At 46.5% G+C, this 130042-nt stretch overlaps 8 protein-coding genes across 12 annotated transcripts; 6 read left to right on the forward strand and 2 right to left on the reverse strand.

Moving 5' to 3' along the window:
• Positions 1-1085: 1085 nt before the first annotated feature.
• On the reverse strand, positions 1086-15737 carry BPGM (bisphosphoglycerate mutase). Its single transcript, XM_051784490.1, has 4 exons — positions 15596-15737; positions 14551-14641; positions 11521-12177; positions 1086-4296 (listed from the first exon to the last, which is right to left on the reverse strand). Exons 3-4 carry the CDS (start codon positions 12119-12121, stop codon positions 4118-4120), a joined length of 780 nt encoding a protein of 259 aa, XP_051640450.1. The 5' UTR covers positions 12122-12177; positions 14551-14641; positions 15596-15737; the 3' UTR covers positions 1086-4117.
• A 12302-nt stretch (positions 15738-28039) lies between these two features.
• On the forward strand, positions 28040-34867 carry LOC127469756 (aldo-keto reductase family 1 member B10-like). The gene is made up of 10 exons (XM_051784484.1): positions 28040-28246; positions 28604-28771; positions 29851-29967; positions 31261-31338; positions 31990-32112; positions 32574-32680; positions 32842-32923; positions 33449-33532; positions 34007-34089; positions 34547-34867. The coding sequence occupies exons 1-10, from the start codon at positions 28181-28183 to the stop codon at positions 34587-34589; spliced, it is 951 nt and encodes a 316-aa protein (XP_051640444.1). The 5' UTR covers positions 28040-28180; the 3' UTR covers positions 34590-34867.
• On the forward strand, positions 28872-56475 carry LOC127469758 (aldo-keto reductase family 1 member B10-like). Of its 4 annotated transcripts, none has more exons than XM_051784486.1 (10): positions 47487-48228; positions 49933-50100; positions 50713-50829; positions 52056-52133; positions 52698-52820; positions 53956-54062; positions 54132-54213; positions 54691-54774; positions 55280-55397; positions 55899-55982. In XM_051784486.1, exons 1-9 carry the CDS (start codon positions 48163-48165, stop codon positions 55370-55372), a joined length of 918 nt encoding a protein of 305 aa, XP_051640446.1. In that variant the 5' UTR covers positions 47487-48162; the 3' UTR covers positions 55373-55397; positions 55899-55982. The 4 variants fall into 4 exon arrangements, with proteins under 4 accessions (XP_051640447.1, XP_051640446.1, XP_051640445.1 ...); XM_051784485.1 differs by lacking the exon at positions 55280-55397 and adding an exon at positions 56280-56475 and having other exon boundaries at positions 47493-48228; positions 55899-55981; XM_051784487.1 differs by lacking the exons at positions 47487-48228; positions 49933-50100; positions 55280-55397 and adding exons at positions 28872-29820; positions 56280-56475 and having other exon boundaries at positions 50683-50829; positions 55899-55981.
• LOC127469759 (aldo-keto reductase family 1 member B1-like) lies at positions 38290-44833 on the forward strand. Its single transcript, XM_051784489.1, has 10 exons — positions 38290-38377; positions 38480-38647; positions 39367-39483; positions 40725-40793; positions 41033-41155; positions 41655-41755; positions 41943-42024; positions 42552-42635; positions 43406-43488; positions 44203-44833. Exons 1-10 carry the CDS (start codon positions 38315-38317, stop codon positions 44243-44245), a joined length of 933 nt encoding a protein of 310 aa, XP_051640449.1. The 5' UTR covers positions 38290-38314; the 3' UTR covers positions 44246-44833.
• Positions 56476-61867: 5392 nt separating the features above from the next.
• Positions 61868-71779, forward strand: LOC127469755 (aldo-keto reductase family 1 member B1-like). Its single transcript, XM_051784483.1, has 10 exons — positions 61868-62030; positions 62344-62511; positions 63032-63148; positions 64474-64551; positions 64952-65074; positions 68539-68645; positions 68794-68875; positions 69392-69475; positions 70320-70402; positions 71145-71779. The coding sequence occupies exons 1-10, from the start codon at positions 61965-61967 to the stop codon at positions 71185-71187; spliced, it is 951 nt and encodes a 316-aa protein (XP_051640443.1). The 5' UTR covers positions 61868-61964; the 3' UTR covers positions 71188-71779.
• Positions 71780-88973: 17194 nt separating this feature from the next.
• Positions 88974-104375, reverse strand: USP18 (ubiquitin specific peptidase 18). 2 transcript variants are annotated; one of them, XM_051784475.1, is made up of 11 exons: positions 103989-104375; positions 100932-101100; positions 100279-100375; positions 98866-99011; positions 95825-95904; positions 94856-95002; positions 93955-94050; positions 92784-92954; positions 91945-92076; positions 91488-91537; positions 88974-90980 (listed from the first exon to the last, which is right to left on the reverse strand). In XM_051784475.1, exons 2-11 carry the CDS (start codon positions 101098-101100, stop codon positions 90893-90895), a joined length of 1176 nt encoding a protein of 391 aa, XP_051640435.1. In that variant the 5' UTR covers positions 103989-104375; the 3' UTR covers positions 88974-90892. The 2 variants fall into 2 exon arrangements, with proteins under 2 accessions (XP_051640435.1, XP_051640434.1); XM_051784474.1 differs by having other exon boundaries at positions 100932-101108; positions 103989-104125.
• An 8337-nt stretch (positions 104376-112712) lies between these two features.
• Positions 112713-124015, forward strand: LOC127469854 (uncharacterized). The gene is made up of 2 exons (XM_051784668.1): positions 112713-116465; positions 123736-124015. The coding sequence occupies exon 1, from the start codon at positions 112713-112715 to the stop codon at positions 114762-114764; it is 2052 nt and encodes a 683-aa protein (XP_051640628.1). The 3' UTR covers positions 114765-116465; positions 123736-124015.
• Positions 124016-127017: 3002 nt separating this feature from the next.
• On the forward strand, positions 127018-129167 carry LOC127469855 (uncharacterized). The gene is made up of 2 exons (XM_051784669.1): positions 127018-127313; positions 127440-129167. The coding sequence occupies exons 1-2, from the start codon at positions 127251-127253 to the stop codon at positions 129165-129167; spliced, it is 1791 nt and encodes a 596-aa protein (XP_051640629.1). The 5' UTR covers positions 127018-127250.
• The last annotated feature ends 875 nt before the right edge of the window (positions 129168-130042 follow it).

Genomic DNA, 130042 nt, shown 5'->3' on the forward strand with positions numbered 1-130042 from the left:
AGCAGCTCTGAAACAGGGTGATCATAAACTTGGGGTGGCAGAGCCAGGTTAGTTTAATATTCAGCTGGCATTCAGATACTTTCCACAGACTTACCACAGACTAAATTTTCCATTAAGAAAAAAAAAACAAACAAAACAAAGTGTGAATTTTGAAAGTGTGACCAGGTAGAAACAGTCTCTCCTCGGGTTGTGTAGAGAAAGTTCAAAGCAAATCCCTTGGCACAGAAGTATGGTGGACTGAAACCAAGCCAGTCTTCGGATGGTTTTCTCCCAGCACAGGAAACAGTAGACACAACTCTGGAACAATCTGAGGTGTTACAAAGGCAGAGAAAAGTACAAAAGGTGACGGGGCAAAGGGTGGAATACACCTTAAAACACCAACAGAATTTTGAATTGGCTGGCAGCCACATTAACTGCAAAGTGTTAAATATCAGTACACAAATGGCTCAGAAAGATCTGCTCCATTCCCCACTCACTCTCAACACAATCACAAGAGCAGTATTGGTTTCTTCAGTGTGCATTCATTTTGAGCCACACTGCTGTGTCTTCCCACTTCTATCTGAATATTCAACTTTTAGGACCTTCACACTGCTTCCCACTACCCCACCATCCAAGGCCTTCTGTGTGAAGGTCAGTAACAAAAGACAGCCCTCAGAAGGCTTGTAGTTCCTTGTGCTTGTCATTCGAGTTACAACTCTGCTTGGCATCAGAGCACTTTGGAAAGTGAAGGGGCTGACTTCATCTCCAGAGGCTAGAGTTTGAAATGCTTCTTATTAAAGTGAAAAGCAAGCATGGGGAACAGCAAGCATTCATTTAGATTCACTGTTCCAGAACTAAATGTTCATTATTCCCAAGCAAATGTCCCCATGCTTTGGAACAGGTATGTATTCCCTCCAGCCCAATTATTTACATGCAAACATGAGGTATGTTGGCTCTAACACTATTTTAGCCCAATTGAAGGGTGATGTGCAATGAACAACAGTTTTAGGAGTTTTGGAACCCTGAAAGTCACTTTTATTTAGTTACCAGCCCTGAAAAGGAGACAAAGGGGATGAGAGTAGAAGGAAAAAAAGACTGAAGTCAAGTTGAATTCTATTTCAGGTGAATTTATTGTGCTAGAAAGAACTTGCCAGATCCTCCCTATTTACAAAGGTTTTCAAGAGGATCTAGAACTATTACTGCTATGAACCACAAGTTAAAAATACATAAACAAACCAAATTAACCACATCCATTACGTTAACTGTAAAAACACCAGTTACCTTATAGGATTTTGAGGCATACTCAAATATGGGAAAATGCTTCCCAACCACTGATCTCTAAAGTCACCAGCAAGACTCTCATGTAGCTCTGCCTGAAGATCAGCAATCTTTATGCTACTGTTGATGGAAGTTGGTTTCTGTTTTTCAATATACATGTTTTATGAATCAGGATTTTAATTAAAAGGCTATTCAGAAGGAAGCATTGCAAGGTGTTAAAATAATCTTAAGGAGAACAATGAAATCCCCTGTTGGTTCCATCTGATACTTTCGTGAGGTGTTATTGCTGCCAGATGTGCACGTAAAATTCTGTCATCGCTCCAGAGTCACAAAGTCAAACTTCCAGGGCACTGTCACTGTTCACATCTCAAGCAGCACTGTAAAAACAGCATCACCTGAAAACATCACATTAGTGTTCTCTTCTTACTGTCCATGACTCTTCTGAAAGGATGTTTTGATCAATTTTACCCATTCAGCTGCAAGAAGTAATAATGCTCTCCAAATTTATTTGTCTACCCTACCTTTCCATTGCCCAGAAGAGAGCATGGGTTCTCTAAGAGGAGGGGAAGAGAGAGCATATCTCCCAGTTCAGCTGGTTTTCATTTCCACATATATTCCAGCTGCACATCAAGTCCTGAAGAAGTTCTATGCTACAACACCACAATGCCAAAGGGATGTGGACATGGCCTGTACACTCACATCTGGATGCATGCAGTTCCCACTGACAACAGGTGGCTCTGCTAGTCTTGTTTACAAGCCCACAGTAACTTTTACTTGATACTAAACTTGACACATTATATAATGTTTGGAGAAGAATTTAATCACTTGAGTGCCAGAGGCCCTTCTCAGGGCATTCACAGGTGAACGTTGGCTGATCAACAATCTGTCACACTGACTTGTAAAGCATCAACTAAGATTCAGAGTTACTCTACACACAGAAAACTAAAAACCCATAAAGGAGTAAGTCAGTATCAAATAAAGTAGCAGAGAAGCTGCTAACAATATTTCAGAGAAAAACTAACAAACAAACAACAACAAAAAACCAAAACAAACACTGTAAAACCCTTTCTTGTACAAAGAAAGGGGAAACCTACCAGCTTTATGTTCAAAAGAGAAACATGTAACTTTGTTCCTACCGCAGGGGCTACAAAAACAAAACCAAAGAGAAGCCCAAGCATAGTTCATGCAAGAGAAACTGCCTCCCAGCAAGAAGTCTTTTATGAATTATGTGCTACACTACTCTGACCTGGCATCATACCCAGAAAGCTTTGCTCCACATATCAGGAAGACTGTCAGAGGCACACCACACTGTCACATTGCTTTCCTCAAAACAAAAAAAAACATCCTCTAACAAAGTGAGTTTACAGAGCTGCTCACTGCAAAGCAGCAGTTACCCTAGGACTGTAAAAGTTTATACCATCATCATTTCAAGGAAATTCTCATAAACATCAATATTTGTACCTGGGCCATGCTGAGAACACATTCAGCTCTAACAGCACACACACAAATGACACCCATGCCATTATGAGAGGTCAGAATGAAGATGCTCAGGTGTTGTGACAGTGGGCCAGATATAAATTTTAGTAACAGTATCATATTTGCAAATAAGATTAAGAGCAAGTCTTCAAAAGTGGAATTACCCTGATGCTCGTGTACACAAAGAGAACATCAGAGTGCCATACATGCTACACAACATCCAACCACAGTGTGAACTGGTCAAAATCAGTGCCTAACAACAGCAAGGCCACACTGAGCAGGAATCAAGCTATGATTGTGAGGAGAGGTTTATTGGAGAACACTTTCAGGCTTGGCAGAATATCCTTCCCTACCAGCACAACGGCTGAATGAGCTGCACCCAGTAACACTTCTTACCTGCCTCATACATCTCTTCCAGCCCTTCAGAGAATTTGATACAGATAATGCCACAGTAATATTACTGTAGAACATATTTATCAGGATATCTTTGCAGCTCAGGAAAGCTTGGGGGGGAGGAGTTCCTATATCCAGTTTTATTAAGTTAAATGTTACAGAAGTGTTTCAAAGGTATTCAGGTCCCTGAGAGCTCCATTATAATTTAAACACTAAGCAGGAAACCTCTGTGCTTCTTTTGTGTACTTAAGTCTGAGTTAGATGCTATTACTGCAAGCCAGCAAAATGCAGTCATGCTAGGCTTTGCAAAGGTGGTGGAGGAAAAAGAATTCCATCTACATTCCTTTGAAAAAATGGAATATAGTGTAACAAAAGACAACTAGGATAACAGTCAGAACATCTTTACAAAATTCTCTGGATCATGAACTGGCCATGGAAGATTCAAAATAACAAAGGCAGAGAGTTGTCCAACTGGAAGTGTTAGGAAAGACTGAGGGAAATCCATTCACAACAAACTGTCATTGCCACTGACACAGAAGAATCACAGTTGATAACAGAGTTATCTGGAGCCACTTTGTCAGTGAGAAAGTTTTAGCACCTGTAACAACCTGGACTTAATTAGTCCAGTAAGCTGGTGCTTTTCTCCTTAACAGATTAGGACTGACTGTTGGTAGACAACACTAACACATCCCTTTTTTTTCTGTACTGGGCCATCCTCAGTCCCAGATCTAGGGCAGACTGCTTTACAAGTTTCCATTACCTGAATCATCTCTTCATTTCTTTTTTCCAGTATTGATAACCTCATGCTGTGATCTAAAGTCCAGTTTTTGAAAAGGCAAAGGGTTAAGCTATCAACCTGAGACTCAACAATTGTCCCTTCCAATTATTTAGTGCCTGAAATTGAGACATTCACACAGTACAACCTAGCAGTCATACATACATTGTCACTTCCTACCACACTTTGAACACAGTTTCATTAGTCAGTGACATTTTACTTCTCAACGGATTTTACTTTCCCTTGATCTTCCACTTTTTTGATGGCAGCTTGGATAGCTTCTTGATCACCCAGAAACTGGTGAGGGCCCAGAGGGTGCAAATTCTCATCAAGTTCAAGAAGTATGGGCACACCAGTGGGGAGAGTAACATTGATGATGTCCTCATCGGAGATGCCTGCCAAAGGAAAAACACAGAGTTACACCCACAGCTTCCTAGTTGCCTATTGCCTTATTTCTGAGATTATCTAATCTTAAAACAGTCAAGGACACACATTCCAGACTCCATCAACACCATCAGCTACTCAACTGTCAATTCCCAGCTAGGCCACAGATTGGTTTGTGCTTTAGGAATAGGTAAAGGAGAGAATTCTCATGGAGGTGATGAGAATTTCTTCATTTTTTCAGCCTACACATGTGAAAAGAACAAAAAGAGATTGCCCTGGAGACTATACTGTTCCTTTAACACAGCACATGGAGAACAATAGGTTCTCCTCCACAGTTTCCCAACTCATGCATCACAAAGGATGATTAGAGTCCACAAGTGCTACTCCAACATGAAACAACCCCTGCTAAACAACCAGTACACAAAGCCTCTTTAAAAAGGCAGAATACCAAGGTTAATTTTTCCCTTCAATTTTGTATGTGAAGCTTCTCACACAAGCTGTCTTAAAAGACAGTATTTAATTCTTCTACTGTCAGGATCACTCAGATCTGATTTCTCATAAGCAAGTTTACAGCAGTGTCAACAGTACTCCTGTCAGAATTACTACATACAGGATATTCACATTTGCACTTTCAAATGAGGGAATGGGGAAGAAAAAGGAGGGAAGAAGTCAACTTCACAGCTTAGAGTATTTTCCACTTCGCTAAAGGAGTGTGTACCTGGAGAGAAATTTGATTTTATTCAGATGTGCTTAATTAAAATATTCTGAAGGTTCTGATCTCAATGAAATGGCTGGTTATTTTTACATCAAACACACAAGTCTCCAGAGACTCCAAGTGAATTTTGAGACCAAACATCCTAATAAAGTTTTCACACAAGGTCTAAATAGTCCCATTAAGAAGCAGCGACTGCAAAGACATTCTCTCAGAAAATCAGGCAAAAGAAAGCTAGTGTCACTGGGAATGTCAATATTTCTTTTTTCCTCCCCTTTTTAGAAGTACTGAGGTCACAGCAGCAGCCTGCTGTTGTAAAGCAGGACAGCTTTGAGCAACCCACACTTAGAAAATGCACACAATCAAGCTTCTAAGGCGATGACACCGTATAAACCAGACCAAGGTGCACCAAGAAAACATCCTCTTGAACAGCTGACAAAACAGATGGTTCTCAGAATACAGGGGTGCAAATTTACCAATGATTTTCACATTAAGCAGAAAAGCAGAGCCAGCACATTAACAGGAAAACCCATACCAGTGAAACCACTCAGCCACAGTAGGGTGACAACAGGTCAGAAAAAACAGAGCTAACCATGAGGTAGAAAGACTACACAAGCATGCAACTTTTGCAGTGACCTACTCTTGCTTAGATTAGCCCAAGCACTTAGGTTAGCCCTGAGTTTCAAAAGGCATGGAGCACCAGAAACAAACCCTTTCAAGAAACTTACACTTTGTTACAATATTGAATATCAGCCCTTTAAAAAAAAAATTCACACTGTGACAGTTTAAGCAATCCTTGCACACAAGGGATACTCAGCTGTTGTAGGCCAAAGAATCAGACCTACAGCAAAGAACTCAAGGAGTATCTAAAATTTTAAACCAGCACAGAAATCAATGGGAAAAATACTGAGTCTGCTTACCAGGCATAAGCACAATTCCCAAAGACTTTGGTTTGCAAAACAAGCAGTCAAGCTGCCTGAGCTCTTATTTCAAGGATTCTTAAACATCAGATTTTAACAACATACATGTCACCATGTATCCACAGAGAATCTGTGCCTAGGAAGTGTTCTGCCCACCTCTCAGATTCAGTCTCCCAGACTAAACCATTCATATATACACAAAGCAGATGAAGTCACACAGGATAGTTAAGGCAAACCATATAATGTGGTCACAACCCATGATATTTAAAAGGTTTTTCCTCTGGAGTGGAATAAACAGAACTAGCTGTAGCTACACAGATTCAGAAACGCATTTTACTGTTTTTAACAGAACACAAAGTGACCACAAATGTCAACTAGTATTGATTTACAAAGCAAAATGGTGCAGTCTAGGATAAACATGCTGCAACAAGCACGGTGGCTTTCTCCTCAGGATTTCTCCTCCTACAGAAGTGTTGCCTCACAGCCAGAAGCATGGAAATGCAAGCTCAAGTCAGAAGAAAATTCTACAGAAACAACAGTGTCCTGTGGCTTTATCTCAGCACTGGTAGAGCATCTGTGAAGTATTTCTGTTCCTCAGGAAGCAAGAAGCTGAGCAGGATTGTCACACAAACTCTTCGGTTGCAGGGAGAGTTCATCAGAACACTTCCGCAGGCCAGGAGGCCAGGGAAGGGTTTACACCTCACACTCCAGCCACTGCAACTGGATATCTCTATCCAGTAACTGCTATCCAGTTACTTCACATGCTGTAACTCAAACCAGCTGACCTTTTCTTGCACTTCATCTGAGCTGGCCTGTGTCACAACCTGTCGTACCTCACAGGGAAAAAGGGTGAAATCAGAGCAAGGTCTCAACTGCTGACTACAAGGTGCAATGGGAAGTAAGATCACAGAAGAATCAACACTCTTCCCTCCCCACTTTAATCCCAAAGCCTGGGTCTCAGCACTGCTGAAGTGTTGCTGGAAGCAGTCTTTACCCAAGAAGGTTTAAAACCCAGGTCCTACCTACTTACAGACATGAGAACCCACAGGCATTACTGAAACACTTGGGATGACTTCCTCAGGACCCCAGACAAAATGCTGACTGAGCAACTACGTTCCTCAAGTAGACATTTCCCATGTTCTCTCATGATCACATGTTAAACACTGTCCCTTAACACCAGCTGTACAGCAGGAAGCAGTTCAGTACATGAACATTGTAATAATTTGGTACAACAATCACTACAAAAAAGACCTTTGAAAAATCACATTCAGAATTCTTTCCCAGCTCACTTACACTCCATTTAACAGAACTGTGAGTGATCAAACCCACAGAGACCAGAAATATCTCAGCACAAGTTTAAGAATTCACCTTTATGGTGAATTCACTTCATGGTGGCCCATGAAGTGCTTTGAAATATTCATAAACTGGAAAGTCCCACAGAGACAAACCCCACTGATTTTGAGCACCTGCAGCCAGCTTCTGCAAAGGCTGGTTCAGCTTCTCCTTCCCTCTCACCTGCTCTTACCAAGTTCCTTCCTTCTATTCTTCTGGCTGGAGCAACACAAAAACCACAACAGCTACTGAGAATAACTACACCCCTCTTCCCCTGCATGCCAACTACACTTGAAGCCAGATGATGCATCCAATAAAACACACAAGACCATATGCATAAATTCAGCCACAATGGACTTGCTCAAGAACTGGTGCTTTGTAAGTGAGATCCAAATCAGGTCAAAGCATCCTTCCCACATGCTTAATGAAAATACTGAAGCTTTAACTAGTAAGTTAAATATTCAGAGCCAATTTCTGTCCTCCCTGTAGGCTAAGGAGGACCTAACTTCAACAGGGAAGAGGAGGGAAGTAAGCAGTGTTAGAATCTGGCTTTTGGTCTTTACAGAATGTTAGCTTGTTGTGCAGGTTTTAAGGAAAGAAAGAAAATGGAGGGCTACAACCATGGCTGCAGCATATCATGCCTGTTTGTTTCATCCTTATGTCTGCCAAGTCTGTATTAGGTTTGCATGACAATGTTTTGGTAGTAGGGGGGCTACAGTAGGGCACCAAAAAGAATTATGGGGGGTTGACCCTAGCTGGACACCAGGTACCCACAGAGCTGCTCTATCACTCTCCTCCCCAGCATGATGGGAGGGGAAAAGAAATAGGAAAAAAAACTTGTGGGTCAAGAGAAAGGCAGTTTACTAAAGCACAAGCAAAGGCCAAGCACAGAAGTGAAGAAAAACAAAGGATTTATTCCCTACTTCCCATCAGCAGGTGATGTCCAATCTATTCCCACTAATTAGGGCTTCAGTCTGCACAGCAGTTGCTCCAGTGCCATTACAAATGCTCCTCTTCCTTTTTCTTAGCTTTTACTGCTGAGCACATCCTATGGTTAGGAACACCCAAAGTTCAGATGGGGTCAGCTCTCCTGGCTACATTCCCTCCCAAAAACTTGCCCAGCCCCAGCCTACTGAGGGACAATGTTGGAGAGACAGCCTTGATGCTCTGGGAGCACTGCTCAGCAGTGGCCAAAATACAGGCCAAGTTAACTTGCAATAAGGCTCAACAAGCTCACAAGAAATAAGCAGCAGAAGGACACAGCAAAGACTGGGGTGAATGACAGGGAGAGCAAGACCATCTCATTTCAACAGCAGTGAACTGTTAGATCTCAAGCTGTTTTCTGTAACTGCACTCAGACACCACAGGCACATAAGTAGTATTTCCTTAAGAAGGTCAAGCAGCAGTAATCTTGTTAAGAAGCCCTCAACATACAATCCACACCAGGTCACACCATGTGTAGCTCCAGCATGTAAACTACTAGAATACTGTGACTGCACAAGTATCACACTTAGAGTAGTGCAAGAAAGTAAAACCCTGAGGGCACTGCTCTCCCTGCTCATAGGCTGGCAAAACCAGCATGAGGCCTTCACAGTCACCACATTCTACCAGCAAGCCCAGTTCCAGAGATCTGTCCCAGCTCTGTGACAGCCAGTCAAGCCCAGTGATTGCAACATCTGCATCTTCAAGAGACCAGGTAACTCCTCTCCTCTGTTTTTAACCCTGAGCATGACAAGGCTCAGTGACCACCACACCATATCTAAGAGATGACAACCTTTCAACAGGTTGGAAACTCAACAATCAGGCCTTCCACAGGACCATGTCTTGAAGTACTTGGGACCAGTCCTCAGGGTCAAATGGTTGGGAGGAAAGAAAGAAGCTGAGACAGCTCACTAATCCTTCTGCAAATCACCTGATAAATCAGTCCATTGGACTTGGTCTCCCAATTAGTACTTCAATACAAACAGGGCAAGGTGGTCAAAAGTATTACACTAATGTCTTCACAATGGGACACTGCTAAAAGGTTTCCAATCTGAAACATGAGTTATTAGATAGAGAAAACTATTCCTCCATCAAAGAACTGAGTAAATCAGCTGTAAATATATCCTGTGCATCTAGGATGAGTATTTAGCATGGCAAATCCTACAGGCATTTCATACACCTTAATGATGTCCCCTCCTCTGTGCACTGAGAAAACAAGACCAAAATCCAAACCCATTGTTAGCACAACACTCTGTTCTGATGATTGCATGCAAGCAGAACTACATTTCCAGCTCTTCATCAGTTTTGGAGAATCACGGGCCTGTTCCAAAAAAAACACCTCCTTGAAATAACAACTTCAAGGATACTCTGAAGTCTTTTAGAAAAAATAAAATAAAATGCAGAGTGAAACACTTAGAATTGTTTCATCAGACCAAACTGAATGAAAACATTCATATTTACTGCCATTTAATCTTGGAAGATGTAGCTTAGAAACTTAAAGTTAACTCTATGACTAAGCCATTCAAGTAGTCATGTAGCCTTGAAGGATTGCTGCTTGAGGCATTTGGAGCCCAGTTTTCAAAATGCCAAAAAAAAAAAAGAGGAAAAAAAATGGTTCCAACTAAGCTAGAGAGGCTTAGAAAATTCCACTGAAGTACAGGATACACTAAGCTTATCAAAAGAATTCACAAAAACAAAGTCCATCTCACATTGGGTGCTATAAATACACTAGACTGCAAAATTTCAAGCAGTCTTGAATCAGGTCCAACTCCACCAAGACTCCAAAGCAACTCACAACCTTTCGGGAGGCAAAGGGAGAGCAAGCCAGCAATGCAGAGAAGGAACTCTCAGACCCAGCTAAGGAGCTCTTAAGTAAAAAATAAAATTAAAAAAAATAATAATAATTAAAAAATAAGCAGGTTGAAATAACAGAGGTCTCTGTTCATGCTACCCTTCAGGCCAGTTCTTCAGCAATCCAATCTCCACTACATAAACAGCAGGAGAGCCAGCAGGTATGTGGCAATTGCTTCTGTGGGGCAGCTGATGGACAGTCCTTAGTCAACAAAAGAAGATCCTCTGCCAAGGATTCCATCTTCCAGTTTAGGATGACCTGGAAGCCATGAGATGAAAGAGGACGGAGGGGGGAAGAATCTAACAATGCAAAGGATGTGATTTATCTTTAAGTCAAGTCCCAGATAAGTCCTTTCCAAGCCCAGCTCTGGGATCTTCAGCACAAGAAAGACATGGATCCGCTGGAGCAGGGCCAGAGGTGGGCCACAAGGATGATCAGAGGCATGAAGCACATCTCCTGTGTGGAAAGGCTGAGAGACTTGGGGTTGTTAAGCTTGAAGAAGAGAAGGCTCCCACGGGTGTCTAAGAAAGATGGGTACAGACCTTTTAGCAGGGCCTGTTGCAATAGGACAAGGGGTAACAATTTTAAAATAAAAGGGGGTAGATACAGACTAGATATAAGGAAGAAAAATTTTTATGATGAGCCTGGTAAAACACTGGAACATGTTCACCAGAGAGGTAGTAGATGCTCCATCCCTGTGGAAACATTCAAGCCCAGTTTGGACAGGGCTCTGACCAACTTGATCTAGTCAAAGATGTCCCTGCTTATTGCAAGGGGGTTGGAGCAGATGGCCTTTAATGGTACCTCCCAATGCAAACATAAATAAGCAACCTCACACTAAGCTACCAACTTGGCTGTTTACCAGTATGCACTTTCTATACTGGGAAAAAACACAGTATTTTCTTAAGCTTTAGCAAGTACCTACTCTCTGCAGAACTCTCTGGCACACAGCTCATAAGTAAAAAATTATGAGGAATGAAGCCTCAAAAGTGACCCACCACAGTAATACTAAAGAACATCTTCCACAACCCAAGTCGAGCACTTTCATTCTACTGTGTTACAGCAATGCTTGTTTAATGAACAGATGATGATTTCAAACCTGACAAAACAGCTGAATAAATCCAAAATTAATTGAGCCTGAAGAGTTTTTGTCTACCTGGACCAACCACTAAATTCGTTTGAATACAGTAGTTTTAAATGAAAAATGAGAAACAAGAAGAAAGCATCTGGTCCTTTTCTTAAATACATTAACCTAACTCTCTCCGCTTCCACATGCCTCAGTTTGACTCCTGATTAACTTTTTATTTTCTCCTTGGAGATTAGAAACATTACATCCTGGCCCAGATAAGTAACATACATTACAGAACAAGATAAAAAACTCCAAGCCATTGAGTAAGGAGGAGAGAGGAAGACCAAAAAAAAAAAAGAAGACCCTTACCTTCAATATGTTTCAGCAATGCCCTGCTGGTGTTACCATGAGCAGAGATCAGAATCATTTTGCCACTTTTTAGTTCTGGCACAATCTTTTCATTCCAATAGGGAAGCAGTCTGTCAAGCACATCTTTGAGACTTTCAGCTTTCGGGAGACTTTCCTGAGAGACATCACTGCACTTATAGCGGCGATCGTTGTATATCTCCTCGTAGTAAGGGTGAGATTCCGATATGGGAGGCGGGGTGACATCGTAGCTTCTCCTCCATATCTTCACTTGCTCCTCCCCGTGATTCAGAGCCATTTCTGCTCTGTTGAGCCCGATCAGGGCACCATAGTGACGCTCGTTCAGCCGCCAGGAGCTCTGAATGGGGACCCACTCCTGGCCCATCTCTTGCAGGATCAGCCATGCAGTCTGGATGGAGCGGCTCAGCACAGAGGTGAAGACGAGGTCAAACTCAAAGCCCAGCGCTTTAAGGTGTTTGCCACAGTTCTGAGCTTCCTTTATCCCATCACTGCTCAGCTTCTGGTCCACCCAGCTGCAGAAGCGATTTTCCTTGGCCCAGGCTCCTTCCCCATGTCTTAAGAGAACAAGCCTATACTTAGACATTTTGATTGCAGCTTAGCACAGCTGGCAACTTGATCTGGCATCTAATAACGATGCATCTGGACAAAAACATGAGATAGATACATCAAACATCCCACAGATAGTGCACAATATGTCAGCAAAAAGTAAACAACTATCAGAATCAGAACAACCAAAGAAACAAGTGTCTGCTGAGTATGTTTTTACGTTTGAGGTCTCCTGGTTTTGAATTCCTCCCACTCTTGCGTAGTAAGAGAAGCACCATCCTCCACCCAGCTTGTTGCAACTAGCCCACTTAACCAACTAATTAAGAGCAGATTTGTACAAGCTGTTCCAGTCTACAGGTTTCCCTCAAGTGCTTTAACAGAGCCTGACTCAGTATCACAGGCTCCCAGAGAAGCAGATCTCACTCTCACCAGTGAACTCAGAAGTAACACGTGGAGCTCAAGCGCACAAGGGCTTCCCAGATCCACACTGCCTCTGAGGGAATGCAGGCACAGACAGCAGCTGTGGCCCTCAGCCAGAGGAGCTGGAGAGCAGGACCACAGAACTGGAACTGGCAACATACAGAACCTTATCAGCTTTTCTCAAAGGAGATGTCACCATAATTATGCTCTGCATAATATGTTTCCTCATGACCCTATCCTGTCCTGCTAATTATTCCAGTCTCTGGCTGATTTTTCTGCAGGCCACCTCCTCCATCATTCCTCCACACTCAAGTGTGACAACACATACACTCTGGGATGCAATGCACAGTTAGCAAGTCCTCATGTCACTGAATCCAGCAGTGACCTCACAAATTATTCTATCCCCTTCCTGACTTTCAAATATATTATTCCTCTTCTGCCTGTAATGTACAATGCCAGTTTCTCAGGCACCAGGATTAATGTTTTTACTTTTGCAGTGGGCACAAAAGGCCTGTTTGTTGTCCTCATTAAATAAGAGCTACACATTCATAAGGTCAAACAGTACCTTTACTCATGCTGACCAAGCAACACTACTCCTTGATTGTCTTCAATGGGAAATACATTTTGACAACTGGTCAAAAGGGTCTGCAAGGTGGTCAAAGATCTTCTAAGTAGATTATCCAATGCCAGAAAGGTCCATCTAACACAGTACTGCAACTCTGAAAGCCCCACCTGATCACTCTGACCTGAGAAACAGGTTAAATTGTAATGGACAAAGCAGGGGGGAAAAACATAAAAATATAACTCTACACACTGGGAGCACTGCTGTATACTCAGGTGTCTGTTAAGAGCTCTCAAAACCATGGGCAATGGGAGACTGAGGTCCAATTTCTGCACATCCAACCTTGGACTAGATATCCATAAGAGACACACTTAAGGGATCTCCCATCATCTCAAATTAGCTGCTTCAATTACACTCCAAGTGTCTCAAATCCAGGCCCACTGTGACCATGAATTAGGTCAGCAGGATGGGATAGGCCCATGCACACTGGGTTTTGGGAAACCTCCAGCACGATATTAGAGCTCCTTGTTAGCAGACTTTCAAAAAGTGTCCAGAAAAGCTGAATTCATTAACAGATTGAGTAATCTAATCTTGACTGTAACAGCACCTTAGTTGTCCTTTAATCTCACACAAGGACACCATGCAAAATCTCCCCAGCTTTAACTTCTGCCTAATGGTACATCTTCAGGATTAAAAAGCTTTTGAGGACTGAGATTTTTGCAGAATATCAGGACATATTGTCTGACACACAATAGACAGTTGATAACTACAAAGAAAAGTCTTATTTCATGCAAAGGGGAGAGAGTACAATTTGTGTATGGCACAGAACACCTCAGACAAAACCCCCTGCACGCTCCTTTTTTTCCACTCGCAACAATCAATTTGCACATTAAGCAAAGAAAGCAGCTATTGCTAGGATTCAGGTGTCATGTCACATCACACACAACACTAAACTACACCCCTAAAGATCCCAGGTTTATAAAAAAAGCAAGTGTCAGATAGACCACTTTGACTTTAAGATGCAAATGCTTTCTCCAACATCCCTGAGATACAGTTAAAAAATTGCAGGTGTCCAAAGCATGAACTAGTACACCTAAGTAGCTCCAGAGAAAACTCTGTCTCTGCAGATACAATCAATGAGTCTGAACAATGAGGTACTACCTACAGGAACAGACTGAATATTTTACAAAATCAAATGAAGACCCAACCAAAAGACCAAGACTCAACATTAGAGGAGGTGCACAAGTCTGGTTGGTACTTTTGGCCAAAACAATAAAAAACTTAATAAATATTAAAAAAAAATAGTTATACAAAGACCTAATATCATCTGGGGACCATGAACTCCAGTTCAGCTACATAAAACACATCATCAAACAAATTTAGAAAGGACTGGTGGTCACAAAGTTGTTTTAAATATCAGTCCGATTATGGAAGCATTTAAGCTAGAAAGCCTTAGAGCAACACATGGAAACAATCCTACTCACCTTTCCTATGGCAAAGGAATAGCCTACACAAATCCCACCAGACTCAAGAGCTGCTTTATATAGAGGCCACCACACGCTCCTGTCTCATTACCTGCAGAGAAAGAACAAAAACCGAGCACTCACAGAAAGGGATCACAACTGCAAATGGCTATGCCAACCATCATTTCCTCTCAGAGCTGTAAGAAAATAGAACACACACCTCTTGCATGCGCTGGGAAAGCTACCAAACTTCTTCTCCCAAAAAGATGTGAACGTACAGTTCCTGCATTGCCAACAAGGGAAGGTTTCTTGCCTTCCAGATGCCCCGGGATATCATTTCCTCCCCCAGATTTGTTTAGACTGCAATTACCATAGCTCTAGCGTGCAGAAATCTACCGAAATCCCTGAGACAGTAAGGAGGAGGGATAGAGACAGCAGACCTGGACCCAGCACAGAGGCACTGGAACAGGTTGCTCAGAGAAGCTGTGGATGCCCCACCCCTGGAGATGTTCAAGACCAGGCTGTTGGAGCTCTGAGCAACCTGGTCTAGTTGGAGGGGGACTAGAACAAGATGATCTTTAAGGCCCCTTCCAACACAAACCATTCGATGATAGAACACAAACATGAGCACAGGACAGCAGCACACGCTGCTCAACCTAACACCTTACACCGGCAGAGCTTTCGGCCAGGCGCAGTTTTAAGGTCTAACTACCAGAACTTCCAGGGCTCCTGCTCCAGCCCTTTTATACGGTGCACCTGCGCCCCTCGGCCTTCCCCGAGCACGGAGAGGCTCACCCAGAAGTAGGGCAGCACCTCCCGGTGCCAACACAGGCGGCCGCCAGCGCCGGGCGACGACTGGCACACGAACACACCAACAGGCACACACGAGGTTCCTCACCCACGGCCCCCTCGGGAAGCACTGCCTGCCCAGGGGTCCCAAACACTATATCCTTCCCCTCGCCGGAGCGCCGGGACAACCCCTCCGAGGGAGCCACCCCCCAGCCGCCCCCGCAGGGAGCCTCCCCGAGCCCAGGGCCCTTGCACCCCCTCCCCCACGGCCTCTCACCGCGCTCGTCCCCGGCTCCAGAGACTTATCGGGGCTAAGCCCGAGCCGCCCTAAGGGGCCCGCCGAAACCACCGCCACCCGACCCACAGCGGGCCAGACCGCGCGTCTTATTGCGGCCGCGGCGTCCCCGCGGCGCGGGGGGAGCCTGATTGGCTGCTCGGGATGATGGGCAGTGCCCCCAGCCAATGAGAGCGGGCCTGTGGGCGGTGACACGCCGGGTCGGGCCCAGCGCCTCCCAGCGCTCCCAGCGCTGCCGTTCCCGCCCGGGCTGGGGGTGTTTCTCGGGAGTTATCCAGCCCCTCCTGCTGCAGAAATCCCGGCTTCCGAGAGCCCGAGGGATCGCAGCAGGGATGCTGGTTCCCCCCGTGAGTCTGGGCACGCAGGCGGCGCTGGCGCGGGCTGTGCTCAGCGCCTTGTGAAGCGGGGAACCGGGATCACGCCAGCGCGGGCAGAACGCGGTCGGAGGCAGCCAAGCCTCTGGATTCTCACGAAACCACCCCCGGGACCGCCTAACTCAGCTGGGCTCCGCTCTTCGGGAGTCACGGCTGCCTCGGGCATCCGTCTGCCCCCAGAGCACGTCCGCCTCCTCGCCCGCCGCTTCGGCGGGCACGGCGGCAGGGACGGAGGGAGGGAGGGAGGCCGCCGGATCTCTCCTTCGCCGCATCAGGGAAGAGGCGAAGGAAGGCGCTGGGCTGCCCGCAGCCGCTGGATCCTTCGTTCTCCTCTGCCGGAGCCTCCTCTGTGCCAAGGAAGGAGCGCGGCACCGGTGCCTCGGGCAGCCGCCCAACGCCCCCTCGCTCATTCCCAGGAGTTCAGAGGAAACGGGGCACAGGGACGGGGATTTTCCCGGGCAGGGCTCGCTTTTTCTTGTGGATTAAGGACTTCTTGGTTTTGGCGAGAAGCGAGGATCCAAAATCTCATTATTCATAATGAAATGAGCAGAAAGTAAAAAATAGACGTCAGTGCTCCTAAGGATCACGCCAGCGCCCTCATACCTCATACCCACAGGCTGTAATCCCAGTTCAAAGTAATCAAAACCAAGTGGAGGGAGCAGCTCTGGCTAGAAACCAAGAGAAGTGCTGTGGGAAGATTGTTTCTTTTGCTGCTTCTATTGCTATAGGTCTGCTTTTATTTTTAAAAGAAAGCAGAGCACATCTTTTCTACCTAATCAGATTCACATTTTCTTCTCTAAATGCTCACCCTTGAACAGCCACAATGTAATGCTTAAAGGGCAACAAACCGAGTGTACACTTAATGTGCTCTATAATCCTCTCCACGAGGGAGAGATAGGGGTGATCTTCCCTTTTTAATAACTTAAAATGAAAATAAAAGATGGGGATTCAGATTCTGATAGGAAAAAGCAACACAAGGAAATTTAAGAAAGTTCACGGTAGAGGTATTAAAATAATGTGCTGTGAGCAGGAATGGTGTTTAATTTTGTATTTATAGGGCTTAGGTCCTAAATTGTCAGTAGGAAAGAAGGACCAGCCATATGAAACCATTTCACTCAGTTCTCAGCACAGTACAGCACTTAAGTGTGGTAAGAGCAGCCAGGCTGTTGGTGAGCAGCATCCTGTGTCTCTTCAATGGTTACTGCACTGACTTTGTTCCTTATTTATTTGGGAACTCTAGAAAGCATTCTGCATCTCAGGGGAACGTTTTCAATCCTTTTTCTGATAAAAAGAGCTATGCCTGACCTCAACACAGAACTACAAAAAAATCTGTTGTGTCTGCAGAATATTTCCACTGGATGTGAATTGTACTTACAGTTACACATAAAATCCTTTTCATCTCGCTCACTAACTTTAATGTTAACAATTACTTCATTTCTGTCAACTTTGTCTGAGCCAGAACCTACACTATAAACCCAGTTCTGCCTATGTAATCAATGCAGAACTCAAGTTCACTGTACCAGAAGAGTTTGATTATAGCCACCCACTATCTCAAACTAGTTAAGAGAAATGCTCCCACCTCATGCTGCATGATCACACACCTGCAGTCACCCTGCCTCCAGGAAAACTGGTTGATTGACTTTGCAAGGAAAAGAAGCAAAGTTCCTAGAAAAAAACCCATCTATTCTTGAGTATCAGCACTATGTATTGGCTGTACATCAATCATTAAGAATACAATTGACAGAAAGAAACATTATATGCCGATATGCAGTCATAGTTACAATGGAGTAGTCAGTAACCCATGCCACAATCCAGGATCTCCATGGCCTTTACATACAGATTTCTTGTCTCCATTAGTTTTTGAGCAAGACCATTTCATTAGCATGGCAAAAACAGCCTAATGAATTTGATTCACATTTCAAACTATACAAGGACAGAAGGGTCAAAGCCAAAACCCTGTGCGTGATTTCTTGCAGACAGCTATGCTCATTTGGCTATTATCTCTCAGACCAGCTGGGCTGTGTTTTTCAGGGTCTCTGTTTTGGAGCCCTTCCAGATGGTAGTGTTTAGTTGGAATGTTTATGGCAGATGCAGTTCAGGAAACTCCTTTCCTCAACACATAAACTTCTGCTGGGGCACCAGTGCAACTGCACCACCCTGAATAAAGGCCTGGAGCTGAGCAAGGCAAAAAGAGAAGAAAACAAAACTGGAAAGAAGAAAGGCTGACTAATGATTGATGAAAACTATGGCAAACAGGAGCATTCTTCACTGATTATGCCCCTGGTGTCTTTTCATTGAATAATTACTTTGTTCGATGCTAGACAAATTATTTGCCACAGACCACTGCAGACATACCCACTGTAATTTCCAGAAAACCCTGAGCTCTTTGTTTAGAACTATTTGATATATGATGTCTTCATTAATAATTTCATCTTCAAAAAAAACCCTTATATAATCAAGTCCTTGCACTCTTTAATAACTCTGAAACCTTCTCTCTAAAACTCCCTCCTGGGCGCTTCTTTAATGCATTAATTTATGCCTGCCTTCCTAGACTCTCCCTACTCCTTTCCACCTTCAGTTGCCACCAGCAGCATGCCCATTTTCTCTGCCCCCCATATGTGTGCCTAGGGAATCCTCCCCTTTTCCTTGCATGCAGGCCCTTTCATACCATTTTCAACACTTGACTTTTTTCTTGTACAAAAGATCTAGATCTGGTCTTTTCTCTGCCTGCTATCCGTGATATTGTCTGAGATTCTTCTGCAACTATTCTGATGGTCCACTTTCACTGGAGGCCAAATTTGCATGGAGAAAGGTCTGGGAGTACAACACACTACTTGTTCCCTCCAGAGGATTCAGAACTGGCACTTCAGCTAAGCCCATCTCTTCATATGTCCCTACACACCAGACCTTGCTCTATACTACAAGGAAAACAAACCCTTCTCTGTCAGAGCTCAGAGAGGACGTAGCAGGCATATAAATACATTGGGGCTTTCATCCTGTTTGGGTATGGAGGCAATATATAACTTCAATATCTCAGTAGATTCTCTATATGTCATAACCAGAAGTACAAGCCCATGCAAAGAGAAAATAAAGTACTTATTTTTTTCCTCTCTCTAACTGCATTGCTCAGAGGGAAAGTCTGTTTAAAAAAAAAAAAAAAAGTGTGTAAGCACTTAAGCTAACCCTCCATTTGTCACCAGAATCATAGTAAGTGCAGAAGTTTTTCTGAATCATTAAGTACCAAATAAATGACTGAGAAAGAGGAAGAAAATACATGAAAGCCTTCATTATATGCAAAACAGATGGAGGGAAGCTACTATGTGAGGCATTGTATTCCAAACCTGAAGTGGGAACTTCATTTTTTATGCAATCCCAATGCCTATGTACTGGTAATGTTATTCTGAATTAAAAAAAAAGGAGACTTCTGCCCATTCAGCTGAAGTCTTAACTCAAAAAAAGTATTTTACTTCTGCATACCCCAGGCTGAGAACATACACGTGGGAAAAACCTTACATTCCCTATGCCCTGAAAACTATTACATGGTCCTTTTCAGATAAACACTTTACCATAACAGATGCCTAGATGATATGGAAAAGTGTGTGGAACACAATGTTCTGAAGGAGCCCTCATGGATTCAGTTCTAGTCCCCAAAAATAGCTCTAAAAGAAGTTTCACAAGGTGTCAATAACCAGGAAAACAAAATTCACACAATCAATTCTTTTTCCCTTTTCTAGGGCAAGTGACGCAATTTGAAGATTTACAAGGTTCACTTTTAGATTTTGTGGATTTGGAGTGGCTTACACTTCAGGTTTTGGGTTGGAACATTCCACTGTTTTCTGGTCACAGTATTATACAAATTAACTTACTGAAGCAGTACCAAAAGCAAAACAAAATCCTGTGATGAATCTGCCTTTTTTTTCCCTCATGATAAACAAAGCAGTCTAGACATTAGACGTCAGTAAGAAACTGTCTGGGAAGAGATAATTTAAAAAGACCTTTGAAAAAAAGAAAGCAGCAGGGTGGTGTCTAGTCCAGTCGTGATAAGTTAGTTAGAAAACAGACTGGATAGTGCAGATACTAGAGCATGGCAACAACACATAAGAATCTGGGCAAATACAACCAAAAGGGTAAAATGGAAACTCCAATGTCATTGCAGAGAATGTTGAGAATAACAAACACACACCACACACACTCAGGTTTGCGTGTATTAATGTCTCTTAAAAATTAGTGGCTCACCTCAAAAAAAGCTGCTTTAAAGTTTTTTACTTCTACATCATAACAAACATAACTAAGACCTTGTTGATGTGCATGTGCACAGTTCCCTCTGCGTTTATGATGTTTGTTTTCTCCCAGACACTACAAATCACAAAGATGTATCCTTTCTCTTCATGGTCTGTGGCTCTCTTGCAGCAACGCCAGTTCACAAAACAAGACAGGCTGATGTTTAGCTTGGTTTTCAGTGGAGCACAAAAATGAGTTTCCTATGGAAAAAGTTTGTCCTATGTGTCACGATTAGATAATATAAAGAGAAGGGCTGAGTCACACTGTTACACTTTGCTGTAGAATTCAGCCGGGTTGCTCCTGACCTTAAAAAGCAACAAAATCAGACCTCTCTTTTACAGGATTGTTTCCCAGGAAACTTTAGGAGTCAAGTTGCTAAATAAATAGCTGTGTATCACAATTTAATTCCTGCTTCCTTCCCCCCTACCCTACTTAATTTCTTTAACAAAAAAGGAGCATGAGTAGAATGACAGACAGGACTAATAAATCATGCAAGGATGGGGAGTCAGAATATCCAACTTCCCAGAGTTTTCAATTTAAATTTTCATCTCACATCTGCTTTACTTACATGTAAAACCATTCATTTATATTATTTTGTGCCTGACTTCCACTGTTTTTTGATTCAGAATTAGTCAATTCTTCTCTATTGCCATCAGTCCACAGAAGAACCTGGGAAAGTATTTTGTTTGTAATTCAGTATCTCCTTTTTATCTTACAAAGAAAGACACTTTTCTGTTTCCCAGAGATACAAGGCATTTGTCATGGGAGAGTGGAAGGCTTAGAGAAAGTTTTAAAAAGCAAAGCCTTGCCAGTCAGTCTCGAGGTGCAGGAAGACTCCCTTGTTTTCTAACATCCTTCTCAGGGAAGGGTTTAGGTGTGGCTGAATTCTATCTTAGCCTCAGCCTGTGTTAACAGTTCAAATTTAAAGGAATTATAGAGGTATTAAACCACTTCGTCCCACAGATTTTAATGATGGCAACATGAGAATATTTATATTAAATGAATAATTTATTTTATACAAAGCATCAGACAAAAAACCTTATTCAGAACTATTTACTACACAACATAAACACTAAAACAATATAAGTAGGGTGTGTATTCAAAGTTTGATGAACCAGGATGGTTTTAGCAGAGTTAACACCAAGACAGCAGTCTGGCTCCAGCAGCTGATCTTGATTGATAGCTTGATTAATAGCTTGATTGGATCTTGAGTCTGGTCAGGATGGGACTATCCTGCCGCAGCATTAACCAACATTTAACAGTTTGGGTAGGTCAAGTACTTGTTTAAACATTCTGTACTGCTGTATTCTGTTGAAGTCTGCATCTGTAATATAGTGAATAAGGGACTGAGCCAAGATCAGTACAATGGATCTGTGAGAAAAAAAAATGGGCAGTATGGTCCTGCTCTTCTTAAGGCAGCATTTGAAGAAGTTATATCTGGCAACAAACTACCTGTCTTCTTTTGGGGGAAGGGTACAATACCTCTAGAAAGATATCATAAAATGAGGCCCATGCTACTGGACCAAAGTCTCTTGCCCTTCTAAATATACAAACTTTAGACATGGAGAAGCCACTTTATCTGGTCTTCTAGGTTACATCCCGTTTGCAGGGGCAGCTGGGAGCACACACTCGTCAAACTAATTTTCCTGGCTTCTGCAGCAACCCATACCTGGCCACCATCTTTTCCCAGACCCTTGGGTTACAGGCATGTTCTCGTTACAAGAGAAGTGAGAGTCCTCAGACAAGACAATGGCTGGAAGCATCACACTAGAACAATTTGCAGCTTGTGGCCTCCTCCCTGCATGTCCTGAACTACTTCTGGAAATGACTGATCCTGAGAGTGTGGGAGCCCATCTGACCAACCCCAGAGCAAACCTGGAGCATACAGTGAAATAACTGCAGATCCATGGATTAGTGAAGGACAATAAAGTGAACTTCTGAGGGAATGACTGGACCTTCTGCATCCCCACTAAATGTTCATATTGCCCATGGGTCCTGCCATGTGATGGCAGAAAGACCAAATAAAGTTCTGCTCTCATATTTACAAAACTCAGTTTGCTACAACAATCTGGCTCCCCCGTTCTGTACAAGTTCAGGTTATAAAGCAATTTTTATTCAGCTGTAAGTGTACAGATTCCACAGTAGTATTTTTCACGTTGTTCCTAATCAAGATGAACTCATTGGTTTTACTGTGTGCTTCATTCATGAGGAAAATATTTTCAACACTTTCATGTTTTATAAAAAAAACCCATATCATTTCCTCTACTCTTAAGACATTTGAAGTATCTCTTTTCTTGTCAAAGCTACACACAGCTTACTGCTGGAACTTGAAAAGGAGCATGAAGATATCTTTCCATGAGAACAAGAGCATCCACTTGGCAAGAAAAATAGCAGCCTGTTCTCTAAAATTATGAGCTTTAGAAAACCTACACGTCTGCATACATGAGAGAGGAAAATCTCGTCCCTGTGATAACCAGGCCTACCAAGAAAACTGGATAGGAATATAGGTCTGGGATGGTCAAATTTTCTATTTATAGATTAGTTGAGTTTGGAGGCTGACCACAGCGTCCTTCCTATTTAATTTAAGTTGCTTCTCCCCTCATTACAAAGCCCAGTCTTCTTACTCTTCCTACTGAGAAGGTTTGGTCTTTGTTGATGCTTTGGTACCTGCTTTTTTTACAGGGCTTGACCTAGAGAAAACCAAGCAAAGTATTTGCCAGTCCCACATTAAATCCACCTCTCCAGTCTATGATCAGAAGGTTTCTTTTCACAAGTTCAAGAAAAGACACAAAAGATACTAACATGTTTCTGCTTCTGCAGCAACCAGTCCTGGCCTGTGCAAGGAAGTTGCAGTTTAATTAAAGGAGTTCAAAAACTGATGCTGTTAAATTAATGCGAAGTCTGTGGGAGGATGAATGTTATTTTGCTGGAGTGCTTTCTATTGTTTTAACTCAAGTGGTAGGGAACAGATTTAAGCTAAATAAACATACAATGTACTTCAACTGATATGTGTCCAGAAAAGGCATTTGCATTTCAACATAATGAAACAGTGCAAGATTCTCATGTACACAAGAATCAGATGAAAATGTAACCTTATTATTCTTTGTGAATACTGTGAACATGCCTTGCTTTGCCTGCCTGCTGTCAACACCTCCTCCACTGCCTCCAGGGGTCTGCTCCCCACTGCCTGACAGTTCTATTAACTATCTCTTCCTATCCTGTTTACCCTCAGGTAAACAGGTACCCTCAGGTACCCTCAAGTGTAAACTTGTTGGCAAGTTACACTTCTCTTTATCACCAAACCACCCCGTTTGATGTAGCTCTCAAAAACTGTAGCTTGCTGAAGTTCTGCTAAATTCAAAGGTTCCTCTTGAAGGTAATTTCAGCTTGATGTTGCCCAGATTTTTCCCTTTCCTGTATTTGTAACAGTAATAGTTACTCCAGTTTCAGAACCACACTGGCTGGGTTTTCCTCAGAAGCCAAAATATATTGCTTCAGGTTTCTTGTGGGTCCAATGCTGTGGAAATGTCAGACTGTGACTAGTTCTGGGAAGCCCATCTTGCTCCAGAGGGTGACATACAGCGACTGAGCAAAAGTATAAAAAAGGCCATAAACCATTTTTAGTAGCTCTCCTTTCCCAGCCTGGTATGATATCCCAGCACCTCTTCCATCAGCTCGAGCCCACTGGTTTACACTACGGAGTGGGGAAAGCGCTTGAGAAAAGAAAAAAGGTCAGTTCTTCCTCTTCTTGCTGTTCTTGGTTCATCCCCCCGATAACAGCATGGTCAGGCCAACACTGGGATGCAGATCCTGAGGAATCTTATCTCCTCCATTGTGCCCGAGCCACTACCACTGCTGCATCATGAGCTGCTGGGGGGAACAGAGTTTTTCAGTGATGAAGCACTGAAAAACATACAGTGTTGAAAGCCATTCCAAGGACATCAGGGACAGTATAAAAAAATAGGTTAAAGAGAGTTTGGTATTAGACTGGCTGAACAAAGACATTTTGGCAGACATTTTAACAAATGGCTTGTTTCCATGCTATTGAATCAGTGGGAAATCTCCCAGTGGAAGTAACCTCTGACCGCAAATAGGTAGGTAACAACCCAACTCTGTACAGCACATACTGCTTCCTACCAGCTGTAGGTGGCCCACAATCCTCATTAATTGCTGCACTTAAAAGCAAGCTGGAGGTGCTGAGCTCATGAAAGCACCGCCAGTCGTAGTAAATCCAACCATTCTAAATTTTAGACAGTCTTTCTGTTTCCCCTGGGATGTACAACATGTTGAAAGTAACTGCCAGTTGACAGGAGGGAGAAAACAGACATTTCCCCCCCTCATACATAACAATGCTCATAAATGCCAGTTTTGGAACATCTTTGATAGAGAATGGTGAGTTGAGGCAGGAGAAGCAGTCGGATACATTTCAGTATTGCATTTCAGTGCAAAATACAGCAGGGAAAAGGAAGTTCTTTTTTGTGTCTTTAATTTAAAGATCAGACAATTCAGAAAATCGGTATGTTAATGATAACTGTTAATTTCTTCTTCAAAACTCAGATTGTATCTTTTGAGTCCCTACCAGAAAATTTTCATGCCTATTTATTTATTACGAAGGTAAGCCACCTTCATTTTTTTCTTCCAATACTTTTTAGGAAAAGAGGCAGAGGAAGAGAGATTTCCACCTTGTTGTTATTACAAAATCTAAGGAATGCAATATGCAATTAAATTGGATGAGATACAGTTGAAGAAAAGCAAAAGCAGTGGCCACACACAAGTTTAACTCTGCCCCCGTGTGTGCAAACAGTGAAGAACAACCACCACCCATTCCCTGGATCCTGCTTTATTTTTGTGCAAAAGGATGTGTAATTTGTGTTTATTATATATATGTGATTATATATGGCACCCACGATGACCATGACCACGTAGCTAACAGGAAACCTTTTCTCTTCTGCACTCCCACGTCTCTCTCTGCATTATGAAACTCCTTTATGGCTGCTGAAAACAAATAATGTTGATATCATCCTGGCAGTCTGCTATATACCTCCTAGCCAGGGAAATGACACCAACAAATTATTCTTTAAGGAACTAAGGGACATTTCCAAGTCAACATGCACAACTGTTCTTGTGGGGGACTTCAACTGGCCAGAAATTAACTGAGAGCATCACACAGCTGCTATAACCCAGGCCAGAAGATTCCTAAAAAACCTGGATGATAACTCTATGAAACAGGTCCTAAGGAAGCTGATGCAGAAAGATCCCTCCCTGATCTGCTACTTGTCAACAGGGTGGATCTCACAAGCAAAGTAGAGATTGTGGCCATCTTGCCCACAGTGACCAAAAGGCAACTGAGTTTAAAACCTCTGTTGACAGGAGGAAAAGTGCCAGGAAATCTCAGCTTTGGACATGAAGAGAGCAGACTTCAGGCTGCTCAGGGAATTAGTCAGTAAGGTCCCCTGGGAAAATGTTTTTGCAGGTGCTGGGGTCCATCAGCACCAGTCACTTTTCAACCATCACCTTCTAAGGGCACAGGAGCAGGCAATTTCCAGATGTCAGAAGTCAAGCAGACGAGGCAGAAGGCTGGATTGGCTGAACAGGGATCTTCTCTTGGAAATAAGGCAAAAAAAGAAGGTGAATACCCAGTGGAACCAAGGTCAAGTGACATGAAGAATACAGAGATGTTGCTTGCTGCCGTAGGGAGAAAATTTGTGTTGCTAAAGCTCAATTGGAGATGAAGTTGCCAGAAATGTAGGGGACAATAAAAAGAGTTTTTTCAAATATATTAATGACTAGGCAGTACAGAAATATCCTTGGCCCGTTACAGGATGGGGATGGTCACCTCACAAAGGGGACACAGACAAGGCAGAGGGGTTTAACACTTTCTTTGCCTCTATCTTCGACAGGGATGACAGACAGAGGGAGTCTCAGTGCCCTGAGCTGGAGGACTATGACTGCAAGAATGATCAGCTCCCAGTCAACCCTGAAATTGTGCAAGATCTCTTGCTCCAGCTGGATCCCTGCAAATCTATGGAGCCTGATGGGATTCATCCAAGAATTCTCAAAGAGCTGCTGATGTCATTGCAAAACCTCTCTTGGTGATTTTTGAGCTGTCTTGAGAATCTGGAGAGGTCTCAACTGACTGGAAGCTGGCAAATATTGTTCTGATTTTCAAGAGGGGCAAGAAGGAGGACCCCAGAAACTACAGGCCTGCCAGTCTCACTCAGTGCCTGGTAAAGTTATGGAGAAGATTATTCTGGTAGGGATTGAAAAACACTTGAAAGACAGTCATTGGTCACAGCCAGCACGGCTTCACGAGAGGCAAGTCCTGCTGATCAAACCTGGAAACACACCTCGCCCATCAAGGGAAGCCAGTTGATATAATCCTTTTGGATTTCAGCAAAGCTTTCAATACTGCCTCTCACGGGATCCTTCTGGACAAAATGTCCAGCACACAGGTGGATAAACACATCACACAATGGGTGTGCTCACAGGTTGAGCACAGAGGGTAACAGTGGATGAGGTAACATGAGACTGGCCACCTGTCACTAGTGGAGTTCTGCAGGGCTCCATCTTAGGCCCAGTACTCTTCAACATCTTCATAAATGACTTGGACTTAGGAAAGGACACTAAGCAAGTTTACAGATGACACAAAACTCAGAGGAGCTGTTTACTCCCTTGAAGTCAGGGAGGCCCTGCAGAGAGACCTCACAAATTAGAAGACTGGGCAATCACCAACCATATGAAGTTCAACAAGGGAAAGTGTCAGATTCTGCACCTGGGATGGGGCAACCCTGGCTTTTCATACAAATTGGTGAATGAGATGCTGGAAAGCAGTGCCAGGGAAGGGACCTGGCGGAGTTGAATATGAGTCAGCAGTGCCCTGGCAGCCAGAAGGGCCAACCATGTCCTGGGAGGCATCAGGCAAAGTATCACCAGCCGGTTGACAGTGGTGATTGTGTGACCTCACCTTGAATATTGTGTGCAGAAAGATATTAAGCTATTAGGGAGCATCCAAAGGAGGGCAACAAAGATGGTGAAGGGCCTTAAGGGGAAGCTGTATGAGGAGCAGCTGAGGTCACCTGGTCTGTTCAACTTGGAGGAGGCAGAGGGGAGACATCATTGCAGTTACAACTTCCTCGTGAGAGGAAGAGAAGAGGCAGACACTGATCACTTCTTTGTGGTGACCAATGACAGGACCTCAGGGAATGGCCTGAAGTTGTGTCAGGGGAGGTTTAGGTTAGACATTAGAAAAGGGTTCTTCACCTAGAGGGTGAATGGGCACCGTAACAGGCTCCCCAGAGAAGTGGGGAAGCACCAAGCCTGACAAAGTTCAAGAAAAGTTTGGACAATACTCTCAGGCACACGGTGTGACTTGGCATATATTCTGTGCTTCTGTGATTCCTGTTTACTGATGCATTTCAGGACACCCCTGAGCTTTATGAATGACAAATTGTGGGCCAAAGTGCCCCTGAATGAAACCATCTCTCTCACAGAATCCATGGTGGAATTGCAACAGTTACTGGAACACGTGAGATACGCATGGACAACCTGTGGCACTGCAAGAGCTGTTCCCTGCACAAACACCAGCCGGATCAGGACACACCTGCCCTCAGCCCTTATCTTTTGATAAGGAACTTCACCAGGAGGAAAGGTCCACAGGGGGAGGAAAGGTCCACAGGGCACACCACTGCACGCCCCATGTAATTACGTCCTCAATTTTAAATTGATTTCAGCCTTTACATTAACCTGTGTGAGTCGTGAGAAAAAGCTGCAGCCTTGTTTTCTGGATATAGGAGGAGCCAGAGCACCACTGACGCTCCACCACCTTCCCCTGCCCTGCCCAGCGACCAGTCACTGTTAAACCAGACGGGCAAGAGGCAGCTGCAGTGGGGCAACCCAAACAGCGTGAAGGATCATGGCAACCTATGTGCAGCTGAGCACCACAGCCAAGATGCCCCTCCTGGGGCTGGGCACCTGGCAGGTACCAGCTTCAGGGAGAAGCACCTGTATTTGCAGAGCTCCCTGGCACAAAACTTCACTCTCCCTGGTCCAGCTCCAGAGAGCTGTCCTGGTCCTTGGGACTCTGCTCGTCCTGGCTGTTGGGCTGAATCCAAATTGGAGTGGACTACAGAGGTTGGAGGTTGGCTTCAAGCCCTGGAGCCCATGTTTATGACTGCAAGACATAAGTGTTCTTGTAAAGAAAAAAACGTCCCACCAACCTGGGGGGCGGGGGGGGAATTGCTTTCAGTAAGATGGTTTCCCCGGTGTTATTTTGCTAGGATACGGGTATTTAACATGTACTGATTTGAGATTCTTAATATCTATGCTTTCTTTTCAGTCCCCAGCTGGGCAAGTCAAAGCTGCAGTGATGGCTGCCATCGATGCCGGGTACCGCCACTTTGACTGTGCCTATGTGTACCTGAATGAGAGTGAAATTGGGGAAGGGATCCAGCAGAAAATCAAAGAAGGTGCTGTGAAACGAGAAGATCTCTTCGTTGTCAGTAAGGTAAGAATCTGATGCTCTTGCATCCTGGAGCAGCGGTAGGGGAATGCTTTGCCTGTAGTATTTTATAGTAGAAAAGCTTAAGTATTGGGAAAAAATTTCATGCTGTAGGATAAAGCAAATCATAACATCATTCAAGTCACTCCTGACACAAGCTTACTGCTTCACCCCATTCTGTGTGGAGAGCTAGGAAGGATACACTGAGACTGTAGCCTGCTGTGGTCTGGCACTCTGTTGAGGAGACCCAGAAGTTCTGGGGCATGGATGAGGGGAGGCCAACTGCAGACTGACTAGTGCAAAAGAAGGGAAGCAGGGAAAGGTAAGAGTGGGCCAGGTAGCACCAAGCAAGGTAGAAACCTGTGATGCAGAGCTCTGAGACCACTTGGTGGAAAGGACTGATACAGAGGCAGAACCAGTTTGCTAATGGCACCTCGCTGACTGCTAAAGTACAGCAGAGGAGATGGGCCTGGCACTGCCTGGTGCTTCTTCCAGCAGCTGGGCTCACAGTCCTGACAAAGGAGTGTCTCTGCTGTTTGAGTAAGACACGGTTCTGGGCTCCTTGGAACAGTGTTATCTGCTCAGCACATGTCTAAAGGAAGGTATAACTGGCGTGTTCTCTTTCTTATTAAGAAAATCAGGCTATGTAGGTGGATTCTGAAGTTACTTTTTACTGAGGCAAAGGTTGGTGCCAACCACTCTCACTTGCCTTGTATTTTCTTGGCTTTGCCTGCTACGTTCAATGCAGGAGTTCTGTGCATGCTCAGGAATGACAGACACATGTCCTGTAAACACCCCCTCTTGCCAAGCCAGACTGTGTAAAAGGGGGTAGCACAAATTATGTGTGAACTAATGGAACCAGACTTTGTTATGATCCTGCTCAAACACTGTGCTGCCACTGCACACATGCTGCCTTCAGTGTCACGGGCCAGTCCAATCCCAGAGCATGCCAGATCTGAAAAGCACTAACATGACTTCATTCCAGTTGACCTTCCAAAGGAGATGGAGCATTTCTATGCTGTTCAGGAGAGCACCCAAGAGCTTTAATACAGAAGGTCACAGTGTGCCTTGTTTTTTGCCCCTAGCTGTGGTGCACGTTTCATGAGAAGCCTCTAGTGAAGAGAGCCTGCCAGAAGACTCTTGCTGACCTGAAACTGGATTACCTGGATCTCTACCTCATCCACTGGCCTTTTGGGTTCAAGGTACAGTGACAGCAATGCCTTTGGCTTTTCCTCCTGGGAGAGCTTCTCAAAACTGCCAGGAGCACTTGCAGCTCCAGAAAGAGCATGTGCCTGGTGTGTACCAGCACTGTGACAGTGCTGCCCATTCAGCTGTACTCTGGCCATGTGAGCTGTGCTCCTGATCTCTGCCCCTGAGAGTGAGGCTTGCACAGCGTCCTCTGCCCTTTTGATAATGGACAGGCAGACCTAGCACTAAGATCAGGCCTCCCAGCTGCAAGCACAGGTTATGCCTTTTTCCCTTTCTTTTACAAATCCAAAGCATGCTCATCTGAAAACTGCCCCTTGTGGGACAGAGGGCTGCGCTTTGCTGTGCGACAGAAATTCTTTCCTGTTCAGGTTACAAAATCACAGAGTGAAAGTAAATGCTTCAAGATTCCCGTTTTTCTCTTTAATCACCAAGTCCTTAATACAGTAGAGACTGAGCTGACCTTGCCTGTAGGAGACTCAGTGTTGTTTCACAGACCTTGAATTTCAAAAGATGAGGCTTTTAGATATCAAGTTTTCACAGACTACATGCACTTCAAAGATTTATGTCAGTTTATATATATATATATATATATATATACACACACATTCCATTAGCCTCTCCTTTCTTCTACACCCAGATCAAAATCTCTATTCTACCTAATGCTTTCAAGCTCAACTTCATTTTATTCTCTCAATATTGCTTTAGTTAGATTTATATAGAAAAAGCCGTCAAGTGAAACTGCATAATATTGTGGCATCTAGAAAATTCCAATCATTCAAAATACTTTGGCCATACTGTCTAGATACAGGCTGTTCTAATTTTCCTTAATACAGCAACTTCAACAGTGAGCCTCCCCATGGGACATCTGTCAGCAAATGTACTCCAGCATAAACCGTGTATGTTCACAGGAACAAAGTCAGTCCTCCATATATCTTTTTAAAAACAGAAGCCATTACTCCTAAATGTGCATAACAGAACAACACTTACAGTGAACTCTTGCAAGACCCCAGAATATTGTTCTCTGAGTCCCTGTGTGCTTCCCTGCATGCATTTTGAGGATGATCACTTCCAAGGGCCCAGCAGAAATACCTGTCTTTACTGGCATAGGAGGTTACAAAATGCATGAACTAAGAATAAGAAGCAACATGAAGAATTAAGTTATAATGAGAATTACTTGGGATTTTTTTCATACACTATTAGCTTTAGCTCCTTACATCCCCACTTAGTTGTTTTATACAGCTAGTGTCCCAGCAGAGATTATTTCAAGCATTTTCTCTCACTGACAGGCAGGAGAGGAGCTGTTGCCAAAAGATGACAAAGGCATGGCTATACCTAGCAACAGTGATATTCTACAGACGTGGGAGGTAAGTTCAGCCCACAGCAGAAGAGGCATGTCCTCTGTCCTCATCAGTCTTTTCCATGGTTTAATTATGTCACACAACCACTGTTGTCTCATTCAAGCAAAATTAGGTGGAAGGAACATAAGGCAGTACAAAGGACCTTTTCATAACGGGCATGCTTCTTCCTTACCTAGTTATTCCTATTCCCCGAGTCTTACTTGACCACCTGACCCACAGTGAGCTGCACAAGCTCTTCCAGTGGAGCTGCAGACCAGACTGAAACTAGAGAAAGTTCATTGCTCGACCATAACAACTGTACAATTATTTTCACCACAGTTTTTGTATCCTTCTTGAATTGCTCAAACAAATTTCACAGAAATAAAGGTGTTTTAGGTGGAGATCTTGCCTACAGTGTGGGGCACAGCCCTCCAGTGCTTGCACAATAATGGATTACTGAGCATCATCATCCTTTTCCTCGTGCAACTTGGTCTGAATTTCCACACACTCAGGGAATGAGAATTTGGGCTTGGGTGAGATGGTACGGGCTTCTCCCTCAGAGAACTTTGCAAGTCTAAACAGTTATTTAGTGCTGCTCATCATGACAGGAAAAAAAATCCCACATTATCATGATCTGCCTTGCATACTGGATGTTGACTTTGCTCCTCTTTGTATCAGGCCATGGAAGAGCTGCTGGACTGTGGTCTGGTAAAAGCCATTGGAGTCTCCAACTTCAACCATGAGCAGATTGAAAGAATCTTGAACAAGCCTGGACTGAAGCACAAGCCTGCAAATAACCAGGTAAGCTGCAAACTGACTTCAGGTGACTGGTTTTCAGGCATTATAAATACCTGATGCCAATTGAAGGAAGGGATGGGAAAAGGAAAAACAAAGTAGACAGCATGTACTTTAAATCCCTCTCTGTGGAATATTTGGGAGTACACAAGGCACTTGGACATTTCCTTTTTGGTATCACCTTGCTGAACCACTGTTTACAAATGTTGGAGTATTTCCTTAAAAACAGTTTCTCTGGAAAAATAAAGAACCCAGAGATGAGCTTTGTGAAACGCCCATAGCAAATTCTACATGAGGACTTTGTATAAAAATAGGTATTTTCAATACTAAGGATAACACTATTACCATGCAGGCCATGGGCAAATTAGGGGAAAAGGCAGCCTCTAGCTGGATTAGGAGATAATCCATGGAGCACAATGTTTCAACAGTTCTGCCAAGTAACAGCCTCTGTGCTTTTGTGTTGGCAGATTGAGTGTCATCCATACCTCACCCAGGAGAAGCTGATCAAGTACTGTCAATCCAAAGGGATTGCTGTGACAGCATACTGTCCCCTTGGCCGTCCTGACAGACCATGGTAAGACTGCTCTGCAATTTGCAAGGAAGTTGGCATGGATTATGTTTGTAACATTGAAGCTGCACCTGCAGCATTAAGTATTCACCCAGATACAGATCTCTGTTGCTAGGCTGGATCTTTCTATGGAGGTTTCTTGCCATTGATTTGTTTTTTCTGTGCAGGGCTAAGCCAGGGGATCCTTCCCTTCTGGATGACCCCAAGATCAATGAGATTGCAGCCAAACACAACAAAACCCCAGCACAGGTGAGTAAGTGCCACACAGTGGGTACTCATTCCTGTAACACAGTCATTTAGGAAAACAGAGCTCAGGAAAGGGTAGAACCTCTATCCATATTACCCAATCCATGAATTCTGGCACTCCTTTGATTTTTCCCTAACAATACAGATTTTTTTATTATATGATCTGCAAGACACGCTACCACTATCTCTTTGGCCCTACAAAAGATTCTTGACCCAGCTTCAGATGTCACCTTCCACTCTCAAGTCTTCTTGCACAGAATGAAAGCCTTGCATAGACTGCTAAAAGCCTGGCTGGGAAGAAAAGGAATTGTTCCAAAACTGGATGGGAAAGGAGGCCTTCCGTGTGAGGCTCCACCACTTCCCTTTTTGCTCTCCAGGCAGTGCTGTCTGGGCTGCAGGGATAGGAATGGTTTGAAATGCAGCTCTGCCAAAGTGCATACAGCTTAGAGAAAACAGCTGTTGGAACAGGCTCTGCTTCCTCCAGAGCAGGAACCATCCTCTTTCTGACTCAGTTGTCTGTTCTTGCAGGTTCTCCTTCGCTTCCAGATCCAGAGAAATGTGATTGTGATTCCCAAGTCTGTCACCCCACAGCGCATTGTGGAGAACTTCCAGGTGAGGGATTAGGAGTGAGCTGGGTGCTGCCCTTCAGGAAAAGCACAGCTTCTCCCTGCAGAGCAAACAGAGATCCTCTCTCATCCTTGCCATGTCCTCCTTGGGCAGCAGGACTGCACTTTTTCCTTCTTTATGCTTAACTAAACTTTACAGACTGTCAAGCCAGGCCTATTTTCGGAGAGGTCAATGAACCGCCCTTAATGATAATTGCTGTTCTGTGGCTTATGGATGAATCAGCAGGCACTGCTTGCTTGGAATCCCCACACAGTAACATGCCAGAAACATCATATATAGAATAAACAATGTTCATAAAGTATTTCCTGTGTCCATAAAACAAGGTGTCCTTCTATCTGGTAATTCAGTGGTACATGAGTGAAAATCGACCCTCCAGCATGGAGCTGCTCTCTAATCCTGTCTTTCTCCTCATTGTTTGGTTTGTCCAAAGAGGTAATTTCCATCTGTTTCTCTTTTTAGGTGTTTGACTTTGAATTGACTAAAGAGGAGATGGCAACTATTCTGAGCTTTAACAGAAACTGGAGGATCTGTGAAATGGACATGTAAGTGACACTGACTGTTTTCTTCCAACTCCTAAACTTTGAATATTCTTTACAAGGAATTTTGTGTCACAGATACTAGGTAGAAGGAAATTCAGTTTATTTAAAAATCACATCAACTCAAATTCCAACTGATTTTCCCAAGAACACTTTTTCAGGAGAGGGTTTAATATTTTCATTTTAAAAACAAAACAAACAAACAAAAAGAAAACAAACTACATTCTCATTTTGAATTCAGTTTTCAGGAAACTCTCTGTAACTTGAATTATAAAAAATGGATTCTGGATATTCATTTCATCTTTGTCTGTATTAGAGAAACAAAGACATATATCTCCACATATTCTTCCTGTAATTACATGATGCAGATCTTCCCTTGGTGGCTCCTTTGTGTACCCAGTGCACCTCTATATAACATTTAAGTTATGCATTTAAATAACATTCCCTCTTTGATTTCTTTCAGGTCCAAAAATCTCAAGGAATACCCTTTCCATGCCGAATACTGAAGATGGCCTTCACTAGACCTCTGGTGTCTCACGTGCCTCTGCTCTAACTTTGAGCTATTTATCTGGTTTTCTTATTGCATCTGCCCCAGTACTGCCAGTGAAGACACAGAATGTTTATCCCATGAAATTTGGTTTTTTTGGAAGAAGAAAAGGGTATTTTCTACAGCAAAAAATGTGGGATGTAATAATCTTCTGCCTATTAGAAGACAGTATTTCTACTGAAGAGCCAAAGCAGAGGTGGAAGAGCTTGTACCACCATTCAGTAATTGCCTTCAGTCTTGCATCAGCAGAAACCAGATGCTGACAAACCACAAAAAAAAAAACAACACATGGATTCACAATTTCATCAGAGGTGTCCCATATTTTAAATAAGTTCAACTGTAAAAAGCAAAAACGTTAATTGGCTGAAAATCTTCTGTCCAGTGAAGGAAGAAACCAAAACCCTCCCAACCCAGAGATACACAGAGAGGTGGGCTGCAGTCACCTGCACTGTGGGGACATGGATTTGCCGTGGGACAGCCACTCAGCACTCTCCCCTGCCATTCCTCAGCAATCCACAGGCTGGCCACAGGCCCTGAGCCACAGGCATAGCCCCATTTCAGCTGCCACACAACCCAGGTGTCTGTTGGCAGGGGAGGCTCAGCCCTTTGGTGCTGAGCCAAACCACTGACACCTTGGGATCTTCTCCCCAAAATTTCCACTTTCAATTCAAAAAGATACTATCCAAGAGCATGTGTTTCCCAGCTTCCCAAAGGAAACAGCTCATAAAGCCCTCAGCAACCTCCTGCAAAAAAATACACCAAGTTAGTGAATCCAGTAAGGGTACAATATTTAATATGGCATGGGAGCTAAAGAGGTAGGGAATTTCTACCACCTTTCACAACCACCCTCTTTGCCTTGGAAAGCTCCTGATCAAACACTTGCTCTAACTTTGGAGCCATCACTGTGGGCACAATCACACAAATTCATCCATATCCTCCATGGCTAAGGGCACCACTCACTGCCTCATCCTACCCACGCTGAAGGGCTACCCTGCTCCCACTTGAAGGGTCTCTTCTAATCCCAGGGCACATACAACCAACTGAAAGGAAGGAGGCATCATCAGGGTGTAGCCACATCAACTTGCTGTATCAGGCCTAGGTGCAAAGGATGCACAGGCAAGGGCTGCCTGCTTAGGGTATGTGCTCATCGTTTCATTTCTGGAGTTAAATCACTTTAATTACACAGTTTTGTCAGCTCATCAGGTTAATAGACAAATAGGCAAATACAAGAATTATCAAATATTAAAGTCTTCAAAAAAAAACTACTGAGAGGACACAGAGGGTGATGGGACCTCAGAGGATGCTCCTGACTTGATCTGAAATCAGTGCAAAAAAGAGGCCAAGGTCTTAGAATCAGATTAAACCACTATCCTCCTGCCTTATTCCTGCCTTAACAAGCATCTGGAAGTTGAATCAATGCACACCATTTAGCAACATAAACATCCTGTTCCAATACATACTCCTTTCCCAAAGTCCCTACTGTCATCTGACAACCCCAGCCACACCTTCAGGACAGAAAATCAACTGGCAGCTCCCATATATTGGCATGATTCGGGCAAGGTCTCACAGCAACAGGCAAAACTAAGCAAAATGCCAAAAATCCTCTCATAAATGAGCAAGGCATCTCTCGGGATGTGTCTTGGGAAAACCAAGCACCAACCTTCAAAGGAGAACATGAGTTCACAGAAGCAGCAGCATCAGAAATCTCAGAATAAAGTGAAAGGAAGGACAAATTGCACTTCTCAGCCTTGCTCTCCACCAAATCTCTCTCTGTCATCACACACTCTACGCAGCTCCTTGCCACAGGAATGCAAGGCTTTTGAACCTGTCTCCAGAAAGATGTGCTCAGAAGAATTAGAACAAATACTCCAGGGTTTCTGCTCTCCCTCAGAGGAGATCCCATCCCGCTGGCCAAACAGCCAGGCATTGCAAGCTTTCACAGGCTCACAGAGCACAGCTCTCTGAGGGCAACAGTTCACCTTGGTGCTGCTCCAGTACAAAATCTGATGGATTCTGCAAGTTCCTACATCAAGTCTTGAGAGCCACTCATCATTGATGGTTTCTGAATGTGACACTACTAACACTAATAAACTACCAGCACAGCACCACAAACTCGAGTGCCTTGGGAATACGAAGGAGAGCAGGAGCAAACTGGCACTTCAGCTGCTCTCTTGAGAAAACACATTGCACACAAGGCAAAATGTGTCATTTTGCATTTTTCAATGACTTCTCTGAACAATGGACCAGACCAAGAAACTGAGTGGACTCAGGGCAGATCTATGGAGAAGGAATCCCAAATAAGGATGAAAGATAAGCCCAAATTGTATAACTTTTACGTGATTGAACTGAAGTACCACATCCTGCTGAGGAAGTTGATAGCCCTGTCAGAAAATCAGAGGAAGATTAAGGAGAAAAACTAATTATCTTGTCTGTCTTGGGTTAAATGAAGCAAAAAGAGCTGGGGCACCAGCTGTGGGAGAGGCACTCAGAGGAAAGTGCACCATTGTACATACTTTGAATTTATGCTTGTACATTAATCAATTCTCCAAGTACAAGCAAATAGCAAAGGCTTCCAAGCAGCCCTAACATACCATTATGGAGCACTTGAAGGATCCTGCTGATAAATATTTTTTTTTTCATTGCACTGTGAGCACCTCATTAAAACAAGGTATTTTGCCTCTCCACAATTTCAAAGTCGATTTCTAACGTGAAATTAAAGTTCAGTTACCATTTATTTCTACATTTGTATATTTTATTCTCAGATATGGTTTGCACCTCCCTAAAGACACAGGCACAATGCGATCCTTGTGACATTTGCTGAGAATCACTGCTCTTCTGCAGCTTTGAAAACGTACCAAGAAATACTTTCCCCCCACATTTAAAATGAAGCGATTTGTACTGATTATTGCCTAAATTACTCACAAACTCACTTACCACACACTGAAACTGTACTTGTCCCATCTGGAGGGGAAAACAGGGTGCTCCCCGCTCTCACGAGCCATACTGAGGTATCTTTAGCCATCTCCTTTCCATAGCACCCAGGATGGCAGGTTCTTGGCACCAGCCCAGGCCACCAGTGCCGCGCAGCTCCAGCCAAAGGCTCAGCCCTTCCCCGGCCCGTGGCTCTGCCCCGGCCACACACCGGGCAGCGAGGGGGGAGCTCCGTGAGCGGGGAGCGTGGGACTTCTGTGTCACGTCCTACCCCAGGCCTCCTGCTTATCGACACATTTCGGGACACCCCTGGGCTGTACCGATGACAAACCGTGGGCCAAAGCGTCCCTGAAAGAAACCACCTCTCTCTCAGAACCCACGGGGAGAACTGCCACAGGGTGTCGCAACGCCCCGGCACACCGGCACAAGCGAGACACGCACGGACGACCTGTGGCGCAGGGACAGGGCGCTGCGGGAGCTGATCCCTGCAGCACAAACGCCAACCGGATCGGGACACACCCGCCCTCAGCCCTTATCTCTGATAAGGAATTTCACCCTTTTCCAGCAGGGAAAGCCGCACCCCCCGGACGCCCCCCCGGGAGAAACGCCCACCTCGCTATCCCACCATGGCCGCCGGGCGGATCCCATTGGCTGCAGGCTCCGCTGCTGATTGGGCGGAGCTGCCGGCGGGGCGGGGCCGGAGCGCTGATTGGCTGCCAGGGAGCGGGGGGGCGGAGCGCTGCCGGCTCGGCCATGGCGGCGTACGCGCGGCTCGGGGCTGCCAAGGTGCCGCTGCTGGGGCTCGGCACATGGAAGGTAACGGCGGGCAGCGGCACCCCGGCGGTGCTTCGGCAGCTACCGAAGGAAAAGCACGTGAAAATCCCAAACTGAGACATGTCCTACCCTTTTTCCCGTCAGTCCCCCCCAGGTAAGGTGGAAGCTGCAGTGATGGCTGCCATCGATGCCGGGTATCGCCACTTTGACTGTGCCTACGTGTACCAGAATGAGAAGGAAATTGGGCGTGGGATCCAGCAGAAAATCAAGGAAGGTGTCGTGAAACGAGAGGACCTCTTCATCGTCAGTAAGGTATGGATCAGATGGTCATGGATTATGGACAAACTGGCTTTACCTGTGATATGTTTACAGTAGGAACCTGAAGTAGTTTAATGCTGTAGCACTGGAGAAGCTCATAATGTAAACGAGATTATTCCTCATACTACTATCTTCTTCGACTTCATGACCACAGTGATAGAGTTTGATCCTTTCCTGTCCACTAACAGTAATTGTTAATGTTGTAGCCATTGGATAGGAAGAGTGAGTTCCTTAAGAAGAATCACTCTTACCCTAACTGGTGGCAGCTGTCTTCCCTGCACTTTCTTCCAATAACACTGAAGGGAGGCAAGAGTCTGATTTCCCCCCCAGAACATACAGTAACTTTGAGCACCACAGACCTGTTGTGTTCTGGCACCCTGCTGAGAAGACAGAGTGCTGGGGGAGGGATGAGGGGAGGCCAGCTGCAGGCCAACCTGCAGGAAAAGGCAGAGGTGGCAGCACAAATTATATCTGAACTAATGGAACCAGAGGACTTTGTTATGATCCTGCTCAAACACTGTGCTGCCACTGCACACACTGCCTTCAGTGTCACGGGCCAGTCCCATCCCAGAGCACGCTGTATCTGAAGAGCACTACGATGGCCTCATTCCATATTGCCTTCCAAAGAACATGGAACATTTCTGTGCTGTTCAGGAGAGCACCTGAGAGGTTTAACCCAGGAGGTCACAGTGTGCCTTGTTTTTTGTGCCTAGCTGTGGTGCACGTTTCATGAGAAGCCTCTGGTGAAGGGAGCCTGCCAGAAGACTCTTGCTGACCTGAAACTGGATTACCTGGATCTCTACCTCATCCACTGGCCTTTTGGGTTCAAGGTATGGTAGCAGCAATGCCCTTGGCTTTGTTTCTTGTGACTCTGCCTTTACAGCCTAACAGTTGCTGTGACTGAGAAAGACAATGATGTGTCTGTCATCTGTGTCAGCACTGCTCTGGTGCTCAGCTTTACTCTGGCCATGTGAGTCAGGCTCTTGGTCTCTGCCCCTGAAACTGCTGTTTCCATACCCTTTCATCCTGGGAATGATGGCCTGAAAACTAGGGGCAGGTTTCCCAGCTGCAAGCATAAGACAGGCTGCTTTCCCTTTCTCTTGCAAATCCAGTGTGTGTTCGTGTAAGATTTGCCCTTGTAGGACGGAGGGCTGCACTTTGCTGCCTGTCTGAAATTTTCCTCTGTGTGATACAGAATCAGAGAACAAAAAGAAATGCTTCTGGTTTCAATTTCTCTCTTTAATCATCAAGTCCTTAATGTGGTACAGATTGAGCTGTCCTTGCTTGTTCCACTGAGACAGGAATTTAAACTGTGAAACTTCAGTGGGAGATGTTAGGCCCCAAAGATTAGTGAAGGAGTTGATGTCTGTTTGAATATTTCTAGTTTTAGCCTTTCTGTCCTCCTGCAGTCTGATCTGTCTCTGTTCTACCTGTTGCCTTTGAGATGCTCATCTTTTTTTCATGCTTTATTTTAGCTTTATATTAACAAAGCCATGAAAATGAAGCTGTCTCATGGTCACAGCAACAAACAGCTGCTAAACACAGTTCAGTCTTGGTGTCTTTTCATGACTTGTACACAAAGGCTCCTCTGATTTTCCTAGTGTTGGCAGCTTTACACTGAGCTTTGTTGTGGAAGAACTGTCTTTTCAGCAAATCTAGCACTGTGTAGACCAAACTCCTCCCAGTACCCAATTATGTATCTTGATGTCCCTCTGGAAAAAGAACAAAACAAAAAGAACAAAAAGTTCTTTCTAAGTGGGAACTAAAGAACAATACCTGAAGTGAACATGTGTGAGACTGAAGTCTATAGTTCTGAGTGGGTTTTTTCCCTTGTAGGTGTTTGGGTGAACCCTGACTTCCAGGGGTCCAGCAGAAAACCCTGTCCTTATGGGAACAGTCTCTAGCAAAAAAGCCACAAATTCCTTCCACTTCTCAGGAAGGAATGGCTGAATATAGACAAGAATTAGTGCTCTTGCCTGCACTAGAAGTTTAAACTGTTTTGGTTGTGAATTCTCATGGTATTAAGTGAACTTCTCGACAGATTTTCAAGCATTTTCTTTGTCACTGACAGGTAGAAGAGGGGCTGTTTCCCACAGGCATGGCTATCCCCAGCAACACTGATATTCTACAGACATGGGAGGTAAGTTCATCCAAGTGGAAAAGTCACATCATCTGTCCTCAGCAGTGGTGTTGGCTTCAGCACTTGCAGAAGGGCTCGTGCATGTATGCAGAATTAGCTAGAAAGAATTCACAAAAATACATGGGTAGCTTTCAAAACTCTGCTTCCCATGAAGAGAAACAAGAGAAAAAAAGTCAGGAAGAATGTACTTAGGTCATGTCTTGTACACTGCATGCTGACTTGGCTCCACTTTATGTCAGGCCATGGAAGAACTGGTGGATGCTGGTCTGGTAAAAGCCATTGGAATATCCAACTTCAACCGTGAGCAGACTGAAAGAATCTTGAACAAACCAGGACTGAAGTACAAGCCTGCAAATAACCAGGTGAGCTGCAAAGTGACTGCAGGTGAATACTTTTCAGGGATTATAAAGATCTAATTACAGTCGAATGAGGAGATGGAAAAATGAAAAGAAAGTAGACACAGCATGTACTTTAAATCCCACTCTGTGGGTATTTCTTGGTACACACAGAACTGAAACATTTCCTTTTTGTCTCACCTTGCTGAACCACTTTTTACAAATTCCAGATTATTTTCCTAGGAAGCATTCTCTCTGGAGGGATGAAGAATCCAGATATGAGCTATCATTCTGACTATAATCACTGACTTTTATAAAGCCTCTCAGAATAAAATCCAAAAAGCACATAAGTACTCAATGTAAAAGTTGGTGCTCTATAGAATTACAGACTTGTTTTGTCACACAGACTACACACAGGGTAGGATGAAGGCAGCCTGTAATTAAGAAATTAGGATTTAGAAAAACCTCTGGAGCATGGGAAAACTACAGTAGTTCCACAACTCTGTCCCTGCTTCTGTGTTGGCAGATTGAGTGTCATCCATACCTTTCCCAGGAGAAGCTGATCAACTATTGCCAATCCAAAGGGATCACTGTGACAGCATACTGTCCCCTTGGCCGTCCTGATGGGTAATTTCCAAGTGGGTTAGCATGATTTAAGTCTGAAACATTCACACTAATTGAGTAATTGGTGCAGGTATATATATATATATATATATATATATATATTTTATTTTTTTTTTAATTGATGAGGCTAGATAGACTCTTTCTAGAGTGATGTTTTTGTTGTTTCTTCCCTTCCCCCCCCCTTGTCTAGTTCTAAGCCAGAGGCACCTTCCCTTCTGGATGATCCCAAGATCAAAGAGATTGCAGCCAAGCACAACAAAACCCCAGCACAGGTGAGTAGGTGCCACACAGTGGGTACTCATTCCTGTAACACAGCCATTTAGGAAACTTATGTCTGAAGTGAGGGAACAGCCTCTAACAGTGTTACCTGTGAACTGTGGTGCTGTTTGGTGGTGTTAACAAGCCATGCAGATTGTCCACTCTGTGGCCTACAATATATGCTACTATTACCTATTTGACCCTCAGACAGGAAAGGATTCTTGACCCATCTTCAGATGTCACCTTCCCCTCTCAAGTCTTCTTGCAGAGAACAAAAGCATTGCATAGACTGCTAAAAGCCTGGCTGGGAAGAAAAGGAATTGTTCCAAAACTGGATGGGAAAGGAGGCCTTCTGTGTGAGGCTCCACCACTTCCCTTTTTGCTCTCCAGGCAGTGCTGTCTGGGCTGCAGGGACAGGAATGGTTTGAAATGCAGCTCTGCCAAAGTGCATACAGCTTAGAGAAAACAGCTTTTGGAACAGGCTCTGCTTCCTCCAGAGCAGGAACCATCCTCTTTCTGATTCGGTTGTCTGTTCTTGCAGGTTCTCCTTCGCTTCCAGATCCAGAGAAATGTGATTGTGATTCCCAAGTCTGTCACCCCACAGCGCATTGTGGAGAACTTCCAGGTGAGGGATTAGGAGTGAGCTGGGTGCTGCCCTTCAGGAACAGCACAGCTTCTCCCTGCAGAGCAAACAGAGATCCTCTCTCATCCTTGCCATGTCCTCCTTGGGCAGCAGGACTGGTTTCACCCTTTCTGTCTGGAAGTCAGGGCTACATTGAAAACTAAACTGAAGAAAAGACAGAGCTCTTAGAAACAGTATGCTGATAATATTATCTGTTACTTTACATGGTGTCTTCTGCTCTGTGGACTTGTGGATGTCACAGTGAGCAGGCTTGTAGCCTCAATCAAGTAACATTCCTCAAAATATAGAGTAAGCAACACATTAAGGGAAGAGTCCTTTTGTCAGTAAACCACATAGCTCCTCTGACTGTTACGTAAGGGCATTTTTTTCTGATATTGGACATCAGGATTTCAGATGTAACATAGCTGGATTTATTGAATATGGAAGCGTTGTAGCTGTTTCTTTGGTATGGGACAGAAAGATGCACCTTTCACAAATGGAGGATGGAGGCATTCTGCAACACTTAAGTGCTCACCAAACACCTTGAAATAGCTGGCACATGTAACTGCAACCATCAGTCTTTTTTGTTTGGCTCTTCCCTCTGCCAGTAGAATATCGAAAATCGAAAGACACTTCTTTTCCTTTCCCTGTTTCTTGAAGCCCTCACTTGTAACCAGCACTCTTTCTGATCTGAACTTGTTCTTTGATCTTGTGAATCTTGCTTCTGATTTGATTTGTTCAAAGAGGTGGTTTCTAGCTGCTTCTCTTTTTAGGTGTTTGACTTCGAATTGACTAAAGAGGAGATGGCAACCCTGCTCAGCCTAAACAGAAACTGGAGGATCTGTGAAATGATCACGTGAGTGGCCGTTTGTCTCCTTCAAACTCTTGCGTTTTCAATGATCTTCATTTTCATCTCATAGGAACCGGTGTAGCTGTTTAAATTGGGTATATTTTGAAATCTGAAATCATTTGGGGGATGAAGGGTCTGTTATTTAACATCTTAGCGGAGTTATATTTTTTTACTTTGTTGACTAAAGGATAAGTCATGCTGTGTATTCACTGTAAATCTGTTCTCCAGGAAACTTTGTGTGCCAGGAATTCCAGAGTGAGGGTTCTGGCTCACTCTGGCTGTGTCCATATGGGATAAATGAACATTAGGCAGTTTTAAACTTAAGATAATTTTTTCTGCGAGGTATTATAAGCTGATGTCAGATCTTACATAGGTGGTTGGGGGAGGGAATGATCATCTGTTGTGCAGTACAAAGCACAACTGCTTGCAGATATGCACCTTGGAAGCCAAGAGCAAGACAAGAAGAGTTGGCTGGAAGGCTGCAGAAAGTGCTGTTTTCTCTGTAAAGCAGTGTGAATTTTAACTTTTTATCTAGGAAGTAATTTGGTCCCACCACTGCTCAGTGCCTAAATAATAGAAAAAGATGAACTTGTTGGTCCTGTATGCTTTTTCTATACTAATAAGTCTCTTAAATTCATTCTGCTGCTACTCAATTCAGAGCCTCCCTTGAAGGTTCTATATTTCAGCCTTAAGTAATCCTTCCTCTTTGATTTCCTCCAGGTGCAAAAATCTCAAGGAGTACCCTTTCAATGCAGAATACTGAAGGTGGTTTTATCCTGCCCTCCTGGAGGCCTCTGGAGTGTAATGAGCTTCTGCCATTCCCTGAAGTTGCCCACTAGCTGCACACTGTCTCTTTTCTGCCAGCAAAGGCACAGTATGGGTATTCAGTGACTTTGGGTTTCTCTTCTTTGGTGGAACAAAATAGTAAAACTGTTCTGAAGAACAAAATATGGGCTACGATAATTCTCTGCTCATTAGATGAGTGTCTCTGCATGGCTGAAGTAGTAAAGCAGAAAACAGAATAACCTAGCAACTGATTTTGTCTTCTGTCTTGCATCAACACCACTTAAAGCTGCAGGGTTAAAGATATGTGAACACAGAAGAAAGATCCATCCTGAAAGAATGAACTACATAATCACTGCCTGAAGATAAAAGACAACAAATAATTTTACTTCTAGAGCACAGTTCAAAGCTTTCTGTGAAAGAAGAATAAATGGGAGAAGCATCCAGACCTACAGATGCATACCAACTCATACTGGGCTTTAATTCAGTTGTAATTTTTTACAGGCTGAAACTGGACAGAGATTAGTGTTCAATTTCATTCTTAACCAAAATAAAAATGTTTAGATTACTGCTGGTTTGGAAGTTCTACTCTAATGTGAAAATTAACTTGCATTAACAATGTCATTGGAAATGATTACAGAATCAACCAGGTTGCAAAAGACCTCTGAGATCATTGTGTCCAACCTTTGACCCAACACCACCTTGTCTACTAGACCATGGCGCTAAGTGCCACATCCAGTCTCTGAATCCTCCAAGGACGGTAACTCTACCACCTCCCTGGGCAGCCCATTTCAATGTTTGATCAGTCTCTGTAAAGAACTTCTTCCTAATATCCAACCTAAACCTCCTCTGACACAGCTTAAGACTGCGCCCTCTTGTCCACTGCTGGTTGCCTGGGAGAGGAGACTGACCCCCACCTGGCTACAACCTCCTGTCAGGGAGCTGTAGAGAGTGATGAGGTCTCCCCTGAGCCTCCTCTTCTCCAGGTTGAACAACCCCAGCTCCCTCAGCCTCTCCTCATAGGACTTGTGCTCCAGACTCTTCACCAGCTTCATTGCCTTTTGGACATGCTCCAGCACCTCAATATCTTTCTTCAGTTGATGAGCCCAGAATTAGCACAGCACTCAAGGTGCGACCTAACTAGGGCTGAGTACAAGGGCAGAATCACTTCCCTGGTCCTGCTGGCCACGTTATTCCTGACACAGGCCAGGATGCCATTGACCTTCTTGGCCACCTGGGCACACTGCTGGCTCATGTTCAGCTTCCTGTCAATCAGAACCCCCAGTCCCTTTCTGCCTGGCTGCTCTCCAGGCAGTCTGGAGACACTTGGCCTTGTTGAACCCCATACCATTGGATTCAGCCCCATCTATCCAGCCTGTCTAGGTCTCTTTGCAGAGCCCTCCTGCTTTCTAGCAGATTGCCACTCCACTTGGTGTCATCTGCAAATTTGCTAATGGTGGACTCAATCCCCTCATCCAGATCATCAGTAAAGATGTTAAACAGGACTGGGCCCAACACTGATCCCTGGGGACACCACTCGTGACCAGCCACCAACTGGATGCAGCTCCGTTCCCCACCACTCTGTGGGCCCAGCCATCAGCCAGTTCTTAACCCAGCAATAATCCCTATTCAATTTTAAATGATGTCACAAGAGCATGAAGATCTTGTCCTGATCAAAAGTTTAATAACTTGGTATAATAAGCTGTGATTGACAGAGCAGTGCTGACAAGAACAGTTGAGTAAGACAATTTACTTACAAACATGCCTTAGTGGACTGTGGATCAACAAGAATAGGAGACCAACACCTGAAACTGCTGGAAAACTGTACAGTGGTATCACTGTGGACTGATTTGGTTGGTATCCTGTGCTGATATCTGGCTATTAAAAACCCAGAGTAGCAGAGACTGGGGAGAGAGGGGAGACTGTTTAACAGGTGTCATGATGCATAAAAGCAGGGGGCCCATGGTGGAACTGGAATGTGACAGTGGAGTAAGTGTTACCTTCTCTCCACAGGCTATTCTGTGCTGACTGACTGGCACAGTAACTGGGACAGGTCTCTGTTAACTGTAACTGTGTGAATGAATAAAGGTTTCATCTGACAAAGCCTATCCCTTCCAGTGGAAGATGCAGGTGAGCCTTGCTGGGGAGTGCTAGGATAGCTAGGAGGTGTTTTGATAGCATGGCATTTCAGGTTGTCATCCACTGACAAACGTGATACTTCTTTCCCAAAGGCCCTGCCATCATCTGACAACCCCAGACACACCTTCAGGATAGAGAAACAACTGACAGATCCTGTGTCTTGGCATGATCTGGGCAAAGACTCACACCAACAGGCACAAATAACAAAGCAAAATGCAAACCTTCTGCCCAAAATCCTCTCTTAAAAGACAGAGACATCTCTCATTCAAGAAACCATTGGGGAAAATTAAGCACCACCTTCACAGAAGCAACACAAAAATCTGATAGATTCTTGTGGTTCCTCCACTAAGACCTTCTACATCTGGAGTCAAAGCAGAACACCACTAGCTTGAGCATCCAGGAAATAGGAGAGCAGAGGCAATTTGGTACTTCATCTGCCTTGAAAAACCAAATCACAGGCATGACTCAACGTTTTATTTTGAAAAAAAAAAGAATTGTGAAGTGCTTTTTGCATAAACTTTACTAGTCCTCAGCAAAATTATGTTTTAAAATAGGGTACCTTCTGTGAAGGGCAACAATCTTTGTCAGGACAAGTCTCCACATGACTTCTGCTAATAATTAAGGTCAAGATATAGGTCAGGCATGGAAAACTGATCTCTGAGCCCAGCTAACACCACTAAGTCCACCTCCCCAACAGTATGCACTCTGTGCAGCTGCTCTGCCCCTCTGATAACCTTAGCTTCAGTCCTTCACCAGGAATGCTCACCAGACACAATGCCATGACTGGCACAGAGAACTTCCCTACAGCTCTGCAGATGGACAATGTCCATTTTTCTGAACTGAGGGAGGGACAGTAGGAAGGAAAAAAGGAAGTGTGAAACCCTCTAGACTAGGATGGCAGCAGGCCTCTCATGCAAACAGCTTTCTTTTAATACTGTCATCAGCACTCCTAGTATCACAATCTTTCCATTTATTTCATCGACTCCTGAACCAAACCCCATGAGTCTGAGCATGCTCAGAGCAAATTTACAGAGAAGGAATCCAGAAAGAAAAAAAAAAAGGCAAACACTGCATTATATAACTATTTTGTGATGTAACTGAAACATCACATCCTGCTGAGGACGGCTGATGCTGCTGACAAAAAAAACAGTACAAAGCTACAAAGCAGCTGGACATCTGCTGTGGGAAAGGCACACAGAGAAAAATGCACCATTATAGTCCAAACAACGCTTGCACCTGAATAAATTCGCCAAGCAGGAGCAATCAACAAAGTTTCTTAGGTGGCCTTAACATAAGATCTTCTTCTATTCTTCAAAAAAAACATCGCAAGAAACCTCTCCCAACACTAAAAATAACATTCTTCTTTAAATTTCACTGCTTTCTAATTTACTCCTACAAAGCAGCTCACTTTTCCTCTCCTGTTACCACAAGCATCACCCCACCTTCCGAGGGGCGCTGAGGGCTGAAAGCTCCAGATTCACACAGACACCACAGGAGCTCTGCAAGAGCCTGGACCACCATCGCTGCCGCGGGGGCACGCTGCTCCAGCCGGCGGGCTCAGAGCCCTTCCTCGTCCCGAGGCTCACAGCCCACATCCGCGGAGAGAGCAGCTCCGAGGACTCGGGGAGACGCGGCACTGACCCGCCCCAGCTCGGTGCTGTCCCGCGTGGGCAGGTCCCGGGACGGGGCGGGCGCGACCCAGCCGTCACTAAAGGGCTCGGCGGGCGATAGTGCCGAGCAGCGTTCCCAGCTGGAGCCATGGCGACCTGCGTGCAGCTCAACACCGGGGCCAAGATGCCCCTCATGGGGCTGGGCACATGGAAGGTAAGGGTCCCTTGCTCTCAGCGGGGCTGGGTCTGCGCCCGGTGCGATCTCCTCCGCGGGGGTCCGGAGCGCTCTGAATTGGGGATGGAGCGGGGGCATCTCGGCTCAGTTCGGCTCGGTGACCCGTCCCCACCGACAGCCCGGGCCGGAGCGCAGCGCTGTCGGTGCCCCCAGCATCCCGCCCGGGATACCGCCAAGGATGCCCTCTGGCTCCGGTCGTCCCCGCAGGCAGAGCCCCACGCTGCTTTTGAAGCTGTTTTCCCCAGCGTGCCCTCCGTCCTTGCCGTCCCCCTCCTGCCATGGGAGAGAGTTGACTCTTGGGTCTCCCTAGCCCAGGGGAGTCGGCTCCTTCCCTCCCTCACATACCCGGCAACCCCCTCCCCAGAGATGCGCGGATCCCATCCTCTCCCATCCCAGCCAGGCTCCCGCGGCTGTGGCCTTCGGGGCCCCTCTCCCTGCCGCTCCCCAGCCCTTCCCGCGGCCAAGGCTTCCGTGCCGCTGCAGTGGGGCACTCGAATTGTCTGCTGCTTCAGTGCTGAGTAACTTTAATCCTGGGCGAGGTCACAGGGATTCATCTGTTAATAAGATACGGCTTTGGAAGACCATTCATGCATCTCAAGCAAGTTCTGACAAAGCGGTTTGCACTGCTGTTACAATGACTACAAAATCAGTGAACCATACAATGCCTGAAAACAAACATTGCTAAATCTGTATGAAGAAGACATGCCAACATTTCTTTGTGCACAGCTCTTACCCTTGTCAGGATATAGAAACACATAGAAATGCACATCTCTTCTGTCTCTGAAAGAAGCAGCTTCAAATTACAGGTGGGATGTGCCCCAGCAGGAGCTGGGCTAGAGAATGGTACACTACTCGACAGTGATGTGGATGACTAAGGTGTGGACAACAGGTTAGCAAAGGCATATAGTGCCTTCAGAAAGCTTCATAAAAGAGTTTGGCAAAATAAACAGTTGAAGAAAAGTACCAAGATCAGTGTTTACAGAGCCATTGTGCTGTCTACTCTCTTGTATGGTTCCGAATCATGGGTCATCTACCGCCACCACCTGCGTCTCCCAGAACGCTTCCATCAACGCTGCCTCCGTACAATCCTAAACATCCACTGGTCAGATTATGTGACCAATACATCTGGGCACATAATCACAAGTATTGAGGCCATGTTGCTGAGAACACAGCTGTGCTGGGCAGGGCACGTCTCCAGGATGAAGGACCACCGCCTCCCTAAGATCTTGCTTCATGGTGAACTTGCCACTGGCTGCCACAAGAGAGGAGCCCTGAAGAGAAGATACAAGGACTCCCTGAAACAACATTGGGCCTTGGCCACACTGATCACCATAACTGGTCTACTCTGGCCTCCAATCAGGACACCTGGAGACACACAATCCATAACGCTGCTGATGCCTTTGAGAACACACGCAGGGTCACTCTCGAGGAGAAAAGACAACGCAGAAAGAATCGTGCCTTGCAGAATATACCACCTAAGGAGTCTTTCTGCTGTGCCTTTTGTAATCAGACGTGTCTTATATTGGCCTTTTTAGCCACCAGCGTGCTTGTAACAAACGTGGGTGAAGCCCTCCCCAAATCTTCATTTGCGAAGCCCAGCCATGATGATGATGATGATGATGATGAAATAACTAGGAAATGGCCTGTATGCTTTGATTTGGGATCTTAACCTTCTGTTTTCAGTCTGCAGCTGGGCAAGTCAAAGCTGCAGTGATGGCTGCCATCGATGCCGGGTACCGCCACTTTGACTGTGCCTATGTGTACCAAAATGAGAGTGAGATTGGGGAAGGGATCCAGCAGAAAATCAAGGAAGGTGTTGTGAAACGAGAAGATCTCTTTGTCGTCAGTAAGGTAAGGGTATAGTGACCTAGGATCCAGGGGAAGGTCTGCTTTGTGTAGAGGGAAATTCAGAGCAGGGGAAAAGGTTGTATGCTATAGAGTGGAGTAATTCAGGACATAGTTCAGGCCAATATTGATGAAAGCTGATTTTTGTCACTGTATTTTGTATAGAGTTATCTAAGATACGCTTCACATTCTCCATTTTCATGGGATTGTTCAAAGGATGTGTTAAGCTTAAATGGTCCCAGAAAGTGTCCTGGTTTTAACTTGCTTCTGCTGAAAATTCTGGATTTGGCTCACCACTGAAACTATTAATTTAAAAAGAGCTCTTTAACCCATATCTGCCTGTAATAAGTGGCTTTTGCATATCTTGACTAATGGAACAGGGTCAGTTTTTAGTTTACAACCCTTTTTGATCACATATGCCACCACAGCACATATTGTCCTTCGTATCAGTGGCCATTGCCCAGTCCTGCTTACAGAGCAAGCCCCATCTGAAAAGAAACAGGGTGGCCTAATTCCACATCACCTTCCAAAGGAAACAGGTTCTTGCTGGAACAGTACAGAAGCGTTCCAAGATATTTAACCCAGGAGGTCACAGTGTGCCTTGTTTTTTGCCCCTAGCTGTGGTCCACATTTCACGAGAAGCCTCTGGTGAAGGGAGCCTGCCAGAAGACTCTTACTGACCTGAAACTGGATTACCTGGATCTCTACCTCATGCACTGGCCTACTGGGTTGAAGGTAAAGTAACAGCAATGCCCTTGGCTTTTCCTCCTGGGAGAGCTCCTCAAAACTGCCAGGAGCACTTGCAGCACCAGAAAGAGCATGTGTCTGGTGTGTACCAGCACTGTGACAGTGCTGCCCATTCACCTTTACTCTGGCCATGTGAGCTGTGCTCCTGATCTCTGCCCCTGAGAGTGAGGCTTGCACAGCATCCTCTGCCCTTTTGATAATGGACAGGCAGACCTAGCACTAAGATCAAGCCTCCCAGCTGCAAGCTTGAGTTGTGCTGCTTTACTTTTGGCTAAATCATCCTTCCCTGCTTTGTGGGAAGGAAGGCTGTACTTTGCTACCTGACAGAAATTGTTTCCTCTGCATGTTACAGAATCACAGAACAAGAGACTTCTTCTGTCTTCCATTTCTTTCTTTAATCACTGAGTCCTTATATAGTACAGATTGAGCTGACCTTTGCTGTAGGAGTCTTTAAGTTGTTCCACAGACCTTGAATTTGAAAAGGTGAGATTTTTTTGACATCTGTGTCAGAATTACATAAAGTACATCTCATACTTCATGTCTCAGTTCATGTCTAGCCTTGGCTTTTCCTTTCTGCTGCAAAAAGGTTAAGGCCTCCATCCTATCTGTTGCTTTTGACCGTGTCAACTGTTTGTCATACTTTGCAAGATGTCATGGTAGGTTTTATTTGAACAAAGACCTTGTGTAAAAGTGTCATGGCATAATATTCTGACATTTGCACAACACTAGACGTGGAGCAATATGAAGATACAGGAATTTATTTCTGAGTTTGTACACCTGGGATTTTCTGATTTTCCGAGTGCCACTAATTTAAACTGAGGCTCCCCTCACGAGAGACCTGTGTGTTTACATAATATGTTTTTCAGGAGATGTGGCTCACCCTAAACCTGATTTAAATGTTTCTGGGACCTTAACAGGTCCTTCAAAACAACAGTTCTCTCTTAAAGGCATGATAGAGGAGTACAGGAAGCTTGTTTGTTCCACTTTGTTCCACAAGTGGTGTGATTTGTTTATCTGTGTGTGTTTTAGTGAGTCGCGACTTTACTTCATCCTGTCCCTCCTACTAGGAATGGTTGCTGGCAAAAGACCATAAACCTGCATGAACTATGTAGACAAATATTGGTATTTTCTCTACTAGTAGTTAAAGCTAATGTTGTCTTCAGTTGTGTTGCTATTAACTTCCCAATAATGAGTGTTTTGTCTCTCATTGACAGGCAGGAGAGGAGCTGTTCCCCAAAGATGACAAAGGCATGTCTATACCCAGCAATGCAGATTTTCTAGATACATGGGAGGTAAGTTCAGTCACAGTGGGAGAAGCATGTTTGCTGTCACTGGCAGTCTATTCCATGCTTTCATTACCTTTAGCACTCACAAAGTTCTTATGCATTTATCAGACTGTATACAGTGTTGTTTTTTTAAAACATACATGCTTAGTGAAGCTGATAATCTTCAGCAGAGCTGCAGACCAGATTGTTTGACCATGACAGAAACAGAACTGTCTTTACTACCATTCTTAAACTGCTCAAATACACTTTGCTGAAATAAGTCAGTCTGTGATTTTGTCCACAGCTGCAGTACAGCCCCCTGGTGCTCACTCCACACATTATTGTTTATCATTATTAAGTAACTTAGCATTATGTGAATTTCTGCCATCTCAAGAAGGAGCCTTTGGGTTTGGGTGAGGTGGAAGACATGGCACAAATACACCAGGGAGCACTTTCCCCCAAGAGACAAACTTTGCAAGTCCAAATAGTTGTCTTTCCCTTCCCGTGAAGAGAAACAAAGACAAACCAGGAATAATGTCTTTAGGCCTTGTCTTGCATACTGGATGTTGACTTTGCTCCTCTTTGTCTCAGGCCATGGAAGAGCTGGTGGACTGTGGTCTGGTAAAAGCCATTGGAGTCTCCAACTTCAACCACGAGCAGATTGAAAGAATCCTGAACAAGCCTGGACTGAGGCACAAGCCTGCAAATGTCCAGGTAAGCTGCAAGGAGACTTCAGGTGACTGGTTTTTTCAGGCATTATAAGGATCTGATTACAGTTGCGTGAGGAGATGCAAGAGGGAGAAGAAAATAGCACAGTAACACCCTCTGATTACTTCTGGGTATATGTGAAGATGTTGTAGATCTCCTGTGTCCAGATAGGGAATGAAGTTGTGGTACACAAATTACAACAAGAACTTCTTAAAATACAATACTTGTTCTCTTATTAGTGATGGCACCCATCTCTTATTAATAGCAGATAATTGCTCAAACAACACACGTTTCTTCTCATGCAGGCATGCACAGTTCATTCAGTCACCTAGCTGGAAAAGGGTGATCAGTTTTAACTGTTGTGCAGAAGTAGTGGCTTCATGACATCTGCCCTGAAGATTTTTTTATTTATATAAAATAAAACATAAAGTGTGTATATATAGACATATCAAAAAAATTACCTAGCCTTTGTCTGCACACAAAGCTACTGCCTTCTTCTATGCTCCAGAACCTGCTGTAGATACTTATCTCTCCCAGGAATATTACACAGACTCAGACACCTCTTGCAGTTCTGAATCCATTAGTTCTTGCAAGTTCACGTAGAGTGCTAAATTCACTCAGTCTCCAGAGCCTTTCTCTGCATGTAGTTATAGAAAAAGAGCATGCTAAAAGGAAAAAAATGCATTTCTGTCCCAAACTACTGTATCTATGTAACACATTCACACAAACTCACAAGAAAGGGATTTTTATGACTAGAACACATAAGGAGCGGTTACAGAGCAGATGCTGCATGTCCTTCTAATCCCAGTCCACATTACAGTCGAACATACAAGGCATCAGGGTTCTCAATATTTGCTCAACTACTGCTTGGAAATCCAAAAAGCATCTCAGAATGTGCCTTCTTGGGGCCAAAGAACTCAGGGATAAGCCTTATGAAATGCTTTTTTTCCCGAGCAGTAGCCCAGATATACAAGAAACCTCACTGTAAAAATAGGTGCTGTAGAAAACTAAGACTCAATAACACCTTGCAAAGACGAGTACATGAGGACAAATACCAACCTTTAAGTGCATTAGGATATAATCCCTGGAGTGAGTTACAGCAGTTGTACTGCTATCCATCTCTATGCTCTTCTGTTGGTAGATCGAATGTAATCCATACCTTTCCCAGGAGAAGCTGGTACACTACTGTCAATCCAAAGGGATTGCTGTGACAGCATACAGTCCCCTTGGCTCTCCTGACAGACCATGGTAAGATTGCTTTGCAAGGGAACTGGTGTGGGTTATGCTTGACACTAAGTATATCTTTCTCCTGTGCAGGGCTAAGCCAGAGGATCCTTCCCTCCTGGATGACCCCAAGATCAAAGAAATTGCAGCCAAGCACAAGAAATCCACAGCACAGGTACACAGATTCCAGACAGTGGTTATCCATTCCTGTAACACAGGACAAGGTGGCATTTCCTTCCTTGTCACTTGTGGTGTTCGGTAGCAGTACAGTCTGTTTACTGTGTGACCTGCAATGCAAGTGTCCTCTGACACTTGCAAACAAGAAACATTTTCTTGACCCATCTGTGGATGCTGTAATGTTTCAGTCTTCATCTCGAGTCCTCTGTTACAGAGAATAAAATCTTGATAGAAGTTTGGGTGGGTAAGAAAGGACTTGTTTGTCCCTAAACTGAATAGGAAAGGTGGTCTTCCATGGGGGCCTCCACCACTTCCCCTCTTTGCTCTCCAGGCAGTGCTACCTGGATTGCAGGGACAGGAATGATTTGAAATGCAGCTCTGCAGAAGACAGTATATCTTAGGGAATATGACTGTTGGAACAGGCTCTGCTTCCTTCAGAGCAGGAACCATCCTCTTTCTGATTCTGTTCTTGCAGGTTCTCCTTCGCTTCCAGATCCAGAGAAATGTGATTGTGATTCCCAAGTCTGTCACCCCACAGCGCATTGTGGAGAACTTCCAGGTGAGGGATTAGGAGTGAGCTGGGTGCTGCCCTTCAGGAACAGCACAGCTTCTCCCTGCAGAGCAAACAGAGATCCTTTCTCACCTGTAGGAATAGTTGTGCTTCCAGAAGAATTTGTAATGGGAAAGCTAGAAACTCATTTTCACTTAGGAAGCCTGCAAAGTGCCTTCAAGAGGGTTAGATGTTTTTTATTCCCCTTCTGCAGCCCAGAGGGGATTGCAAAGAGAGCTATGTTATCTCTCTGTCTTCTATGCCAGAGAGAGATAACCCTAACAGACATGTACAGAGGCCTTGGGAAGGCGGGGGAGAAACAGAGACGATACTAAAGGCCCTGGAGAGGGTGGGAACTTGCCTTTTCCTCCCTAGAGCCCAGTCCTTAAATAGCACTGTCAGGAATTTGTACATTTCTTGTGTTCTGGCCTTCTAAATAAACTTTTGAATTCTTTCCACTGCCCTGGCTTTTCTGGGAATACCTGCATATCTTACTTTACATCACCCTTCCCAGCTTCTCCTCGGACAAGAGGATGAGTTTTTCTCTGTCTACCTACACACTGTACTGAGGGCTACATTTAAGGCTACAGTTGAAAAGCAGGAATGAACCAAGTTTGGGTAACAGTATGCTGGTAATTTTAGCAGTCACTTTACATGGTGTCTCCTGTTCTGCAGATGAATTGGCACATGGTGCTTGATTGGCACTTGAGTGCAGTAGCACACTACAAAAGGCTTCGCATTAAGAAAATAGTCCTGGTGTCCATAAACTGTGTTGCTCCTTTGTTAATTGACTGAAACTGGTCATCAGAGTTTCAAAATAGATAGATTGATAGATAGTCTTGTAGCTGTTCCTTTGGATTAGGACAGAAAGATGCACAAGTGGCAGATGCAAGTGCTTTCTGAGTGTCCTGCAACAGCTGGCATGTGTAATTGCAACTTTGGATATATTTTTTTTTATTTCCTCTGCTAATGCATTCTTACTAATACAGAGAGATGCCTTTTTCTCTTCCATGAAACAGTAATTTTGGCTAACCAGCTCGTCTCCCTTTTAGATTTGTTCTTTAATTCTGTAGATTTTGCTTACAGTCTCTGGTTTGTTCAGAGAAGTGATTTCCAGCTGTTTCTCTTGTTAGGTATTTGACTTCAAATTGACTAAAGAGGAGATGGCAACTATTTTCAGCTTTAACAGAAACTGGAGAGTCTATACAATGAGCATGTAAGTGGTAGCATTTAGTATTTGGGGTTTTTTTCCCAAAGCTTAAATAATGAATACTATATATACAGAGGTTTTACATCTAAATATTGCCTAGGAGGTCAAGAGCTTGAATGATGAAGTGATTTGGATGCTCCAAATGTACAAAATCTACACACTATACAGGAGAGCAAATCTGAGAAGAAAAATCATTCTACAGTTATAAAGTTCAGATCCCGCCTTGGTGGCTTCTCTAAGCACTACTAGAGCTTGATATATTAAAAAAAATTATGGCTAAAATGAAGTCTTTTATTCCCTTCAGGGCCAAAACTCATAAGGACTACCCATTCAATGCAGAATACTGAAGATGGTTATATCCTGCCCTCCTTCAGAGCTTGGTTTGATATTCTTCCTATCAGTTTATCTAGCTTTTTTATTGCATCTCTCCTCCTGCAGCAATGAAGTCACAGCATATGTATTCAGTGATTATATTTTGTTTGTTCTCTTTGAAAGAAAGATACAGTAAAATTCTTTTAAAATAATTAAATGTGGGCTGTAATAATTTTCTTTCAAAATGAGGACTTATTAAGGAGAAAACAGGGAGAGATTTTGAACTACACCTTCACATTTATACTTTGTCTTGCTTTATCTGGCTAAGGAGAATAGTCAGCAGTTGTGAGCATTGGAATAAAATCTGAGAAATGTGAACTAAAGATTCACTTCCACAGGATAAATGAGATAACCAGAAGTTTTATCACTCCAGAACTAACTGAGAAAAGGGGTTTTACTACCTTAAAAAAAATCCATAAGCAGAAAACACACAGGTGCGCAGTGGGCAGTATTTTTCCCCAGGTTTTCTCCCGAATGTGTGGATTTTCCCTGGGACAGCACAGCCCCTCAGCACATTCTCCAGCGGGCACCAGAGGGCAGCCAGCCCTCAGCGACCCGCCTTGTCCCCTCCCCGCCGGCCACAGCCCCGGCGGTGCTGGAGACATTTCAGCTGGCACACACAACCCCGGGGGCTGCTGGCAAGGGAGGCTCGGCCCCTCGGTGCAGAGCCCAAATTGCTGGCCTCCCCACTGGCCCTGCCAGCCTCAGGGGCCAGTTTCCCTGGCAGCATCTACAGCTGTGAGCCCAGGGTACCTAGCTCGGGGATGATGGCCCATCTAGCTCCATCCCTCTCCTCTGGCAGCTCCCTTCAGCCCAGTCACCCCATCCCACTGCTGCCCTGGCCCCACAGCCCCAGGGCTGCAGCTGGGGGCCCCAAGCCCTCCCACAGTGCTGCAGCATTGGGGGTTTGCTCACCCCTATAGTCCTATGCCCACCAACCCCTTCTGCCTCTCTTCCCCGGCAGATCCCAGCCTGGTGCAGGGACACCCATCCCAGCAACCCAGTGATAGCAGAGCTGAGCACCTGAGCTGCCCACACACCTCTACATGCATGGATACCCACTGTGGAGCCTGTCTGGCACAGGGGACACATGGAGAGTAGGTCTGAAGGAATTGATCCCCCCAAATCTCCTTTCTACCTGACGCTCAAATTCAAGACATTAAAACAATCAAGGCTCCTTTAACACCACCAGGTGAGATGAGGAGGTATTTGATTCTGTGGCTGTGTCACCTTCCTGTTTCCTACTACTGGGCAGGTAGACAAATGCATAATCTTAGATGTTGCACTTGGGTTTCAGAGGAAAACAAACACCTTAGGACCTTCTTTCCAAAAGTTCCACTTCCAATTCCTGAGAACGCAATCCAAAAACATTTGTTTTGCAGCTTCCTAAATGAAGCAACCCCTAAACCCCTTAGCAATCCCCAGGCTGAGGTGAGAGAGCTCTACTGAGATCAAATACACATTTTTATTGAACAATAAAGGTACAATGCTTACTATGATGCAGGGAGAGCCAAGGGTTTAGACCACTGTCTTTTCAGTGCATTACTTCTCCCGCGTGAGTTACCCAGTGGCCATAGTGACTTCAGGGGTTTCCTTGTTCAAGCATGAATCATCCACCAGCTGCCATCCTCTCAGAAGTAAGCCCTTTCAGCATGGACCTCCTTCAAAGAGTGCACCCATGTCTCCAGCAGCGTTCCTGAGTCACAGCACTGTGGGCTTAAATTCTGGCATGAGACAGGGTGTTTATATCAGTTTCAGTGGTAGCTGGAATTGCTCCTGGCTGGCACTGAGTAGTTCATGGTCTGCACTCAGGTCACCACTTCCATCCCCTTATACCCTCTGCAATTTATGTTCTTTACATTCTACCCTCCACTTTAATTGAAAGATATATTAAGAATTGCTTTCACCCTTATACAAACTCCACCTTTAACATCATCACAATCTTAACATGTATTCATTATAAACTCCATCCCTTGTCCCTGCAGACCAGTAGTTAACACCTCACCCACGTGAATGTAATATACATCACGAAACCACCCCTTCCCCAGCAGTCCTGGTCTCTCTGAAGCCTCATTTGCAGCACATGGCAAGCCCCAGCACACAGTCCCAACACAGCAGGATACTTCTCTATCCCATGTTTCATAGCCAAACCCTCTGTAGATCCCCAGCTACTGCTTTTGGATCCTACAGCACTACACCAGGCCACTGGGGCCCAGGTGTGGAGGAAGCATCTGTCTATCTCTTCCCAGTCGCCTTCCCACTCAGCAATGGTTCCCCCAAGGTCCCTCCTTTCTTCAGATGTTTGCATACTGTCTGCACTCACTCCTGGACATGTGCTGGCTGTGCCACTTCCCCCAGCATGTATTGCCAGGATCAGGATCATGGCTCCTTCCACAGTCCTCATTACTCCAGTTTTGGGCCATGTCAGGGTATCACACACAATCTCCAACAGCTACTATCCCAGGCAAAACAACCTCATCACCTCATCTCAGGGCAATCTAAGATAGTTTATTGCCAATTAACAAATCTTTATTTCACCAATTCAGTTACTGTGGGGAGGGAAGAACACAGAAGACCAAATCAGTAAATGCCTTTCTCCCCCTTCTCCAGCCTCCGCTTAAGCCAAACACCAAACCCTGTCCTCCCCTCTGCTTCCCTTGTTTTCACCATAGATTACATCCAGGCCATCCCAACCCCCCCCCGAAAGCAAGGGTGGCTCGGAGGGCGATGCCGGGTGCTTGATGCTTCCCTTCATCACTCCTGTGTCCTAGAGCTCCTGGGTGGGTGGGCTGCTGGCCCCAGGGCTGCTGCTGCCCTGCCTGGCAGGGGTGACCCAGCCTGCAGGCCCCTCAGCAACTTGGCCCCTTTGGGGTGAGGTGCTGCCCTCCTTCTCACCTGCCAGGGGGACTGGGGATGCACACACAGGTGCTTCCCATCTGCTGGAGCTCAGTCACACCAGATGGCAGCACCGGCTTCATAGTCATCCAGAACTGGTTCTGACCAGCCTGGGGCAGTTCATGGTTTCCTCCTGTCCAGGTTTCCCCTGAGGGGATAAACCCACCTTTCCCACACAGTAACCACCACTGGTGGATGGTAGGAGCACTTGCTCATCCTTGCCTACGGTCGGGGCTTATTATTTAAGCAGGTGGGATTAAAGAACAAATACTAGTGTGAAGACAAAAAGCCTCATCAGCTCTGAGAAGATGGGAGATCCACCAAGATATGCTCCTAGATTGATCTGAGTTCAGAGTAAAAAACAAGCTGAGGTCTTCTATGGTCAGGGCTGGCCAAGCCCCTCAGATCTGCTTCCTGGCACCTGGAGATTGAACTGGAGACCCCATTGAGCAAAATAAACCTCCCATTTAAAGACTCCATTTCCCAGGGATTCAAGCTTGAAACCCACATGCTCTCACCTCCAAACCCTGGTTTAAGCTATGCCTGTGTATGTTGGTACCTCTGAAGCTGCAGACCCTCACAGCTCTCTTTCTCCCTCAGGAGTAGAGATTGATTGCACCTTGCAACTCTGTCACCTCCCTACTTTGTGCTTTTTCTGCAGGCCACTGGGTCTCTGTAAAAACTACCTCCACAAGGACATACCCACTTCCACTATTTTGGGTCCTGTTCTCAGATGCCAAATACTGCTGTGTCTCCAAAGTCACAAATTGTGGTGAAATTACAGTAACTAAATGCAAAGTCAGAAAAACAAACTGAAAACTCGTGATACTGCACATCCTGTTTCAGTGCAACATCTCACACGTGCATAAACAAACAAAGAAAAAAAAAAACACAAAGAAACCCAAAATAAAAAACCCAAAAAGGCAACAAAATCCCTCCTCCCCTGCACAGTTCCTCCTTGCCAGCTCAGTGTAAAGAAACAGTTGCCCATGTTATCAAGGACACAGCAGATAAGATTTAGCAGGCTGGCTGTCACACAGTGACACATGCAGTACTTCTTCCTACCTCAAGGCTCTGCCACCATGTGATGGCCCCTGCCAGGCCCTTGGGAGAGGTAAATAGTGGAAAGCTGATTTCTTACAGCTGTGAGGGGAAAGGCTCCCACTCACAAGAGTGAACAGCAAAAACAAAATACAGAACTTCCACCTGAAGCGTCTGTGACAAGATGGAAGCATCCCCCTGACGAAAAACCATCAAGGAAAAACAAACCTAAATAGTAAGAGATAAGCACCAAGTTGTGTACCAGGTAAAAACACATCTCATTCTGCCAGGGATGGCTGATGTGCTGACACTAAACAGGAAGAACATTAAAGAGGAAAACCAATTACCTTGCTCATTCTTAGTTAAATGGAGCAAAAAATATGAAGCTGCAGAGAGCAGGGAGAGGCACCCAGAGCAAACACTCGCACCTGAAGAAACTCTCTATATGTGAATAAGCAGCAAAGCCTTCCAGGCAAGTCTGTTTTTTTCCACTGCGCTGTGACCTCTTCAGCAGAACAGCTTATGCTTGTCTGCAAAAAAGTCAAAGCCAGTTTCTGATGTGAGGTCGCTGGCCACTACCACATATGATTACAATCGTGCATTTTATTCTGAAACGTCCTCAGCACGTTCCTAAAGACAGAGGGACAATATGATCATTATGCCACTCATGAAAAGGTCACTGCTCCTCATCTGCAACTTTCAAAGCACTTTAAAAAAAGTCTTCCAAAATTAAAAATAAAGTTCTTTTTTATTAAACTCACTATATCATAAACTACTGGAGACAGTAGTCTGGAGAAGAGGAGGCTCAGGGGAGACCTCATCACTCTCTACAACTCCCTGACAGGAGGTTGTAGCCAGGTAGGGGTTGGTCTCTTCTCCCAGACAACTATCAGCAAGACAAGAGGGCTTGGTCTTAAGCTGTGCCAGGGGAGGTTTAAGTTGGATATTAGGAAGAAATTCTTTACAGAGAGAGTAATCAGGCACTGGAATGGGCTGCCCAGGGAAGTGGTGGATTTACCATCCCTGGAGGTTTTTAAGGTGAGACTGGATGTGGCACTTAGTGCCATGGTCTGGTAACCACGGCGGTGTTGGATCAAGAGTTGGACTCGATGATCTCGGAGGTCCCTTCCAACCCAGCTGATTCTATGATCCTACATTGCTAAGCCACAGTTCACACTGGAAGATGCATTTGTCCCACTTGGAGCAAAGAACAGGTTCTCCTGGCTCTCACAAGCCAGACAAATCCGGGTTTTCTCCTGCCATTTCGCTGTTATCAGCACACAGGGCCATAAAACATCGATAAGGGGGATCAGCCTAGGACACCAGCCCCGCGGCAGCAAAGGGCTCAGCCCTTCCTTTTCCTGAGGCACACAGCCCGCCAACACCTCTTAGGGCGACAGCTCTTATGTCGCGTCCCCTCTACCATCCCCATCCCGGGGATGTGACTCCAAAGGACCGAGGTGATGCAGCACGACCGCGAGACGGTCGCTACAGCGCAGGGCCCGAAGAGACATCCCCCCTCACTCCCCCCTCTCCTCCTCCTCCTCCACCCCGTCCCTGCGCTCCCGGGTTCGGTCCCGGCCCCGCCCCGACAGGGCCGCGCCGGGGCGGGGCGGGCCGGGCCGGCCCATATTAATCGCGTTTGGACGCGCGGGGCTGGCGTAGTGGTGTCGGCGCGGCCATGGCCACCTCTGTGCAGCTCAATACCGGGGCCAAGATGCCCATTCTGGGGCTGGGCACATGGAAGGTAGCGGGGCTCTCCTTTGCCGGCGGCGGGGGTGGGTGAGTGGGTGGCGATGGGAGGGAAGGGAGCGCGGCCGGAGCGCGGCCCGGACCGTGCGGGCGCTGTCGTGACCCCGGCCGGGCCGCCGGGGCTCCCTGCTTTGCTTTATCTTAATCGCAGGTTGCTTCGGATGGGGCGGCTTTCTTAATTTTATCTTGCTGTGAGAAAGGCTTTCGGTAATACGTTGACTAGAGTTTTTGTTTTTGTTTATGTTTTTTTGTTTGTTTGTTTTGTTTTGTTTTGTTTTTCTACCGTCGCTTTTTTTTTTTTTTTTCAGTCCGAACCGGGGAAAGTAACAGCTGCGGTGATGGCTGCTATCGACGCTGGGTACCGTCACTTGGACTGTGCCTACGTGTACCAAAATGAAAACGAAGTTGGGGAAGGGATCCAGAAAAAAATCAAGGAAGGTGTTGTGAAACGAGAGGACCTCTTTGTCGTCAGTAAGGTATGGATCTGGTGATAGGGCATACCAGGAGACACCTTTTTTTTTCCTAAGTAACGTCCGAGTTCTTTACTTTCCTGCTCTGGGATGCAGTATTCAGAACATCACTTAGACCACTCCTGAGACAAGGTTCTTACTTTACCTCATCCTGTATGGAGAATTATGCAGAGTATGTGTCACAAATGTAAGTGATGCTTTCAGCTTCTCCTGGCATGAAGTTATGCTGTCCTTTTTCATCCAGTATCTGACCTTATAGTGGGTATTTTTTAACTTAAGTCTTAATGAACAAAACAAGACTACTTCAGCTGTATACCAGGACACTATGCAGTGTGCTGCCACAGCACATATTGTCCAGTATCACAGGCCAATCCTGCTCACAGAGCAAACCCCCTTTGAAGAGCTGTAGGATGACCCAGTTTCACATCACCTTCTGAACAGGACAGGCACTCTCCTGAACAGTACAGAAGGGTTCTGAGAGATTTAACCCAGGAGGTTATAGTGTGCCTTGGCATTTTGTTTCTAGCTGTGGTGCACGTTTCATGAGAAGCCTTTGGTGAAGGGAGCCTGCCAGAAGACTCTCACTGCTCTAAAACTGGATTACCTGGATCTCTACCTCATCCACTGGCCTCTTGGTTTTAAGGTACAGTAACAGCAATGCCCTTGGCTTTATCTGTTGTGATTGGCAGTTTAGAGCAGCTATATGGCTTTATAGACTAGTGATTGCTCCAGCTATTACAGATCATCACGTGTCTGCTGTGTGCCAGCACTGCTCTGCTGCTCAGCTTCACTGTGGCCACGTGAACCAGGCTGTTGATCCTTACCTTACCAAGGTTTATGCTTGCCTGCCTGGCACCTGCTGCCCTTTTGATCATGGAAGAGGTAGACCTTGAAGTAGGGGTGGGTTACCCTGCTGCAAGGAGAAGTTATATCTCTCTCCTTTTGATTATTGCCTGTGTTGCCTTTTATGAGTGCAGAGTATGCTCAGCTGACAATGGTGTGGTTCCTTCTTTGTGCTATACTTTGCTGTCTGACAGAAGTTCTTTCCTCTGCATGTTACAGAGTCACATAATAAGAGATTGTTTCTGTCTTTAATCACTAAGTCTTTTAAGACAGTACAGATTGGACTAACCTTTGCTTAGAAGCCTTAGTGTTTCACAGACCTTGGATTTCAAAAATTTGAACTTTTTTAGTTCCTAACTCTTTTACTGACTGCATGCGAAGGAACTGCTGTTGCAGTTTGAATTTGTCCAAGGTTAGTCTTTCAGTTAGAACTTGGTCAAAATCTTCTTTATGCTTCTTGCTTTTGGCATAACTGTTCTCCATGGCATCTGTATTTTTAAAATGAGTTTCATGTGGACAGAACTATCACAGTGAAAATATGTTGTTGCGTAATAATGTATCAGTGGAAAATAACTGTTTTGAGTGAAGTTGATACTTGGCATGTAGTCCTAACTGGGACACAGGCTGCTCTAACATTCTCTGTGCCAGCAAGTTAAACACTGAGTCTTCCCATGAAAGAGACCTGTCAGCAGATCTGGTCCAGTATAAGCTGAACATGTTCCAGGTCCTAAGTGGGTCCACATTCCAATAAAACACTTCAATACACCCAGATACAAACTGTGTATTTTTGTAAACTGGCTATATAGTCCTACTTTCTGTAGTACAAGTGGAGACTTAAGTTTTGTCATTTTGATTTTGATGAGCCACGGGGCACAGCGTCCACCACAAGTACCTGTCCTTACTGGGTTGATTGCTAGCAAAAAAAAAAAAGCCATAATACCATGCAAAAACAAACAAAAAGACTGGAGACTGTAGATAGTGACTGTTAGTATCTAATAGATTAGTATAATAATAAGTATTACTTGCCCTGCAGTACAAATCTGTGGTATGTTCTTCAGCTGGTGTTAACCCAGCCTCCCAATAATAAATAAAGAGTGTTTCAAGCATTTTCTCCCTCACTGACAGGCAGGAGAGGAGCTGTTCCCCACAGATGACAAAGGCATGGCTATCCCCAGCAACACAGATATTCTACAGACATGGGAGGTAAGTTTAGCTGCAGCATGAGAATAATGTGTTCTGGTCTTAGCAGTCTCTACCATGTTTTCATTACCTTCAGCAGTCTAAACTGTCTCTTGTATGTAGGTCTACTTGTAAGGGCTCACTGGTACAACAGTGGTTTGTTGACTATAATTTCATTACTTGCAACTTCTAACTTGCTGTGAATATCCCCAATCTCAAAGAATGAGTCTTTTGAGCATTGGTGGCAGGGGAGATAAGGCATAAATACAAGAGTGATCCAGGTAATTTTTCCTCAAACTTGAACTCTGAAAATCTGAACAGTTATTTCAGGTTTCTCATGAAGGAAACAAAGCCATATCAGGCAGAATGTGTTCTTCAGGCCCTGCCTTGTGTGCTAGAGGCTGATTTTGTTTCTTTCTGTTAGGCAATGGAAGAGCTGGTGGATGCTGGTCTGGTAAAAGCCATTGGAATCTCCAACTTCAACCATGAGCAGATTGAAAGAATCTTGAACAAGCCAGGACTGAAATACAAGCCTGCAAATAACCAGGTGAGCTGCAAAGTGACAGCAAGCAGATGTTTGGATGGTGGTGTTTTTTGTTGTATGGTGACTTCTTGTTTTTTTTTAAGAATGGCTAACATCTTGTTTTGAAATAAGGTTATAGTAAGAGATAATGGAGTATACACAGCATATTCTTTCAATCCCACCTTCCAACTGCTTGTGAATGTACAAGGTGCTGGTTTTTTTGTGGATTTTCTGCACTTCTGCCTGGAAATCTGACAATGAGCGGCTCCAGAATTGCTTTTTGTAGATGTTGAAGCAGAGGGAACTCAGATGAGGTCTAAAAACTTCATTGACACAGCTTAAAACTTGGTGTGTGTATAGAGAATTGGATGACCTCTTCATAACTCATCTGTGGAGAGGCCAGTTCCTGTTGCTGATGACTGAGAGAATTGATCAAGAACATGCTTTATAGACCCCTCACAGACTTAATGAGGGTTAGGAGGAAGGAGGAAATCTAGTTGCAAGGTAGGCCACAGAGTAGAAGTGTCCGGGTACATAAGCAACACTTGAATAAAATCTTAGGAAAATTCAGACAGCAGGAGACCTTGGGAGATAATCTGCTCTAATTCACAGCTCAGAGGAGCATCAGATGTGAGATCAGACCAGGTTGTCCAGAGCTTTATCAATCTTGAAAAACTGCAGGAATGGAGATGCACAGCTTCCCTAGGAAGTCTGCTCTGCTGCCTGACCCCCTGCCTTGGTTGTATGGTGGAGGGAGGGAGTTTTCCTATATCCAGTGTCAACCTCTCTTGTTTCAGTTTGTGTCTCATGCCTTCCTCCACACAACACTGAAGAGCTTGGCTTGTCTTTGGATGACCTTCTTTTAGGTACTGAAAGCTGCTGCTAGGAGGCTTGAAGCCTTCCCTTCTCCAGACAGAACAAGCCCAGCTCACTCAGCCTTTCCCAGGATGGCAAGGGCTTTCCCAGGATGGCAGCCCTTAGCCATCCTGGAGTTCCTCTGCTCAATTTGTGGCAGTCTGTCAGTCTTTCCTCTACTGAGGGGGGGCTGGGAATGGGGGGAAAACTGGACACAGTATTATGAAGTTAGTCTGACAAGTGTGAGTAGAGACAGATGATGACTTTGCACAATTTACTGTCTGTGTTCCTGCTGCCAGGGCTCCCTGCTGGCTCATGTCCAGCTCAGCCTAATATGGCCCCCAGGTTGTTTCTAGCATACTTGCTTTGCAGGCAGTCAGGCTCCAGCCTGTGTTCTTGCCAGGAGGCTTTTATTTCTCAGGTGCATGGCTTTGGGCTGTTCCTTCCCAGGTGCAGGTCTTCATGTGCAGCCTTAATTAATTCCTTGAGGTTTTTATTTGCGTGTTCTTCCTGCCTGAGTGGGTCCCTCTGAAATGGCATCCCTGCCCTTGTGTGTATTGACTGGTCATTCCCCAGTTTGGTGTTGCCTTCAAGTTTGAAACGACTGTAGTTGTTAAAGAGGACAGGTCCCAGGATAGACTCCTGTGAGGTCTAACTAGTCTTGACCTTGATTACTGTGGTGTTTGAAGGACTGCAGTCCCAGTTATTGATACCTGATTGCTAGAACTGGGTAATTTATTGTGGCAGCTTGAACATGTGTACTGAAAAGGGGGTTTAACACCTTTTTTTCAGAAAGCTTAATAGGAGTGTTCTCTGGAAGTCTATTCAACATAAAACTGAAATGTTCTGATGAGCAAAAGGAATGATTCTTTCATGTGTCTTTTCATTATCAGTCCCAATGCACTTTTAGAAAACTTACTGTAAGTTTTATGATACCTTACAACCTCTGCCACACTTCATTGCCACTATCCCTGTATAATAATTCCCCTTGTCTCTAGCACAGAAGTCACTAACCTTGGACCTCTCCCACTTGTAAATGTTCTCAAGCTCTGATTACTATAAGCAAGTGTAGCCCAGAGCAAGAGATCTTTGGTCTGTGTCCTTCATGATTTATTGCTTCTGAAAAAAAAATACTTGCAAGCCTGAAAGCTTGTCTGTTATTAACACTTACCAGTTGGCCTAGTAGTGATAGTGCTTCCTTGAAAACACTTTCTCTGTGCAGATATTTCACATGTAATCTACTATCTTCATGTCATTCCCATTCTTAATTTCAATGCAGTCAGAGTGTGTGTTTGGTTTCATTTGTGGTGAGAAGTTAATTTGACAAGGTAGTAATTACATTACAATGATACTAGTACTTAATTCAGTAAGGAAATCTGACTCTAAATTACACACACACAGTGTAGATTGCAATATCTTAAGATGCTTGTTTAAATGGACATCATAGGCTTTTCATCCTGGTTCAAATGTAATACTAGCTCAGAAGTTTTTCAGTGTGAGTGCCAGTAAGGGTTACTTTGCCTTACTTATGTCATATAAATTCTGCCTATTGAGTACTCTTGAGTAGCTGTCTTTCTGGAGCTGCTGAAGCTAAATAAACCTGTCCCAAAAACTGAGCTACACGTTCTGTTTAATATTCCAACGTGTCTCAGAAGGAAAACAGGCATGCAGGCTTCTGATAACACCAAGCAGCTAGAGCCACAAATAAAGTGCTTGGGGCTGTAAACTGATCCTATGTTTTGCACTCTCTCGTTTCACCTGCCAGCAGCACAAGTTTCTAGGGACCTCCCTCAGAGTGCAGCTGCAGGAGTCTTGAATGGCAGCGTCATCAAAATGGTTCTTGATGTTGTCTGCTGAAAGAAAAGTAGTGCTCCCTGGTGTGAAACTATCCTGAAAGTCCCTCTATGCAAAGTGTCAAATATTCATGTTCATTCACTGCCTCCTGACACATGAGTAGTTTCTGTTCCATACTGCATATCTGTGCATTCACTTGTCAGAACACAGGTCCACTGTTAAGGAGTCTGTGTTCTGTTGTGTAGTTATTCTTGTGGAAATTCACGTGAAATACCCATGCATTTATAAAAAGGCTGTAATGGACAGTGGGTTGAAGGTCTAAAATCTGTAGCAGGTAGCCGTTCTCACTATTTGCAGACTGGAGGTGTTCAGTGGTGAATATTGACACAGCAAACAAAACCAAATTAAACAATGCTATCATTGAAGTTAATATGGTAGCTGTAAAAAAAAAAAATATTATGGCATGTTTAATTAAGGATGAAAAGAGAACTTTATACTTCCTGGTCTGTAATCCTGTTGCTGTGATTTTACTGTTCTCCTGTGTGTGCATTTTACTGAATTGTCTCATTGAGGCAATTGTGTAGCTGGTCATTTTATATGTTGGAGATGAGCTGCATCAGCAAAGTTATAAGGAGTTTTTCTACAGTCCTTGAACCCTTCATTGCAAGGAGAACTACAGATAGCAGAAAAGGGGTGGTGGCATACAGAAAACAAAGGCTGCATAATACTGTTTAGAATGTCCAAGGTAAAACAAAAATTAGCCTTTAATTAAAAACTAGTCCCTGGAATGTGTTAAAGCAGTTAAGTCACTGTCAATCTCTGTGCTTCTATGTTGTCAGGTTGAATGTCATCCATACCTTACCCAGGAGAAGCTGATTAAGTACTGCCAATCCAAAGGGATTTCTGTGACAGCATACAGTCCCCTTGGCTCTCCTGACAGACCATGGTAAGACTGCTTTGGAAGGAAGCTAGTGTGGATTATGCTTGAAGCAGTGAGACTACTTGTGCAGAATTAGTGGTTCATTCAGATACAGATCTCTGCTAGGTTGGATCTATGGAGATTTCTTGCCATTCATCTTCTTTCCTTTGTGTAGGGCTAAGCCAGAGGATCCTTCCCTTCTGGATGACCCCAAGATCAAAGAGATTGCAGCCAAGCACAACAAAACCCCAGCACAGGTGAGTAGGTGCCAGAGTACTGCTCCCTGTAGCACAGCATAAAGGACAGTTAATGACAATGTAAAGGACAGGGTGGTTTTTCCTTCCCTGTCACCTGTGGTGTTAAGTAGCAATGCAGGTGTGTTTACTGTGAGGCCTTCAGTGCACACTTGCAGAGGCACTCTGACCACCACAAGAAAGTTGAGCCATCTTCAATTGTTGCTTCAGCCTTCCCATCTCAAGTCCTGTTGCAGAGAAGTGAACACTTGAATAGCCTACTAAAAGTCTTGGTGGGAAGGAAAGGAACTGAGTATTGCTAAACTGCATGGCAGAGGAGAAAGTGTGGGGCTCCACTACTTCTCTGTTTGCACTTCAGAAGGTGCTGCTTAGAATTCAGGTATGATTTGAAATGCAGCTCCAAGTAACGGGTTAATTCTGCTGAATTGTACTGTTTACATCAAATGACTGCTGGAACAGGTTCTGCTTGCCTAGAACAGGAACCCTCCTCTCTCTGACGCAGTGATGTGCCTCTTGCAGGTTCTCATTCGCTTCCACATCCAGAGAAATGTGATTGTGATTCCCAAGTCTGTCACACCGCAGCGCATTGTGGAGAACTCCAAGGTGAGGGATTAGGAGCGAGCTGGGTGCTGCCCTTCAGGGAGCAGCTTCTCCCTGCAGAGCAAACAGATCCTCTCTCACCCTTCCCAGCTGATACTTTAACAGGAGGGCTGGGCTTTTTCTCTCCATGTGTTTACCTGCTGTCTAATGAGGACTGAATTTAAGATTTACAGCTGGAGAGCAGGGGTGAACAAAGCTTTTGGAAACACTGTCCTGGTGATCGGAGCAGTCACATTATGTGATGCTTCCTGTTCTGTGTCACATGAATGAGTCATCTGACTGCTTGTTTGGGGACTGAATGCAGTAGCACACCACAAAAGACTTCTGTAGAGCAAGCATTGTTAAGAAAATGGTTCATGGATAGCAGGACTATGTTAGTGCTTTTGATTCAGTGATCTTGGACAGAAACCAGTATTAGGATTTTGCTTCCCAATGCTTAGTTGCATTCAGTGGAATATTGAAGTTCTTGCAGCTGTTTCTCTGGAATAGGACAGAAGGATGCATCTTTCACAGATGGAGGATGTAGGCATTGTGCAACACTTCAGTGCTCTCCAAACTTCTTAAAATAACCGGTACATGTGACTGCAGCTTGATTATTTTTTCTTTTTTTTTTTAATTCTTGCTTCTCCCTGCCCACCTCCCTCCAGAGGGGTCTCAGAAATCCAGAGAGCTGTCTCTTTCCTTTCTCTTCATGAAACAGTCACCTTTTCTAACAAGCACTGTACACTGTGGACTTGTTCTTTAATATTGTGATTGTTTGTTTTGTTTGTTTGTTCTGTTTGGTTTTTTTTTTTCTTACAAGCACTGTTTTGTCAAAGAGGTCATTTTCAGCTTTTTCTCTTATTAGGTGTTTGACTTTGAATTGACTAAAGAGGAGATGGCAACTATTCTCAGCTTTAATAGAAACTGGAGAGCCTGTGCAATGATGATGTAAGTAACAGCTTAAAGAAAAGAAACTGTCAAGTTATCACATAGTTCAGTATATGAAGTTATAGATAGTAGGCTTAATTTAAATTCACAGTATGCAAACTCAGTTTCCAAAGGGGTCATCCTGAAAATAACTTTCCAGAGTAAGAGTTTTCAGTGTTCATTTTATGAACCAAAACAGGGTGAGCATAGACCAAACCTCATTTTCAGTTCAGTCTCCAAGAAGCTTTTAGTAGCTGGAATTGCAACAGGAAGCTTCTTATTCATATTGGAAAAATGAGCATGATGCAGGCTTAAATTCTTTGATTAACTTTGCTTGTGGTATTTTGTCTTTATGCCATGACCCCTAAGCATATTACAAAACCTGTATGTTGTTCAGGACTTGAGAAAGTGGACGAACACTCAGAAAGCAACAGGAGGATTTAAAACTTGAAAGCCTAGAGCCAGATAGGAAATCTTTGTTGGAAGGCTGCAAAAAAAAGGTCCTCTGTCAGTAAACAGCAAAATCCTGAGTTAGCTGTCTGCAAAGCACCTAGGGCACATCACCTGAGGTGCTTGGAGCCCAAACTACAGAAGGCACTCAAAATCTTTTTGTTTGCAAACACAGTGTCACCAAGGAAAACAGAGGAACTGGCTCTGCTTTTATGGGATTCATCTCCCCCCCGTGGTGCTTCTTTGAAGTGGTTACAGCTGCATATAATGTCTTTCAGGCATGAGATAATCTTTGCTTTTTGATTTCCTCCAGGTGCAAAAATCACAAGGGCTACCCTTTCAATGCGGAATACTGAAGATGGTTTCCTGCCTTTCTCCAAGTTCTCAGATATGCTTCTACTGTTGCCTTTGAGTTGTCTATGTAGCTTTTTCACTGCATCAGACACCCTTCCACACCCCTAATGTTTTTCCTTTTTTTTCCCTACAAAGATGCAGTATATGTACTCAGTGACTTTGTGCTGTTTTCTTTTTTTTTTGGAAGAAGGAAATGCTAAAATGGTTCTGAAGAGCACACTGTGTGGACTAGTAGATTGTCTTTGCCAAAACAGCATGTCTGGAATTGGTAAGCAGAGAATATTGAGCAAGCTTGAAAAAGCAATCACTTTTATTTTGGAATTCTGTGAATTGGAGCTAGTGCCTATTGTTTTATGAAAGGACCAGGATATTGGCAGATGTTACATAATGAAGTCTGCTTTTTTTCTGATTACTTTTGGGTTTGGTTTTGTTTCTTTGTAACACTCCATACTTTTTTTCTCTAGTTGGAAGTACAAGTTGATTTTGAAGTACAGCAGTCTCTACACGGGTAGCTCTTCGAAAAGTGTATAGGTCCTGGTTTCTTGGTGATATAAATGCTGATTTTGCTTATAATAAAATAGTTTCATTACTGTGTGTAATGAGATGGTTATTTCAGCAATGCTCAAGTGATAGTAATGCCGGAGTAGCTGGGTTATATCAGCTGTCTCTAGAGATTACATGAAAGCAAGGAAAATTATCCCTCACAAAATCATCTGGTGTCAGTGTTAACTTCCTGTGTGTGACAGCTGTCTGCTGGTACATGTAGAACACCTGAGTGTGATTAACTGGTGACCAATGAGTCTGTTTGAGCATCTCTTCAAACAGAGCTGGTTTGGTGTGTCTGACAACTAATACACTAATGCTTAATTCAGTTTATAGTTTTTACTGAAGTGATAGTATACTTTGGCTAGTAGAAAACTTAGTCCATTGAAGACTTGAAGCCTATACAGCAACCCATGGGATTGTTTTAATAAGCAGTAGAAACCTTGCCCTCTCTGGTAGGCAGCACATAGTACAGGAAGGAATTCTGTGCTTGCACAAGGTACCACTGGCAAATATAGTAGAAATGGGTTTCTGAGAAAATTCTGTATCATGATCTTGCAAATTGGAAAATTAATGCTTTGTTCTGGGAGCACAGAAAAATACACTTATACTGGTTGTTTGTTTTGTTTGTTTTTTTTTTTGCTATGTGAAGTGTGTTTGTCCCTGAGGGCTCTTTATGATTTTCATAATACTTGTAGGTAGTGGCTTTAAAGTTGTTTCTGTGTGATAGCTGCTTCAGACTATTCACAAAATGTATTTGGGCCCTGGTAAAAGCAGTGACTAGTGTTGGGTGATATTCTTCCCTGTTCCTGTAGGGGGGTTTTTGTTGTTTTGTTTTGTTATGTTTTTCTGGTGTCTGAGTATATCTGGAGTATGAATAGTCCTCTGAAGGAAGCTGTGTAGGCCTGGCAGACAGAGGGTTCTTTCTGGACACCCTGGATGAAGGGAGACACCAGAACTGTTAGTACATAACAAACCTAAATGGTAAATGTAAGGTAGGATTCTGATTGCATAACTGCATAGTGTACCTTAAGTGAACTTAGACAGGTTAAAATGTAACATGAAGGGAGTTGCTCTGCAAGTATTTGTGAAATAGGTGGTTTGTTTCCTGGTACTGATAAAAAGGTATTAAGGAGTCATACTAATTTAAAATTTTTCTTTCTGATAAATATTAAACCATTACATTGAGAGGATATTTTGTAATCTCAAAATGCTTCTTTTAAATGATTCCACTGTCACTGAGACCACATTGAACATTTTTGGTCGCAGTACTTTACACCAGACCAAACAGAAAAGATTGATTTAGCTTAAAACATGAGGAGGAGAGGATTGGTGTCTGACTCCAAGCAATATTCTCTTCCAATGCTGATTCTCCTGATATAAATTGATTATAATCACTTTAAATTCTGGGCTTTAAAGCAAATACTAAGAGCTTCAAGCTCTGCAAGTGTTTTTGTGTGTCTCTAATGTGATAAGCAAAAGCCCAGGGGCCTCTAGAAAAACCAGAACGGCTGATGATCTTTGCTTAGTCCAAACTGTGAGAAAAAACTATTTGGGGCAATGTTGAACGGCTGGGAAATAACACTTCTGTGACAAGTCTGTTCTGGCAAGAAGTTAACACTGAAGGTCAGGGTTTCTAAAACAGTACATCAGGTTCTGTTAGCTTCCTCTGTTTTCATTTCACTGTAACTTTTTATGGAAGTTTGTGCCTGAAATTTTCCATTCTCAAAGTAGGAATTTTACTGGAGATGGCTTTTACTGGAGAGACTGCTCTGCAGCAGAAGGGAGACTGCCTAGCACTAAGAGTGGAGTGGTATTGTAACAGGCTCTCTCTGTATTTCTCTGGATGACTTAACAGGGAGGAATTTGGAAAGGGTCATTCTGGGACACAGTGCAGCACTGAACCGGCAGAGGGCTTGGATCCTGGTGAAATGTGAGAGTGGGAATAGAGGGAAAATAGAGAAGCATCTGAGTGAAGGGGAAGCAATGCACAAGCTTGAACAGAAAGCAGGCTGTTGTCAGAGAGCATGGGAAGGGAGTGGTAGAAAACCCTGTCACCCATAATGTTTTTGGATTGCTTCTTCAAGGGCAGATATAATTAAATAGGGCTGACATAGAGGAAGAGGCAGACTAGACTGTGGCCAAGTCTTCATTTATTTTAGGTTCATCTGGGAATTGCTACAGTAAACTAAATGTCTGTTGTACCCCCATATTGTACCACACTCTCTACCTACAAGAGCAGAGGTTTCCTTTCATCTCCTAAAAGGTGAAGTGGAAAGATCAAAGAGTTAGATATCCGGAGCTTAACATTCCTGCTAACTGAGCTCTTCCTGCCTAGAACTGTTCGCAGCATTTGTTTTTGTATTGTGATTTGACAGATCTCTGGGTACCTGATCAAAGAAATTAAGGACAAATACAGTCTTGTAGCTCTTCCAATGAAAAGTGGCTATGTTTTGTTTTGTGTTTTTGATTTAAGAACTTGTAGTTCAGCCCCACCTTGACAGCCTTTTCCCAGACATTCTCTGGGCTCTGCTGCAGCAGCTGAGCTACTGTGATACTGTAGCACACCCTGTAAAGAGGATTTCCAGTGTACAGGAAAGATTAAGAGCAGGAAACAGAAAAATCACATTCCTGGGACTGGTAGAGTCAGTACTAGTACAAAAATTGTTTCAAGTCCACCTGCACTCACTGCTACAAATGATATCAGATTGGCAGGTCTTTATTTTGTGTTAAAAGAAAATGGCTCTGACAGAACAGATCCATTTCTGGGGTAGCAAACAATGATGGCGAACTGATTTATCAGTGAAAATGGGTAGAGAAATTTGGCAATTGCCTCATTGGAGAAGGCAAGATACTGTTTTTGGAAATTTTTGGGGGTAGTAGGGGAGAATACAAGAAGTATCTAGAATTGACATCTTGCTGGTTGAAGGTAGGATAGCACAAATAATCTGACAGGCACAGTATGTTTCAGGTTGCAGTTGATGTTCCTTTGAGAGAAAATGGGCTGACTTCTGGTATTGGAACACAAATACCCCAGCCTGCCTGGCTGGAATCACTTTTTATGATACTCTGTGACTTGGTGTTTGTTTCCCTCTGGGAAAGGGAGACAGGATCTCTCCTCTTCCTGAGCTTACAAGACCTGACACAAGTGTGTATCGTGGCATTTTGTGCAGAGTTGTGAAATCTGGGACACAGGAAACTACATTATTCAAAATGGGAGAATAAAATTCTGTATGTGGATTTTTAATCTATATTCACTATGTTGAAGATACAGTTAGAAATCTGGTGTCTTTTGCTTAATTGGGGCACAGAGCAGTTGACTTGGGACAAATTATTTTCTTGTAAATCATTTAGTAATCTCCTAGTTTGTCATCTACAAACTGTCATAACTATTTGTCCTGCCTCCATCTGCTTTGTCCTTGGCCACTTAAAAGTACAGAGCCCTGCCTTTTTCTGGCAATACCTTGTTTATTTGGGCTGCGAGGGAGCTCTTAAAACTCTTTAATAGGCCACTTTGCTCTTGCATTTTAACTTGTTAAAGTGTGTGGTACAGGACCACTAGTACAAACATCTGCAAAACTCCATCTTTTTTCCAAATCCTTAAGAAAAAATTTAAAAAGCTGAATGTAGAATCTGGCTTTTCTGAGCAGAAATAGGCCTGATTACAAGCCAGCTGATAGTTGCTCATAAGAACAGCTGAATTGAATCAGACTAAGTATACACACATTGTAGCATCTTGTCTCCAGCTGTGGTCAAAATAAGTTGCTGAAGATGAGTAAGTTGAGCACTGCAGTGGTGTGTTCTTTTAAATATTCTAACAGCAGTTTGAAATCTTTTGTGTTTAACAGCCATCAGTTAACTCTTTCCTGTTCAGTTAACTTCTGAAGCTGTTTCATTCCAAGGGAATGATACTTTACTCTCACATATTGTCAAGAATTGCCATTTGTTTTGGGCTTGTCTGCTGCTAGATTCATTTGATGCTGATGATTTTTACAGATAGATCCCAACTGGTCTACTCCCAGTCATGCTTTCCAAGCTGCCCACATTTGATAAGCTTATGGCATAGCTCCCTGCACTTCTGTCAGGTTGAGGAAAGTCTTGGCTTCCTTAGTGGCCACCTGTATAAATTATTCCTAGGCCATTGATTATCCTGGTCAGTCTTCTGTAAATCTGTAAGATACAAAGGAAGGCAAGGACCAGTACTACTTGTCCAGGATTGCATGCAAAAAGTTAATGAAATAGGTCTGTATTTTACTGTTTCTTTGGCTTCTCATTCTATGTGCTTTTTGATGATATTGACCTCAACATGAGAGAGCTTGGAATTCTGGTAGATGGAAACCCTGAGCAGCAGTGATAAACAAAGAGTTTGGGGTTTAACCTATTGGTCATTACCTATGTTATCCTATTTTCCCTCTAAAACATGGACATAACACTTTACTTTTTTTCACCCAGTCCCTTTGGAACTTTTCATGAGGCTTTATTCTACCAGAATGCATGAACTCCACAATCAGAAGCTCAAGTCGTGGGACAATGTGTTTGTAATACAAAGACAAAATGCCAAGCTAAGGTGTTTTCATTTTACTGGGTTCAGTCCAGTGGCACAGATAATCTCACTGCTCACTAGGAAGGATGTATGTCTGGGTTTGGTATAAGCACTGCTGCACAGCTGATGGAAACTGAAAATTATTTGGGGATACTCTAAACCTCTTACTGTAGTTCCAACAGAAAGCTGAGGGAAGTAGGCACACAGGAATAGAAGCTGCTAGTCCTTCAAGGAATTTGCTCTACTCCTAGAACTGGTCATGGTGACTTTAGCCTTATGCTGCATACATACCACTGAGACAATATTCATGCTCTTTTCTTGAGGCATATTGTTGGTAGCGTGGCATGTTCACTCCTGGCTTCAAGAGATGACCTTGGCATTTTTAGATCTGTGTAGTACCAGACCCTGCTAGTATCTGCTCCTCATTTTAGACATTCATTCTACCTGGGAGTTAAGTAATGGCAAATGTTCCATGGGCCACTGAAAAGTATGTGGGGACAGATTTGTCACTGCCTTGAGGCTTCCTCGATAATTAGTCACAGCCACACAAAGGGGGTGGGTTAAATGGCCATCAGTGTACTTATTCTTGCTTGTTATCACAGGGTTCTGATGAATCTGAAGATGGACACTCAAAAGTTACCAGTACTTGTCAGTGTGGCAACACCTTTGCTGCTGGTCCCTGCCCTGACAGAACTAAGCTCTTCAGAAGACAGTTGTAGCTTGTCCCCTCTCTTCTGCTGCAATGATCTGACCAGCAAAACACTTGTTTTTCTTTAGTCAACAGAAGAGCAGTTACACAGCAGTAAAAGAAACTCAAGTTTCTAGCCTGTCATGGCAATTTTTATTTTCTTAGCAAAAATAGGTTCTATGTAAAGCAAAGTCCGAACTCGCAAAAAAAACACAAGAGGCTGGAAGATTTTTGGAATCCACAAAACTGCATACAACAGAGGTTGTGCTTTGTAGTGTTCTCTCTACAGACAGCAGATGCAATTGGAGCAGTGCCCTTGTGGGACAGGTATGGGGTTGGGGGAAGGGGTGAAGCTGGCCCATGTGCTTCCTGAGCAGCTGATGGCAGCAGGCCTGCTGCTGTGGTATCTGTGAGGCAGCAACACTGCTGGAAAAGGCACACACTGTAAATAGGGCTGCAGCTCTGCTGCAGAATAGAAGCACTTTTATTCCCCAGTAACTGACACCACCCAAATTCTTCTCCTTATACCTTCGCTGGAGTCTCTGCAGCTGAAAAAGATCTATTGTCTCTAAAACAAACGCACAATCTCTGGCTTCTGACTTGTTTTGAATTTTTTACTATTATACGGCTGCTGTGATCATCTAGTCTGACTTCCTGCCTACCACAGTCTATAAACATCCTGTAAATAGCTTCAAGTCTGATAGCTGTGATTAAATTGGAATGTTGTTAGAAAATTCCTATGAAGTAGCAAATATGTCAAGATAAGCTGCACACTCCAGCCTTAAATGGGTATTGCTCCTGCTACTGCAGGTTGACAACCTGACCACAGGCTCAATGCCTGGAAGCAGATCACCTTCCATATAGTACATTTTCTAACTGCATCTAGAATGATATCCTGGAACTGATCTTTTCAGTTTAGCTTGTTCAGGAGGAAAAAAACACCCAGAGAATACCTGTTACAGGCACCTTCCTGTCCATACCACTGCACTACAACTGTTTGGTGTCAATTCCTGATACTTTTTTTCAGAGCTGTTTCTTTAGAAGAGTTGCTGTAAGAAATCCAGTTTGATGGGAACTGCTTTGCTCTTTCTAGGGCACCTGTTATTCAAACAACTTGCAAAAGTCGAAAGTAGCTCAGAGATAGGTCATTTCCTTTATTAACTACAAAGAAAATCAGTTGGGAAAGGATATCCATGAAGTGTGTATCCTAACTGTGAACCTTAATTACACAATTGTCCTTCCTCTCTGCAGGCAGTGCTGATTCACATTGTTCTACTGGGCTGGAAGAGCCTAAAGCATGTACAGGAGTTTTGAGTCATGTGCAAGAGTTCAAGGGCAAGAATTTGTGATTAACAGATGCCTCATTAAAACACCAGCATAGGCTGCAGCAGCACTGACTTTTTTTTTTTTTCTTTTACCAGGGAAAACAGCATCCCTTGGCATCCTTTGAGTCAAAACACAAGCAAACAGTATCTAGGGAGCAGTACAGGAGAGTGAAAAATCTATGATTGGCTTTTATGAAGCTGCCCAACTTTTGTGCTTGTTAAATGTGACAGTTGCCAAACAAAATAATTCCTGTGTCTCCTTTATCAGACTTTGGATGTGCTAGGAGACATTCACAGTCTTAAGTGCAGCCACTCTACTGATAAAGGCAGTATTTATATACTCTTGATGATACTATAAACCAAACATACAAATCTCCTACTAGTTTATTAGTTTTTAGGAGTTCATAAATATAAAACCTCATTAAGAGCTCCTGAATCATAATTAAGTGACGTCCTCCAAAGAGTTTTCAGTCTGTTACACTGAAATTACTGAACTAAGAATCTCAAGCAGCATATTGTCTTATCTCATAAAGATCTTTTGATGTTGAATGGATTGTCTTGTGTTGACAACTAAAAGATAGTGTATGTTTTGACCTTCTGTCCAATAATACAACAAATAGGAGAATCTAAATTTCTATAAACTTTGTCAGGATTTCTATTTATGACAAAGACTGCTTTTCATAAATCCCAAAGACACAGGTTTATTAAACTTTTTTTATCACTACTAAATGATAAGAGAATATACATTCTGCTGCAACTGAGACTTGTGTTACAAGAGCAGAGCAAAGATACAGATAAAGGACTGATATAACTATGGTTGATAATAAGGGAAGTAAATGCATCCAGGCTCAAAGATTGCTTTTCAGAATGCCTGTGAGCTACCTTCCCCCATCTTATACTACATATTCCACTTCTATCATGAATTTATACGCCAAGTATTGCAAATTGCTTAAAACAACAATATACAGTCCCAACCCCTGGAGGATCTGAAGATGGTGTCTCTTTTAATCTTCCAAAAAAAGGGACAGTCCTTGTGATTTTTGCATCTAGAAACTAAAACTGTGAACTACAGTAAAAACACGTGTGTCTGCTTAGTGTAGGCAGGGCAGTGGAAGTGAATGCTTGGTAACCTTCACGTGTATCAGTGACCTCCTTCTCAAAGGATAAAGTGTCTTTTGCTTAGCTGAACTTGCCAGACTTCCCTGAGCTACTAAACAGCTCTCTTGTGAACTCCCAAGCCTACAGTATATGCTGTTAGGTAAGTGGGTAACCCAGGAAAACAGAATAAATTGCACATCTTGGTAAGTCTGTATCTAACCATTCTGTTATCTGGACACTGCTTTAATAATAACATTGGCATGAGTACATAGGCACAGCTCTTCACTTCAAAAACACTTACAACTCTCATTCTTAAAATGGAGTTTATTTACACTGGCTATCCCTTATGTGAAGGAGCCAAAGAAAACAGAACAAAAAATATTGCCACTTATTTATTTTGGAATTTCCAGCTGATTTTGATTTTCAGATAGCAGTTTGGTATGCATCCAGTACAAGATGCCTTAACACACAATGTACCTGCAGAAATTCCAGTGTTACCAGCCTGTACAGGGTGGGCAATGCTCTAATAAACCCAACTGCTGGATTCCAGCAGATGTGGATGTGAGGAGGTAAAGGTTCCCTCTCTTTTTATTTTCCAGTGGGGCTGTCAAATACTATCTGTTTAGAGGATATCCAATGATAATCCAATCTTGCTAAAGCCTGGAGGAGGAGGAGGAGGAGGAGGAGATACTTGCTTAATGCACAGATATCTTGAAAGCAAAGACAATTTCCATCTCCTCTTTGGTCAATTCAAAGTCAAACACCTGAAAAAAGCTCCCAAACAGTTGACTTACTTCAGTTTGCAAAGAGACAAGTAAGATCATTTGCGGAAAAAATACCAAAAACAGGTTGAAGCCCTAGGAAGTGTGCAATAGGCACATTTGTGGAGAGCAAGGAATAAATGTCATAAAGTTACAGTGCTGGTGGGGTCTAATTGCATCATCTCACTATGTTCTAATGAAGAAGACTTGGCTCCTTTTGAAGTAATTTTTTTGCATTCATAGGGAAGTAACCTACTTGGTTAGGTTACTGACAGACAAAAGGTTTTGCCAGTTCTGACTGTGAAAGGGATACTTTGTGCCACTGGCAGAGTAGGTTTTTTTCATGTATGAAGTTTTAACACCATTAATATTTCTGTAAGGTACCTTTTACCTTAAAATTTTCTTCAATATGCTTATGTTGACAGCTTTGGGAATTATATGCATGTTTCTTTAAATCTGAAGCTGGGATAAGCATGTGTCAGAACAGATAGGGACAGATAGAAACAGAGAAGTGCTGCCTGTGTTCTGAAAGCCAAAAACCATATGTGCCTGTGTGGCTACATGGAACAGCTCTACTGGTAGTCAGAGATGGCTCACACAGGAGAGGCACTATAATAAACCCTTCCTAATTATTACAGGAGCTCGTTAAATCCTTATCAGTCTCTGAAGCTGCAGTGACAACATGGGAGTGCACTGAGCAAGAGTTCAGGATTGGCAGGGATGTTGTGCAAAGAAGTGGCCAGTGCACCCATTAAAGCCCCCAGAGCCATTGGTAATCTTCTGTTCATCCTTAAAATTAATGCAGAGAGAATATTTTTTTTAAAGCATTAAAATGTGTATGAGACACAGCTGGAGCTCAGCTTTCCATGATAGCTGTGTAAATGGTTACTTTAGCCCAAGTGGGAAAACTACATGTCACCAGGGAAAATACTGTGACCAGCCTGAGCTGGGGTTTTATTGTACTTGAGTGTGATTTCCTTGGTTTGAGGATCCTCAAAAAGGGAAATATGTTCAGGTTTGGACCTGTGAAAATAAAAAGCAGACTTCAGCAGTCAGATGCCCGCTGTCTTCTCCCTCAAGCACTATAGCATAAGAATATTATTGAAATGATAAAAAAGCATCGTCTTGCACACTTTAATTTACCATCTTTTTGTTCCTTCAGTCCTTGCCTTCATTCTTTTCCTTTTATAACTAGTGCAGACATGAGAAAAGATCTGTAGTTCCTAATAAAACAGGTTATTTTAGTCCAGCCTGGGAATTTCTTTGATCTTGATCCCCAAAATTTCATCTTGTCCTTCACAAGTACAGCTGCTCTGCTAAACACCCTGTCCCAGGTTAGAGAAAGCCATGAAGACTGGAGAAAAAGCAAAATGACACTCCTCATTAGAAAGGACTAAAGGCACATCTGGTCCCAAAGGCAAAAGGGGCAGAGCTCTGACAGATGGTTCCCAGGAGTTACAGTCACAATACCTTGGATCCCATGGGCCAGTGCATCAGGTAGAGATCCAAATAATCCAGCTGGAGGGCAGCAAGTGTTTTCTGGCATGCCTCCTTCACCAAGGATCTCTTATGGAAGGTGGACAACAGCTGTGGGGGTAATGCAAATCCTGGGAACTGCTCTCCTGCCCTCACTATGGATGAGCATCCCTGGCAGGGAAACATGCAGCACAGGCACAGAGAGAGTATGGCAAAGCTTCTCATCTTGAGGGAGTGCCACTTTTGTGCACCTTATTTTATTTCAGTACTGTCAACTAAATAAAATGAGAATGGGATACTCTAACATTCCAACAATTATTGCAACAATTAAAACAAAGAAAAAAAGTGAACCTGGTGAAAATCAATCTGCCAGGTTCCAGCAGATAGAAGTTACTTTATTTTTCTTACCATTGTTGTTGGGGGGAAAAAACAAAACAAAGCATAACATACAGGAGTTAACAGGCTGAGGCCAACAGCACAGCAGGAGTGACCACGAATACAATAGCTCTGTTTCCTATCTTGGAGGCAACCGAGAGCACGGCCTCAGTTCCTGTCTCCATGGCTGACAATGGACATGGACTATAAAAAAAAAAAAATCACTCTCAAATCAAGCCTTTTGTTTTTCAAGGGCTGACCTATTCCTTCCCCCCAACCACAAATTGCTTTGCCGTGAGAGAGAGGAGTTAATTCCCAGAGCATCTTCATCCCCTGACACTTTGCAGGTTGGGACCTTGTGTCTCGTTCTGAGAGCTGGCTTCATGTGAGACATGTTATCCAAGGACATTCCTTACTGACAATAAAGAGGTCTTCTTGCCTCACAACCCCCTCCTCAGTTTTTTCTCACAGTGCATCCCCGCTCTGACTCCCATTCTGGTACAGGCAGGCACAATCCAAGTGGCAGTACCCAGCATCGATGGCAAACTTCACTGCAGCTCTCACTGTTCCTTGGAGAGACTGAAACCAGAAGAGAAGTCAGTAATTTGGTAAATATCAGATTAAGAAGTTTGCTCTTCTCCAAATCTGGAGACTTTAAACCCTCAGCTGATGAGGTGTTCCAGTCTGGATCTTGCTTTCATTAGTTTTCTGAAATAAGATGGTGAAGGGAGTCACTGACAAGTTGCCTGAGCTGATCTGCCCTTTTCTAAGGATTGAGTGTTCACTTTCAGACTCTATCTTGAAATAAGTTCTTATTTTCCCCGAAATTAATGGCAATTTTAGTGGTGACATGAGGAAACGAATCACCTCTGGAACGTGTGCTGGCCCTGCACACAAACAATCCCTCTCTTGTTGGCACAGGACAGGGAAGTGAGAGGATGCAAAACACTACAGACAGTGCCACCTCCTGGGTAAAATACACAGCCATGCTGCTTAATAACAAAGTAAATCACTTCAGATTCTTGGAGGCACCAAAGAGTTGTTTGATGGCTGAATCCAGAAAATGGCACTCCAAACAGAACCGTGATTCAAAATCATGACCACCTCCTACACTTAAACTTCATTACAACCTCACCTTTTTTTTTTTTTATGATTTCACTTCTCCAAGTTTTTCCAATCGAAGGGTGTTTGGTTGGTTCACTTAAATGAGCAACAACAACAAAAAACCACATAGAAAATGCAGCAATTTTTTCCCCCCAGGGCTGCACACAACCGAACAGCCAGTTTTAAAGTTTTACAAGTCTTCCTTTTTGCAGCCCCTTTCCCCATCCCACCCCTTCCTACTTGTGAATGCTGCAGCTCCCAGGATGGCATGGGGAAGCAGGCTAATGGTGGCCAAATCCTAGGCATTATGTAGCTTGGGAAAACTGCCATGCAGGAGTGATCGGCATCGCTTTTGAGTGGAAGAGTTGGTGGAGAGCAAAGGAAACAACATACTCTGTGGTTACATAAAATTCTGTAATACGAGATTTTTTTCAGAAAAAAATAATCCTTTTTTTCATTTTACATGGTATTCACTGAGAAGGGCTTCAAGTCAGAGCAGCAGGGTAAAGGAGAGGCTCAGCTACAGCACAAAAATGCTGAAGTTGCTGCGGGAACCTTGAAATTAAATAGCTTTGAAGAAGTGATCACTGGAGGTTTGGACCATGTTTTCATTGTATTAACACAAGAGATTGATTGTGGTGGCAGGGATCACGTGTCCAAAATATTCCTTCTGTTTAGTCCTAACCAGTTGCTATCAGCAGCTTAACGTGTTCCTTCAGAGAGCTCATCCATCACAGCACTGGTGCCCTAAGAGGCCCCCCACAAGGCACACTTTGGCTTTTAAAGCCTTCCTTAGCTACTAGTGTCCTTTGTCACGAGAAAAATCAAGACTGAAAGAGTTAAACAAACTCAATCACATTTTTTTATATAAGTTATGTGCTGGTTAGCAGCAGCTGACCCAAAAATACAACAAGAATAAGATACTTTTATGCTGACTGGAAAGTGCTTCATGGAGTTGGCAAATTGTAATTCAACATATTTTGTTTCCAGTCTCAGGGGAAAAATCTGCTTTTTTTTCCTTAAGAAGATCAGTTTCTTAAAATTTTCAGCGCATTTCCAGACTACTTTTACATTCAGTATATCCTTAAACCTAATCTGTTATTGAAAGTCCATTAGGTAACATTTCAGGAAAATAGTTTGGGCGGTTCTTTACCTGCAAAAGTGCTGTGTACTCATGCACTGCCATAAAAATAACTTGTTCACAGGCTCTAAGGAGCTAGTGTAAATCCCCATTTCCAAATCCACTCATTGCTACTTAAGTTCCTAGATCTACATGCACTCATTAAAGATGACACGTACATGACATGATATTAATACTCAGTGCCAAAAGCAAAAAACAAAACAAAACAAAACCAAAAAACAAGCTGGGCAGAAGTTTTTACTTTTGTAGTATGTAATTTTTTTTCCCATGGCTAAGAAAAATCTCCTTCTACCTGTTCTCCACTATCACTCATAAGATTTCCTGAGGGGCAGGGATGAATACCTGCACTAAGTGAAATATTTCAAAAGGCAAGGAACACCACACAAAGGATTTGCTGCATTTTCCTGACCCGAAGAGGAGATTGCTGAAAAAGTCTACTGTGATTCTCAGCAGTCTCCTGGTATCACCTGCCTGACCAGAGGCACAAGGATGAGGAGAGGTCCCCAGCTCCAGCAGGTCCCCAGGATGGGCATCCTTGCATGGGTGGGCAGCTCCAGGTAAGTGGCCATGTACAATCTTCCAGCACTGCAGGCAAGGACTGGCTCCTTGCAAAACCTTTTAAATTGACCTTGCCCCTCCCTCCTGCCTGCTGACTGGCTCCAGACAAGGAAAATCTAGGCAGAAGTGCTATGATAAGCAAGAGGAGTCAGGGATTTTGATTTCTCTCACCCTTCAGAGAACTTAAAAACTGATTGCGGGCTCCTCGCGTGGATTTATTGAGTGAGCTCATCATGGCAATTACTCAAATTGCATTGGCTGAGGTTGCAGCCTTTTGTACACCACATAGTCTCTGCTTGTTTGCAAGAAGAGTGGCAGCTGAGGAGTTTGTACATGCCCCAAGAACATTTCTTATCTCGCCTGTCATGAACACATCACTAGAAGAAACCCCAAAGCTGTTTGCCTCAGGACAGACCTATTCACAGGAGGGATCATTGTTAAAAACATTCCCAATATTGCTTCATCCCCTAGGCACCAGGCACCCATATTTTATATGTATGTATGTATGTATGTATGAGTGGTCTCTTGATTCATGTACTATTGTACACACATTTTTTCTCAGTTTTCCATCACCCCCATCTTTGTCAGTCTGCAACTCCCCAGTCCTTACTTACCATACAAAAGTAATTCCTAGTATCAGACAACACATTTTTAAAACTTTTCATCCTTAGATTAGGGATGTAGCAGTCCACTGAGGATCTGAATTAACATCTGCATTGAAGACACACTTGAGTTTTCACCAGGGTTTCTTCATCTGTTCAAAGAATTTCATAGCTATGGAGAATATTTCACTCTGACATTCAGCTTCCATGATTGAATGATGGCTTATCTAAGAATGATTTGCCATATTACACAATATTTTAGGTGGAATAGTAACTGAAAATGAATGTCCCATCTGATTTTCCACTAATTTATAATCTCCCTGTGTTTCTCAGGATTAATGCTAACATTCCTAAGATATGCTAATGATATAATATATTGTCAAAGGTCAAACCACCTGATTGTACAACACATTTAAAATATTTTGATCCAATTTTCTTGGTATATTTAAATAATCAAGTAGACAGGGGATTATATGCCCATTAGACTATTAAGGACAAACCTTCAGAAGCATTTTGACATTTCCACAGTGAGATTTGTCAAGAACCACAGGGACAACACATTTCTTATAAGCAGGGGTTCTCCCTACTTGAGAGAGGAGTAAGAAAGAAATAAAGCTTTGCCTTTTGAATAGCCATCGTGTAAGTTCTGTGGGACTCTTCAAAACCAAAATTACAAAATCTGCAAGACTAATGGTCATTAATGTGGCACACTGTGTTACACTTGTGTATCCTGGAGCAGCCACTGGGGCATTTTCTGTATTTACCAGCTTTTTGGAAGCCAAACAGCTTAGGGTGTCTCGTCACTTGACACCATGTTACAGTTACTTTATGGCCCTTTGTGAATGCATGCTGTCCTACATTAGGTTTTTTTACAGTTCACAACTATAAAACCTCTTCTGCCTAAACTGAAAAACCCAGTTTTATAAGGCTTAGTAGGAACAGCAGCGTATTCCGGGAAATCCAAACTCTTTACACAGAGTGGGTTTGACCCCAGCTTGGATGCTTCTGGGTCCTGCAGAAGGAGCTGGTTTCAGATGTACCTGGTTTCAGAGCCCTGCCCAGAATTTTGCAGGAGTTAATTTTAAAGATAAGGGTGATATGATATTGTCTATCCAGCCATTAATGGACCTTTTCTTCCCTGTCCTATCTTTGCCTGTTCACAGACAAAACCAGCCCCAGGGTAAAAACATGTCTCAATCAGCAGCACCCCAAATGCCTAGTGACCCACGGCAGGTCACTTAGTTCAGGCACTTTTTACTGTGTGCAGACCCTGCATGCAGAATATGCTCAACCTGAAAGCAGAAACCTGTTGGTTTGAAGCTAACACAGATAAAAATCAACAAAACCTAAGAGGCCACGAGGCTGGGCATGAGCACATTCAGCACCCCCATGGCAGAGCCCCAAAGAGCCCCAGTGGGCATCAGTCAGGTGGACAAGGGTCCACCCTGCTGCTCCCTACAACAGATCCCTAGAGGTACCAAATTCTTGTCCTCCAGCACCAAATTTCCTTTAGGGTTTTGTACCTTTGCATGTTGAGCAGTTTTTCACTTGTTTCCTCAAGTCATTGCTTGTGTCTGCCTCAACCAGTAGCCTGGCCTCCCTATACCTCAGACCTCCTCATTTCCCCATCCTACAGCTTGGCAGTTGGAGCCAGAGCTGGCCAAGGATTTGGACTGAGGTGGGCAGATCACTGCAGCTTTAGGACAAGCCAAAGGAGAACCCTTTTAATTTTATTTCTGAGGTCAAAAAAGTCAGGCCTGTCTGCCTAAATTCTGCAAGGAAAGCAAGGTTTAACCAGCAGCTGTACTGCTCAGGGCTGCTACGTGGAGATTTCATTCACTTAGGTGGGTTTTCTCCTTATCTGTGAGAAAAATGGATTACGTAGAGGAGAGGCATGATGACTCTATGAATCATCCATTTGGTGTCCTAGTCACAGAGGCTGCCAACATACCTGTACAGGTGGTCTGCAACCAAGGACAGGAAGAAATTCCCTTCAGCTCAGTGCAGAAAGTGATGTAGATTAACAACAGGCTGCCCTTCCAGCTGTTGTGCCTGTGTCCTTTAGTGGTGTGTAGCCACCGCCCTAATGGGAGGGACTTTCTCGACCTCAGCTCTGCCCCATCACAAAGGCACACATGGAGAGCATTATCCCATTCCCTGCTCTGGCAGTCCCTCACACAGCAAAGCATTTTCATACATAATCAAACTGCATCCCATGGGCTGCCAAATTTTCAGTCATGAGTCTATTTAAGAAAACAGTCAGTAGCACAAAGCACTTCTTAAGCCTTCGTGAAGGTCTTCATTCACATTGTAAGTCCTCATTCAGTTTTTCGCTGCACTTACAACTTTTTTTTCTTTAAATCAAGTAGATTTAGCTCAGAAGCATTTCTCTTCCAGTGTTTTTACTTCATATAGATCAGAAATTTTTTTGGAGGTATTTTATAAATGTAGATCTCATGTGCAGCTTTTTTGTGTAAATACCAATGAAAACTAGTTGATAAATGACCCTTGTAAACTAAAATGATACTGGAAGTAAAGTATCAAAAATTATTTTTTTACTTTTACTTTCACGTATAATTTTTGGTATTTACAAGATATTGACATTTTAGAAATTAGAAGTGTGAGATGTATAACTGTTATACAGATTTACATTTTTTCTGGTTTTCTCTGTGTTTCTTGAAGGTGAGGAATATCTCAATCTGAGGAAGTGTCTGTCAGAGGTGAAGCAGAGAATGTGTAATTTGCTACTGCTCCTTCCCTTAAGCCATGGTAATCCTAAACCAAACAAAAAGTGGAAATAAGGAGTTACCAAGACCTATACAATAATCTCTCCACACAGATACTATTGGCTTTATCTGTTTTTTCAAAGCCCTTGCTATCCGTGCTGGGCTTCATTTGCACAGTGACTCAAACACAGGGCTAATAATACTGGTAATACTACTACTACCACTACTACTAATAATAATCTTGACTCCTTTGTGGTGGCTCTGTGGTGGAGATTTTTTTCTGGCAGAAATGCAGGAGCTGTTTCCTGTAGCCACCCCAAGGCAAGGACTCTACATTAGCACTGGTCTCCATGTTATGCCTGTACAGTACTGAATCCCAGGCACTTTGCTGAAAGGGGGTTTCCTTAGATGTGAGTAAACTCCTAGGGCAGTTTATCCAGTGTGCAGCTGAGCTTTGCTGTGGACACAGAGGCAGCCAAGGTGACTTTTTGCAAAAGCAGCTCAGGTCAGGCAGAGTTTTTGAAACTGAGTTTTTAAACTGCCATGCAGTTTGCACACCCTCCCGCTCCTCCCATGGCCCATCTGCATTTGGAAGCAATATAAGCTTGACAGCAAACCTGAAAACATGACAGCAAATCTAAAAACAAACCCATTGTGTCTCCAGCACAAGGGTGAAGTGGCCAGGTTTAGCTGCTTTTCCTTGGTTCTTGGAGCTAAATATTAGCAGCAGCTCTACCCCAAATACTCAATCTGAGCATTCACCTCTGTGCATGTGGCCTCCCACCTGCATTTATGGTGTTTAGGAACAACAGACCAAGAATAAACCACAAGACCCGTTTTCTAGGGAACTTATCACGTAGTATTTTATTCAAAAAACACTTACTACTTTTCATTGAGAGTAATATTTTTTCACTGACTGGAAAGATTCTTAATGTATCTCAGCAATTGCTTCCTTGATGGGTAACATCCCTGGAAGGTTATGACACATTTAAGGCATTTTTCATAAGCATAAGTTTTCAAATTTCAAGTTATATCTAACTAGAAATGTCTTGTCAGTCTCTTAACCCATTAATTTCCCAGTTTCTGGAAGTGCATTGTTTTTCTGCTCCTTCGCTTCGGCAAAGTGCAGGACAAAGCAAACAGGAACTTGGTTTTCTTACTCATCCATTGCAAGGTGCTTTAGAAAGATTGAAACACATTCTTGTATGTGAATAGAGTGAAAATTCCTCATCCTGGTGACAAACAACACACTGGGATATTTTAACAAAGAAGGAGCAGTATAAATAAAGGAGAGCTGAGCAGAATAACGGACCTTGCTATACAGCAAAATAAATACCTGCTACACTATGAAAGTGTAATTTCATAGCTATGCCCCATAATTTCTCAATTTACCTTCAACATACCAACATGAAAACAGACATGATTTGTGAACTTCATCATCACTATCAAAATATAATTAAGTTACACACAGCTGCTATTAAATCTACATTAGTAATTTTAAAATGTGCTCAGTCCCGCAAAAATAGCACCCTTGTAAAGATACAGTCAAACTGCTGGAATCCTCGATCCCTTCACAGGATGTGGTACAACAAGGCTTAATGCCACCAGGGCGTTAAAAGCATCACAATCAAAGTTTTTGACTTTCCTCACAATGGAGCCTTGTGATGGGCCTTCAGAACACTCTTCTTCACGCTGTCACATGTGACCAACCTTCCTTTCTAGCTCTCTTTACATTTTCCCTCTGTGTGGTCTTGCCACGGGAGTACAGGTGGAACCAACAGCACAGAGTAACGGGACTCAACAGGAGATTTAAAAATTACCCACTTTCTTTATACAGTTGTTCTCTCTAGAACATTTTCTGCTTGAGGGACATTCCCACCTCAAGGGCAGAAAGGGAAAGAAGAGGGCAAGACAATTCCAGCTGGCAACCAGGTGAAGAATACTTAAGGAAAATCCCAAAAGTTCAAGCACAGCAAGGCATCTTACTTCCCCTGTCACAATGTATTGCCCTGCATCGTGCAAAATCACTAATTAGCTCCAGAATCTCTGTTACTCTGAATATTTCCCTCTCTACAGGAAAGAAAATGCATATAAACACCTGATAAGTGTGTTAAAACAATAATCACCTGCATAAATATATATGAATTCATCTTGTAAATCAGAACTGCTGCATAAGCTCCTGATTTAAAACACCTCATTGTGCTGATGCCAACTTTCAAATACATCTCAGCCCCTGTAGTGACTCATTTTCAGGGAGGTTTTAAGGAGTAAGAGCCACTGGCATGTGGCATAAAGGTTTTGATCCTTCCTGCAGATGTTTCTGGTGACTTCTGTGGTCTCCTGCCCAGCTTGCCAGCATCTCACATGGTGCTAAAAGGGCAAAGTCTCAAGGTCTTACTGGTCAGGTATGGCTATCAGTGCTCCCCAGTCATACCACACACCTCTCTGGAATATCACACAGGTTTTGAGGCCAAACACTTCCCCTGTATGGGAATTTAGGCATCAGCATTAAGGAAACTGCTAAGTCAGCAGAGACAAGGACTAACTCACTATCTTTTAAAGACGAAATGAATATGTAGAATCACATAAATATAAAAAATACATGAAAGAAAAAGTTTTAGTTGCAACAGTTCTTAGATCCTTCTTCTAGCTGAGTGTTTTTCATAAATAAATGTGAACATAGAGGTTGCTGAGTGCAAAATGTCTTTCTGATGGAACATTTGTGCATGTCCACTCTTGCACAGAGGTGCTGAGCTCCATGGACAACTCACAGCTTTCCCAGACACTCTGATAGCCCTGGATAGGGCTGCTGAGGATGTTTTTTCATGTAAATCAAGAGATAGGCCGTTTCTCCCCTGTAGAGGCAAAGAAAAAGCAAAATGCGACGTATATGTTTGAAGATCTAGGTTGCAAGTAACCTCCCAGGTTTGCTCCTGCCCAGCTTTTTGTGGTTTGGATCAACTAAGCTGACCCTTTCCAGTGTTCCTGAGAGAGCATATAAAGCTGACTCCCTGTCAGCACTTTAGCTTATAGGAGGGATTATCTCCCTCTTATAATTATCCCCCTCTCATAAGCTATTTTCTTACGATGCATCAAAACAAAAAGCATGGAAAAATCCTGACTGACGTATCCAACTGCAGCCAGCCCCATTTGTGACTACTCAGTAACCCTGGAGGCTCCCAGTATGGTCATATGCAGTCCCATCAGAGCAACCAGAATACAAGGATGCCTCTTCTGCTCTCCTCCATCCCCACTACATCCCAGGCAATATGCAATTCAAACCATTTATCTTCCCTCTCTTTGCTACCCTCATTCCAAAGTCCAGAGCAGCATTAGGTAAAAACAGAGATATGTTTGCATACCAGTGGAGGTTGGAATGTCCATAGGTGCATTTAACATCATCCCATGACACCTAGAGAAGAAAAACACACAAGAGGAGGCTGGTAAAAACTCTTAGGAGATGGACACGTTGTGATACCAGCACACCAGTTCTCATAAGAGTGGTGTAAGTGGCCCTTCCAGGAACTAAGCACCTTTTAATAAATTGGTTTATTGCTTTACGAGGGAAAACAGTTCCTCTTCTAACACAGAAGAGTACATAAAGTAGGGGTATACATCAGATGGCTGCTTTTGCAAGTCACAAAGCAGAAACTGAGGCCTTGTTTGGTGCAGAAGCAAGAGCCTGCAGCAGAGGTGCACAAAGCTCTGCAGCTTCAGTTTCTTTTCCTGGTTCTCTTTAATTAGCAGTCAGTCAGACTGAGCAAGATCTGGAGGAGAGGTCGGGAAAGCACAAAAAGAAACGTGGATTGATCTCCTCACCTGGCAAACCTGAGAATCATTAAAGCAATACCATTTACACTCTGTGAGGCTTTGAATGTAGGCACAGTAATGTCCACAACTAGCTGATCCTGAATGAGCAACGACAGCAAAAAGGCCATACTGCCAGGTAGCCTGCAAAGAGACACAAAGAGTAACTTTTAGTGCAGTAATTCTCATTTGCCATTTACTGAAGAGAAGCAGCATCCAGGACAGCAAGGATGTGGATTTTGCAAGGAGAAAGGAAGAAGAGCAGATTAGCCTTGAGGATCCTGCCTTTTTTGCTCTTACCCTCATAGTTTAGCCTGCCAGCTACGGGCTGGCAGCCTCCCTGGAGATCACAGGAATGTGAAAAAGGTAGAAGAATAGCAAAGGAGTTACACTACAGACAACACCACACTGATGACTTTTGCTATTGCCACATTTCCCCTTTTTATTTCACAGTAAGGGGGACAGATCCATGGTGGGGCAGAACACTCTCAGCTGCTTGGCAAAGCTCTTGTTTCCTTGCTAAGCTCAACTCTTTGGCCAACAACACTGCATGGGAAATACCAGGAATGGAGTTCCCCTGCCTTGGACTGGTGAGATATGTAAAGCCTGTTTTTTGTCCTTATGGTAGGAAGCTCCAGTTATTGTGCCTTTGGTGATTGAGCACAGAATGCTGAAAAATGACTGAACCAGTTAAAACCAGACCCAGGTGAAAGATGTCTGAGACATAGAGTTTTAAGACAGGCACTTTAAAATCAGGCAAGTACTGGTGTGATCTCTTAAAATTTTATGAGACTTGAGCAGAGAGAAGAAGAAAATCTTCTCTTTTTTAGACAGCCTTAGGAGTATCTCACCTTTTCCTTGTCATCTGCTTGGCACTGATTTTCTGTCAAGACTCCACTGAAATCAAGGTCCCGTGGGAATGGGAGATAGTGACTGAGCTTGTGCGTGTAGGATGATTTTTCGAAGCAGAAGCGCTTCAGGTGTATGGTCAGAGTCTGTGGCAGATAGACAAGCTTCATTCTCTGTAAAACAATAAATAATGTGTTTGAAAACTAAGGAATAAACCCTGGGGAGGTAGGCTGGAAACAGTCATTGCCACCCAGTGCATATAGCATGGAGAACAGTCAGTGCTATAAGTGAATGGCTGCCAATTGCACCACACAGGAGATGCCAAACCTTTGTAGCCCATTTGCACACAAGACACATAATGGAGCTGTGATAACCAAGTTTCTCAGCTTCAGTGTGATCAGCACTCAGCCTCGGGTGTGTCAAGGGTTGCTTCATTTCTCATCTGCTTTCCTAACCCTAGATTGGTAGCACTAGGTAGGGTGAGGAGAGGCAAGCCAACTTTTTTGTGACATGTGACCACTGGAGCTCCGTGAAGGATGTCAAGCTGACAGCTCATTTCTTCCAGCACTGCCTGTTGCTGCCACGGCTGTCACTAAGACACATGGATTCATTGTGGCCCCAGAGGCAGCCCAACAGTGAAAATGTTGTGGGAAGTTCCCTCCAAGCCTTGTGCTAAGGCATTCTCCCTCATGCTGCTCTCTTTAATGCACTTACCTCTTCATGAAACAGCGAATTCATCATCTGGCACAGACTGATACTGTGAAAAATAGGGAGCCCAGTGCAGAGCAGGGAAGAAAGGAAATCATCCTACAGTATCCTACTTTTAGGTGTATGCACAGTTCAAGTAACATATTTTTGTCCACCTCTGCAGCTACGCAGCAGTGTAAAGGCCCACAGTGCACACACAGAATAAACCAACAGAAGCTCCTCTTCTCAGTGACTTAGAGTAAAACTCATGAAATCCTTTGTAGCAAGAGCTACAACTACAGCAGGGAACTTCCTAACAGGAGGAAAGATGCATGTGGTTTATACCTTGCTGATACTTCTGTGCTGACAAATCTGAGTTGTTGATCTCCTCTTAAACTGATATGGTTGAGTCCTTTCCCCACCCTTCCCAGTCCTAAAGGAATTTCTCTGTGTGAGAGACTTATGGGAAAATAATTCTCTGATTACCTTCAAAAAAGGTGTTTTCATTCCACATTGTTGACAGAAACACATGTTTTGACCAGTCAGCTCTTCTGGATGGAAAAAGTACTGTAAACAGTCCTCCTATGAAGACAGAGGAGATTTCTTTCAACTGAATTCCTTCAAGCTGGGTTTCTATTTCTACTTTATTTCACAGAGTACAAACAAGTAACAAAACTACAGAAGGCATATTTTATTCAAAGGACAAAAGACTGCCCAGCAGCCTAAAAAAAGGTACCCCATTTTTCCTAGCTGCTCTTGTGATTGCACTAGTTGGGAAAAAAAATGGGGTACCACATTTTTCGCAAAGAAGATGTTGATGCACACGTGTCTTTTATACCTACTTCAAAGCTTTAGAGGTTTTCAAAGAGTAATGATGAAAAAGTATAAAGGAATCAGGCGGTCCAATGGTGAACTGGCACCTCAAAAATCCACTATATTTGTGGCAGCACCGACACAGTCACCAGCACTGCTCTATCTGCAGCACTGATTCAACAGTGAAAGACCACTGCACTGGGCAAACACAGTGTGTCTGGCCAGGGATTCCAAGTCATCTAGGGTACCTCACTGTGGTATCTAAGGTCTCACAGGTACACATCACTGCATAGTTTGAGTCTTTGAGTCTGTTACAGAGTATTTAGCCAACACTATTTTTAGAAAGGTGATTCAAGGACTTTATTTTCCAGCCCCTAAATCAAACAAATTTTTTGAGACCTCTAAAACTCTTCCAAACAAATAAGAAATGTGAAGGAGGAAAGACCACCCCCTGGTGGTCCCAAACACTCCACAGAAATCTTGGAGAGATTCTAGGTGCAACACAGGAGACACCAGTGCTGCAAGGAGATGGCTCCCACCGTGACAGGGGGAACAGTGTTGCCACTGAACTTACCAGAGTCTTCAGCCTGTGAGAATTGGAATCCAACACTGGCAGTGGGAGAGTTAACATGCAGCTGTTGTTCTTTATTTCAAAAGAGCAATTCTGACAGGCCAGATGCTCCTGTATGCAGATAGTGTACAAATCACTCAGCTCTTCAACCTGGAGGGACAAAAAAAAGGCCAAAACAAGGTTTATGAAGATGACAGATGATGTACTTTCTTGTGGGTGGAAAAATCCACGTGCGCATGTTATTTCAAGCCAGGTTACTGCTTTAATGTTCAAACCAAGATCTAACACTGACTTATGTGGACAGGCCACTTCCCACAATTTAAAGGAGGACAATTCCTTCCCCTCATCCCCTGTCAGAGAGGAAAGACACAGCCTATAACAAGATCAGAACACTTAAATGTCTGCTTTGATGCAGAATTGTACTGTTTTGTTTGAAACTGCAAAAGAAGCTTGTCTTCTGTATGAATAAAACTATGACTGAATCAAGGAAGAATCACTTTTCTCTTCCCAGTCTGCTAGAAGAAACTGTCATATATATAACATACTAACAGTGACTAATTCAAAAGAAATGCACATGGTTGACTTCAAAAAATGGGAAAGCTGTGTCAAGGCATGCCAATAAATGCTTATAGAAATTTGGGGGGAAAAAAATGAAAGAAAACTAAATTTGGTGTTGCAAAAAGATCAATTTTTTACTTATTAATCAACTCTCCCGTTAGAATGGAGAGTCTGGCATGCCCTAAGAGTAGAAAGAACAAAAATTAACTGTAATTCAAAATGTTGTAGGTTATGAGATCAAGACTTCTTCTTCCATTTGAAAGATGTGAGGAAAGACCCAAACAGGGGATGGATAATTTTAAGAATTTAACTTAAGACAATTGTCAGTGAACGGGATCCTTCTCCAAGGAGCAGAGGAAACAACACATGATAAGGGCCAAAAAACCTGGTGTTCATTTCAGTTACCATCCTTACCAGCTCTAGCTTTTTCATCTGCTTCTTTATCAAGTTCCAGAGACGCAGAAACAGCTGAGCAGCATCATGCTGCACAAACACTGGACAAACAGAAAACACAACCCCAATAAGTACTGTGAACAGCACCAAGCACAAACTTCCCACAGATGGCAAAGGGAGAGTTACTGTCCCCCATTAAATCCAGTTTCTTGTCCCTTGCCACTCCCTGCCAGGGACAAGACTGGACAAGAGCTGCAATCTCTCTGTGTGACCTAAACAGGCAGTGGGAAAAGATAAGAGGGCTTGCACCACCCAGTGCTAAAGTTGTGTACTTGACACCAGGTGCAGGGCCAAGAGTACACCAAATACCTACCAGAAAATGGCTCAGATGCCTCACTGACTTGAGAGCTGTATTTCATAGCATCATAGAATGGTTTGGGTTGGAAGAGACTTAAAGGACATCTCTTTCCAACCCCCCCTGCCATGGACAAGGACATCTTCCACTAGAACAGGTTGCTCAGAGCATTTTCCAACCTGGCCTTGAACACTTCCAGGTATGGAGTATCCACAACTTCTCTGGGCAAACTGTTCCAGTGTCTCACTACCCTCAGAGTAAAGAGGCTCTTCCTAATATCAAATCTAAACCCAACTTCTTTCAGTTTAAAGCAATCACCTCTTGTCCTATCACTACATGTCCTTGCAAAAAGTCCCTTTTGAATCCTGCTTAGAAACAATAAAGAGAAGATTCTGTTCTCTTTTTCACCTTTATTACACCACAGACCTTTTTTTCCCCCATCCCCTAGTGAAGGTTATAATTCTCCTGAGTGCTGAGATAAAATTATGTCTCACACACCAAATAGTATAAACCCCTTGATCCCTATCCAGCACATGGCTTCAGCACAGGAAGCCAAGTATGATGAAGTGACATTATGCTTTGTCTTTCCACTCTAGCTAAATTGGCATATTAGGAAACCTAAAGTGGTGGGATACAGCTCAATGCACAGCTTGCTTAGAATGGCTCAGCAGGGAATTGCTTCAAGATTAAACTTAGGGGGAAAGAAAAGAATCTACATCCTTGAATGTGAAGAACTGATTTTATCAGCCAGTGAGGAACTCAAGATTTAGGAAATGGGCAAAAATTACATGCAGTACAGCAAAATCATAGTATTTCTGGACTACCTTTTTGCTTGATCATAGGTGGAACAAATTTTGTAGAATAATCCAACAACCTGATATGGAAGTGCTTTCAACTTCCCAGCAATGCAAGTCTGCAGGTACTGACTTCAGCTGCATTCTAGTATGATTACAGACATCTCTGATTAAACAAAGCTCAGAACATATGCCTTTCCTCATGTCTAATAGCACATTCATGATCCAGGAAAAGAACCACTTTCTGAGATGCTGGAGTTTAGGAACCACACCTGAATTTTAAAGAAGAAGGACAAGGTGGGAAATAGTCAAGCTTTACAAATTCCCTTTGGGCATCTCTCTTTGACAGGAAGAGAGAAGGCAGACTGCAAAGCTATTCAGAGTAAGGGGGGAAATGATGCAAACAGAAATATTGAGTTTATCTTGCATTCCTCCTTAACAAAGATGGCTGGCTACCACCTCCTCTTTCAGTGCTGTCCTGTTTGGGCAGGAGAGTTGGGCTGATTCCAAGGGGATGAGGTGTAACAAGGCCAAGTGCCGGGTCCTGCACTTTGGCCACAACAACCCCCTGCAGCGCTACAGGCTGGGGACAGAGTGGCTGGAGAGCAGCCAGGCAGAGAGGGACCTGGGAGTTTGGATTGACAGGGAGCTGAACATGAGCCAGCAGTGTGCCCAGGTGGCCAAGAAGGCCAATGGATCCTGGCCTGGATCAGGAACAGTGTGGCAGCAGGACCAGGGAAGTGATTCTTCCCCTGTACTCAGCACTGGTGAGGCCACACCTTGAGTGCTGTGTCCAGTTCTGGACCCCTCAGTTCAGGAAGGACATGGAGGGGCTGGAGCAGGTGGGCAGAGGAGGGCAACGAGGCTGGTGAAGAGACTGGAGCACAAGTCCTATGAGGAGAGGCTGAGGGAGCTGGGGCTGTTCAGCCTGGAGAAGAGGAGGCTCAGGGAAGACCTCATCACTCTCTACAACTACCTGACAGGAGGTTGTAGCCAGGTGGGGGTTGGTCTCTTCTCCCAGGCAACCATCAGCAAGACAAGAGGGCATGATCTTAAGCTGTGCCAGGGGAGGTTTAGGTTGGATATTAGAAAGAAATTCTTTACAGAAAGGGAAATCAGGCATTGGAATGGGCTGCCCAGGGAAGTGGTGGATTCTCTGTCCCTGGAGGTTTTTAAGATGAGACTGGATGTGGCACTTAGTGCCATGGTCTGGTGGTGTTGGATCAAGGGTTGGACTTGATGATCTCAGAGGTCCCTTCCAACCCAGCTATTCTATGATTCTATGATTCTACAATAAAGATCAGGACGGTCAGATACACCCTGTGTATTTGTACACATAGACAGACTCCCAGCATCCTACTGTCACCAGTCACACGTGCATTCAACAGTCTCTCTCTCCTTTGGGACTTTGACCAGTTGAGAGATTAAGACAGCAAATTTTTCTCTCTGCCCTTATAAAAAGGAACAGGAAGTATATAGTTTCTATCCTTGGGGATCTGTGTGAACTTATCTTTTCCACACAATCACTTTCTTCTAACAAGTAACAGCAGCTATTTCACTATTATGATGCCAGTACAGCAAGACAAATCAAGCTCTAAGCTGTCTTCTCAGCCCTGCACAGCCCTTTCCCCTTGGTCAGTGTCTGTAGCTGAGTCTTCCAGCAGTCTGATAGACTGCTCTCCTTTTGGACATCAGCAAGGATGTACAACAGGGTTTTTTTTTTCCCCCTCTTCATGAGCAATACACAGCATCACACTCACAGGTGGGGAGCAGCTATAAAGAGCACTACATCACCATGTACCTAACTCCTGACATTTCTGAATGCAGATGCTGGAGTCTGCACTGCTTGTTAGTGCTGGGTAATCAACACCCCGGTTTGCAGGTAGAGGTGGGCATGAGGCAGCGCTGCTTACATTCCACTCTGTGCGCTGAGAGGCAGCAAGCGAGTTCTGTGGGGCGCACAGCTTTGCGCTTGCCACGCTGCATCTCCTCCAGCAGCAGGAGCATTTGGTACGGGACGTTGCTGCTCCTCTGCGCGGCACACGGTGGCACTGTGATCCTACAGAGGGAAGAAGCAACACGGATGGTCATCAAGGGGTACAGTGGAGAAATATCAGACATCACACCTGAAGGAGCAGAAGGTAAGTAGCCCAGCTAGCAACTCAAGAGGAACCAGAATGGGTATATTTTCAGCAAAAGAAGGAAAAAGGGGAAGCAGTCACCTGCACTAGCTCACCCCACAGCACAGGCTGACAGTTCTAAAGTGAAAGGCCACAATGTTAAGCTGGCCTGTTTCTGAGTAAGGGACAAGCCAAGCAGGACCTCAAGTGCTTTCTGGGCTCTAGAAATAACATTAGTTACAGCTAGTTTCAGAGCTGTTCTTCCCTCCCACTGATTCATGTCCTCATGCTCAACATACCCTCAAAATTTCATGGGCACATAAATCAAAATGCTTGTATTTCAAATATATGCCAACTGAAAAGCTCTTTATCCTCCCTAAATTTATTGCAGTCCACAGGTTTTTCTAAGTCTTTCTTCAAATAACCGTGGTAACCTACTGTCTACATTACTTAGCTTTGCCCATTCATGACACTTCTCATCTCTGCATGTCTGTAACATCTTCTTTCTCCTCTGCACAGTAGTGAGCATCCAAGAAATGTAGAGAAAGAACTAAATAGGAATGATCCACTTAGATGTTTAAAGCTGCAGTGAACTGAGTAAATTGAAAATAAATCAAACCAGTTATTATTGTAGTTGGTAGGGAGGCAGAAGCCCAAATCCTCCTCACAAACAACCAGGGAGAACAGTCAAGCAAGACAAAGTAAAGCTATGTATTCTTGATCTGCAACAACATTATTAGTCTTCTCTATGAGGTGCTAACCAGGGCAATCAGGGGCCAGAGGCTGGGAATTACCAAATGTTTGTGTTTACATGCTTAAGGTTACAAAATTAATAGTGGATATGGTTAGGCACAACACATCCTTTTTTTAAAATGGCCTATGAGTAAACCTGGAATAAAATCATATCCTCTTTTGGAAAAGAGAGATACAAGTCATAAAGACTCAGTTTAGGATGCAGCTTACTGGTATGCAAAGGGCACACAAATCAGAGATGAGTAACAAGTCAGAATACTGCAACTTCTACTTTTGCAGGCCCTAGACTATGTATGACAGACACAACAAGGCAGAGACCTTGCTGAGGGAGCTGAAAGCACCTTTGATAGCACCTCAATGATCTAATCCTTCAAATGTACATCCCATATAAAAAAGAGGGGGAGGCAACAAAGCAACAATGGAAGTATCTCTGGTAGTTCAAACAAGTGGTACCTTCGAAGTATCCCTGTGAAGTGTAAATTCATGAGGAACACTTGGAGCAGAGAGTTCAGACAGCAGCTCTGTCCAAGGTTATACAGTCCAATAGCTCCTGTAGGAATAGAAAAAGAGGAAGTGAGGCCTGGAGATAGGTACAGGCCTATAGGAAAAGAAAGTGAAAATTATTTGAAAGTGGCAAACTCCTCTTGTCATTCAGTGGTATAGGCCAAGCATCTTGGTCAGACCCAAAAAAGTGTTCAATCTATTCTTCTGTTGCTCAAGTAGATAACTTTTGGTTTTGTTTGGTAATTGACAGGAAAAACCCAGTAAGCCTGGATAACGATACTCAGATTTCTCCCAGTTCCTCTATTTTCAGTCCTCTGAAACCACCTGAAACACCTAAACAGAAAATAAAGCCACCATCTAGACCTTTTGGGCTGCAATGGCCAATTTGAGGACTTAAAATGGGAAAAAGCTATGAGATCCTAATGCAATCCATTCCCCCAAATCCCAAAATGGTTATTTGGCAGGACAAAACGGGAATCATCTGCATATTCCTCAGTGAAGAAGTAAGGAATAGGAGAAAATGAAGCCTGAGGACAGAATATAGAACAGCAGCCATTAGAAACAGAAAATATTAGAGCTAAGAACAGACAAAATATTATTACCATTTTTTAAGTCTGCCACACCAAAGACTGATGTCAGCCTCCGTTCCTTGGCCTTCAGCTCTTTGGCTTCATCTTTGTTACTTTGTACTTCAGCTTCTGCCTCCATGGTCTCACTTAGTGCCAGCTCTGGTTTCTTGCCTCTTTCTTGATGTCCACTGTTTTGTCCCATCTACAATACTGTAAAAAGACAGAAGGATGGCAAAGAGACACAGCAAGATCAGAAAGAGTGGAAGCATGGAAGCATGGAAGCATGGAAGGATTTGTCTGTGATATTTTCATTATGAAAAAGGTGAAATCACAGAATGGTTTGGGTTAGGAGGGACCTTAATCTAGTTCCAACCCTCCTGCTACAGGCAGGGATGCCACCCACTAGATCAAGGTTGCTCAGGGCCCCATCCAGCCTGGTCTGGAATATCAATAAAATAAGCAAGATTACTGCAACAGCATTTGGTGTATTTGAATAACATGGGTATTGTAGCTGTGCAAGGTAACAGTTTAATGGTAATTGCTCATCCTCTCTTCCTCTCGAGGCTATATAAACAAATGAACCTTCAGTTCCACAGAAACAGCTCCATCTAACTAGAGAACTCCAGATATCCCTGTTCAAGGAGATTTCATAAATAAGATGATTAAAATTATCCCAGTGGCAGATGTTGCAAAACTCCAATGTTTAGTAAAAGCAACATTTTATCACCCGAAGTACCCCAAGTATTCAAAAGGGCAGATTTCACCTTTTTTTAGCCTTTTGACCTGATAAGCATGTTTGGTTTCTGTGCTGGGCTCCCTGCACTGTTTTTAAGTGCCTTATTCACAGCTCTACTGTGGCACTTCGGACTGCAATTTTTAAAAGACATTTAAGAACTGAAATATCAGTTTCTTTTTCTGTTCCTTCAAGTGATCACAGGCAATTGCACAAGGGAACCATTATAATACCTTGACTGTTGACAGACCATTACTCTGAGACATTCTCCTGTGACTCAGCTACTGACTACTAAACCAATTAAAAATACACGAGCAAAACAATATGATAAATGTTCAAATGCAACTATACAAAATTGAAACTTTTTATAAGCCCACCTCCAACACAAAGAACAGAATTAGAAAAAAGTGGATATGCTTAGGGAAGCATTCACAGGTGAGGAGGGGGGACCCACAAAACAAATGCTCAGATATTATTATTTTAAAAATTTTAAACAGCACATAAAATCAACCGAAGGCCGGGTGCTGAAAGAATGAAGAAAAGCTACCAAGGAAGGGAAATAAGCAAAATATCCTGATTCCGCCTTTCACAGAAAGAAAATCTTTGTTTTAAAAGCATGTTTTCAGGTTAGCTGTGCCTAATAATTGTAAATATCAAAGCTTCTGAAAATTGAAGCAGAAAAACTAGAAATGGATTTTTTTTCCCAATTATTACCTTTAAGCTTAAGTATAATTATTTCCAACTGTATTTTTGAAGATTACTTTTGAACTCTGTCATACACTCAGATTCACTAAAAATTGTCGAATTTGCTGAGAAGTTTATTTGAAAAAAAAAAACATACAACTCTGACAAAGAAAGATTCAAGAATATTGCTTTTTATATACCCAAAATCCAGTGATTAGAACAGCTAGGGAGGAAAAGAGAAATTTTATTTGATTTCTTCCTTGGCAAAACAGAGTCTGAACACACACTGCCTCTTTCCCTGGAATTGATTTAACAGTGCATTCTGGTTTCTGAAAGCCCAGCTGGTGTGGGAGCCCATCTGGGCCTGTACCATGAGAACCACTGGGTTTAGCTGGTTGGCCTTAGCCAAAAGGTAAGGGATGCTCACAGCCAGTGGGGATGTCAAAGAGGACAGAAAGGAGAGGGACAGGCAGTGCAGAGGTGGCAAAAAAATAGCTGGGGATGTAGCAGGGATGAAGTGAACCAGCAAGACATTACTTTTGTCAGGATAAGATTAAGGGTAGGATTAATGAGTAAACTCAGGGCTTTGGGTGACTTGAGAAATAGGTAGAAAAATACTAGGGCATGAAGATGCAGGAGGATACAGAGAGAGGAGGACTTGGGTTTCTAGTTCAATGACACTCTCCCCCAGGCACCTCTAGCAAGAACCCGGGTACTGGAGCAGGGACACGAATACAGTTTCCCAACCCTGGCATGGAACTGCCTCACTTTGTCTGGCTGTCAGCAGTAAAGCATTCCGAAGATTTGCACTTGACTGTCTTTCCCTTGCACAAGTGTATAAAAAAACTGGTGAGTGAGCTGAGGAACTGAGGAGTAGGCTCCCCTCCTGCCCCCAATTTCTCCTCTCTCACCAGAGGAGCAGGGTTACTTCTCAAGTTTTTTTGCAGGTCAGGGGTAGGACTCAGTACCCTCAAGTATGTGGCTTGGCCGCACCAAGCAACTCCACTAGCACTGGGCATCCCGTAATCATCTAACCCTCTCACTTGCTCTCCCTCAGCCAAGCCCATCATCCTCCCTCTCATCCTGGACTGCTCCACAGTCCATCTGCCCTCCCAAGACACTGGCTTCTCACAACAAACCCCCAGTGGTGCCTTCACGCCCTGTGCCTCAAAGTGCCCCCCTGCCTGAGGAGTAGCCCCATCTCTGCCCCTGGTCACCCCTTCCCCACCATCGTCGTCTCCTTTCCCCTCATGGGCATCTTGGGGTGCAGATGGTGCTGGGGTGGGCGGTGGACTGCAGGTGGGAAGGCCAGGTTGGATGGGGCTCTGAGCAACATGGTCTAGTGGAAGGTGTCCCTGCCCATGGGAAGGGGGTTGGAACTAGGTATCTTCAAGGTCCCCTTCCAACCCAAACCATTCTATGATATTATGAATCTGTGATGCCCCGAGGTGCTCCTCGAAGGGCTCCAGCAGAGACTCAATGTGATGACCCATCCTCAAGGGGAAGTACCTGAGCGCATCACCTCCACACTTCTCTGGGATGCGACTGAAAGGAGACTTCCCACCCTGTTGTCGAACCACTCTCCCTTATTTCCCTCTTTTTATTACCTTCCCTCCCGGCACACTGCACCTCTGCCTCAACCTATCTCACAGACCAGCAAAAAGGCTTCTTACCAAATACCGCAGGACCCGGCAGCGCTTCGAGCCTCGGCTGGACCTCACGTTCACCTGTTGACAAAGGGGGCAGCGGGGGCTCGGAAAACTCGCCTGCCCGCACCGGAGCGGCGCGGAGGAGCCGCTCACCCGGAGGAGCCGGGAGGGCAGCGGGAGCCGGGAGGGCTGCGGGATCCGGGAGGGCAGCGGGAGCCGGTAGGGCAGCGGGATCCGGGAGGGCAGCGGGATCCGGCAGGGCAGCGGGAGCCGGCAGGGTAGCAGGAGCCGGCAGGGCAGCGGGATCCGGCAGGGCAGTGGGAGCCGGCAGGGCAGCGGGAGCCGGCAGGGCAGCGGGAGCCGGCAGGGCAGCGGGAGCCGGCAGGGCAGTGGGATCCGGCAGGGCAGTGGGAGCCGGCAGGGCAGCGGGGCGGAGCGGGGCCGTCCCTCCGCTCGGGTGCGTCACGTCCCGCAGTTTTCATTTCCCGCTCGGCCGGGAGAGAGGACAGAAAGTGAAACTCAGCACCGCCCTCGGCCGCTTCCCGGCACGGAAAGGCGGCCGAGGGACAAGAGACCTCCCCCAGCTCGGCGGCCGCTCGAGGGGAACTGCTGAGAGTGGCACAGCACTGGAACAGTGATGCCAGTACTGCCCAGGGATGCCGGTACTAAATAAACACTTGAGAAAAGCAACACTGCTTGGTTTTGCATTAAGGCTGAAGTATTTTTCCTGCTTTTCGAAAGCTGCTCAGGATGAGAAGAAATTGCTGAAATTCCCTCTGAATCCCCTAGCTGCTCTCTGTTGTCCAGTCTCGTGAAATGTAAGTAAAAGCGACTGCAGACACTAAAAATGGAAAGCTTTCACCCAGTCTGTTCAGAAACACACATTTGTAAAACATTCAACAACACTGATATAAAGCAGAAGCAAGCAACAGCAATAAAGCCATTTGAAACCATTACAAGGACAATTTTAAAAAGTCGTAAAAATAGAGTAGGTACAAAAACACGTGCAATTCTGTAGTTCACTCAGCAACTTTTGTGACACATTCAGTTTCATGAAAAACAAACCTGATGGAACTATTGCTCGAGAAACAAAAGCAACATAGTAACCTACTCGCATGACAGTCTGATTTGATGCTTGGCACCACAGTTCTCAATAAACCCATACACTACACATGTGGCAGTTACGCTGAAAAATGATGTAGCTAAAGCTGCTAATATTTACATTAGGTTATCCTGTTTGCAACTTGCCTCTCAGAGTTCATAACTTCATATTCAGTGCATGATCAATGACTCTCTTTTTCTGTTTCATTTTCATCCATGAAAAATACAGTGTTCTGAAAACCTCTCATTTTTTAAGGCCAGTGCCAAGTTTGATTCTATATTTTCTGTAAGAAACAGTAAGAACAAATATAGAACTTCAGCACACTTCAAAAACAGTAGTAATGTATTTGACCTGTATTAAAGACTGTATCTGACAGAAGATACAAATAGCAGGCAGCCATCCATTAATAAAGAAGTTATTCAGCATTAACGGCCATAGTATTAATGAATTCTTAATGACATAATGCTGTTTACAACTCATTTTCCACCAACAAAGTTTTCATGGCATTATACAGTGGACAGGCATATAATTTAAGGAGCAGCTGAGGATAATAAAGAGATGAAGCCCTCTATTTACCCACCAGCCAGGAAAAAATGGCAAGACACAACTGTCACACATGTTACCATGGTGCACTTCCTGCGTGAGGAATTACAAATGTCACATATTTAATGTGCTTTAGATGTGATTACAGCACCCGAGTTCTACCAAAACAGTATAAGGTTTTCCAGTATTTTCATTACAGGTTTCTATTTCCAGGTATGTTTGGAAGTGTTTTGAAAAAATGCAGTTTGCCAAACTGATACCTGGTACAGAAAATGAGAGTGGAAAATTTCTTGTTAGGTATCGGTGTGAGACTTAGGGAGTTTTCTGAAACTATTCATTAGATATTGCTTACAGGACAATCAGTAGGTCATTTTCCACATTAAAAAGAACCAAATTTCTTTTAAAAACATGTATTCTAAATAGGGAATCTTGAATTCACTTCTGGAAACAAAATTAATTTTTTTTTTCTTCTTGTATAGGGCTTCTTTTTGAACTAAAAATATTTTTTAATATCCAGGTGTAATCTTAGTTCAACAGGTGAAAGAAAACTCCAAACTAATGTCTGAAAAGTGGCATTATCTACAGAGATCTCTCAGCCAACTGGTCCTTTATTTATTAAATCCTGTAATTATATAATCTTATGATAAATCACAGTAAATTTGAAGGACATTATTTAAATCCGTGAAGGACACAATTTTAATCAAATAAAAGATCTAGTTTATTTTTTGACTGAAGCTTGCATAATGAAGGAAATAAATAGGTTATTTTCTATGGCCCTGAACACTTGCAGTTTCTGTTTGTGTTTATGAGGTAATTGAAACATTTTAGCTGTTGTTTAACATCTAAGCTTCAGCGAGTATACATCAAGACATCACTTATTATTATTTTAAGTAGACTTTTGTGCTCTTTTTTCTTATATGTGTAGGCAGAAAATATAAAACCTGATTTAAATTAATCACCTTACTGTAAATTCAATATAACGCATAAGTAAAACAAGTAACTTCAAACACTGTGGTGGATTCAGATTACAACTCAAATGAGAAGCAGAAACCTTTCATGTCCAAAACAGTCAACCTAATGATCAAATTACAAGAATTTTCTTTAAATAATTCATAACAGAGACAAGTTTTTCTATAGTTCATGTTGAATTTCTACTTGCATTCCTCATACGGCAACCACCAGAATGAAGCAGGGTGAACTGTACACGTATTGGTTGCACTGGTTTCATGTTTGTCTCCAAGTGTAAAGCAATACTCTTAATATACAAAAGATTTTCTGTTCCACAACAAAAAAATCCCCCACACAAACCAACAAAAGAAGTGGAACTCAAGCACGAGGAAATTATTTTCAGAGTGACAGCCAGCTCAGTATGTCCCGATGCACTGCTATCCAACACACGGTGTAAAACCATTAATGTCTCCCTAAGCTTCAGTGAAACCTCAGAAGGAAGTCATAAACTCCGTTTGAGATATTCTATGGGTGTGGCCCTGCTGGTATGACATTTTTAATGATCCTAATTAACCTCTCGGTTAGTTGTTTTAATTAATCATAGATTGCGTGTAAGGCCTTAAATCACTTTAAGCCAGCATACAGCAAAAGCATGTACTTCCAAACATTTCAGAAGGCCACCTCTGACCTCCAAAAGTGATTATGTTTAGAAGTTGCTCCAAAACAAAAGGTGCCAGGTAAAAATAGCAGTTGCTGTCCCTTTCATTCCCTGAGCACTCCATCAGAAAGGTCTTGCTGGCCTCTGCTGGGCAGACGATCACTTGCAGTACCAACAGTAGGACTAGGTGTTTCCTTTCCTTTGGAAAGTACTGTCATTCACTACCAGGGACTACTCTTGCAGTCTGCACCTAAACTGAAAAGTTTCCGGCTCCAGTTTGCACCGAGAAATGTGCGGGAGAAAAGCCTGTTCGGATTCCTGCTCTGCACCTTCCACCTCAGCTCTAACTACAATCACACATGAACGCTGAAAAGTGAGGCTGAAAGAGTGTGATGGTCCTTAGAGCTGAGAAGGAAGGTGGAGAGCACTTGCAGTAGGACTGCAGATTACAGACTGTAAAGGAGAGGACTGTCACTTGATCGTGGTGCAAATACAAGGTTCTGAACAGAAGGGGTCATGTGCGAGCAAGCTTTTTGTCCCAACACATTTCTCTCTGAGGGGCTTATGGAGCATCAGGCCCTTCTCAGTCTTGCCAAGTATGAAATCCCCATGTGCTTCTCACACAGAAAAATGTGTTAGGAGAGAAACAGAGTAGCAAACTGTGGAAACATGCTGGGGCCTTGTACTTTCTTTCTCAGCTCTTCAGTGTAACCCATTCTGTCACTCTTGCAGCCTGAATCTAAACCAAAAACTGTCTGGCTACCTCCCGCATAGATGAATGTTCCACAGTAAAAGACTTGCTCAGACCTTGATACAAGACTGGAAACTCCACGATCAAGTGGCAGTTCCTTTCCCCTTGCAGCCTATGAACTACAGTCACTCCATGGAGCTCTGTGCTTTCTTACTCAACTATATCTATTGTGAAGCACTTTCAGTCTTGCAGAGTCTGATACACTTCTAACACAGAACACAGTTGCTGAATCTCCCCTTTGCCTCGCAGCCTTCCATGTAAACACCACACACTGGGGCTTTGTACCTTCCTTCTCAGCTGTAGGAACTGTCACATTTTTTCACTGTCAGATCTGAGTTTCAACCCTTAAAATGTTCTTATGCTCCTATTAAAAAAAAGGTACCAGAACAAAACCACAGGGTTGGCATTAACCTTCCCCTGCTGCTGATAAACTGCACCAAACATATGTACCACTGCTCTACACTTATCTTCTCGTACCACCACACTCTTGCAGTCTGAGTCCAAACTGGAAGTTTTCCAGCTACAGCTCACACAGATGAATGTGACAGGATAAACAAACATGCTCTGACCTTGCACTTTATGTTTGAAACCTCTTATACACATCCCTATCGAGTCGCTTTCCACTTGCAGCCAGTAAACTGTGGTCACACTGTGGTTCTCTGCGCTTTGCTACTAAGCTATATGTACAACCATTTACCTTCAGTTATGCAGAGAAAAATGGACTGATGTAACTACCAATAAAAACGAGTGGCATAACAGAAGAAGTAGCCAGGTAATTTTTTGCCATGGCAGCATTTCTGCAACAAAAAACACAGTGCAGCTACACAGTTTCCTTCTTATCTTTTCATTCTTGCAGAGTTTAACTTAAAACCTTAAAACATGCCTCAGCTGCTCCAATATGAATGGCCAAAGAACAAAATCCCAGAGCTGCAAAAACTGCTGCAACGCACGTTTCTCCTCAACAATGACCTCACATTAAATCACACAGGGTCTAAAGCTAAATGGAAGTGTTTACATGTAGAACTTGAATATGAAAATGTAACAGCATAGAAAGTTTTACTGCCCTCCCCCCTTAGAATTAATAACTTGAAATTCAGACCACATTAGAGTGGTCCAAAGACATGAGCTGGGAAAAAAACTGCTCATCCCTTGACCCTTCTCTTCAGAACCTGGTACTCTCACCAGAAGTGATAGTCCTCTTCCACAGAGAGCTTGTAAACTACAGTCCCACTGCAAGTGCTCTGCAGCTTCCGTCTCAGCTGCAAGTACCATCGCAAACTTCCCAGGCTCACTGAGACCAAAATGTTTATCCCTCTCACACTCGTCCGTGACAGTGCTACAGCAAGCCTCCTTAGGCACTGGGAGATGGCAAGTGCGTGACAGTAGTTAGAGGTGAGATAGAATATTCTGAGCAGGAGTATGAACAAGAATTCTCCCGGCACGTTTTTCCCTGCAAACTGAAGATGAACACTTCCCAGTTAAAGGCACAGTACAAGAGAGACAGAATAGGCAAGTTCAAAGAGATGAGAAAGAAAAGTACAAGGCACCAGCCTCCTTTTAAATAACCAGTCCATGATACTGTTTCTGTCCTTACACATATTTTGGTGCAAGAAGCCTGCTCCATACTGTGCACCAAGAAAAATGTGCTGGGACAAAAAACTTGCTCAGCTGTTACCCCTTGTCTTCAGAACCTTCTACTCACCCCACAAGCATGTGACACTCCTCTTTCCCAGAGAGATTTTAAACTGATGTCCCACTGCAAGTGCTCTCCATCTTCCTTCCCAGCTGCAAGCACTACCACACACTTCCCAGGCTCACTAAGGCAAAAGTTGCTCTTCTGTGCCAGAGGAATACCAAGCCTCCTTGGGAGTTGGATGGCCAACTTCTGCATGGGGATCCTGTAAGCAAATGACTGCCATTCCACCCAGGAAAGAAAGCCCTTACCCTCCGTATCTCAAGTGCAGTTGGTGGGCCACTCTTGGCCCTCCATGGACACATAAAGCTTTCTGTGCGGGCACCTTTTGTGTGTGGGAGGAATCTTCATCTGTATTGAATTCTGGGAGTCGGACTGCCAATTTCTGTGCAGGGCTCCTGTAAGCAAAGGACTGCCGTTCCATGCAGGAAAGAAAGGCCTGACCCTCCGTCTCTCACATGCAGTGTGTGGGCCACCCCTGGCACTGCATGGACACATAGAGCTTCCTGTGCTGGCACCTTTTGTCTGGCAGGAATCTTCATCTGTATTAAATTCTGGGAGTCGAATTGCCAATTTCTGCACAGGGCTCCTGCAAGTGAACAACTGAATTTTCACCCAGGAAAGAAAAACTTGACCCTCTGTATCTCATGGGCTGTGGGGGCCACACTTGCCACTCCAAGGACAAATAGAGCTTCCTGTCCTGGCACCTTTTGTCTGGGAGGAATCTTGGTCCATACAGAATTTTGGGAGTTGGACTGGCAATTTCAGCACAGGGCTGAAAAAACACAACAACAACCCTTCTCCCCAGCAAAGAAAGCCTGGAACCTTTGGATTTCTGGTGGAGTTGGTGGACCAGACTGGGCACTCCATAGGCAGCAAGACCTTTCTCGAGTAGCACTTTTGTTAGCAATGAGATGGACATCTCCAAGACCATTTCAAAACTCCTTGGACTAGTTGCCAGCAAGGCTGTAGCCCCGTCCCAGAAAGCCACCAAATTTGTCAGGTGTGATTTCCCCTTTGGTCCTGCTTTTAGCTAGGGTAGAGTTCATTTCTTCTCAGGAGCTGCTCCAGTGCTGTCGTTTGGATTTGGAATGAGAACGGTGTCGAGAACACACTGATGTTTGGGTGTTTTGCTCAGTTGCGTTTCTCCTAAGGAAGTCAAGGAGCTCCAGAGGCAGAGGAGCAGCGCACGCCTCTGGCTGCCGAGGCACCAGAGGGGGCAAGGAGGGAAGAGTCTCTTGCCTTGTGCCAGCAGGCGAGAGCAGCAGGGGCAGGGAGCCAGGCAGCTGCCCCGCAGCGCCCCAGAGGCCGCGGCCACGCTGGGCTGGGCACGCTGCAGCACGGGGCAGGGGTGAGCTTGAGCAGGCTGGCAGCTGGGAGACGCTGCATTCTTCTCTTGGTATTGGCTCAGAGCAAGTCAAGTGTGTCCGTGTGGCGAATGGAGAGGTGGAATGGCAGGACGCTGGAAGCATGCCCTGCCCCAATACAGCCCCTTGGAGCCTCCTTGGGAGGCTCTTGGAGCTGCTGCCTGCAACAACTGGAAGCCAAAAGCAGCCCTGGAGCACTGCCCCACAGCACAGCCCCCGCAGCCCCTAAGCCAGTCTGAGAATGGCTGGCACCCTGGAAGCGCTGCCTGAGGGGCGGCAGTGGCCACAGGAGGCCAGAGCAAAGCAAAGCAGCAGCAGGCGGCCCTTTGGTGCTGGTGGCTCTGCCCTCTGGGGATTCCTGTTAGGTGGACCTGCCCTGGATCTAGGAGTGAGAGCTAGGATGTTCTACCCTCTGGTTACTTTGTTTCCATCTGCATGCTGCTAGAGCTGTCCCAAGGGGAACAAAACCCACAGGCAAGTTGGAGCACTGGGCAGGAGGGCAGCTGAGTTTCCTTCCAGCGCCAGGCATGGGCAGAGCCCTGGCACCTTCCAGAGTGCAGCCCCACAGTGCATGACCCAGCTCTCCCCAGCAGAAACCCTCCCATCAGGGCAAAGGCTCCCACTCTGCCCGACTTTTCCTGCTGGACCTCCAGGCCGTCGCCAAGGCCATTGAAAGCTCTCAGTGGGCAGTGGGCAGGGGCAGCAGTGGAGGCAGTGCTGCCAGTGGCCCAGAGCCAGGATGGGGCCTGATGGCAGTGGCTCTGGGACATCTCCAGCCTCCTAGAGCTGTGCCAAGGGCAAGAAATCCCAGAGCAAGCGGTGTGCCATGGGGAGGAAGCAAGGAGAAAGAGCTGTCTCAGGAAAGCAGGAAAGCCAGCCAAGGGCACGCTGTCTGGGTTGGGCCCTTGTAGCCGGCGGTGTTGCTGAAGGCCCGCACTGGGGGCTTGCCAGGAGGGGCCCAGTTCCCCCAGCAGTGTGGGCAGAGACGCTGAGCTGCACAGCACGTGTCCTGCCCCAGCAAGTCCCCAGGACCCCCCTGTTGTCCCAAAGCGGGGTCTTTCCTGCTGGGTGCAAGAGGCCGATGCACACACACGGTCGAGAGCTTTGATTTATTGAAACTTCTGCACAGAAGGGCATGCTGGTTGGCAAGCCCCAAAGCTTAGCAAGGCAATTCTTGCCACAAGTAACTTCTCTCTCTGAGCCTGGGACATCCCGCAGCCACGGCTGGCTGCCCAGGGCGGTGTCCCCGTCAGCTGCGGGATGCAGACAGGGCTGAACTGCGGGGAGGCCGCGGGCAGCGGGGCCGTGCGGGAGCTGTTGGCTGGGGCCGTCTGGAGCGTCTGTGAGGGGAAAGCGGGGGAGCCTTGTGCCGGGCACAGCCGGTTGCAACTAGTTGCAGCCAGCGGCGGCCAGTTGTGTGCCCCCTGCGCTGCTGTCCTCGGGGCGCCGGGAAACGGCCCATTGTGACAGCGGCGGCGCGTTGCCGGGCCCTTTGTGACGCGGGGCCTCCTTGGGCCCGCGGGCCATTGTGACAGCGCGGGGCCCCGCCCTGCCCGGGAGGCTATTTAAGGAGGGCAGAGCCCTGCAGTACCCTCTTTCTCCCAGGAGAGCATCTGTCTCTGGAGGCAGCATCTCTCTCGGGGACCTCAGCGGCAGAGGAAGTAGCCGACGCGAAAGATTTGGAAGATGAAGAAGTTCATCAACTTGCAGCCGCGCGAGTGGCTGTCGAGCTGGCAGAGGAAGCACAAGGTGAAGGATGGGGGAGCAGAGAGCTGCCTTGGCACCAGGGCTGGGCTTGCGGGCACGCAGGGGTCTGATGTGCCATGGCAATCGCCTCCATCCCACACCGCCTTCTCCTCCTCCTCCTCACCGCAGGTGGACAACTGGCAGATGCAGGCAGCAGCGCAGGAAGAGGAGAAGAGCGCCTCTTCTGCTGCTGCCGTGGCTGAGCAGGTGAGAGCAGCAGGGGCAGAGAGCCAGGCAGCTGCCCCACGCAGCCCCAGACGCCGCAGCTGCGCTGTGCTGGGCGCCCTGCAGCGCGTGGCACGCGCCGCCCGCAGCAGGCTCGCGGTTGGGATGCGGCGACGTGGCCAGAAACCGGAGCCACAGACGGAGGTGGAACAAGGTAGGGAAGCAGCCAGAGCAGGAACATCCGCAGCAGCAGGGTCAGAGAGGCAGGACTCTGCCCTGCAAAGCCCCTGCTGTCCCCCCAGCCCCTTCCCAAGCCATCTGGAAGCCCTCAGTGGGCAGTGGGCCGGGGCAGCAGCGGGGGCAGTGCTGCCAGTGGCAGAGAGGCAGGACGAGGCCTGCTCCGAGGACGAGAGTCTCTGGGATATCTCCAGCCTCCTCCAGCTGTCAACAGGGGATGAAAACACAGAGGAAAGCTGGAGTAGTGGGCAGGAATGTAGCTCAGTGTCCCGCCCACGCCAGGCCTGGGCAGAGCCCGGGAGCTCTCAAGCAGGTGCAACCACAGGCCATGGCCCAGGGCTCAGTCTCACAAGCTCTTACACCAGGGCAAAACCCCCCACCCCAGACGGCTTTCCAGACCGCTGCGCCCTCAGCCCCTTGCCAAGTGACCTGGAAGCTCTCAGTGGCCAGTGGGCAGGGAAAGCAGCCGAGGTCGTCCTCCCAGTGGCACCGACCAAGGATGGGGCCTGCTCCGAGGAGCTCTCAGACATCTGCAGCCTCCTCGAGCTGCCCCAAGAAGAACGCAGCGGAGACCAAAGGGGGAGGAGGAGAGAAAAGAGGCTCCCCGTGCCCATGCCACGGGAGGCATGGTCAGAGCCCTGGGGCCTTCAAGCGCCCACACCCAGAGCCCGTGCCCCAGTTCGTGGCAGCAGCAGCCCTTACATTAGGCCACAGGCCCTGACTCCGGACGCCTGCCCCCCCAGCCCCTCGCCAAGCCAGCTGTCAACTCCCAGTGGGCAGTGGGCAGGGCTCCCGGACGTCTCCAGGGACTCTCCAGGGCAAGAAAAGGCAGACCCACCGCTGTCCCCGGAAGAAGACAGCCACGAGGAGGAGACGTCAGAGAAGAAAGGGGATGGCGTCAAAATATACACCATCTGGGTCAAGCCCTCCCTCATTCCGGTGCTGCTGGAGCCTCAGCCTCCTGACCAGGAAGGGCCCAAATGTCCCTGCGTCATCTGCGCAGAGGCGGCCCAAGAGGCGGTCGGGGACACGCGCGGCACATCTCCTGCCCCGGCGGGTCCCAGGCACAGCCGGCCAACGGCTGCTGCCCCGCAGCGCCCCACAGGCTGCTGCCCCGCCGTGCTGGACACGCTGCAGCGCACGGCACGTGCCACCCTCAGCAGGATCGCAGCTGTGATCCGGCGACGGGGACGGCGGTCGGGGGAACAGCGGCACCCGGCTCAAGGCATGGACGCAGCCATGCTGGCAACAGCCCCAGCAGCAGGGGCAGAGAGCCAGGCAGCTGCCCTGCGCAGCCCCTGCCGCCCCCCCAGCCTCTCGCCCAGCCAGCTGGAAGCTCGCAGGGGGCAGGGGGCAGGGGCAGCAGCGCAGACGCTCCTGCCCCTGCCACAGAGCCAGGAGGGGGCCTGCTCTGAGGACCAGAGCCTCTGGGACATCTCCAGCCTCTTAGAGCGCTGCCAAGGCCCAGAAAACACACCCCAAAGCTGGAGTAGTGGCGGAGCAAGTAGCTCTGGCTCCCTCCCATCTGAGGCATGGTCAGAGCCCTGGGACTCTTCATCGGCCACGTCCACATCCACCTCCACGGACTGAGCTGCTGGGGGCAGTCTGGGGGCACCTGCAGCTGCACTTGAAGGAAGAGGCCTTTTTCCAATTAGACAAAGCCCAAAGAAGAACTTGGGGCAACTGCAGGCCGTCAGGGGGGCCACTTGCTGGGAGGACGACTTGCTGGCGTGGGACAGACAGTCTTTGGAGCGCTGGCAAGTCAAGCCCTCACCTACAGCTCTCTCAGCACAGCGGCCCTCTCTCTTCAGGGAGGCACTCCGGGCTCTGCCCAGGGCGTTCCGCTGGCCCTGCCTGGCGGGATGGGACGGTGGCTCCCAGGGGGTGGCGGTGACCGGACTGACATCCACCTGATGGCCGGTCACCAGTGGTGTCGCCCAGGGCTCAATGGTGGGGCCAGTCCTGCTGGTCTCTTGGCTCGCATTGCCCTTTGCTCAGTCATCCAGGACATCACCTGACTGCCACCATTTTTCCAAAACCATGGCTAGTGGCCTAGCAACTTCGTCTGCCAGCTCCCTCAGGACCTGGGGATGGACCTCAGCGGGTCCCTTGTGCGCATTCAGGTGCCTTACACGCTCTCCCACCTGATCCTCTGCTGCAGGGGACTTAGGCTCTTCTTCTGCCAGTCCCTGCCTTTGCCTTTCTCCACTTGGGCGGCGTGGCTGGAGCGCTTGCTGTCCAAGGCTGAAGCACAGAAGACATCGAGAGCCTCAGCCTTCTCTTTGTGCCGGACAGCCACGTCTGCCAGTTCCTTCTGGAGAGGGCCCACCTTATCCCTAGGTGGTCTTTAGGAAGATAGCCTTAGAAGCCCTTCTTGTTCTCCTGGAGAGCTCTGGCCAGACTCAAGTTGAGCTGGGCCTTGGCTTTCCCACCCTTGTCCCCAGCTGCCCTACCCTTGTCCCCAGCTTGCCTACCCTTGTCCCCATCCTCCCAGGCCACCTGTCCTTGTTTCCATTCCCTCAAATAGGAGAAGAAGTCCCCTTAAGTTCTGTAGCTTCAAGTAGGGGTAGGCAAGAATTAGACCAGTTAAGTCCCATAGGATAAAGTAGGGCTAGGTCTTACTAGTGCTCTCCACTTGAATTTCAAAGGACAAGCTCAAGGTCGCCTCATGCTTTCTAGTCCCACTTCATGACAAAAATTACCAGCGGTGCTTTAGCATGGGCGCTGACCTAGGAGAGCCTAGTGCTTAAGGTAGACTCGAGGAAGTTTAAAATAAAGATTGGTTTTGACAGAAAAGGGTCAGGAAGCTTGTGTTTTGAAAGAGAATAATATTTCGGGCTTGGGCTAGGACTTGTTCCTTAGGCAGCTGAGCGGTGTCCCTTGGCGCGGGTGTGTGCAACAGAGCTGTCCTGGAGGCTGAAGGCGGCAGAGGGACGTCTGTAAGCAGAGCTGGGGAACAGCCAGCGAGTGGGTCTTTCCTTCTTGGAAGTGCAAGTTTGTTTTTCAGGATCTCCTGAGGCTGGTGTGTTGCTGCCCTCCATTTTAGAAGGAGGAGTTCTTGGAAGACGTGTCTTGCGGGGCTGGGCCGCTGCTAAATGACAACAGAATATCGAGAGGCCTTTCTTGAAATAAAACTACTGCTTTGATCAAGAAGCAGCGCTCCTTGATTTGGGGGGAAAAGAAGCTCCTGAAGACCCAAGCCCTTCAGTTGCCGGGGCCAGCGTGCGTGGGGTGGGGCGAAGGAGAAGGGCGCTGCCTGGGGCGGGAGGGGTGCGGGGACGAGAGGGGGAAGTCCTGCCGTGGGCTGGGGCAGAGTGGCCATGCGGGGCTGGGCCTGTGAGTTGGGGGATCCCGGCCGGCGGTGCCAGAGAGGGCTGAGTGGAAGGGGCGGCAGGCTGTTGGGCCATCTACCTGCTCTGAAGCCGCTGGGCAAGCCCCCGTTGCCTGTTGTGCGCAGACGTCGTCGTCGTCGTCAGACGGGAGGCAGCGTGCTGGAGAGAGGGCGAGGAGGAACGCAGAGGAGAGGGCCGGGCGCCTGCTGCTTTGAAAGTCAGGAGAAAGCTCATTGGAGTTCTTCTCCCAGCAAACTAAAGTGATGCCCTTTCCCTCAAGTTCTTCTCCCTCCTTTTGGCTTTTCTTACCTTCTCTTCTTTCTTACTTTTTACTCTTTCTTAACTCTTTTGGGAGTCACCTACAGATGGAGTAGTTACCTTTCAAAACACTGACCAGCAATTGGCTGTTGCATGACACTCTTTCTTTTGATCCTAAAAGAAGCTCAGGACTCTTTGGCTTTCTGCCATACCCTCTTGGCCCAAGCAGAGCACCTTCTGGCAGGATGGACCTTTCTTCTCTACAAAGCAATAGGAAAGTGACAACCAGCATCATGCAAGAACAGAAGCTGCTGTGCAAGAGCAGTCAGCTGTTTGACCCAAAAGGCTGTTGCTGTGGCTGACAGTTCCTGACTTGCTGCTTCAGGGACGGCCTTGATCTGCTTCTGCTGGCATCCCAGATCCCTCAGATCCCCTCTCTCATCTGCAGTCAGATTTGCTGCTCTGGTTGGCTGAAGTAATTGCAGCAAGCTGTTTCTTACCTGGGCTCCCATTCTGCTCCCTGGAGAGACACGTGTCCTTGCACTGGCTCTGATCTACACTTGCTGGCCGCCAGCGCTCATTTCCCAAGGTCTGCTAAAAGCTCTTTTCTTCTCTATGTCAAGAGCGGGCGATTGAGCCCTTGGGCTTGTGAGGATGGCTTTAACCTGCCCCTGCTTTAGGTCTTTTTCATCTCCCTGTTGCCTGCTGATGCGAAGGCCAGCTTGGTTTGCCTTTCACCTGAAGACCAAATTCATGCTGCGGTTTCCACAGTTGACTTAAGGGCCTGCCTAGCCTGAGATGCTTTGGAGCTGCTTCCTCTTCTTTCTGAAATCCAAAGTCCTCTTCCAATTTCTCTTGCAGGGTTCTGGTAGGGAAGAGAAACAGGACTATCTGCCGGGGGGCTTCCCAGAGGCCAAGATTGCCATCTCTGCCAAGGAGAGTTGCCGGTGCTGGGTGCAAATGCAGTCCAAGCGTCTGACGGGTCCCTTCAGAGCGGGGTCCCACGTGTGCCAGTGGTGGAGGATAAATGCAGAGGTGATGTGCTATGTTCTCTTGGCTTTGTTAGCAATGAGAGGGACGTCTCTAATGGACGACCATTTCAAAACTCCTTGGACTAGTTGCCAGCAAGGCTGTAGCCCCGTCCCAGAAAGCCACCAAATTTGTCAGGTGTGATTTCCCCTTTGGTCCTGCTTTTAGCTAGGGTAGAGTTCATTTCTTCTCAGGAGCTGCTCCAGTGCTGTCGTTTGGATTTGGAATGAGAACGGTGTCGAGAACACACTGATGTTTGGGTGTTTTGCTCAGTTGCATTTCTCCTAAGGAAGTCAAGGAGCTCCAGAGGCAGAGGAGCAGCGCACGCCTCTGGCTGCCGAGGCACCAGAGGGGGCAAGGAGGGAAGAGTCTCTTGCCTTGTGCCAGCAGGCGAGAGCAGCAGGGGCAGGGAGCCAGGCAGCTGCCCCGCAGCGCCCCAGAGGCCGCGGCCACGCTGGGCTGGGCACGCTGCAGCACGGGGCAGGGGTGAGCTTGAGCAGGCTGGCAGCTGGGAGACGCTGCATTTTTCTCTTGGTATTGGCTCAGAGCAAGTCAAGTGTGTCCGTGTGGCGAATGGAGAGGTGGAATGGCAGGACGCTGGAAGCATGCCCTGCCCCAATACAGCCCCTTGGAGCCTCCTTGGGAGGCTCTTGGAGCTGCTGCCTGCAACAACTGGAAGCCAAAAGCAGCCCGGGAACACTGCCCCACAGCACAGCCCCCGCAGCCCCTAAGCCAGTCTGAGAATGGCTGGCACCCTGGAAGCGCTGCCTGAGGGGCGGCAGTGGCCACAGGAGGCCAGAGCAAAGCAAAGCAGCAGCAGGCGGCCCTTTGGTGCTGGTGGCTCTGCCCTCTGGGGATTCTTGTTAGGTGGACCTGCCCTGGATCTAGGAGTGAGAGCTAGGATGTTCTACCCTCTGGTTACTTTGTTTCCATCTGCATGCTGCTAGAGCTGTCCCAAGGGGAAGAAAACCCACAGGCAAGCTGGAGCACTGGGCAGGAGGGGAGCTGAGTTTCCTTCCAGCGCCAGGCATGGGCAGAGCCCTGGCACCTTCCAGAGTGCAGCCCCACAGTGCATGACCCAGCTCTCCCCAGCAGAAACCCTCCCATCAGGGCAAAGGCTCCCACTCTGCCCGACTTTTCCTGCTGGACCTCCAGGCCGTCGCCAAGGCCATTGAAAGCTCTCAGTGGGCAGTGGGCAGGGGCAGCAGTGGAGGCAGTGCTGCCAGTGGCCCAGAGCCAGGATGGGGCCTGATGGCAGTGGCTCTGGGACATCTCCAGCCTCCTAGAGCTGTGCCAAGGGCAAGAAATCCCAGAGCAAGCGGTGTGCCATGGGGAGGAAGCAAGGAGAAAGAGCTGTCTCAGGAAAGCAGGAAAGCCAGCCAAGGGCACGCTGTCTGGGTTGGGCCCTTGTAGCCGGCGGTGTTGCTGAAGGCCCGCACTGGGGGCTTGCCAGGAGGGGCCCAGTTCCCCCAGCAGTGTGGGCAGAGACGCTGAGCTGCACAGCACGTGTCCTGCCCCAGCAAGTCCCCAGGACCCCCCTGTTGTCCCAAAGCGGGGTCTTTCCTGCTGGGTGCAAGAGGCCGATGCACACACACGGTCGAGAGCTTTGATTTATTGAAACTTCTGCACAGAAGGGCATGCTGGTTGGCAAGCCCCAAAGCTTAGCAAGGCAATTCTTGCCACAAGTAACTTCTCTCTCTGAGCCTGGGACATCCCGCGGCCACGGCTGGCTGCCCAGGGCGGTGTCCCCGTCAGCTGCGGGATGCAGACAGGGCTGAACTGCGGGGAGGCCGCGGGCAGCGGGGCCGTGCGGGAGCTGTTGGCTGGGGCCGTCTGGAGCGTCTGTGAGGGGAAAGCGGGGGAGCCTTGTGCCGGGCACAGCCGGTTGCAACTAGTTGCAGCCAGCGGCGGCCAGTTGTGTGCCCCCTGCGCTGCTGTCCTCGGGGCACCGGGAAACGGCCCATTGTGACAGCGGCGGCGCGTTGCCGGGCCCTTTGTGACGCGGGGCCTCCTTGGGCCCGCGGGCCATTGTGACAGCGCGGGGCCCCGCCCTGCCCGGGAGGCTATTTAAGGAGGGCAGAGCCCTGCAGTACCCTCTTTCTCCCAGGAGAGCATCTGTCTCTGGAGGCAGCATCTCTCTCGGGGACCTCAGCGGCAGAGGAAGTAGCCGACGCGAAAGATTTGGAAGATGAAGAAGTTCATCAACTTGCAGCCGCGCGAGTGGCTGTCGAGCTGGCAGAGGAAGCACAAGGTGAAGGATGGGGGAGCAGAGAGCTGCCTTGGCACCAGGGCTGGGCTTGCGGGCACGCAGGGGTCTGATGTGCCATGGCAATCGCCTCCATCCCACACCGCCTTCTCCTCCTCCTCCTCACCGCAGGTGGACAACTGGCAGATGCAGGCAGCAGCGCAGGAAGAGGAGAAGAGCGCCTCTTCTGCTGCTGCCGTGGCTGAGCAGGTGAGAGCAGCAGGGGCAGAGAGCCAGGCAGCTGCCCCACGCAGCCCCAGACGCCGCAGCTGCGCTGTGCTGGGCGCCCTGCAGCGCGTGGCACGCGCCGCCCGCAGCAGGCTCGCGGTTGGGATGCGACGACGTGGCCAGAAACCGGAGCCACAGACGGAGGTGGAACAAGGTAGGGAAGCAGCCAGAGCAGGAACATCCGCAGCAGCAGGGTCAGAGAGGCAGGACTCTGCCCTGCAAAGCCCCTGCTGTCCCCCCAGCCCCTTCCCAAGCCATCTGGAAGCCCTCAGTGGGCAGTGGGCCGGGGCAGCAGCGGGGGCAGTGCTGCCAGTGGCAGAGAGGCAGGACGAGGCCTGCTCCGAGGACGAGAGTCTCTGGGATATCTCCAGCCTCCTCCAGCTGTCAACAGGGGATGAAAACACAGAGGAAAGCTGGAGTAGTGGGCAGGAATGTAGCTCAGTGTCCCGCCCACGCCAGGCCTGGGCAGAACCCGGGAGCTCTCAAGCAGGTGCAACCACAGGCCATGGCCCAGGGCTCAGTCTCACAAGCTCTTACACCAGGGCAAAACCCCCCACCCCAGACGGCTTTCCAGACCGCTGCGCCCTCAGCCCCTTGCCAAGTGACCTGGAAGCTCTCAGTGGCCAGTGGGCAGGGAAAGCAGCCGAGGTCGTCCTCCCAGTGGCACCGACCAAGGATGGGGCCTGCTCCGAGGAGCTCTCAGACATCTGCAGCCTCCTCGAGCTGCCCCAAGAAGAACGCAGCGGAGACCAAAGGGGGAGGAGGAGAGAAAAGAGGCTCCCCGTGCCCATGCCACGGGAGGCATGGTCAGAGCCCTGGGGCCTTCAAGCGCCCACACCCAGAGCCCGTGCCCCAGTTCGTGGCAGCAGCAGCCCTTACATTAGGCCACAGGCCCTGACTCCGGACGCCTGCCCCCCCAGCCCCTCGCCAAGCCAGCTGTCAACTCCCAGTGGGCAGTGGGCAGGGCTCCCGGACGTCTCCAGGGACTCTCCAGGGCAAGAAAAGGCAGACCCACCGCTGTCCCCGGAAGAAGACAGCCACGAGGAGGAGACGTCAGAGAAGAAAGGGGATGGCGTCAAAATATACACCATCTGGGTCAAGCCCTCCCTCATTCCGGTGCTGCTGGAGCCTCAGCCTCCTGACCAGGAAGGGCCCAAATGTCCCTGCGTCATCTGCGCAGAGGCGGCCCAAGAGGCGGTCGGGGACACGCGCGGCACATCTCCTGCCCCGGCGGGTCCCAGGCACAGCCGGCCAACGGCTGCTGCCCCGCAGCGCCCCACAGGCTGCTGCCCCGCCGTGCTGGACACGCTGCAGCGCACGGCACGTGCCACCCTCAGCAGGATCGCAGCTGTGATCCGGCGACGGGGACGGCGGCCGGGGGAACAGCGGCACCCGGCTCAAGGCATGGACGCAGCCATGCTGGCAACAGCCCCAGCAGCAGGGACAGAGAGCCAGGCAGCTGCCCTGCGCAGCCCCTGCCGCCCCCCCAGCCTCTCGCCCAGCCAGCTGGAAGCTCGCAGGGGGCAGGGGGCAGGGGCAGCAGCGCAGACGCTCCTGCCCCTGCCACAGAGCCAGGAGGGGGCCTGCTCTGAGGACCAGAGCCTCTGGGACATCTCCAGCCTCTTAGAGCGCTGCCAAGGCCCAGAAAACACACCCCAAAGCTGGAGTAGTGGCGGAGCAAGTAGCTCTGGCTCCCTCCCATCTGAGGCATGGTCAGAGCCCTGGGACTCTTCATCGGCCACGTCCACATCCACCTCCACGGACTGAGCTGCTGGGGGCAGTCTGGGGGCACCTGCAGCTGCACTTGAAGGAAGAGGCCTTTTTCCAATTAGACAAAGCCCAAAGAAGAACTTGGGGCAACTGCAGGCCGTCAGGGGGGCCACTTGCTGGGAGGACGACTTGCTGGCGTGGGACAGACAGTCTTTGGAGCGCTGGCAAGTCAAGCCCTCACCTACAGCTCTCTCAGCACAGCGGCCCTCTCTCTTCAGGGAGGCACTCCGGGCTCTGCCCAGGGCGTTCCGCTGGCCCTGCCTGGCGGGATGGGACGGTGGCTCCCAGGGGGTGGCGGTGACCGGACTGACATCCACCTGATGGCCGGTCACCAGTGGTGTCGCCCAGGGCTCAATGGTGGGGCCAGTCCTGCTGGTCTCTTGGCTCGCATTGCCCTTTGCTCAGTCATCCAGGACATCACCTGACTGCCACCATTTTTCCAAAACCATGGCTAGTGGCCTAGCAACTTCGTCTGCCAGCTCCCTCAGGACCTGGGGATGGACCTCAGCGGGTCCCTTGTGCGCATTCAGGTGCCTTACACGCTCTCCCACCTGATCCTCTGCTGCAGGGGACTTAGGCTCTTCTTCTGCCAGTCCCTGCCTTTGCCTTTCTCCACTTGGGCGGCGTGGCTGGAGCGCTTGCTGTCCAAGGCTGAAGCACAGAAGACATCGAGAGCCTCAGCCTTCTCTTTGTGCCGGACAGCCACGTCTGCCAGTTCCTTCTGGAGAGGGCCCACCTTATCCCTAGGTGGTCTTTAGGAAGATAGCCTTAGAAGCCCTTCTTGTTCTCCTGGAGAGCTCTGGCCAGACTCAAGTTGAGCTGGGCCTTGGCTTTCCCACCCTTGTCCCCAGCTGCCCTACCCTTGTCCCCAGCTTGCCTACCCTTGTCCCCATCCTCCCAGGCCACCTGTCCTTGTTTCCATTCCCTCAAATAGGAGAAGAAGTCCCCTTAAGTTCTGTAGCTTCAAGTAGGGGTAGGCAAGAATTAGACCAGTTAAGTCCCATAGGATAAAGTAGGGCTAGGTCTTACTAGTGCTCTCCACTTGAATTTCAAAGGACAAGCTCAAGGTCGCCTCATGCTTTCTAGTCCCACTTCATGACAAAAATTACCAGCGGTGCTTTAGCATGGGCGCTGACCTAGGAGAGCCTAGTGCTTAAGGTAGACTCGAGGAAGTTTAAAATAAAGATTGGTTTTGACAGAAAAGGGTCAGGAAGCTTGTGTTTTGAAAGAGAATAATATTTCGGGCTTGGGCTAGGACTTGTTCCTTAGGCAGCTGAGCGGTGTCCCTTGGCGCGGGTGTGTGCAACAGAGCTGTCCTGGAGGCTGAAGGCGGCAGAGGGACGTCTGTAAGCAGAGCTGGGGAACAGCCAGCGAGTGGGTCTTTCCTTCTTGGAAGTGCAAGTTTGTTTTTCAGGATCTCCTGAGGCTGGTGTGTTGCTGCCCTCCATTTTAGAAGGAGGAGTTCTTGGAAGACGTGTCTTGCGGGGCTGGGCCGCTGCTAAATGACAACAGAATATCGAGAGGCCTTTCTTGAAATAAAACTACTGCTTTGATCAAGAAGCAGCGCTCCTTGATTTGGGGGGAAAAGAAGCTCCTGAAGACCCAAGCCCTTCAGTTGCCGGGGCCAGCGTGCGTGGGGTGGGGCGAAGGAGAAGGGCGCTGCCTGGGGCGGGAGGGGTGCGGGGACGAGAGGGGGAAGTCCTGCCGTGGGCTGGGGCAGAGTGGCCATGCGGGGCTGGGCCTGTGAGTTGGGGGATCCCGGCCGGCGGTGCCAGAGAGGGCTGAGTGGAAGGGGCGGCAGGCTGTTGGGCCATCTACCTGCTCTGAAGCCGCTGGGCAAGCCCCCGTTGCCTGTTGTGCGCAGACGTCGTCGTCGTCGTCAGACGGGAGGCAGCGTGCTGGAGAGAGGGCGAGGAGGAACGCAGAGGAGAGGGCCGGGCGCCTGCTGCTTTGAAAGTCAGGAGAAAGCTCATTGGAGTTCTTCTCCCAGCAAACTAAAGTGATGCCCTTTCCCTCAAGTTCTTCTCCCTCCTTTTGGCTTTTCTTACCTTCTCTTCTTTCTTACTTTTTACTCTTTCTTAACTCTTTTGGGAGTCACCTACAGATGGAGTAGTTACCTTTCAAAACACTGACCAGCAATTGGCTGTTGCATGACACTCTTTCTTTTGATCCTAAAAGAAGCTCAGGACTCTTTGGCTTTCTGCCATACCCTCTTGGCCCAAGCAGAGCACCTTCTGGCAGGATGGACCTTTCTTCTCTACAAAGCAATAGGAAAGTGACAACCAGCATCATGCAAGAACAGAAGCTGCTGTGCAAGAGCAGTCAGCTGTTTGACCCAAAAGGCTGTTGCTGTGGCTGACAGTTCCTGACTTGCTGCTTCAGGGACGGCCTTGATCTGCTTCTGCTGGCATCCCAGATCCCTCAGATCCCCTCTCTCATCTGCAGTCAGATTTGCTGCTCTGGTTGGCTGAAGTAATTGCAGCAAGCTGTTTCTTACCTGGGCTCCCATTCTGCTCCCTGGAGAGACACGTGTCCTTGCACTGGCTCTGATCTACACTTGCTGGCCGCCAGCGCTCATTTCCCAAGGTCTGCTAAAAGCTCTTTTCTTCTCTATGTCAAGAGCGGGCGATTGAGCCCTTGGGCTTGTGAGGATGGCTTTAACCTGCCCCTGCTTTAGGTCTTTTTCATCTCCCTGTTGCCTGCTGATGCGAAGGCCAGCTTGGTTTGCCTTTCACCTGAAGACCAAATTCATGCTGCGGTTTCCACAGTTGACTTAAGGGCCTGCCTAGCCTGAGATGCTTTGGAGCTGCTTCCTCTTCTTTCTGAAATCCAAAGTCCTCTTCCAATTTCTCTTGCAGGGTTCTGGTAGGGAAGAGAAACAGGACTATCTGCCGGGGGGCTTCCCAGAGGCCAAGATTGCCATCTCTGCCAAGGAGAGTTGCCGGTGCTGGGTGCAAATGCAGTCCAAGCGTCTGACGGGTCCCTTCAGAGCGGGGTCCCACGTGTGCCAGTGGTGGAGGATAAATGCAGAGGTGATGTGCTATGTTCTCTTGGCTTTGTTAGCAATGAGAGGGACGTCTCTAATGGACGACCATTTCAAAACTCCTTGGACTAGTTGCCAGCAAGGCTGTAGCCCCGTCCCAGAAAGCCACCAAATTTGTCAGGTGTGATTTCCCCTTTGGTCCTGCTTTTAGCTAGGGTAGAGTTCATTTCTTCTCAGGAGCTGCTCCAGTGCTGTCGTTTGGATTTGGAATGAGAACGGTGTCGAGAACACACTGATGTTTGGGTGTTTTGCTCAGTTGCATTTCTCCTAAGGAAGTCAAGGAGCTCCAGAGGCAGAGGAGCAGCGCACGCCTCTGGCTGCCGAGGCACCAGAGGGGGCAAGGAGGGAAGAGTCTCTTGCCTTGTGCCAGCAGGCGAGAGCAGCAGGGGCAGGGAGCCAGGCAGCTGCCCCGCAGCGCCCCAGAGGCCGCGGCCACGCTGGGCTGGGCACGCTGCAGCACGGGGCAGGGGTGAGCTTGAGCAGGCTGGCAGCTGGGAGACGCTGCATTTTTCTCTTGGTATTGGCTCAGAGCAAGTCAAGTGTGTCCGTGTGGCGAATGGAGAGGTGGAATGGCAGGACGCTGGAAGCATGCCCTGCCCCAATACAGCCCCTTGGAGCCTCCTTGGGAGGCTCTTGGAGCTGCTGCCTGCAACAACTGGAAGCCAAAAGCAGCCCGGGAACACTGCCCCACAGCACAGCCCCCGCAGCCCCTAAGCCAGTCTGAGAATGGCTGGCACCCTGGAAGCGCTGCCTGAGGGGCGGCAGTGGCCACAGGAGGCCAGAGCAAAGCAAAGCAGCAGCAGGCGGCCCTTTGGTGCTGGTGGCTCTGCCCTCTGGGGATTCTTGTTAGGTGGACCTGCCCTGGATCTAGGAGTGAGAGCTAGGATGTTCTACCCTCTGGTTACTTTGTTTCCATCTGCATGCTGCTAGAGCTGTCCCAAGGGGAAGAAAACCCACAGGCAAGCTGGAGCACTGGGCAGGAGGGGAGCTGAGTTTCCTTCCAGCGCCAGGCATGGGCAGAGCCCTGGCACCTTCCAGAGTGCAGCCCCACAGTGCATGACCCAGCTCTCCCCAGCAGAAACCCTCCCATCAGGGCAAAGGCTCCCACTCTGCCCGACTTTTCCTGCTGGACCTCCAGGCCGTCGCCAAGGCCATTGAAAGCTCTCAGTGGGCAGTGGGCAGGGGCAGCAGTGGAGGCAGTGCTGCCAGTGGCCCAGAGCCAGGATGGGGCCTGATGGCAGTGGCTCTGGGACATCTCCAGCCTCCTAGAGCTGTGCCAAGGGCAAGAAATCCCAGAGCAAGCGGTGTGCCATGGGGAGGAAGCAAGGAGAAAGAGCTGTCTCAGGAAAGCAGGAAAGCCAGCCAAGGGCACGCTGTCTGGGTTGGGCCCTTGTAGCCGGCGGTGTTGCTGAAGGCCCGCACTGGGGGCTTGCCAGGAGGGGCCCAGTTCCCCCAGCAGTGTGGGCAGAGACGCTGAGCTGCACAGCACGTGTCCTGCCCCAGCAAGTCCCCAGGACCCCCCTGTTGTCCCAAAGCGGGGTCTTTCCTGCTGGGTGCAAGAGGCCGATGCACACACACGGTCGAGAGCTTTGATTTATTGAAACTTCTGCACAGAAGGGCATGCTGGTTGGCAAGCCCCAAAGCTTAGCAAGGCAATTCTTGCCACAAGTAACTTCTCTCTCTGAGCCTGGGACATCCCGCGGCCACGGCTGGCTGCCCAGGGCGGTGTCCCCGTCAGCTGCGGGATGCAGACAGGGCTGAACTGCGGGGAGGCCGCGGGCAGCGGGGCCGTGCGGGAGCTGTTGGCTGGGGCCGTCTGGAGCGTCTGTGAGGGGAAAGCGGGGGAGCCTTGTGCCGGGCACAGCCGGTTGCAACTAGTTGCAGCCAGCGGCGGCCAGTTGTGTGCCCCCTGCGCTGCTGTCCTCGGGGCACCGGGAAACGGCCCATTGTGACAGCGGCGGCGCGTTGCCGGGCCCTTTGTGACGCGGGGCCTCCTTGGGCCCGCGGGCCATTGTGACAGCGCGGGGCCCCGCCCTGCCCGGGAGGCTATTTAAGGAGGGCAGAGCCCTGCAGTACCCTCTTTCTCCCAGGAGAGCATCTGTCTCTGGAGGCAGCATCTCTCTCGGGGACCTCAGCGGCAGAGGAAGTAGCCGACGCGAAAGATTTGGAAGATGAAGAAGTTCATCAACTTGCAGCCGCGCGAGTGGCTGTCGAGCTGGCAGAGGAAGCACAAGGTGAAGGATGGGGGAGCAGAGAGCTGCCTTGGCACCAGGGCTGGGCTTGCGGGCACGCAGGGGTCTGATGTGCCATGGCAATCGCCTCCATCCCACACCGCCTTCTCCTCCTCCTCCTCACCGCAGGTGGACAACTGGCAGACGCAGGCAGCAGCGCAGGAAGAGGAGAAGAGCGCCTCTTCTGCTGCTGCCGTGGCTGAGCAGGTGAGAGCAGCAGGGGCAGAGAGCCAGGCAGCTGCCCCACGCAGCCCCAGACGCCGCAGCTGCGCTGTGCTGGGCGCCCTGCAGCGCGTGGCACGCGCCGCCCGCAGCAGGCTCGCGGTTGGGATGCGACGACGTGGCCAGAAACCGGAGCCACAGACGGAGGTGGAACAAGGTAGGGAAGCAGCCAGAGCAGGAACATCCGCAGCAGCAGGGTCAGAGAGGCAGGACTCTGCCCTGCAAAGCCCCTGCTGTCCCCCCAGCCCCTTCCCAAGCCATCTGGAAGCCCTCAGTGGGCAGTGGGCCGGGGCAGCAGCGGGGGCAGTGCTGCCAGTGGCAGAGAGGCAGGACGAGGCCTGCTCCGAGGACGAGAGTCTCTGGGATATCTCCAGCCTCCTCCAGCTGTCAACAGGGGATGAAAACACAGAGGAAAGCTGGAGTAGTGGGCAGGAATGTAGCTCAGTGTCCCGCCCACGCCAGGCCTGGGCAGAGCCCGGGAGCTCTCAAGCAGGTGCAACCACAGGCCATGGCCCAGGGCTCAGTCTCACAAGCTCTTACACCAGGGCAAAACCCCCCACCCCAGACGGCTTTCCAGACCGCTGCGCCCTCAGCCCCTTGCCAAGTGACCTGGAAGCTCTCAGTGGCCAGTGGGCAGGGAAAGCAGCCGAGGTCGTCCTCCCAGTGGCACCGACCAAGGATGGGGCCTGCTCCGAGGAGCTCTCAGACATCTGCAGCCTCCTCGAGCTGCCCCAAGAAGAACGCAGCGGAGACCAAAGGGGGAGGAGGAGAGAAAAGAGGCTCCCCGTGCCCATGCCACGGGAGGCATGGTCAGAGCCCTGGGGCCTTCAAGCGCCCACACCCAGAGCCCGTGCCCCAGTTCGTGGCAGCAGCAGCCCTTACATTAGGCCACAGGCCCTGACTCCGGACGCCTTGCCCCCCCCAGCCCCTCGCCAAGCCAGCTGTCAACTCCCAGTGGGCAGTGGGCAGGGCTCCCGGACGTCTCCAGGGACTCTCCAGGGCAAGAAAAGGCAGACCCACCGCTGTCCCCGGAAGAAGACAGCCACGAGGAGGAGACGTCAGAGAAGAAAGGGGATGGCGTCAAAATATACACCATCTGGGTCAAGCCCTCCCTCATTCCGGTGCTGCTGGAGCCTCAGCCTCCTGACCAGGAAGGGCCCAAATGTCCCTGCGTCATCTGCGCAGAGGCGGCCCAAGAGGCGGTCGGGGACACGCGCGGCACATCTCCTGCCCCGGCGGGTCCCAGGCACAGCCGGGCCAACGGCTGCTGCCCCGCAGCGCCCCACAGGCTGCTGCCCCGCCGTGCTGGACACGCTGCGGTGCACGGCACGTGCCACCCTCAGCAGGATCGCAGCTGTGATCCGGCGACGGGGACGGCGGCCGGGGGAACAGCGGCACCCGGCTCAAGGCATGGACGCAGCCATGCTGGCAACAGCCCCAGCAGCAGGGACAGAGAGCCAGGCAGCTGCCCTGCGCAGCCCCTGCCGCCCCCCCCAGCCTCTCGCCCAGCCAGCTGGAAGCTCGCAGGGGGCAGGGGGCAGGGGCAGCAGCGCAGACGCTCCTGCCCCTGCCACAGAGCCAGGAGGGGGGCCCGCTCTGAGGACCAGAGCCTCTGGGACATCTCCAGCCTCTTAGAGCGCTGCCAAGGCCCAGAAAACACACCCAAAGCTGGAGTAGTGGCGGAGCAAGTAGCTCTGGCTCCCTCCCATCTGAGGCATGGTCAGAGCCCTGGGACTCTTCATCGGCCACGTCCACATCCACCTCCACGGACTGAGCTGCTGGGGGCAGTCTGGGGGCACCTGCAGCTGCACTTGAAGGAAGAGGCCTTTTTCCAATTAGACAAAGCCCAAAGAAGAACTTGGGGCAACTGCAGGCCGTCAGGGGGGCCACTTGCTGGGAGGACGACTTGCTGGCGTGGGACAGACAGTCTTTGGAGCGCTGGCAAGTCAAGCCCTCACCTACAGCTCTCTCAGCACAGCGGCCCTCTCTCTTCAGGGAGGCACTCCGGGCTCTGCCCAGGGCGTTCCGCTGGCCCTGCCTGGCGGGATGGGACGGTGGCTCCCAGGGGGTGGCGGTGACCGGACTGACATCCACCTGATGGCCGGTCACCAGTGGTGTCGCCCAGGGCTCAATGGTGGGGCCAGTCCTGCTGGTCTCTTGGCTCGCATTGCCCTTTGCTCAGTCATCCAGGACATCACCTGACTGCCACCATTTTCCAAAACCATGGCTAGGTGGCCTAGCAACTTCGTCTGCCAGCTCCCTCAGGACCTGGGGATGGACCTCAGCGGGTCCCTTGTGCGCATTCAGGTGCCTTACACGCTCTCCCACCTGATCCTCTGCTGCAGGGGACTTAGGCTCTTCTTCTGCCAGTCCCTGCCTTTGCCTTTCTCCACTTGGGCGGCGTGGCTGGAGCGCTTGCTGTCCAAGGCTGAAGCACAGAAGACATCGAGAGCCTCAGCCTTCTCTTTGTGCCGGACAGCCACGTCTGCCAGTTCCTTCTGGAGAGGGCC

This window comes from Manacus candei, unplaced genomic scaffold (assembly GCF_025592945.1).
Source record: "Manacus candei isolate 608988 ecotype Guabito, Panama unplaced genomic scaffold, ASM2559294v1 h1tg000018l, whole genome shotgun sequence".
NCBI classification, from domain to species: domain Eukaryota; kingdom Metazoa; phylum Chordata; class Aves; order Passeriformes; family Pipridae; genus Manacus; species Manacus candei.

What these genes read in the sequence shown, in the direction of transcription:
- BPGM (XM_051784490.1), bottom strand. Translation starts at nt 12,121, where the DNA reads ATGTCTAAGTATAGGCTTGTTCTCTTAAGACATGGGGAAGGAGCCTGG. An exon ending in ATTGCTGAAACATATTGAAG is followed by an intron (nt 4,297 to 11,520) that starts GTAAGGGTCTTC and finishes TTCCTTTGGCAG; the next exon opens with GCATCTCCGATGAGGACATC.
- LOC127469756 (XM_051784484.1), top strand. Translation starts at nt 28,181, where the DNA reads ATGGCAACCTATGTGCAGCTGAGCACCACAGCCAAGATGCCCCTCCTG. An exon ending in TGGGGCTGGGCACCTGGCAG is followed by an intron (nt 28,247 to 28,603) that starts GTACCAGCTTCA and finishes CTTTCTTTTCAG; the next exon opens with TCCCCAGCTGGGCAAGTCAA. An exon ending in AGGATCTGTGAAATGGACAT is followed by an intron (nt 34,090 to 34,546) that starts GTAAGTGACACT and finishes GATTTCTTTCAG; the next exon opens with GTCCAAAAATCTCAAGGAAT.
- LOC127469759 (XM_051784489.1), top strand. Translation starts at nt 38,315, where the DNA reads ATGGCGGCGTACGCGCGGCTCGGGGCTGCCAAGGTGCCGCTGCTGGGG. An exon ending in ACAAGCCTGCAAATAACCAG is followed by an intron (nt 41,156 to 41,654) that starts GTGAGCTGCAAA and finishes CTGTGTTGGCAG; the next exon opens with ATTGAGTGTCATCCATACCT. An exon ending in ACAACAAAACCCCAGCACAG is followed by an intron (nt 42,025 to 42,551) that starts GTGAGTAGGTGC and finishes CTGTTCTTGCAG; the next exon opens with GTTCTCCTTCGCTTCCAGAT.
- LOC127469758 (XM_051784485.1), top strand. Translation starts at nt 48,163, where the DNA reads ATGGCGACCTGCGTGCAGCTCAACACCGGGGCCAAGATGCCCCTCATG. An exon ending in ATTTTCTAGATACATGGGAG is followed by an intron (nt 52,134 to 52,697) that starts GTAAGTTCAGTC and finishes TCTTTGTCTCAG; the next exon opens with GCCATGGAAGAGCTGGTGGA. An exon ending in GGCTCTCCTGACAGACCATG is followed by an intron (nt 54,063 to 54,131) that starts GTAAGATTGCTT and finishes TCTCCTGTGCAG; the next exon opens with GGCTAAGCCAGAGGATCCTT.
- LOC127469755 (XM_051784483.1), top strand. Translation starts at nt 61,965, where the DNA reads ATGGCCACCTCTGTGCAGCTCAATACCGGGGCCAAGATGCCCATTCTG. An exon ending in ACAACAAAACCCCAGCACAG is followed by an intron (nt 68,876 to 69,391) that starts GTGAGTAGGTGC and finishes TGCCTCTTGCAG; the next exon opens with GTTCTCATTCGCTTCCACAT. An exon ending in AGAGCCTGTGCAATGATGAT is followed by an intron (nt 70,403 to 71,144) that starts GTAAGTAACAGC and finishes GATTTCCTCCAG; the next exon opens with GTGCAAAAATCACAAGGGCT.
- USP18 (XM_051784475.1), bottom strand. Translation starts at nt 101,100, where the DNA reads ATGGGACAAAACAGTGGACATCAAGAAAGAGGCAAGAAACCAGAGCTG. An exon ending in CTCAGCGCACAGAGTGGAAT is followed by an intron (nt 95,905 to 98,865) that starts GTAAGCAGCGCT and finishes CTGTTTGTCCAG; the next exon opens with TGTTTGTGCAGCATGATGCT. An exon ending in CTCACAGGCTGAAGACTCTG is followed by an intron (nt 94,051 to 94,855) that starts GTAAGTTCAGTG and finishes CTGTCTTCATAG; the next exon opens with GAGGACTGTTTACAGTACTT.
- LOC127469854 (XM_051784668.1), top strand. Translation starts at nt 112,713, where the DNA reads ATGAAGAAGTTCATCAACTTGCAGCCGCGCGAGTGGCTGTCGAGCTGG.
- LOC127469855 (XM_051784669.1), top strand. Translation starts at nt 127,251, where the DNA reads ATGAAGAAGTTCATCAACTTGCAGCCGCGCGAGTGGCTGTCGAGCTGG. An exon ending in GCTGGCAGAGGAAGCACAAG is followed by an intron (nt 127,314 to 127,439) that starts GTGAAGGATGGG and finishes TCCTCACCGCAG; the next exon opens with GTGGACAACTGGCAGACGCA.